At 35.5% G+C, this 144179-nt stretch overlaps 1 long non-coding RNA gene and 1 pseudogene across 1 annotated transcript; both read left to right on the top strand.

The window, feature by feature from the left end:
• Nucleotides 1-26872: 26872 nt before the first annotated feature.
• Nucleotides 26873-125975, top strand: LOC129059062 (uncharacterized). Its single transcript, XR_008524695.1, has 3 exons — nucleotides 26873-27181; nucleotides 41486-41657; nucleotides 124383-125975. It is a non-coding gene; the product is annotated as an uncharacterized LOC129059062 (long non-coding RNA).
• A 376-nt stretch (nucleotides 125976-126351) lies between these two features.
• LOC100440434 (tetratricopeptide repeat protein 39C-like) lies at nucleotides 126352-127021 on the top strand (annotated as a pseudogene).
• The last annotated feature ends 17158 nt before the right edge of the window (nucleotides 127022-144179 follow it).

Here is a 144179-nt window from a genome sequence, read left to right as displayed (position 1 = left end):
CAAACTTTGAACATATTTATGGAACTAAAAGTTGAGATTAATAATGTAATCTGATAATTTGAAATAATAATGATAATAAAATTAAGTAAAAAGTTTATAACTGTAAAGCATCAACATTAGTGAGGTAGAAATGCAGAAATTCAGGTCAAAGAAATCAAGTTGATAAAAAAGCTGGAAATATACATGTAGGTATGTATCAATCAAATGTGATCAGATCAAAGAAAACTATTCTAAAATCATTTTTGAACCAGCAGTTAAAAAGGAACAAGAGTCAAAATAACAGCAAACTTTTCAATAGCAACATTGTAAATAAAATAATAATAGCACAAATACTTCAAAGAGTTGAAAGAAATTGACACTGCCTTTCAGTGATTTAAAGAATTATAACTTTATGGGGTTTTAATTGAAATACAATAAACTGTATGTACTTAAAGTGTATAATTGGATAAATTTTAACAAATTAATACATCCTGAAATCATAACCTTGATCAATACAGCAGACATTTCCATCACCCCAAAAGTTTTCTTTTGGCTCATATTGTAAACATCTGTCCTACAGGTACAATTCTCACGGAGCTGCTGATGTGATTTCTGCCATATTTATTTATTTCTATTTTCTTGAGTTTATATACATTTCTCTAATTCTATATACTTTTTTCTTTTGCCTAGTTTTTCATATTTACATAATTTTCTTAAAATTTATTTGTGTTTTTGCACATATCAATATTCCAGATCATTGTATTGTTTAATAGTATTCTATTAAATGCGTATAGTCTAATTTGTTTAACCATTCATTTACTGATGAATATTTAAATTATTTTTAGCTCAGTGCTATTACAATAAAGCTTCTATATACATTTTTAAATGTATAAATCTTTGGGTATATTTTTATTTTACTTCGGTAAGTAGGAATGGGATGTCTGAGTAATATGGCATGGGGATATTGAATTTTTTTTGAACTTTTCTTTTCTTTTTTTCTTTTTTAATTAATTAATTTATTTATTATTATTATACTTTAGGTTTTATGGCGCATGTGCACAATGTGCAGGTTAGTTACGTATGTATACATGTGCCATGCTGGTGCGCTGCACCCACCAACTCGTCATCTAGCATTAGGTATATCTCCCAATGCTATCCCTCTCCCCTCCCCCCACCCCACAACAGTCCCCAAAGTGTGATGTTCCCCTTCCTGTGTCCATGTGTTCTCATTGTTCACTTCCCACCTATGAGTGAGAATATGCGGTGTTTGTTTTTTTGTTCTTGAGATAGTTTACTGAGAATGATGATTTCCAATTTCATCCATGTCCCTACAAAGGACATGAACTCATCATTTTTTATGGCTGCATAGTATTCCATGGTGTATATGTGCCACATTTTCTTAATCCAGTCTATCATTGTTGGACATTTGGGTTGGTACCAAGTCTTTGCTATTGTGAATAATGCTGCAATAAACATACATGTGCATGTGTCTTTATAGCTGCATGATTTATAGTCCTTTGGGTATATACCCAGTAATGGGATGGCTGGGTCAAATGGAATTTCTAGTTCTAGATCCCTGAGGAATCGCCACACTGACTTCCACAAGGGTTGAACTAGTTTACAGTCCCAACAACAGTGTAAAAGTGTTCCTATTTCTCCACATCTTCTCCAGCACCTGTTGTTTCCTGACTTTTTAATGATTGCCATTCTAAATGGTGTGAGATGGTATCTCATTGTGGTTTTGATTTGCATTTCTCTGACGGCCAGTGATGGTGAGCATTTTTTCATGTGTTTTTTGGCTGCATAAATGTCTTCTTTTGAGAAGTGTCTGTTCATGTCCTTTGCCCACTTTTTGATGGGTTTTTTTTTTTTTCTTGTAAATTTGTTTGAGTTCATTGTAGCTTCTGGATATTAGCCCTTTGTCAGATGAGTAGGTTGCAAATATTTTCTCCCATTTTGTAGGTTGCCTGTTGACTCTGATGGTAGTTTTTTTGCTGTGCAGAAGCTCTTGAGTTTAATGAGATCCCATTTGTCAATTTTGGCTTTTGTTGCCATTGCTTTTGGTGTTTTAGACATGAAGTCCTTGCCCATGCCTATGTCCTGAATGGTAATGCCTAGGTTTTCTTCTAAGGTTTTTACGGTTTTAGGTCTAACATTTAAGTCTTTAATCCATCTTGAATTGATTTTTGTATAAGGTGTAAGGAAGGGATCCAGTTTCCGCTTTCTACATATGGCTAGCCAGTTTTCCCAGCACCATTTATTAAATAGGGAATCCTTTCCCCATTGCTTGTTTTTCTCAGGTTTGTCAAAGATCAGATAGTTGTAGATATGTGGCGTTATTTCTGACGGCTCTGTTCTGTTCCATTGATCTATATCTCTGTTTTGGTACCAGTACCATGCTGTTTTGGTTACTGTAGCCTTCTAGTATAGTTTGAAGTCAGGTAGTGTGATGCCTCCAGCTTTGCTCTTTTGGCTTAGGATTGACTTGGTGATGCGGGCCCTTTTTTGGTTCCATATGAACTTTAAAGTAGTTTTTTTCCAATTCTGTGAAGAAAGTCATTGTTAGCTTGATGGGGATGGCATTGAATCTGTAAATTACCTTGGGCAGTATGGCCCTTTTCACAATATTGATTCTTCCTACCCATGAGCATGGAATGTTCTTCCATTTGTTTGTATCCTCTTTTATTTCCTTGAACAGTGGTTTGTAGTTCTCCTTGAAGAGGTCCTTCACATCCCTTGTAAGTTGGATTCCTAGGTATTTGATTCTCTTTGAAGCAATTGTGAATGGGAGTTCACTCATGATTTGGCTCTCTGTTTGTCTGTTGTTGGTGTATAAGAATGCTTGTGATTTTTGTACATTGATTTTGTATCCTGAGACTTTGCTGAAGTTGCTTATCAGCTTAAGGAGATTTTGGGCTGAGACAATGGGGTTTTCTAGATATACAATCATGTCGTTTGCAAACAGGGACAATTTGACGTCCTCTTTTCCTAATTGAATACCCTTTATTTCCTTCTCCTGCCTCATTGCCCTGGCCAGAACTTCCAACACTATCTTGAATAGAAGTGGCGAGAGAGGGCATCCATGTCTTGTGCCAGTTTTCAAAGGGAATGCTTCCGGTTTTTGCCCATTCAGTATGATATTGGCTGTGGGTTTGTCATAGATAGCTCTTATTATTTTGAGATACGTCCCATCAATTCCTAATTTATTGAGAGTTTTTAGCATGATGGGTTGTTGAATTTTGTCAAAGGCCTTTTCTGCATCTATTGAGATAATCATGTGGTTTTTGTCTTTGGTTCTGTTTATATGCTGGATTACATTTATTGATTTGTGTATATTGAACTAGCCTTGCATCCCAGGGATGAAGCCCACTTGATCATGGTGGATAAGCTTTTTGATGTGCTGCTGGATTCGGTTTGCCAGTATTTTATTGAGGATTTTTGCATCAATGTTCATCAAGGATATTGGTCTAAAATTCTCTTTTTTGGTTGTGTCTCTGCCCGGCTTTGGTATCAGGATGATGCTGGCCTCATAAAATGAGTTAGGGAGGATTCCCTCTTTTTCTATTGATTGGAATAGTTTCAGAAGGAATGGTACCAGTTCCTCCTTGTACCTCTGGTAGAATTCGGCTGTGAATCCATCTGGTCCTGGACTTTTTTTGGTTGGTAAGCTATTGATTATTGCCACAATTTCAGCTCCTGTTATTGGTCTATTCAGAGATTCAACTTCTTCCTGGTTTAGTCTTGGGAGGGTGTATGTGTTGAGGAAATTATCCATTTCTTCTGGATTTTCTAGTTTATTTGTGTAGAGGTGTTTGTAGTATTCTCTGATGGTAGTTGGTATTTCTGTGGGATCGGTAGTGATATCCCCTTTATCATTTTTTATTGCATCTATTTGATTCTTCTCTCTTTTTTTCTTTATTAATCTTGCTAGTGGTCTATCAATTTTGTTGATCCTTTCAAAAAACCAGCTCCTGGATTCATTAATTTTTTGAAGGGTTTTTTGTGTCTCTATTTCCTTCAGTTCTGCTCTGATTTTAATTATTTCTTGCCTTCTGCTAGCTTTTGAATGTGTTTGCTCTTGCTTTTCTAGTTCTTTTAATTGTGATGTTAGGGTGTCAATTTTGGATCTTTCCTGCTTTCTCTTGTGGGCATTTAGTGCTATAAATTTCCCTCTACACACTGCTTTGAATGCATCCCAGAGATTCTGGTATGTAGTGTCTTGGTTCTTTGGTTTCAAAGAACATCTTTATTTCTGCCTTCATTTCGTTATGTACCCAGTAGTCATTCAGGAGCAGGTTGTTCAGTTTCCATGTAGTTGAGTGGTTTTGAGTGAGATTCTTAATCCTGAGTTCTAGCCTGATAGCACTGTGATCTGAGAGATAGTTTGTTATAATTTCTGTTCTTTTACATTTACTGAGGAGAGCTTTACTTCCAAGTATGTGGTCAATTTTGGAATAGGTGTGGTGTGGTGCTGAAAAAAATGTATATTCTGTTGATTTGGGGTGGAGAGTTCTGTAGATGTCTATTAGGTCCGCTTGGTGCAGAGCTGAGTTCAATTCCTGGGTATCCTTGTTGACTTTCTGTCTCATTAATCTGTCTAATGTTGACAGTGGGGTGTTAAAGTCTCCCATTATTAATGTGTGGGAGTCTAAGTCTCTTTGTAGGTCACTCAGGACTTGCTTTATGAATCTGGGTGCTCCTGTATTGGGTGCATATATATTTAGGATAGTTAGCTCTTATTGTTGAATTGATCCCTTTACCATTATGTAATGGCCTTCTTTGTCTCTTTTGATCTTTGTTGGTTTAAAGTCCGTTTTATCAGAGAGTAGGATTGCAACCCCTGCCTTTTTTTGTTTTCCATTTGCTTGGTAGATCTTCCTCCATCCCTTTATTTTGAGCCAATGTGTGTCTCTGCATGTGAGATGGGTTTCCTGAATACAGCACACTGATGGGTCTTGAGTCTTTATCCAGTTTGCCAGTCTGTGTCTTTTAATTGGAGCATTTAGTCCATTTACATTTAAAGTTAATATTGTTATGTGTGAATTTGAGCCTGTCATTACGATGTTAGCTGGTTATTTTGCTCGTTAGTTGATGCAGTCTCTTCCTAGTCTCGATGGTCTTTACATTTTGGCATGATTTTGCAGCGGCTGGTACCAGTTGTGCCTTTCCATGTTTAGCGCTTCCTTCAGGAGCTCTTTTAGGGCAGGCCTGGTGGTGACAAAATCTCTCAGCATTTGCTTGTCTGTAAAGTATTTTATTTCTCCTTCACTTATGAAGCTTAGTTTGGCTGGATATGAAATTCTGGGTTGAAAATTCTTTTCTTTAAGAATGTTGAATATTGACCCCCACTCTCTTCTGGCTTGTAGAGTTTCTGCCGAGAGATCCGCTGTTAGTCTGATGGGCTTCCCTTTGAGGGTAACCTGACCTTTCTCTCTGGCTGCCCTTAACATTTTTTCCTTCATTTCAACTTTGGTGAATCTGACAATTATGTGTCTTGGAGTTGCTCTTCTCGAGGAGTATCTTTGTGGCGTTCTCTGTATTTCCTGAATCTGAATGTTGGCCTGCCTTGCTAGATTGGCGAAGTTCTCCTGGATAATATCCTGCAGAGTGTTTTCCAACTTGGTTCCATTCTCCCCAACACTTTCAGGTACACCAATCAGACGTAAATTTGGTCTTTTCACATAGTCCCACATTTCTTGGAGGCTTTGCTCGTTTCTTTTTATTCTTTTTTCTCTAAACTTTCCTTCTCGCTTCATTTCATTCATTTCATCTTCCATTGCTGATACCCTTTCTTCCATTTGATCTCATCGGCTCCTGAGGCTTCTGCATTCTTCACGTAGTTCTCGAGCCTTGGTTTTCAGCTCCATCAGCTCCTTTAAGCACTTCTCTGTATTGGTTATTCTAGTTATACATTCTTCTAAATTTTTTTCAAAGTTTTCAACTTCTTTGCCTTTGGTTTGAATATCCTCCCGTAGCTCGGAGTAATTTGATCATCTGAAGCCTTCTTCTCTCAGCTCGTCAAAGTCATTCTCCATCCAGCTTTGTTCCATTGCTGGTGAGGAACTGCGTTCCTTTGGAGGAGGAGAGGTGCTCTGCTTTTTAGAGTTTCCAGTTTTTCTGCTCTGTTTTTTCCCCATCTTTGTGGTTTTATCTACTTTTGGTCTTTGATGATGGTGATGTACAGATGGGTTTTTGGTGTGGATGTCCTTTCTGTTTGTTAGTTTTCCTTCTAACAGACAGGACCCTCAGCTGCAGGTCTGTTGGAGTACCCGGCCGGCCGGCCGTGTGAGGTGTCAGTCTGCCCCTGCTGGGGGGTGCCTCCCAGTTAGGCTGCTCGGGGGTCAGGGGTCAGAGACCCACTTGAGGAGGCAGTCTGCCCGTTCACAGATGTCCAGCTGCGTGCTGGGAGAACCACTGCTCTCCTCAAAGCTGTCAGACAGGGACATTTAAGTCTGCAGAGGTTACTGCTGTCTTTTTGTTTGTCTGTGCCCTGCCCCCAGAGGTGGAGCCTACAGAGGCAGGCAGGCCTCCTTCAGCTGTGGTGGGCTCCACCCAGTTCAAGCTTCCAGGCTGCTTTGTTTACCTAAGCGAGCCTGGGCAATGGCGGGAGCCCCTCCCCCAGCCTCGCTGCAGGCTTGCAGTTTGATCTCAGACTGCTGTGCTAGCAATCAGCGAGACTCCGTGGGCGTAGGACCCTCTGAGCCAGGTGTGGGCTATAATCTCCTGGTGCACCATTTCCTAAGCCCGTAGGAAAAGCACAGTATTTGAGTGGGAGTGGCCCGATTTTCCAGGTGCCGTCTGTCACCCCTGGAAAGGGAACTCCCTGACCCCTTGCACTTCCCGAGTGAGGCAATGCCTCACCCCTGCTTCGGCTGGGGCACGGTGCGCTCACCCACTGACCTGCGCCCACTGTCTGGCACTCCCTAGTGAGATGAACACGGTACCTCAGATGGAAATGCAGAAATCACCCATCTTCTGCTTCGCTCACACTGGGAGCTGTAGACCGGAGCTGTTCCTATTCGGCCATCTTGGCTCCTCCCCCCTGGGGATATTTAATTTTTTAAGAGCTTCCAAATTTTTTTCTGAAGTGTTTTTACCATTTTGCATTTCCACTAGCAATGCAGTAGATTTCCAGTTGCCCCATGGCCTCACCATCAATTTAGGAAATAGCTAAAATCATGTGGTCAGCTATATTTTAATTTTAACCAATCTAATACATGTATTAAGCATCAAAAATGTACATATTGTTCAAAATATAGTGTAAATATCATGGCCTATCCAAGATATTCATGCACACAAGACCTAAAAGAAACCTTCTGTGAAAATATTCTTGAAGGAAATACTTTGGAAAGAACAGCAACAAACCCAGAAGATCCCTGTGAAATATATAGGTAGGAAGGTTACATTAATTAGAAAAATATATTGTCTAAAGAAGCAATTTTAAAAAGCCCAACATAGTGAATGTATGCATACTAGATGTATGTCAGTGTTGACGGTGACTATGCAGATATGAAGAAACATCAATCATATCCTCTTTCTTTATGGTGAGACCAAAATATAGCCATTTTTGTGAATCCCATTCTTGTTCAAATGTATGTAATTTCTAACTCTTTCTACTTCAGAGTGCTCTCATTTCTAACAAACCCTTGCAATGCACTGCCTTTCATGTAGCATATTTGACTTTTCATGGATAAAACTAGTGATAACCTTGATTTTACACTTATTTAGGTGTCCAGAAAATTACTAAACTCATTTCTATCCCTTAAAATAGAGATTAAAAAACCATTTCAAGTATTGTTATCAGGGTTACTTGCTGAAGCACTATAGATTTTTCAACCACAATAACTTAATTTTTTATCATATGATTACAATCTCCTTGAGACAAATATACATTTGTTAAATAAATAAAATATAGAATATTTGAATTATAAACAGACACACATAGCTTCAGTGTATATTCTTGTGAGTGAAAGTGAGACTATTCAGCAACTAGACCAACATAATATTTAAATAATATTGTAAATAAAACTAGTTTTGTGATTCTCTGGGTTATATTCTCTCCAGTATAGATAGATTACAATAGCAAAATCAAGCTATAACCGTATCCTGCAGTGGGTGACAAATAACACCTGCCAAACTTTCATGCCAATGTCTCCCTTCAGTGAACAAGTTTCATTAATTTGCTTTAAATTTGGCAGAAGCCTTACTGTTGGAAACTCAATGACAGACTCTTCATTATAAGTCCAGCTGGTAATCATAAGTAGTGTTGAATCTAACCCAGCCATTTGCCAGTATAAACCCAGCCATTTGCCCTTACAAGATTGTGTGTCAGGTAAAATCCACAGCTCTTACAGATACACGCAAGGCCCAAAGTAGAAGTTAATTACATCCATCCTACGCTACTAACACAGGAACTGACTTAAAGATGCTTACCAAAGCACCAACATCTTTCTGTTCTTCTCACAAAAAAGAGAGTTAAATCCAGTTTTAATTAATAAATGTATAATGAGAATAGATGTTCATGCAGTATGATTCTAAACTCTGCATGGCTGCTTCCAAAATTTAAATCACATAGCTGAACACATTAGAATAGCATGGTCTCCCCATAATGACATATGCCAGATTTGTGTGTGTCTCTTTTAGTGGCAAATAATTTGTGTAATTTCTTTCACAGAAATGAAAGTGATTGTTTAAAAGAAAAAAAAAAACATGTTTTCTATTTAGAATAACCTGCAGTCTTATTCTTTAAAGTTAATGCATTTTGGCATTGTGAGGTATGGAAATAGCTAAAGCTATGTGCAATATGTCAAAAAATATTTTCTGAAATCTTATAATAAGAGTAATTTATGGACTAGCCAAAAATCAAATATATGACCAAAGATGACTATTGTGAAATATGACAATATAAAATATCCTTTATCAATTAATAGATTTATCTAATATTTGTGAGCATTTTACTTTGTATCCTAATGACTCATTATCTCTGATGCACTTCTCCAGCTTTTTCATGTTTTAGCCTTGTTTACTCATTGTTTTAACAGTGGTTGAAGAATAACACTTGTTATTACAGGAACTGGGGTGTTTAGTTCTGCTGCAAACCTGTTGCTGTGCTTGTTGCTGCTGAGGAAATAATTGATACTTTGCATATTCTCCTGTCCTCTTTTTCCTACTGTGCCCCTTTGCATGGCTAAAATGGGAGCCAACAACTCAATTCTGTATTGGAGAAAGTGAAAACAATTTCTAGACCCATTGTATATGTTTCCTATTTCTGCTGTAACAAATTGCCAAAAACATAGTGATCTTAAGCAATATAAATATGTTACTTCATGGTTTTAGTTGTCAGAAGTCTAAAATGTGTTCTTAGGGCTGCTTTTCTTCTGGAGGCTCTAGGGAAGAAATAGTATTTTCCAGCTTCTAATGTCTGCCTTTCTCTAACTTTCAAGGCTGTTTTGCAGTGTAACATCTTCCCACCCTCTCCACTATCACCAATTGACTTCTTGCCTGTCTTTTTGAATGACCATGTGATTACATAAGAGCCAGTGGGATAATGCAGGATGATCTCCCCATCTCAAGATCCTTAACTTAATAAAATACGCAAAGTCCTTTTTGCCATCTAAGATAATATATTCACAGTTTTCAGGAGTTAGGACATGGACATCTTTGGGGATTATTAATGAGCCTGCCATAGTCGTGAAGTACTAACTGCTCGGTTCAGAAAGTTGGGTGAGTGATATGGTTTGGCCGTATCCCCACCCACATCTCATCTTGAATTCCCATGTGTTGTGGAAGGGACCTGGTGGGAATTGACTCGTGAATTGAATCATGGAGGCAGGTCTTTGCTGTGCTTGTCTTCTGACAATGAATAAGTCTCACGAGACCTGATAGTTTTAAAAAGGGCAATTTCCCTGCACAAGCTCTCTTCTCTTGTCTGCCACCTTGTGAGACATGCCTTTCACCTTCTACCATGATTGTGAGGCATCTCCAGCCATGTGGAACTGTAAGTCCAATAAACCTCTTTCTTTTGTAAATTACCCAGTCTCAGGCAGGCGTTTATCAGCAAAATGAAAACAGACTAACATAAGAAATTGGTACCAGTAGAGTGGGGCATTGCTGAAAAAATACCAGAAAAATATGGAAGCGACTTTGGAACTGGGTAACAGGCAGAGGTTGGAACAGTTTGGAGGGCTTAGATGAAGATAAGAAAATGTGGGAAAGTTTGGAACTTTCTAGAGACTAGTTGAATAGCTTTGACAAAAGTGCTGATAGTGATATGAACAATAAGGTCCAGGCTTGAGGTGGTCTCAGACGAAGATGAGGAATTTTTGGGAACTGGAGCAAAGGTGACACTTGCAATGTTTTAGCAAAAAGACTGGTGGCATTATGCCCCGACCTAGAGATTTGTGGAATTTAACTTGACAGAGATGATTTAGGGTATCTAGTGGAAAACATTTCTAAGCAGCAAAGCATTCAAGAGGTGACTTGGGTGCTGTTAAAGGCATTCAGTTTTATAAGGGAAGCAGAGTATAAAAGCTTGGAAAATTTGCAGTCTGACAATGCAATAGAAAAGAAAATCCCATTTTCTGAGGAAACATTAAAGCTGGCCACAGAAATGTGCATAAGTAATGAGGAGCCAAATGTTAATCCCCAAGACAACGGGGAAAATGTCTCCAGGAAATGTCAGAGGTCTTCACAGAAGTCCCTCCCATCACAGGCCCAGAGACTTAGAAGGAAAAAGTGGTTTCTGGACCAGGCCCAGGGTCCCTCTGTTGTTTGCAGTCTGGGGACTTGGTGTCCTGCATCCCAGCTGCTCTAGCTGTGACTAAAAGGGGCCAAGACACAGCTTGGGCTGTTGTTTCAGAGGTTGGAAGCCCCAAGCCTTGACAGTTTCCTTGTGGTGTTGGGAGTGTGGGTGCACAGAAGTCAAGAATAGAGGCTTGGGAACATCCTCCTGGATTTCAGAGGATGTATGGGGATGACTGGATGCCCAGGCAGAAGTCTGCTGCAGTGGGGGGCCCTCATGGAGAACCTCTGCTACAGTGATACAGAAGGGAAATGTGGGGTTGGAACCTCCACACAGAGTCCCTGCTGGGGCACTGCCTAGTGGAACTGTGAGAAGATTGCCATTGTTCTCCAGACCCCAGAAGAATATAACTGCTGACAGCTTGGATCATGCACCCGGAAAAGCTTCAGACACTCAATTTCATGTGAGCCTGTGAAAGCAGCTGGGAGGGAAGATGTACCCTGCAAAGCCATGTGGGCAGAGTTGCCCAAGACCATAGGAACCCACCTCTTGCATCAGTGTGAGATGGATGTGAGACATGGAGTCAAAGGAAAGCTTTTTGGAGCTTTAAGATTTGACTGCCCCACTGGGTTTCAGACTTGCATGGGGCCTTTAGCCCCTTTGTTTTGGCCAATTTCTCCCATTTGGAATGGTTGTATTAACCCAATACCTGTATCCCCATTGTATCTAGGAAGTAACTAACTTGCTTTTGAACTGCATAACAGGAAGAGACTGGAACAGTTTGGAGGGCTCAGAGGAAGATAAGAAAATGTATAAAGGCTCATAGGCATAAAGGACTTGCCTTGTCTCAGATGAAACTTTGGACTGTGGACTTCTGAGTTAATGCTGAAATGAGTTAAGACTTTGGGGGCTGTTGGGAAGGCATGATTGGTTTTGAAATGTGAGGACATGAGATTTGGGAAGGGCCAAGTGTGGAATTATATGGTTTGGCTGTGTGCTCATCCAAATATATTGAATGCCTGCATGTTGTGGGATGGATGCAGTTGGAGGTAATTGAATCAGGGTGGCAGGTCTTTCTGGTGTTGTTCTCATCATAGTGAATGAGTCTCACAAGATCTGATGGTTTTAAAAATGGGAGTTTCGCTGCACACTCTCTCTTCTCTTGTCTACTGCCTCGTGAGATGTGTCTTTCACCTTCTGCCATGATTGTGAGGCCTCCCCAACAATGTGGAACTGTAAGCCCATTAAATCTCTTTCTTTTATAAATTGCCCGGTCTCAGGTATGTCTCTGTTGGCAGTGTGAAAACGAGCTAATACAGATGGTGAAACATGTCTTAGTCTTATACTAATACAGCTGGTGAAACAGGTTTCTTAGCTTTATCTTTAGGAAAAGAACTACTATAGTTATGTTAGTAGTTGGTGGAGATATACTTGTACTTTTTTTTCGTCTAACTGATATCTGCTTTTTAATGAAGTAGGTACAAGTGCAAAGTTAATGAAATAAATTCTAGTTATGTTAGAATAACTTAATTTGAGTAGTTTATTTGTGTATTTCAAGCTTTTGCAGACAAACACGATAGAGATATATACTATAGGTCTGAGAATTTATCTCTATAGAGATAAATACTCAGTCTTTCAGATATCTACTACCACTTCCTTCCCTTTCTAGTTTACAAACTAGCTTACAAACTTACAGTGCAGAGGGAAAATTGATTCTGCAGATCCAACAAGACCTCTAGACTTTCAAATTTCTGGGTTGTTAGCAAACTAGTTTGTTACATGAACTGAAGACTGTTGAGGTGTGTCTGAGGTTCTTGGGCTCTTTGAGTGGCTGATTCCCAACAGTGGAGTTTTGGCCATGGGCTTCCAGGCTCAATATTTCCAACCACAGAGGTGTTATTTTTCCAACCTAACTTTCTACAAACCACATGCAATCTAAGTAGCTTTGAAACCAACCCAGTTGCCCCACAGAACTGAACTGATGTTTATGTGGTTTTTTTTTTTAATAAACACAAAAATCAACATTCCCAGTCTTTTTTTTTTTTTTTTTGAGATGGAGTCTTGCTCTGTCACCCAGGCTGGAGTGCAGTGGCGTGATCTCTGCTCACTGCAAGCTCTGCCTCCCAGGTTTATGTCATTCTCCTGCCTCAGCCTCCCAAGTAGCTGGGACTACAGGCACCCGCCACCATGTCCAGCTAATTTTTCATATTTTTAGTGGGGACAGGGTTTCACTGTGTTAGCCAGGATGATCTCCATCTCCTGACCTCGTTATCCACCTGCCTCGGCCTCCCAAAGTGCTGGAATTACAGGCGTGAGCCACCGCATCCGGCCACTCTCAGTCTTAAAACTTAAGAAAGTTACAGTTTTCTTATCTGAGTTTCTTTCTCAGGAAACCAACCATCAGCCTTCTCAGATAGTATCAATGAACTGAAACTTACCAGATCATTGCATCTGTGCAATGAGACACTAGACCCCTCATCCATCATAATTGCCTAACTGATCACCTGCTTCCTGTTAACCAGCTCCTCTTCTTTACCTCTTGCTAATTCCTGTTTTTCTGCATGCAGCTACATTTCTTCTCTGCTACATAAACCTCTCATTTCAGTTGATCAGAGAGAAGAATTTAAGACTGATACCCCATGTCCTCAAATGCAGCACCCAATTAAAGCTTTTTTTCCTGGCAACATTTGTTGTCTCAGTGATTGACTTTCTATGCAGTGAACAGCAGGATGTAGACCAAACCCCTGGTGTTTTGATAACAATTTCATGTATTTTATTGGGAAGACTGGGACCCAGGGAGCCTCTACATAGAATTATAAGACGATGGTGTGTCAAAAAATTATTTAATTCACCTATTTAGGTACTATCTAATAATGATTCATTGTCTCTGCCTTGCACTATGTTTGAAGTGCTTCCTACAGACTTATATAGGCTCACAATTTTCCTTACATAAGCCTGAAAAATAGAGTTCCCCTCCTGATTTTCCACTACTATGCCAAAGCTATGTGGAAGTTTCTAATTTCACTCTGGCCAATAAGTGTGGGCCAAAGATGTTGGTAAATTCAGAAACAAAATTCCAATACATAATATTCTTTTAGCCTAGTTACGATGTATTTTTTCTCCTCACAAAACATCAGTGTTTGAAAGTGAAAATGTGGTATCTTCTAAAATTATTTTTACATCTTGTCTCTGTTATTCGTAGCTGAGAAAGCCTCATTGTTTAATTATCAATGGCACAACTAATGCTTAGCTGCATTTTCCAAGTGTTTGTAATTACTCATTTGAATTTTTACAACATATATTATAGTGAAAAGAAGTTGGATATAGTTTGCATTTTGCATTTGGTTCTATTTTTTCCAGTATAAATGTTTATTTTGAATTTGAATTTTGGTATTAATTTGTTGTATTATTTTTCTTTTGCTAATAATCTAGATTATAACATCTAATGAGACAAAATTTTACTGATAAAATCACTTAAAACATTTGAGTCATTAAAACTATTATCTTTTCTAAAATGATGTAATACATTACTTCGGTAAAATAACTTACTCACGAGATCAGAAAATATTGAGTGAAAGACATTTTTCTAGGCATCCCAAAGGAGACTATTTACAGTAATTTAGTATAAATATTTAAACTAGTAAATTTAAATCATAAGGAAGTTATTCATGCCCAAGATAACAAAATAAGAAAGTTGTTAAGGCAAAAACTCATCTTTTACATATTATAAATAGTGAGAATTTGTGCTGGATTGAAGCATTGTTTAGATAAAGAGCAAATAGTAGATATTAGAGCCAAGCACTTCAACAGCACGTGAAAAACTTTAATTTCAACTGCATAAGGAGCCAATGAAGATTTTTGAATAGGTAAATTATATAAAACTTTATAATGATTGTTCTAGGTTAAGTATTTAAGATGTGCTGTAGGTAGAATATATCTGTAACAACAATTAAAAATATAAAGATAAATTTACGGATTTCCAATATGTACAATCATTTTCAAGAGACATTCCTGAGGTAGAATTAGTGGAATATATTCATTCATAGCAAATGACAGAAAACAATTAAAATGATTTTAGGTTTTCATGACTTTGTGGCTGGCAGAACTGTGTTATTTAGTTAAAAAAAAGAAAGTCATAGGGAAAAAGTTCACATGGGGAAAGAAGTGAAAACCTAGTGAATGGTTTAATAGACACAGCATTTAATAGACACAGCATGGTATCTACACTGGTACTATATTCGTTAGATCCATTATTGTCTTTCCTTTCATTATTAAAACAGCTTCCTAACAAATTTTTCTGCTACTACACATAAGCTAACCCCTCACAATATCCTACAAGGTTATACATGATTTGACTACATGTTACCATTTTGACTTCCTCTTCTCTTTTTCTTCCTGCTTATTTAATCTATAGTAGTCTCCTTGATGTTTCTTGGTTCAGTCGGTGGTATTCTTGCCTCAGTGATGACCCCTGTCCCTGGAAATCTTATACTCAAGATACCTGCCTTGCCAAATTCCTCATGGTGTTTTAGCCTTTCCTTAAATATCTCATCAATGAGTCTATCCTAATCAGCCACCTCCACTATTATTTTACTGGAATCCTATTGGGGTGGTGGTAAATTGTGGAAAACAGGAATATTTCATGTGTTTTTTATTAAATCTTAATATTTTAATAAGGTCTGGGTCTTGTCCTTGAGGCTTTAAAAAGTGTTTCTTCAGTAATATAGCTCTGCTTGCAAGCCCAGGCTCTGCCTCCTTTTCCTGGCTGAAAAGTTCTCAATGTACATGCTTGGAATCTTGGCACTACAATGAGGTTTTGTGTTTGTTTATTTCACTTTTGATGTGACAGGAAGTCTAGAAGGGACTAGAGTCCTTTTCCTTGCAAAAGACTGTGTATGTCATATATTATACTTCATTGATTTCATTATGATTACACTTGTATTTTCTATCCTGCTAGAGCCAACAGAGGGTATTTCTCAGATCTCCACAGCGAGAACCTGGTGACATTTCCAAAGATAAAGTCCAGAAATGTGTGTATCCTGCAAAAAAATATGATTTTCTTATTCTCACTCTAGTTTTTACTCTACACTTCTACACTCAGCTTCCAGCAGTGTAGAGACCCTACCAGTTATTGTCTTTAGTGCTGTCTTTTCCAGGTAAGAAGATTTTTATTGTGTCTCTCTGGACTTGCCTGTCTCTCCAGATTTCATCATGACAATTTACTCTGACCTTAGTTCTCTGGTGGACACATGAAAATGCCTTGATTTTCTGTATGTTCAGCTTTTTCTTGTTGTAAAGACAGGTATGATGACTTCTAAGCTCTTCACATGTTGGAGTTGAAACACAAGTCTGATGGATACATTTTTAAATTAAAGCCATCATAATTTCCTAAACAAGTAAAAGGGGGATATAAGAATTAAAATGTGGTATGTATAGCCAAAAGCAAGAAGGGACTCATTTTCTGGACTATTTGTCTTCAGATCTCTTACCTATAAGGTGAATAAGCTCATCTGTGTAAGCTCTATTTATTTGGCATTTCACTTACAATCATCTATAATAAATCCTGCTAGATATATATTTTTAAAATTCTTGATATGTCATTGTGTCTAAATGCATGTATATATGTTTGTAAATCAAATTAAAAAGTATACTAGATAAGAAATTGATAATAATAGAAGAGAAGAAAAATAAGAATAAAAGAAGGACAATGTGGGATACATCACATTTGAAATGGCTAATTTTTAGTCACACTGACTGTTTTACTGCTTTTCATCTGCACTGAGACTGTTGACACATCTATGCCATTTATTACAGGCTTGTTTTGCTAGGAATGGCCCAAAGCTTCTTCACTTACAGTATTCTCTTCATCTCCCCAACTCAGGTGCAAAGGACACTTTTAGAAAACATAAGAAAATAATCAGAAAGCCACTTCTAGAAGTAGTTCTTTGTAAATTTTTTAAATTATTATGGATACATAATAGATGCACATATTTATGGGGTACACGTAATATTTTGATATAAGTATACAATGTGTGATGATCAATCATGGTAAGTGGAGTATCCCTCATCTCAAGAATTTATTATTACTTTGTGTTATGAGCATTCTAATTCCACTCTTTCCGTTATTTTGAAATGTACAATAAATTAGCCTCAATATCTGGGTCTGCCCTTTGCAGCTCTGACAGCACACATCCTTCCTGGCTGTCACTCTGTGGCAAAGGCAATTTCAATCCTCACTGCTCAGCCTGAACTGGAGATCTCCATCCTAGAAAAATGAAACTCTATATGCCTTTTGCCTCAGAAGATAGAATTTCCTTCTCAACCCAAATCCTGTTAACACTAACAAATTCCACCTGTTTGAATTTTTTTTGTAGAATAACTTCAAATGGGATTAATCTCGTCTTCAGGAAGATCCCACATTATTATGTCCTTGCAGAATTTCCTGGACTGGAGGAAGTTAAATGGTATCAGAATACAATATAATACTTTGTTGTTAGTATGTCCTGAGATAGTCATTCTAAAATAGCCCTATGTGTAGGTCAGTATTCAAAATAATATACTTTAAAAAAATCTTTAGCATGAAGTAATGTTTTTTTTTTCTTGCTTTCTTTACTTGCTTTTAGTACTGAATCTCAAACTTGTGATTCATATAAACAGTTTCATCAGTACAATCAGGTGCTCAAGAACAAGCACTAATTTAATTATGCATGCTTCAAATTGCTGAAAGTTTTATGCCAGACTTGCATAGGTCAGGAGAAATATAGTTCCATTATTTGCTGATGCAGGAACATGTGTTTCTGTGGGATTTTAAGTCAGGTAACTTTAGGAATAATTTTCTACCAGAAGCTAGATAAATTTTTTATTAGATATTATTCCAAGGGCCTGAGGAACGGACTGATACTGGTCAGAACATAAAATGCATACACTACAAGCAGAAATTTTCATATCTGAATGAGATTTTACAAGGATTAACATTCTATAGGGATTATGCTTGGGATTGGAATTTACACATCCCATGAAAGATTCAGAGTCCAAATCACTGAATGTCAAGGTAAGCAGTAACTTGTATTGACATGTATTGATGTCATCATATCTAAGCAATACTTGTATTATATTGACATGTATTGATATCATCATATCTAAGCAAGAGAAACGGGGAAAATATGCTACTATTTGCACAACAGATAAACTACTCTTCTCCTGGGAGTGGTAGAACACGGCCTAGAAAATCAGAAATAACTAATTGTATACAGTAGTGACACAACGTCAATGCTGATTTATAATCGGTATTGTTTGTTAAGAAGTGGTTGACTCGGCCGGGCACAGTGGCTCTCGCCTGTATTCCCAGCACTTTTGGAGGCTGAGGCAGGTGGACCATGAGGTCAGGAGATTGAGGCCATCTTGGCCAATATGGTGAAACCCCATCTCTGCTAAAATACAAAAAATTATACACGTGTTTTGGCATGTGCCTGTAATCTCAGCTACGTGGGAGGCTGAGTCAGGGGAATTGCTTGAACCCGGGAGGCAGAAGTTGCAGTGAGCTGAGATTGCACCACTGCACTCCAGCCTGGTGACAGAGCAAGACTCCACCTCAAAAAAAAAATAAAATAAAATAAAATTAGAAGTAGTTGACTTAACTACAACCCAAAAAAAGGCTTGTGGATGTTGTAATGTTGATCAAGCAGACTATATATTAGTCTGTTTTTCACGCTGCTGATAAAAGACATACGTGAGACTGGGAAATTTATAAAATTTATTTATTAGACTTACAGTTCCATGTGGTTGAGAAGGCCTCACCATCATGGCGGAAGGTGAAAGGCATGTCTCACATGGTGGCAGACAAGAGAAGAGAGTTGTGCAGAGAAACTCCCCTTTTTAAAACCGTCAGACCTCATGAAACTTATTCGCGACCATGAGAACAGCATGGGAAAAACCTGCCCCTATGATTCAATTACCTCCCACTGGATCACTCTCAGCACACATAGGAATTCAAGATGAGATTTGGATGGGGATGCAGCCAAACAATATTATTCTGCCCCAGCCCCTCCAAAATCTCCTGTCCTCACATTTCAAAAACAATCATGCCTTCCCAACAGTCCCCTAAAGTCTTAACTAACTTCAGCATTGACTCAAACGTCCACAGTCCAAAGTCTCATCTGAGACAAGGCAAGTCCCTTCTGCCTATGAGCCAGTAAAATCAAAAGCAAGTTAGTTTCTTCCTAGATACAATGGGGTTACAGGAATCAGGTAAATATAGCCACTCCAAATGGAAGACATGGGCCAAAATGAAGGGACTACAGGCCCAATGCAAGTCCAAAATCCAGCAGGGCAGTCAAATCTTAAAGCTCCAAAATGCTCTCCTGGGACTTAATGTCTCACATCCAGGTCACACTGATGCAAGAGGTGCCTTCCTGTGGCCTTGGACAGCTCTTTCCCTGTGGCTTTGCCGGGTAAAGCTGCCCTCCTGGCAGCTTTCATGGGGTGGCATTGAGTAACTGTGGTTTTTCCAGGCACACAGTGCAAGCTGTTGGTGGATCTACCATTCTTGGGTGTGGAGGATAGTGGCCCTCTTCTTACAGCTCCACTAGGCAGTGCCCCAGTAGGGACTCTGTGTAGGGGCTCCAACCCTACATTTCCCTTTTGTACTGCCCTAGCAGAGGCTCTCGCTGAAGGCCCACCCCTGCAGCAAACTTCTGCCCGGCCATTCAGGCATTTCCATACATCCTCTGAAATCTAGGTGGAGGTTCCAAATCTCAATATTTGACTTCTGTGCACCTGCAGGCTAAACACCATGTGAAAGCTGCCAAGGCTTGGGACTTACACCCTCTGAAGCAACAGCCTGAACTGTACTTTGGCCCCTTTTAGCCATGACTGGAGTGGCTGGCACATAGGATAACCAGTCCCTAGGCAGCACAGAGCAGGCGGGCCCTGTGCCCAGCTCATGAAACCATCTTTTCCTACTAAGCTTCTGGGCGTGTGATGGGCAGGGTTACCATGAAGACCTCTGACATGCCCTGGAGACATTTTCCCCAATGTCTTGGGGATTAACATTTGGCTCCTCATTATTCATGCAAATTTCTGCAGCTGACTTGAGTTTCTTATCAGAAAATGGAATTTTCTTTTCTATTGCATTGTCAGGCTGCAAATTTTCCAAACTTTTATGCTCTGTTTCCCTTTTATAACCGAATACCTTTTTTTTTTTTTTTTTTTTTTTTGTTTTTTTTTTTTTTTTAAATCAAAAGACTCTTCTTTATTATCTCTGTCTTCTCTGGCACAAATCCAATGTATTTCTTTTTTTTTTTTTCTTTTTTTTTATTATTATTATTATTATTATTATACTTTAGGCTCTATGGTACATGTGCGCAACGTGCAGGTAAGTTACATATGTATACATGTGCCATGCTGGTGCGCTGCACCCATCAACTCGTCATCTAGCATTAGGTATATCTCCCAATGCTATCCCTCCCCCCTCCCCCCACCCCACAACAGTCCCCGAAGTGTGATGTTCCCCTTCCTGTGTCCATGTGTTCTCATTGTTCAATTCTCACCTATGAGTGAGAATATGCGGTGTTTGGTTTTTTGTTCTTGCGATAGTTTACTGAGAATGATGATTTCCAATTTCATCCATGTCCCTACAAAGGACGTGAACTCATCATTTTTTATGGCTGCATAGTATTCCATGGTGTATATGTGCCACATTTTCTTAATCCAGTCTATCATTGTTGGACATTTGGGTTGGTTCCAAGTCTTTGCTATTGTGAATAATGCCGCAATAAACATACGTGTGCATGTGTCTTTATAGCAGCATGATTTATAGTAACAACCCCATCAAAAAGTGGGCAAAGGACATGAACAGACACTTCTCAAAAGAAGACATTTATGCAGCCAAAAAACATATGAAAAAATGCTCACCATCACTGGCCATCAGAGAAATGCAAATCAAAACCACAATGAGATACCATCTCACACCAGTTAGAATGGCAATCATTAAAAAGTCAGGAAACAACAGGTGCTGGAGAGGATGTGGAGAAATAGGAACACTTTTACACTGTTGGTGGGACTGTAAACTAGTTCAACCCTTGTGGAAGTCAGTGTGGCGATTCCTCAGGGATCTAGAACTAGAAATTCCATTTGACCCAGCCATCCCATTACTGGGTATATAACCGAATACCTTTATGGCACCCAAATCACCTCTTGAATGCTTTGCTGTTTTAGAAATGTTTTCTGTCAGATACCCTAAATCAACTCTGTCAAGTTCAAAGTTTGCAAATTTCTATGGCAGGGGCAAAATGCCACCAGTCTCTTTGCTAAAACATAACAAATGTCACCTTTGCCCCAGTTCCCAAGAAGTTCTTCATCTCCATCTGAGACCACCTCAGCCCGGACCCTATTGTTCATATCACTGTCAGCATTTTTGTCAAAGCCATTCCACAAGTCTCTAGGAAGTTCCAAACTTTCCCACATTTTCCTGTTGTCTTCTGAGCCCTCCAAAACCTCTTCCTGTTACCCAGTTCCAAAGTCACTTCCAATTTTTCACATATCTTTTCAGCAAAGCACTACTTCTGGTGCCAGTTTACTGTATTAATATGTTTGCATACTGCTGAAAAAGACATACCTGAGACTGGGCAATTTACAAAAGAAGAGGTTTATTATACTTATGGTTCCATATGGCTGGGAAGGCCTCACAATCATGGCAGAAGGTAAAAGGCACATTTTACATTGAGGCAGACAACAGAAGAGAGCTTGTGCAGGGAAATTCCCCTTTTAAAAACCATCAGATCTTATGAGACTTATTTGCTATTATGAGAACAGCATGGGAAAGACCTGTCCCCATGATTCAATTACCTCCCACCGGGTCCCTCCCACAACACATGGGAATTCAATATGAGATTTAGGTGGGGAAACAACCAAACCATATTAGACTACTATGGCAGTTCAGTAAAAATCAGATCAATTAATGAAATGCCAGATCTGAAAGACTAATCATGTTCGTATGCTAAAAATAAGAAATTCAGTTGTTGCATAGTAATAACCAGGTTCTTCATTTCTTGACAAATATTTCTAAAACAAATGCTCTTTTTCAGTTTGGTAGTTGTAATTATTCCTTAATTTCAAGTGTGTTAAAATTGATTACCAATATTATCCAAATATTATCTGCAATATTTTGGCTACATATCCCAAAGTATTATTTTAAACCTAGGAAATTAAAAAGAATCTCACACTTTTTAAAGTTAAGATAGTGAGGAATATCTTGTAGCTAATTATCATAGCACCAAAAATAAAGCAAAAACTAAAATATTGAGAAGGAAGGACTTGTCATAGTTCTTACATTACCAAAGAAACTTAGTCTAATGTTGGATACCAACTTTTACCTGTCCTCAATGGCTCAAGATGGGATGAAATGCCTTTTTCAGACTGTAAGTATCCTATAAGGGAATGAGGCTGGAAAATTCTCCATCATCTTCTGAGGAAATATTGCATTTTCTCTACTATACTTATAAGCAGTGTGTGGGGGTGGGAGAGGTGCTATGTACATTTTTAACAGAACTAAAATATATCAAAAGTATGTGTTCATGTGTAAGAGCTCCAAGCCTTCTTCACTAGGTTTGTTGTTAATACGCATTTATGCTTCAAAACCAGATAAATGGGTGTAATAAAATAAAAAAAATATTTTTCAGGATCTTCTCTGTTGGAATCCAGATAATAGAATAAGAGTAGAAAAAAAATGAAAAGAAAATCAACGAGTATACTAAATTGACTTGAATGATGAGTGTAAAGGTAAAGAGACTAGGAAGAGTGAAGAAAATGCCTGTTCTTTCATAAGCAAAGACTTGAATGGGCAGGTGTTATCAACTGGACTCCCTATAACATTCATTGTTCCACAAGCAAACACACTTGATGATGAGATTATTGGCCAAGTTTAAGGATAAAGGCAAGTTCTGTATGTAAGCATTTTTAGTGAATCATGTGAATGTTCTGAACTGGGAAACTTCAAAAGCAATTTGCCTTAAAAATATTAGGTAATAAATTATAGTCTATATTTTAATAAAGGTCCATTTTTGTCAGGTCTATACTAGAATTCTCTAGTGTCTATATGGTAATTTGTCCAATATAGTCCTTTTTAACAAAATTTGAGCTTAAAAAGCTTACCATTGTCTTCATTGGAATATAATTATTAATTTTATGACTATGTTGTAAGTTAAATGCTTAGCATGGGAAATTTCCCATGTTTCAGACTCATTTCTTTATGAGAACTATGAATTTTTATGTTGTCAGAAAGCAGTAACTTTCTTGCAGTATGCCATATTAAATTGCTGACAATAACATTCATTTCTCAAAATAAATGCAAGTGTGAATTTTTTTTGTCATAATTAGACATTAAAATGTATTTTCAATGACTTTTGAACGATGGACTTACTTTCAAAATGTCTTTTTGCGAAAATTGGTACACACGATACCATGAATTTTATTAGTTATGTAACAATTGAGCATATATTTAAAATCTGCATCTCCAGAGTGGGGAAGGACTAAATGGTGCTGATACAATTGATTGAATATGAGAGTCTCAATAGCAAGGGTAATGTGGGAGAAAAAAATCATGTATAACTACAAGTCATAGATAACAGAAAACTATTCAAATCTAAATTAAAATTGATTTCATATAAATGTTTTGATTTAAAATACATCATACCCTAGGAGCACATTTACCATTCTAGACATGTCCTACAGAAACATAGAGATACAACAATAGTTGAAATAACATAAAGTCATGAAAAGTATACTACTTCCATGATGACCAGTAAGCTTCTGGTCATTGAAATGATACAGCTGTGGCATGACCAGCATTAATGACAGTCTCTTTCAGGGTATTGTACATGTACATGGTACATGTGAATTTGAAATGAGGGTAATTTACATGATGTAAACTACCTTACATGTATATATAGAAGTATATATATGATAAATAGGATTAGTTTTCTAGATTTTTTTTTGCTTATATAAGTTATCTGTAAACATTTTTCTATTTTTCTGATACATATGTCTACATTGAGAAAAATACTTTTTAGTAATCTTAGTGGTTTTGACAATATATGAATTTTTCTTTGCATGGAAGACTATATGGAGCCAGGGCACTTTACGAAGTGGGCCCTATTTCTCTTGTCCTTTCATACTAAGATAAATGTTATATAGATGGAAACTGACCTGGATTACTCAGGTCTGAACTCAGATCACATAGAACTTTAACCGTTAAACAAACGAACCCTTAATAGCGGCTACACCATTAGGATGTCCTCATCCAACATCGAGGTCATAAACCCTGTTGTCAATACTGTTATCTGTAGGGTAATTTATTCCGTTGATCGAATTATTTGGTCAATGTGTACTAACTCGCTTAGACTAGTGCAGTCTTAGTTTAGGTTGTTTGGAGGTTGAACTATGCTCCGAGGTCACCCCAACCAAAATTTTTAATGCAAGGATAGTAGGCTAGGGCCTGTAGGCTTGTTTGGGTTTTTATTTGCATAATGAATTAAAGCTCCATGGGGTCTTCTAGTCTTATTTGTTTATATCCTCCTCTTCACAGATAGGTCAATTTCACTGATTAAAAGTAAGAGACAGCTGAACCCTTGTGTGTCCATTCATACAAGTCCCTATTTAGGGAACAAGCGATTATGCTACCTTTGCACGGTCAGGATACCATGGCCGTTGAACATATGTCACTGGGCAGGCAGTGACTCTAACACTGGTAATGCTAGAGGTGATGTTCTTGGTAAACAGGTGGGGTAAGATTTGTCGTGTTCCTCTTACTTTTTGCAATCTTTCCTTAGAGCATGCCTTAGTTGGGTTAACAGTGTAAATAATAGGGTGCTCATTATATCATTTATTAATATTAGGTTGTTAACTGTCAGTGGGTTATTCCAGTCTGATGTAAACTTATGCAATGGAGAATGTTTATATTAACATTATTGGTTCTATTAAGTAATAGATTAGTCCAATATGATGTTAGGAGTTCAGTAGAGTGATTAGAATTGAAGATAGATGTTGAGCTTTAAATTATTTCTTAATTGGTGGCTGCTTTTGGGCCAACTATGGTGGTAATATTTTTTACTCTCTGTAGGAATGTCGTTTCCTAGGGTCTAAAGAGCTGTCCCTCTTAGACTAACAGCTAAATTTACAGGGAGAGTAAATAATTTTGTGGGTAAATTTAAAGTTTAACTAAGATTCCACGTTGGACAACCAACTATCACCAGGCTTGGTAGGCTTGTCACCGCTAGTCATGAATCTCCCAACTATTTTGCCACATAGATGGGTGTGCTCTTCAGTTGTTCTTGGGTAGCTCATCTGGTTTTGGGGGACTTGGCTATAAATCTCCGTGTAAAGGTACTTCTAGTTAATACATTATGCAGAAGGTATAAGAGCTTGTCTTTGCTTTTTAGTGCTTATATAGTTCTTTCACCTTTCTTTTATGGTACTATGTCTGTTATGCCAGGGTAAAAATTTCTATCACCTATACTTTTGTTTAAGGTAAATGGTTTGATTACGATAGTTTGATAATAGTTTTAGCGAGGTTTGGGGCTAGCGTTGGCTCAAAGTGAACAGATCATGATGAAATCTTCCAGGTGTAAGCGGATGCTTTGGGTTAAGCTACACTTTGGTTTGTCCAAGTGCACTTTCCAGTACGCTTACCATGTTACAGCTTATCTCCTCTATATGTGCATAGAAAGTTTTTAGTAACAGTGATTTCTAGAGTAATATTTGAGGAGGGTGATGAGCGGTGTGTGAATGCTTCACGGCCTTATTCAACCAAGCACTCTGCTCTTGGTTTACTACTAAATCCTCCTTGAGCCCTTAGATTTCATAAAGGTTGTTGTGAGATTTTCTGGATATAGAAAATGCAGCCCATTTCTTGCCACCTCATAGGCTACACCTTGACCTAATGTTTTTATGTGTGTACTTGTGCTTACTCTGTAACTTTTTTAGGGTTTGCTGAAGACGGCAGTATATAGGCTGCGGGCAAGAGGTGGTGAGGTGGTTGTATCGGGGTTTATCGATTATAGAACAGGCTCCTCTAGAGGGATATAAAGCACCGCCAAGTCCTTTGAGTTTTAAGCTGTTGCTTGTACTCTGGAGAATGGTTTTCTCAGTGTAACTATTAGAGTTTAGGGCTAAGCATAGTGGGGTATTTAATCCCAGTTTGGGTTTTAGCTATTGTGTCTTCAGGGTATTAAAGCCACTTTCGTAGTATATTTTATTTCAGCTGCAGTTTTTTACAACTCAATTGGAGTTTAGCTTTATTGAGGGTAGACCTTAAACACTCTTTACGCTGAGTTCTGTCAGCTCAGGTTAATCATATGGTCGCGGTGGCTGGCACGAAATTGACTTACCCTAAATATTAGTATAGCTTAGTTAAACTTTCGTTTATTACTAAAGACTTATCACTGCCGTTTCCCGTGGAGGTGTGGTTGAGCAAAGTTGTTTTGAGCTGTATTCATGCTTGCTTGATACCTGCTCCTTCTGATCCGGGTGACCTAGAGGGCATTTTCACTGGGGCAGGGATGCTTACATGTGTAATCTTACTAAGAGCTAGTAAAAAGGCCAGGACCAAACCTATCTGTTTATAGGGTTGTGCGGATCCATCTAGACATTTTCAGCGTCTTGCTTTGAATAATTAAGCTACATTAACTGCATAAATTTTTAAGTGTAAATATTAAAACATGATAAATAAATAAATAAATAAATAAATAAAAATAGTCGTTTACAGTTCCAGAAATTCAGGGTCTTTAAAGTTGAATTGGCAGAGGTTTGGCTGAGAAGATCACTCATAATTAGAGTATGATCGATTTAGGAGATGATATACGGGGCAATGCTTTCAGGGGATATGCTCAAGGTATTATATTAGTATTAGGGCAGAAATTTAGTTACTATATTTATTATACAAAGTGGAGAATTAATTTAGTAGGAGGATGTTAAGATTTTTTAGAAAAATTATATCAATCGAGGGGTAGCTGTTGAGGCGTTCATGGTTAAAATATGATTTCTGGGCTCTGACTGGGCTTCATTTTAGTCTCTTGTTTTTGGGGTTTGGCAAGGATACATTCACCTAGGTTGATAGTAAAGTCAGAGATGCGGGGAGCGGGTATTGCAGATTTAATCAGAAATAGTTCTTGAAATTCAGAGCGCATGCGTGAGCGTCTGTAGGGGCGTGAGCGTCTGTAGGGGCGTGAGCGTCTGTAGGGGCGTGAGCGTCGGTTGCGGCGTGAGCGTCGGTAGGGGCGTGAGCGTCGGTACGGGCTTGCGTGTCTATTAATTGTTATGTCCTTCAAGCATGAATTAAGTAACACCTTATGGTTATAATGCCAGCCCGGAATATGAATATAAGGTTAGCTTCTACAATTGATTTGACAGGAATCAAATCCAAGTTCCTCTACTGCAGATTCGGCAGGGACCAGGCCTTCCGCGATGGTGAGTGATAGCATCCCCCAAAATTAAAAGTACCAAATGCATGACATAATAGTGCTCCTCTGACTGGTTGTCACAGGGTGGTAGTCATTGGTCCATGGAAATGTCTTCTTTAAGGGGAACGTGTGAGCGATCTTAATTCTATTGCCCTGAAGTAAGAACCAGATGCCAGGTACAGTTTGAGTATAGTCACCCGCAAGTGTCATGGGCCTGGAACCAGAAGGGTACCACTCCCGAGAGGGATGATGATTTCTCAGAGGTTGGTAGATTAAGAGAGCAAAATTTGGTGGGGGATATACATGTTGACGAGGGATTTCTTGACTGAAATTTGCTATGTCCGATGAACGAATGTGTGCACTATGATTTACAGTATGGGTCAATATCCGTGTGGGTTAGATTTTATTGTACAGTCAATAGTAGATGTGTGATAGTTGATTAAGAAGTTATTAATATGTGCTTATATGCATGTGGACTATGCGTGTGGAAGATCATAATTTAGGAGGTGTTAATATTAAAAAAAATTAAGAATTCTATACATATCAGTAGATAGAGGAAACAACATACACAGGAATAAACGTAACATGATGTGCAATGAAATTGTCTTCTCACTGTAGAAGAATACTAATTAGCATTTTAAACATCAGTATACATAATAGGAAAAGATAGGTTTATATATTTTATGATTTTACTTAGTTTAGTTCGCATAGTAAAATACAGTATATCTGAATTCTCATTAAACTTTTCCAGTTAACTATTAAAAATAGACACTAGTACATTACCAAGTGTGTGTTTTTTCAAGTTGTCCAAATTCATTAAAAAGAAACCTCCAAGACTGGACTGTGTTTATACTCTGATGACTATTTCCCAAAATTCTTTCCTGATTTTGTTTCATATAAGTGTTCATATTCCTAAACCTTTATTTTTCATCTCCCTGTGCCTTTGACACTCTGAGAGTGAAATAATCCATTAATTACAGCATCACCTAAAAGCTGTATTAGGTCCAATCATTTCTAGAGCTTCATTTCCATTTTATATATACTTATAAAATATTAGACTGCTTAATATGTACTTTCTCAAATCTGAAGATATCATTCTCTCTTTCAAAATTGCCAAGGAATATGAATTTCCTGTTATTATGACTAGCATGATAGTTTATAAATGGTTTCATACAAGACAAGTAATATAAGGCCTTCTGCTCTAGTAGAAAGCACAATAAACTTGCAGCAAAACATTTCATGTTTCATTTGTGGATCTTCTGCTAATAGGATATGTGCTGTTCAATTATGTGCTTAAACAGTATAAACTTGAGTCTCCATATCTCTATAATATTAATGATAGCACCTATAGATTATGTTATGTGATAATAAAACAATATGTATTACAGTAAACTCCTCCAAAAAATGTTAAGAGCTATAAAGATGCTTATTATTAGTAGTAAAGTTTCTATAATACAAATATAATCAATGTAAGTTGCCAGAAACTACTGTACTAATGCATGCTATTATCATTTGGGATAATATAGCACACTTAAAGGAAAGAAAAGTATGATTTGTATTGACCAGACTCAATCAAAACTTTTAAAAGTCATCTATACCAATTCTGTGGACTTCCTCCACTTCTCCCCAAGCATAAATGAAGTATTTGATTTTATAAAGTGCTAATATGTAAAGAAGTTATTTGGTGATTTTGCAAGTTATGTTATAATCAGATCAGATCAATTTTCATCTTTCTCCTGGAAAGTCATGAATCAATAATAAGCTCACTTCTATGGAAAACAACAAATCATCATTTAAAGGCTACTTATTCACACAGCCCATGAATTATAAAGCATCATAATAAAAGCAGTAAAAATGATAGCGTTAAACCATTTTTTATAAAATTATTACACAATGTAGTTAAACAGGTATGGGCTTTGTGAGGTATACTCTAGAAACTTAACTCAGGGAATGTAAAACTAGTCATTTCAAGCTTAAGAAACATTACATGCTGCCCATCACGTCCCTCTAAGCTCCTACTGAATAGAATTTGAAAGCTGCACAACCAAGCTAGAGGCAGCAGGACTGCCTCAGAATTGATGATAGCAAGTTGGAAAAGTAATCAGTGGACTTCATTACATAATACTTGACATGTATGTGTTTGAAAACCAAAAAAAAAAAAAAAATTGAAAGTAGAAGATATACTAAAATTGATAACAGATAGGATAAGGGAAGAAAAATACAGTAAGAGACAAGAAAATGAAAATAGACAAGAGAAATATTGAATGAGAAGTTATATGTGATGATCATCAAACTATCAGAAATTTCCAAGGAAGGGAGACAATCTGTGTAATAAAATGATAGCGCAGGAAATTGGAGAGGTAGTTATTACAATGTTCTTAACAAAAGAACTAAACTTCAGGAATGTTAGTGGAGATAGAAAGGGGCCATGTTAACTAGTGCAACTGTGTGTAGTTAAGTGGGCTGTAGGCTGTAGTCTTCACAGGGTCACCTTGTTGGTGTGTCATGTCAAGCAATGAGCCCTGGCATGAGGCTACATCAGTCCTGAGGAAGGGGCTTCATTTTCTAATTAGTCCTCCCCAAAGAGGAGCTTTTTTTTTATTATTATTTTTTCATCGTCAATCCACCTAAAAAATAATGTTTTCTCCTGCTCTTGTTCCTCCTCCTGCTCTTCCTCATCCTCTTCCTCCTCCTCTTCCTCTTTCTTCACACAAGGTTATAGTATAAACTTGGTGCAGTCTTTCCCCCCACAAAATGGAACAAGGTTACAGAGGAGAGTGAAAAAATGTTTAAAGCCGGAAAGTGATCAGAACTTTGAGAAAATGTGCATTTTGTGGTATGGGTGACAGGTGGGTAGATGATTTAAATTTTCCTGTGGATAATAATGAAGCCAGGATAGAAATTGATAGAAAATACAAGGAACATGTTGCAGATATCATTCAAGCTGGATTTGGTAATTACTTTTATGTGGAGATTATAGAAAAGAGGAGTCATTTAAAAATAAGGCTCCTAGCCAGGAAGATATAGTACCTAATCAAACAATGGTATAGTATAAAAATAAGTATAAATATTAAATATAAGTATAAAAGTATAAAATATCATTTTAGTATAAAAATAAGAGAGACAATAATTTTGTAGGTAACGTCATGTAAATTAAGTCTCTTATTAGACTTAATAAGGACACATGAAAACACTACATAAAAATTAAAGGATGTATTTTGAAGCCAACTGTATAAATTTGGGGGTAAACCACCTAACATAAATCTGATAAAAAATTTGTTAAATACTAAATCATTTTATTTAATTATTTTAACTCTTCAAACAATTTTGAGGTCTTTTATATGCGGATCATTGAACAATGCTCTAGATATTTACAAATAAGCACCTAACAGTGCCATTGGATAGATATAGATCCATCCTGTCACTCACATAATAAGCTTATGAAGTCCCTAGTCGAGAATCTACCAAGGTTATACAATGTACTGTGCCATTCTAAAATTTCACTCAAAGTGTATTTGACTTTCATCTGCATTCATTAAAAATTGATATGATAAATAATAAGCTTTATTGTTAAATTATGAAAATTTGTAGCTAAATGATCTTAAGAGTATAATGTGTCACGTTCATTAAAAGCTCAAAAAATAATGTGTTTTGAAATGTCAATGTCCTAGCATCTTCTCAAAATTTTCAACCTAGTTTCTGTGGGTAAATGCAATTTTAAGTTTAAAATCATTACTATGAATTACTGTTGAATTTCAACTGACATGTCATAAGTGAGAGACTCTCTACAATGACTTTAGGACATCCAGGAGTATGAAATTTTATTTAAAATAATGTAATAATTACTGTCTACATGAAACCTCCCATATTTCTTCTAATGATAATTTATATTTTGTCTGTTATATTTACACATTGATTTAAAACAAGTATCTTGTAAGATATAATTTCATTCAGTTATGGTGAGTACAGAGTGATGGTTTTCCATCATGCTAATAGAATAGAAACAGGAAAAAAAGAAGACTCATTCAATTGTGCAGAAGTACCTCAATGGTACCACCACCTTTATAGTCGATGACAACATTTTTGCTTTTCTACATGACCATTGTACTGTGCCTTAAAATTACAGATATGAATGAGTGGATAGAGATACTGTCTGGAAATGATTTGATGACCTAGTATCATCTTTTTAATAGCAACTGGGCTCTGGAAATGGCACTGGTGAGACTTCGCTGAGTCAGTGGATGATAAACAGTGTTTACTCAGCTTGTAAATGTATTCTAAATCATACACCCCAGGAATGTCTAGAAATTCTTATTAAATATTAGTACTATATTTTTCCATGTGTTTAAAGTGGAACATGTGCATGAGCAGTAAATCTGAACTTAAGTTTTTTAATGATTAAGGTAAAATAGTCCATCCTTGGGAAAAAATGAATTTATTATTTGGAGTTCCTTCTGCATTTTATGTCTTTGATAATAATAATGACACTCTTAAGTGATTATTATACTGCGTCTTCAAAATCAAACTATATTAAAGAGAAAAGAAAGTAAATGGTCCAAGTCTATTCTTTGAGTATTGTACCAGAATGACATAAAAGTCTATTGCATTTTATTTGCTCTGTGATTACTTTTTGTTTTAACAAGTTACTTATTATACTGATTCAAAATTCGGGTCTATTTCAATTGAGATATTGTAATTTTGGTTTACAAATCGGTTGACTTATCTAAATTTTACGTCAGTCTCACTGGTACTTTACTTACCTCCTGTAGATTTTAACAACAAAAAATAATAAATTTGAAGTAAGAAAATTATACTTCTTCAAATCATTTGTAAGCACTGACATTTACAAATTTTCTTTTCACAAAATGTTAACTGAATCTCATTTTATAACATAAATTCTCTGAACACAATAGGTTTTCTTGGAAATTATTGCACATTGATTTTAAATTTCTGACAATATGGTTTCATATTAAGAATGCTTGATGGAATTACAAGTAAGATTCAAAATCCAAGGTGTTTTATTTTGCCTATTTAATGGCAGTCAACTAGAAAATTTTACTGTAATGATGATGAATAGACAAGGACTCAACTATAAATTATAAATAAATATCTTGTATTCTACCCAAAATACAATCCAGTGTTTAGATTAAAGTTGAGAGTGCACACTGATGGATAAGATAATGAAATTCTTTTATATAATATAAAACTAATCTGTCAAAATTTAAATAAACTATGTTAAGCCTTTGAGGAGTAAAAATATTGATCAATGTGTTGTAAAACTGAGTAATAGATATATATCTATTTTAGAAGGAATTTTGTTTTTTTCTGATATTTCATTAATATTTGATTTCTCACCTATACTACTGCTTAAGACAAAACCTCTAGATAATAAGCAATTCTATTCAAAATATATAAGCATAAAGTATTCTATATTGTGTTCACTTTTAAAATTTACCCATTACTATTATTTTCAAAACTATATGTTAAATGTATTTCTGAATAAGGTGATAAAATCATGGTATTTCTACAATAAATTCATTTTTTCCCAAGGATGGACTATTTTACCTTAATCATTAAAAAACCTAAGTTCAGATTTATTGCTCATGCGCATGTTCCACTTTAAACACATGGAAAAAATCAACTGAAAATAAAAATATATATATAATTAAGCCCTATGGCATACATTTCTTTTGAGCCAAATAAGGTAGGATCCTGATGGGGTACATATTTATACATAATTCTAATCTCCTAGGCAAAATTCTGTACACATGATTTTACAACCACTGGTTTCTTACTTGGAATAGCATGTCAGATTGTTGTTTTTTAAGGCGTCTCAGAAGTAAATTATACACTGATGTTTAGGAAGAAAGTCTCATCAAAATGAGAAACCAGGCAAATCCTCCATGTTTACAGGGGTAGACTGGATCAATAGTGTATGATTAGGAAAGCAGAAACCACTCAAGATATCTCTCAAAACTATTGGAAGGGCTGAGGAAATAAGGTGATGAGGAGAAGCAAATAAATAAATGAATACATAAATAAATAAAAGCAAAGAAAATCTTCAGTTAACCTTTAGTTGACTAGAATGGAGAATTATTTAAAATAAATATTTTACTGAATTGAGTGGTTATTGCTTTAGAACAATATAAATACCATGATGAGTTCAATAACTAAGGTTAGCATAATTTCCTCTAATAACACTAATGGTTCAATCACAAGCACAGATCATTAAATTATTAGTTCAATTTACAAAGTAGAGAATACAGAATTTTATGAGCACCAGAGATCTTTTCTAGCTGAGTAAAAATATTCATTCTCATGATCCTTCTGGTATCTGATTTGAAATAGTGGGTGAGATGATGGTCCCACCAGATTGCATAAGTGAAATTGGTTCAATGATTGGAAGAGTGTGGCTCCAAGAATATATTATGTGGGAGGATCTGGGTAACTAAGTGCTCCCTGAACCTCCATGCCACCAAGCTCACTTTGCCAGAAGAAGCAGTAGTGCTTCCCTTGAATGATGAAACTCATATCTTGCTTTAATAACAATTATCTTGCCTAAGGTAACTTCCCTACAGTGGGGAGCTGATGCTCCCCATGCCCCAAACCCCATTTCCCCTAATACTATCAGTAGAATTAAATATTAGCCTGTCTCTGTGAGAGGCATAAACACAGGATTAAAAACACAAACCTCAGGAAATTGCTAAATGTATAAATAAACTCTGAGGATAATGAAAACAAAAAAGAGAGAATATTACAATTTTACGCTAGAGTCAGTTTTAAAAAAATGAGTACTTTCCTCCACAATCTGGATTCAGTGGACCAACTGGGACATCAGTATGTGGTTCCAATTATGCCAATCTTTACTTGCTTCGTTAACAGGAACATGGCCTCAAAGAAGATTGAGGTGAATAGGGTGGCTGAATATACATATTTAATAATCTATAAGTGGAGTCATAATTATAAAAGGAGAAATGTGCACATGTGCAGTTGAGCTTTGTGCCCCTTCATGAGTCGAATGATTTAAAAATGGCAGCGTGAGCATGATCTAAGAGTGGAGTTTTCAACACACTGACATCAAAAGGTGAAGCCAAGGATGCAAAAACCCTCTCTGTGCATCCTCTCCAAACTAGTCTGGTGATCATGGTCAGTTTTTAGGAAGAGATGCACTGTAAATCTGGTGAGCTGTCACATCTGCTGTTGGCTTCAGATGATTGGCCTAAGGAGACAAAGGAATGTGCTTTATAGTTTTTGTTTTTCAGAGCTGGTTTCTGTTTACTCCTTAGGGAAGCACTCTGGTTAAAGATTAATAAAGAGGAGTCATACTGAGATGTATCCAACCTCCCATTCTGTCATGGCCAGGAACTCAGTTTTTAAAGTTTCTCTGGGTTCCCCTTGGCCAAGATGGAGATTCGGATTCGTTCAGTTGATTGAGAGGTTTAAGATTTTATTTTTATGTCTCAAGTGAAAAAAGCCACACCAAAAGAGTGGATATTTTGGGATTTTGTTTATGTAAAATTCCATAAAATACAAACTAATCTAAACTGACAGAAGCAGGTTATTCATTGCCTGGGGAAGAGGATTAGCAGCGGGGAAGGGGATGTGCACAGATCTGACAATATGCAGAAGAAAACTTTTGGCTGTGATGGATTTGTCCATTATCTACATGTAATAGTGGTTTTATAGGTGTATACATGTACCAAAACTTATCAAATTGTTTACATATTTTACTTTATCGTATGACAATTTATTTCAATAAAGACATTATAAATGTAAAAACAACATCAAAAATATATAGTCTTCAGCAAAATTTAAAACTTCCTTTACAAATCCCAATTTTAAAAATGAGAAGTCACCCTATTCACAATAAATTCCGGTCTTATTCTTCCCTCACTCGAAGTGCTTGTTTCCAAATTCTGTCAGAGACTGTGCTTCCTAGCCTGTACGAATGGCCACTTTGCAGGATACAACCCTTTAGAAGAAACAAAGTTCTCCTTTGCAAATTTTTTAACCTTGTGATTCTTTTGTCGACATACTTAATATAATTATTTTGAGAGATCCAAACTATAATTATATATATCAATAATTTATTCTTTTTATTGAAGAATAGTATTCCATTATATGGAAATGCAATTTGTTTACTCACTTACATGTTGATAGACTGCATTGCTTCCAGTTTTTGACTATCAAAAATAAAAATAAAGCCACCACAAGTATTTATGCAGAAAGCTTTGTCTGAAAAAAACATTCAGTTTTGAAATACCTAGGAATGCAATATCTGTGTCCTATGGCAGGTGTATTTTTAGCTTTTAGTTAAATGGCGACTGTTTCCAAAGGTAGTTGTGCCACTTTATATTCCTACCAGCAATTTCATGACCATTTCATTTGAATCACATGTTCACCAAAATTTGGTATGGTTGGATTTTTTTTTAATTTTAGGCATATATATATATATATATATATATATATATATAAACAATTATATTATTGTGGTTTTAATTTGGGTTTCCTTAATAACTAATTATATTAGGTATCTGTTTATGTGCCTATTTTCTGTATGTATATATTAATTAGAAAAATGTCTATTTAGACATTTGTCCATTTGTTTTTTAGTTTCTTTGATTTCTTATTGACCTTTCAGATTTATTTGTATATCCTGAACTCAAATTATTTTACAAATATGTGATTTGCTAGCCATTTATATTAGCCTGTGACTTGTCTTTTTATTCTTTTAAATCATTTATATTAGTCAAAAAAAAGATTAAGGTGACAAATTAGAGAAAAATTATTAGAGAAAGCAACAAGAGATTTTGGATATATCCACTCTTGCCCAAACTATATCTGAGGAGAGAGCCCAGAGATAATCATCTTGAGAAACATTTAACCAAGGAGGACACCAGTTTCCGTATATATCACTGTATTGATTATTTTCAGTGGGTTGTGATCCTGTTGGGAGATGGTGTTATTAAAATTTGCTCCTAGGTTTTTAGTAGAAAGAGATCATCTGGGGCACCAGAGACTGCATATTTGTATTACGGTGCCGAAGTAGTGGATCCCAAAAGAGGTAAAGCCAGTCAATAACAAGAATTTACATCAGAAGGAATCTTTAATTTTACTCAAATGTGCACAGCATTCCTGGACCAAAATAAATGGATACTAATTTGGCATTCTACTAATGGGTATGACTATAACTATTTCGGTCATGTTAACAGAAGCCTGACCTGGAATTAGATATTGAAGTCATGGTTTCTTACACAGTTTTCAGAATTAAGTCAGTTCACATACTCAGGATCCATCGAAAGAAGTAAATGTTCAATATACTTGAAATTGTATCTTACAATAACATCACCAGTATATTTTTAAAAGTTTTTTCCTACATCCCAGATTTATATGATTAAAGAGTTCACAGTTTGGACACCCATCTAGGAGAAATTATTCCCCCAAACACAGACTACTATGATAAAGTTAGTTTCAGAGTTCCTCCCTCATTCTCTTGGACTATCTAATCCAAGTTTAACCTAGGATAGGGAAAGCACCACCTATAAACTTTATAGGAGTGTCAGAATGCTGTCAAGATTGAAGTGACTAAAATGTGTTTCTGCCTTATTTTGTGGTCTAGTGATAGAATAACAGAGGAGATTTAAAACATTGTGGATTTTTTGCAAAGCAAAATGAGAGTCAAGTACAAGTTTTAAGTAGCCTTATTGGAAAAGAAAAATAGCATTAGCAAAAGAAGCTCTTTAATCACATGGTGAACAATTGTCCTTCTTACTGTCAGAGCAAGAGAGGAGTAGAGAAAACCATTTTTGAGAGGCAGGTTCTGAATCTACATAGTATACATAAAGAAAATTATCTTGCCAATAGAGAGCAACACAGCCAATAGTGATCGTAAACTGTGTTGTTTAGATGATGTTTTTCATACTGAGGGTGGTGAATTATTAGTGTGTTATAAAAACAGATTATGTGAGCCATCAAATATTTTTGCATGCAATAACTAGAGTGGATTAAAATTGAATAGAATAAATTGAAATAGAATCACTCTAGTACATATAATATTTTAAATCTTCATTGGGATATTAGAAATATACTATATTAATAATTGTGATTACAAAAGAAAACACAAGAACTCATTCCCCTAGGCAATTAAAACAATTCATATGTTACAAAAGAGTTTTAAATTTTTGAATTTAATATATTGTCTCAAACATGCTAATTTGGTTACAGAATTAAGTAGTGATAACTAGCCAATAAAAAATGGATGTTGATATTGTAAGACTTTTTCAATACTTTACTTGTAGTACCCTTAAAGCGAGCTAGACATTGCATTTAAGGAATCAATATGTTGATTTGGAAATTGTAAGGCTAATACTTTGAACTTTAAATTTGTAGTTTGATGAATAGTTGTTAAATATTTATTCTTTGATGATTTACTCCCTTGATTAGTTTGTAAAGCTTATTCTACTTAAAAAAAGAGCGATCTGGAAGTATTGATTTCCTTTACATTGGATTATACAAACATTCTTTAATGCTGGGCAAGCAAAAAAAAAGAAAGAAAAAAGAATCATTTAGAAAAAATATATAAGGGAGCTTAATGTTTATTTTATTCTGTCGTAAATTTTGAGGTGGTAAAAGATAAAAGGGCAAAAATGAGAAATGCTTGTAGCCTGTGTTTTAGACATTTTTTGTGTGACATTTAACGTGTACCATGCTCTTTGGAATAATGATGCATTTGTAAATATATAACTGTCTCATTCTTTCTTCACTTGGTCAACTTTATCTTTTTTTACATTGTGTTCTATTAAATATGCAATGATTGCTTTCTTTAAAATACTTGCAATTATAGAAAAAGATTAAAATGAGATATTTTGTGAACTAATATATATTACACAAGGAAATAATTAGTAAAACATCCCTGAGTCATTCTATTTTAAAATAGCAAAAGCATCATTTCCTGAATTATATAAAACAAAAAGGATAACAAAGAACAAGTAAAATTTTGTTAGGGAGTAACTGGGAATCTATACACAATCCCCGAGAAGAGAACAGGGGTATGGCCTAGGTAAATTTTAGTCTTCACTGAATGCTCCTTTGCCTTTTGTCCTTGAGGCAATATGGAAACAGTCTGAAATTTTTAACAGGTAAGTTAAATTCTCAGTTTGAGAAAGGAAACTGATTTGAAAAGGGAGAAAAACTGTCTGGCATTTCCTACCCGAGTTAACCTGTTAACTGAAGCTTCAGATGGCTCACATTTTTTTTTTTCATAGTGGTATGAAGACTTGATGCACCTAAATTCTTCGAAAAAATAGTCTCAGGATATTGAGAAAGAAGGAAAAATGTTTTCATTTTTTTTTAACACAAGATTTCCCAAATGAATCTTAAAATGAATCTTTTTTTTTGCCTTCTTATTTTGTAAGAAACTCATTTTTTCCTGAAAATTTATCTACATAGAACTTATTTTATATTTCCAATTTTTATTTTTACATTTCAATATTCTAGGCTTAGGCTTTCTAATATAGCTGCAATACTGAAAATAATTCTTACACCAGCCACCTGGAGTTAGTTGCAAATCCATAAGTTAAAGACTGCCCATACTTCAGATGACAGCTACAAATTTGGGGTCCCCAGGCCACCTGAACTTCTAATCAACTGGTCACGCATCCAAGGAGTTCTCATGACCCCCTGAAGCTTGATAGTTTCTAGAAAGACACACAAATCAGGAATCTGCTATACTTATGAATACAGTTTTATTATAAAGAATACAAATTAGGAGACATATGAAATGAAGAGACACATGAGGCATGGTCTGGGAGAATTCCCAATGAAGAGCTTCTGTGACCTCTTCTCATGGAATTACAATGTATTCTGAATTTAAGATATTAAATATGAGCCGAGATTGAGTATACCTTACCTTTGAGATAAAGTTAAACTACTGGTTCTATGGGAAATTGATTTTAAGGTGGCTGTTTTTGATGAGAAAGGGACTTCATTCTTCAGCATGAAAATTTCCAAATAAAACAAAGAAGTCCTCTGTGAAATTTACTCTATAATCTTTTTTTTGCATCTACACTTAATATAGTAAACATTTATTTTTCAAATAAATCGAACCAGCACCACAGAGGTATGTTGTTTTGTAAAGCCATTCAGCAACTGAGGTTGGTGGAAGATTTGACCTCTTCAGTATGTGGCTTCCAAAGTAACTCAGAGTATTGAAACCAAGCTGGCAAATGGGATTTATGAGATAGAATGAATGATTAAGAGCCTAGAAGTTGTATACATTTTATAACATATTATACGCCAACTTTTCATTGGATAGAACCAAATAAATTGGCTAAAACAGACATTCCTAATTCCCTTTCCATAAATGCATTTTAGCTTTTAATTATGAAATACTACAGAGGGTTTTTAAAAATAAGAAGCTACACAGAGATATTTTTATTAATATTGTCAAACATTTGGCTTCAAATAAAAAAGCGTAACACTAATAAATCAAGCAATATGTTTATCTTAAATCCTTTCTTTTTATAGTGACTAACAAAAATAAGTATAATTTGAATTCCATACCCTACATATATTTGTTTTTAGTGTTTCTTGATTATCAATAAATTGTTCCTAAAATTATAGCCCTGAGAAACATACTTTTGATAATGTTAGGAAGATTTAAAGATGACAAGAAGAGACTATATCTATATTTAATATAAAAGACATAACCACGATGTGCTGCTATTAACACAGTACAGAATAAAATCACACTAAATATTAAATGATACGTATGATTCAAAATTAATTGGTAAGCTGACCAGATCTCAGTTAACCAGGTTGTCAATCCCTCTTACTGTTAATAAAGACCAACGTATTTCACCTGAGATCCAAATAAATGAAATACTTTTAAATTCAAGTGATTTGCTTTACTTATTTTTTACATAAAGATGAGTATGTATCTAAAAGGAGACATGTTTGTAATTCTGTTTTTGCATTTTCTGAGAGAGATATCAAATATATTTGTTGCCACAACTCAAAAAAGTGAACATATTTTAATGAATGCTATAGGCATTCATTAATGTACTTTTCCTGTGACTTCAGCACAACATTGCGAGAAGAAAAGATAAGAAGATCTAGGAGACATGAGGCAACAATCTGATTAGACAATAAGTTTGGCTGAAAAGAAAGTGTGGGAAAATCTTCTCTTCTGAAAGAACAACTTTGCCTGTAATCCCAGCCAGCACTTTAGGAGGCTGAGGCAGGTGGATCACAAGGTCAGGAGTTCAAGACCAGCCTGACCAACATGGTGAAACCCCGTCTCTACTAAAAATACAAAAATTAGTCCGGCATGGTGGCATCTGCCTGTAATCCCAGCTACTCGGGAGGCTGGGGCAGGAAAATCCCTTGAACTCGGGAGGCGGAGGTTGCAGTGAGCTGAGGTCATGCCACTGTACTCCAGCCTGGGCAACAGAGCGAGACTTTGTCAAAAAAAAAAAAAAGAAAGAAAAACTTCATCAAAAAGTACAATGCAGACAATTCTACTTCCAATTATGTATGTGTTTATAAATTTGATTTTAAAATGCAAAGATGCTGTGTAAGCATAATCTCACAACTCTTAAATTTACTCTACCTGTAATTAGGGACAGGCTGGTAAATGCATACCAATTGTTTTTTAACAACAACAACAAAAATAGCTCCGATTCTCAGTTGTAACATTTGCTCATTTCTGTAGTGCAAACATTTTTACTATGGTTGATTTCAACATAATAACATAAAGTCATTGAATGCAGAATTAGGAGGAAAGGTGAAGTAGCACACCATTATAGAGTAGTTCCACAAAAAAAAAAATGTAAATATCCTCAAGAACATAGAAAATAGTACAATATAGTAGAGTAATCGTAAGGTAATTCTTTTTAAGTATTTATTAATTTTGTTTTAATGTAAATTACTTAATTGTAATTTTTATAACTTAATTTTCAATAATGGCCATCTTCAACAATCGATCAGCTTGTAAAGTTTTGCAAAGATTTTCTCCTTTTCTTTACTTTCTAGCAGTTTGTCTATGGAGTGTGTGGCAGACGGATACTAAGGTTACTCCTCAATAATTTCTGGCCTCCTGATGTTCACACTGCTGAGTATTACTATCTCCTTATGTCTGGACAGGATCTGTGGTTTGCTCTCACCAGTAGAATATGGAAAAAGTGATAAAACGATACTCTCCTCATGAGTTTTTATTAGATCACGCTATATAGCAAAGGTAATGAGATGTTATGCCTGTAGTGTGTTAAGTTAAAAAAGACTCCAGCAGATTAGAGCTAGAGTTTTCTTGCAGGTTCAGTGCATTAAGGAACCACATTGAAGAAGTTCACAGAAGGATCTGGAGGCCAATTGCCTCTAGGAGTTGAAGGCAGCTTCCAGCTTACAGTCAGCAAAGAACTGGGGACCTTGTTCTTACAACCACAGGAAATGAATTATATCCACAACCTGAATGAGCTTGGAAGCAGGTAATTCCATAGGTAACTCTTTGGAAGAGGAGGTAGTATGGCTGACACTTTAACTGTAGCCTTGTGAGATCCGTAACAGAAGCTCAGTAGCTATGCTTGGATTCTTGATCTGCAGGCACTCTGGATATATGTGTGAACATCTTTATCCAGAACTGAATTAGTGCTTTATTTTTATTATGATCTACTTTGCTGATACTTGAAGAAGAAACAGGACCCAAAGCTAACCACACAATCCCTAAATACACTTAGAACTCACATAGTTAATATATTATGTTTTATTTCTCCTATTCCCATTTTGTTCATTATATACCCTCCTGAAGCCACATGGCAGAGAATACACTTTAATTGAAATACACATTTATATATGCTTGTGTCCATCCTTTTACTATGATAAGTAGAATTAATTATGTTGTGAACATTGCTAAAGTCATAAAAAAGCCATATGTTTGGTTTTTCCTAGATCACATACAGAAGCAGATGAAGAACATACATATATGATAATACACATATATTGGGCTTCTGGTATTCTGAACTTTCTTGAATTTGCACAAAAGCTCCATTTCATTATTTAAAAAAATTCAAAAGTAAAATAATTTTGCAATTGTATGAAGAGCTGATGAGTTGTTTTAAGTAATTTGAATTCCTAAGCCTCATTTTCTAAATGTTCAAGAGTAATACATACATGCAGAAAAATGAAATTATACTTTGTGCTATGTCAAAAGTTTCCTATTTCATCTATATCTATCCACACATTATGTTTTGTTAGTTGCTTCTCAAATTTCTCACCTTTCAGAAAATGACTGGACATTCATGCCTTTGCTGAAAAAAATAGCTATGTTGAAATAGAGAATCATCCAATTTCAAGAAAGACAGCATCATTATTGCAGTTCTTATAAATATGTAGTTCAGGCCGGGCACAGTGGCTCACGCTTGTAATCCCAGCATTTTGGGAGGCCGAGGCGGGCAGATCACGAGGTCAGGGGATTGAGACCATCCTGGCTAACACGGTGAAACCCCGTCTCTACTAACAATACAAAAAAATTAGCTGGGCATGGTGGCGGGAGCCTGTAGTCCCAGCAGCTCGGGAGGCTGAGACAGGAATGGTGTGAACCCACGAGGCAGAGCTTGCAGTGAGCTAGTAATCTTCTATAATAAACTTCAGTGAGTGATGCCAAGTATACTATTTCTCAGTACCACATATGGTGTAATAAAGGATTAAATATTAGAGACTCCATTTTTTTTGTTTTGTTTTCTGACTCCAAGGTACAAGGGGACACTAAAAGGAGCTAAACATCCTACTGCAATTACATTTTTGCTTAAATGAATCTTTAAAAAATGTAGCTTCAATGTCACATAAGATAAATATCAATATGAGCAAAATTCTGCCACTTTACTACATTCCCACACTAAAAATTATTACAAAGAGACTAAGACTTATCTTTCATAAGTTATCATTTTATGGACACTTGACATTAAAGGCAGTTAATATAATAAGCTATTTCACAGTTACAGTATTCATAGCAGAAATTTTGAGTAAGCACTAAGCCCTTTGTTTCGTTTGTTGTTTTAGATTCAGAGGTACATGTGTCTTTGTTTACATAGGTAAATTTGTGTCACAGGAGTTTGATGTACAGATTATTTTGTCACCCAGGTACTAAGCTTAGTATCCAATAGTAATTTTTTCTGAGCCTCTCCCTCATTTCACCCTCTGATAGGCCCCATTGTTTGTCGTTCCCCTCTCTGTGTCCATACATCCTTTATCTCCCACTTACATGTGAGAATATTTGGTATTTGGTTTTCTTTTCCTGCATTAGTTTGCTAAGGATAATGGCCTCCAGCTGCACTCATGTTCCTACAAAGGACATGATCTCGTTCTTTTTTATGGCTGCATTGTATTCCATGATGTATATGTACCATATTTTCTTTATCCAGTCTATCATTGATGGGCATTTAGGTTGATTCCATAACTTTTCTGTTGTGAATAATGCTACAATGAACATGCACATGCATGTGTCTTTCTGATACAATGGTTTATAATCCTTTGGTCATATGCCCAACAAGGGATTGTTGTGTTGAATGGTAGTTATGTTTCACACTATTTGAGGAATTGTCAAACTGCTTTCCACAATCATTGAATTAATTTACACTCCCACCAACAGTGTGTAAGTGTCCTTTTTATCTGCCACCTTGACAGCATCTATTATTTTTCTGACTTTTTAATAGTAACCATTCTGACTGGTGTGAAGTGATATTTCATTGTGGTTTTGATTTGCATTTCTCTAATGATCAGTGATATTGAGCTTTTTTCATTTGCTTTTTGGCCATATGTTTGTCTTCTGAAAGTGTCTGTTCATATCTTTTGCCCACTTTTTAATGAAGTTCTTTGGTATTTCTTGTACATTTGCTTAAGTTCCTCGTAGTTGCTGGATATTAGACCTTTGTCAGATGTAAAATTTGCAAAACTTTTCTCCCATTAGGTAGGTTGTCTGCTTACTTTGTTGATAGTTTCCTTTTCTTTGCAGAAGTTCTTTAGGTTAAGTAGATCCCATTTGTCTACTTTTACTTTTGTTGCAGTTGATTTTGGTGTATTCATCATGACATCTTTGCCCATGTGTATGTCAAGAATGCTATTACCTAGGTTGTCTTCCAGGGTTTTTATAGTTGTGGGTTTTACATTTCAGTCTCCATCTTGAGTTGATTTTAGCATATAGTATAAGGAAGGGGTCCAGTTTCAATCTTCTGCATAGGGCTAGCCAGTCATCCCAGCATCATTTATTGAATAGAGAGTATTTCCCAATTGCTTGTTTTTGTCAACTTTATTAAAAATAAGATGGTTGCAGGCATGCACCTTTATTTCTGGACTCTCTATTCTGTTCTATTGGTCTATGTGTCTGTTTTTGTACCAGTAGCATGCTATTTTGCTTACTGTAGCCCTGTAATACAGTTTGAAGTTGGGAAGCATGATGCCTCCAGCTTTGTTATTTTTGCTTAGAATTGCTTTGGCTATTTGGGCTGCTTTTTGGTTCCATATAAATTTCAAAATAGTTTTTTCTAGTTCTGTGAAGAATGTTGTTGGTAGTTCGGTAGGGATAGCATTGAATCTGTAAATTGCTGTGTGCAGTATGGCTATTTTAATGATATTGATTCCTCTGATCAATAAGCATGGAATTTTTTTTCCAATTGTTTGTGTCATCTCTGATTTCTCTTAGTAGTGTTACATAATTATCTTTGTAGAGATCTTTCACCTCCATTGTTAGCTATATTCCTAGGTATTTTATTCTTTTTGTGGCAATTGTGAATAAGATTGCATTGCTAATTTGGCTCTTGGCTTGATTGTTGTTGATGTATAAGAATGCTGGTGATTTCTGTACGTTGATTTTGTATCCTAAATTTGCTGAGTTGTCTATCAGCTTAAGGCGCTTTAAGGCCAAGACTCTGGGGCTTTCTAGATAGGAATTATGCTATCTGGAAACAGGGATAGTTTGACTTCCTCTCTTCTTATTTGGATGCCCTTCACTTTTTCCTTTTGCCTGATTGCCCTGGCCGGGACTTCCAATACTATGTTGAATAAAAGTGATGATAAAAGGCATCCTTGTCTTGTACAAATTTTCAAGGGGAATGCATTGATCCATTCCATATGATGTTGGCAGGGAGTTTCTCATAGATGGCTCTTATTACTTTGAGGTGTATTTCTTCACTACCTAGTTTGTTAAGAGTTTTCAACATGAAGGGATGTTGAATTTTATCAAAGGCCTTTTCTCTGTCTATTGCAATGATCATGTGGTTTTTGTCTTTTCTTCTGTTTATGTGATGAGTCACATTTATTGATTTGCCTATGTTAAACTAACCTTGCATCCCAGAAATAAAGCCTACCTGATTGTGGGGATTAGCTTTTTGATGTGCTGCTGGATTTCATTTGCTACTATTTTGTTGAGGATTTTTGTATCAATTTTCATCAAGGATATTGGCCTAAAGTTTTTGCTGCTGTTGTTGTGTCTCTACCAGGTTTTGGTATCAGGATGATGCTGGGCTCATAGAATGTGATGGCAAGGATTCCCTCCTCCTCAATTTTTTTGGAGTAGTTTCAGTAGGAATGTTACCAGCTTATCTTTGTATAATGGTAGAATTTGGCTGTGATTCCATCTGCTCCAGGGCTTTTTTGGTTGGTAGGCTGTTTATTACTGATTCAGTTTTGGAGTTCATTATTGGTCTGTTTGGGGATTCACATTTCTTCCTGGTTCCATCTTGGGAAGGTGTATGTATCCAGGAATTTATTCATCTTTTCTGGATTTTCTAGTTTGTGTGCATAGAGGTGTTCATAAGTGTCTATGATCATTATTGGTATTTCTGTGGGGTCAGTGGTAGTGTCTTCTTTGTTGTTTCTGATTGTGTTTATTTGGATCTTTTTTTTCTTCTGTATTAGTCTAGCTAGCAGTCTATCTATCCTATGATTTTTTTTTTTCAAAAAACCCAGCTCCTGGATTTGTTGATCTTTTGAATGGATTTTTGTGTATCTCCTTCAGTTCAGTTCTGATTTTGGTTATTTCTTACCTTCTGCTAGCTCTGGGATTGGTTTGATCTTGCTTCCTTGGTTCTTTTAGTTGTGATGTTAGGTTGTTAAACAGATCTTTTTAACTTTTTGATGTGGGTGTGTAGTGCTAAAAATTTCCCTCTTAATACTGCCTTAGCTATGACTCAAAGATTCTGGCAGGTTTTATCTTTGTTTTCAGTAGTTTCAGTCCTCTTGATTTATGCCTTAATTTCATTATTTATCCAAAAGTCATTCAGAAGCAGGTTGTTTAATTTCTATGTAATTGCATGGTTTTGAGTAATATTCTTAGTTTTGAATTCTATTTTTATCATGCTGTGGTCCGAGAGAGTGGTTGGTATGATTTTGGTTCTTTTGCATTTGCTGAGGATTGTCTCGTGTCCCACTGTGTGGTCAATTTTAGAATGTGTGCTATATGCAGATGAGAAGGATGTATATGCTGCTGTTTTGGGTGAACAGTTCTGTAGATGTCTGTCAGATCCATTTGGTCCAGTGTTGAATTCAGGTCCTGAATATCTTTGTTAATTTTCTTCCTTGATGATCTGGCTAGTAATGTTAATGGGGTATTAAAGTTTCCCACTATTATTGTGTGGGAGTCTAAGTCTCTTTCAGGTCTCTAGGAACCTGCTTCATAAATCTGAGTGCTCCTGTGTTGGGTGCATATATATTTAGAATATTTAGGTTTTCTTGCTGAATTGAACCTTTTACCAGTATGCAATGCCCTTCTTTGTCTTTTTTGATCTTTTTTAGTTTAATGTCTCTTTTGTATGAAATTAGGATTGCAACCTGTGCTTTTTTTCAGTTTTCCATTTGCTTAGTAGTGTTTTCTTCATCTCTTTGTTTTGAGCCTATGGGTTACATTGCATGGGAGATGGGGCTCTTGAAGACAGCATACCATTGGGCCTTGCTTCTTTATCCAGCTTCTCACTCTGTGCCTTTTAATTGGGAGCATTTAGCCTATTTACATTCAAGTTTAGTGTTGATATGTGTGAATTTTATCCTGTCATTATGTTGTTAGCTGTTTATTATAGTGACTTATTTATGTGGTTGTTTTATAGTCTCACTGGTCTGAGTATTTAATTGTGTTTTTGTAGTGGCTGGTAATGGTCTTTCTTTACATTTTTAGTGCTTCTTTCAGGAGCTCTTGTTAGGTAGGTCTGGTGGTAACAGACTCCATCAGCATTTGCTTGACTGAAAATAATTTTATTTCTCCTTTGCTTATGAAGCTTACTTTGGCCAGATAGAGAATTTTTAGGTGGAATTGCTTTTTTTAAGAATGTTGAATGTTTATTTCTTCTGGTTTGTATGGTTTCTGCTGAGAAGTCCACTGTTAGTCTAATGGACTTCCCTTTGTAGATGACCAGTCCTTTCTCTAGTTGTTTTAACATTTTTCTTTCATTTTGCCCTTGGAGAATCTGATGATTTTGTGTCTTGGGTATTATCTTGTGGAGTATTTTGTGGCGGTTCTCAACATTTCCTGAATTTGAATGTTGGCCTCTCTAGCTAGGTTGGGAAATTTCTCATGGATGATATCTTGAAATACGTTTTGCAACTTGCTTTCATTTTCTCCATCTCTTTCAGGGACACCAATGAGTCATAGATTTGGTATTTTTATATAATCCTGTATTTCTTGGAGGCTTCATTTGTCCTTTTTATTTTTTTTATTTGACTGTCTTATTTCAGAAAGCCAGTCTTCAGGCTCTGAGATTATTTCCTCAACTTGTTCTATTCTGCTGTTAATACTTGTGATTGCATTATGAAATTCTTGTAGAGTGTTTTTCAGTTCTATCAGGTCAGTCACATTCTTTTCTATATTGCCTATATTGTCTGCCAGCTTCTGTGTCATTTTATTGTAATTCTTAGTTTTCTTTGGATTAGGTTTCAACATTCTCTTGAATCATGATGATGTTTCCTATCCATATTCTGAATTATATTTCTGTCATTACAGCCATCTCAGTCCAGTTCATCTCATCTCTCCTTGCTGGATAACTAGCACAGTAATTTGGAGGAAAGAAGACACTTTGGCTTTTTGAGTTGTCGTAGTTCTTGTGCTTGTCCTTTTTTGTCTTTGTGAGCTGTTGTTCCTTCAATCTTTGAACTTGCTGTCCTTTGGATTTTTTTTATCCTATTTGATTATCTTGGGGGTTTGATTGAGGTATAAGGTGGGTTCATGCAACTGACTTCATTACTGGATGATTTTAGGAGGGCAGTGTTCAGCTTAGGACTCCTGGACTGTGTGGTCTAATTCTGGAGGAGTGGTATCAGGCCTTGGCTTTGATCTCTGACTCCTACAGATTAGGAACCTGCTATACTGGAGAGGTCAAGTTTCTCCTGGGCTGCTGATCACAACATTCCAATGAGTGTTGCCAGCCAAAGCACTTCCTAGGGCAGTGGCAAAGGGATCCATCTTGGTTTGCATGTGCCAGTAGCAGCAGTGTGGCCGGCTTCACATGTGTTAGCTGTGGTGGGGTACTAGCCTGTAGGCATGCATTCAGAGCAGTGGTGGTGGCAGTATGGCTCGTGGGAGGGGGCCCATGCCGACAACTGTGCATGGGTTCACACCCAAGGTGGTGTTAGCTTGGGGGTGGGGCACTGGTGGGAATGGGGCACTGTGGCCAGTGGGGCTGGTGTACTTTGTGCCTGCTAATATTCAGAGGGAAACAGTGGTGTGGTGCTGGGGGTAGAGTGCACTCCTGCTGGCAGCAGTGGCTGGGAAGGGAAGGTTATATCTGCCCGTGCAAATGCACTGGCAAAGCAGTATGGGGGGTGGCTGTGGGTGAATGCCTGCAGACAAAGTGGCATGGGGGAGACTCTGGATAGGGGGAGGGCATGAAGAAGCTGGTGCATGTCTGTGTGGTGCTCTGTTGGAGCACTCTGCTGGTCAGACATGGTCCAGCAGTGCAGGAGCTATGGTGCAGACTCCCAGGAGGTACCTGGGAGCTGCACTGCTGACAGGCACAACCAGGCTGGGGCTCAGAGGGGCCCTCAGACCAAGAAGTGCTCAGGTTGGACTGGCCCCATGTCATGGGCAAGACTGCCGTGCAAAGTTCAGGTCCAGCAGTTCCCTAGGACTAAAGTCTTTTCTGGAAGCAAGTTGAGCCTAGGGGATGGACATCCCTGGCTATGCCCCACTACGGACACTCCTGTACCAAACCTTCTGGGTTCTGCCCAGGCTGGAATTCTGCCTCTACTTCTTCTCTAAGCAGCTTTCCTTACCAACTCAAGTATCTGTGGTAGTCGAGGGGTCTCTTCCTGCCAGGAATCCAAAGGCCTGTGATGACAGCAGGTTGCTCCTTGCCTGTTCAATTCACCACCTCCGCAGTAGTAGTTGGGTGCTAGGAACAAATCCCGGTGTATGGTAGCCCCATGTCGGGTTCCCAACTTTCTCCCTCTTCAGCCCAGCCTCTGTGTCTTTCCTCTGTGTGCTCTCAGTGCCTTGCCTCTGAAGATCTGCTAGAATTGCACCAGTCTGCACAATGTCTCTGTCCCTCAGTGTGAGATGTGCCACTTGGCTGTGGCTAGTCAGCAATCTTAGAGAAAAAGGAGTTTTGTTTTTTAAATTTACTTTTGCTGTTAGAAAGATGTATAGAAAATAAAATATTTAGTCATAAACGTTGGCATTTATTTATATTTTCAAGACTGTCATTTCACATGTAAAATTTAAGACTAATACAAAGTATTTTTACATCAATTACTTGAGTTAAGAATGAATAACTTCAGCAAACTGAAAAAGTTTAAAGTAACAATAAATTTTTTGTTATGTTTGTCTCTGGATCCAATTGTATTACTCCTAAAATCTCAGTGCTATTTTAACAGTCTGCAAATACAATAACTAGGAATAAAAACTAGAATTAGTAAAGCTTTTACATAAATAATTCATGGATAATACGGAGAGTTGCAAACCAGTGGATTTTTCACAGTCTACTATTTTGAAAGTAAGTTATAAATGAATATGAGCAGACTGGGGTGAGGTATGATACCAAATATTTGATTCTTGAATATCATGATGCGATATACAATTTTCTATAAAACTGTAAGACATAAAATTGCAAGTGAGAGTTAAAACAAAAATTTATATACTCTACTCGTGTACATTTTTCACAATGTAAAAGAAGAGAGATATGCAAATTTATACTTAAATTACATATAATAAGAACCAATTTTATTGAAGTCTATAAAACACTACAAAAGTGTTACCTGAGAACAGGGCTTTTTTTTTTTTTTTTTTGTGCTAGACCAGTGAAGTTACTCAGGGCTCTTGCTTAGAAGGTCCCATTAATATCCATTATACACAGTCACGTACACAACTGCTGCTTCTGTTTAACATTTTTTTGTTTCTTAGAGGTAATCTTTCTATCATACTTTAAATATCCAACTTTTATACATTTTAAAAACTGAAAAGAATAATTCATATCAATAAAACAATGTTATTCTCAATTTCAAACAATGGGACTAGTTGGCATATTACCCTTGCTATAATAAAACATAGTTTTAAACTGTAAACACTAAACAAAATATTAATAGCAATAAATATAGCCAGAGGCCGCAAATTTAGTTGCTATTAAAGTTTTCAGGTAGTGACATACATAATGTTTAACTAGAGTTAACTCTACATACAAATCTCTTGATTGCATTCCTAAGACCTTACCTCCCAAACCTAGCTACAAAATGCTATAAAATAGCAAATAAGAAGATTAAATGAATTATTAAAAGGAATATTAAACTGTTTTATGAGACAAGGTCTTCCTCTATCACCCAGGCTGAAGTTCAGTGGTGCAATCTCAGCTCACTGCAACCTTGACCTCCCAGTAGCTCGGACCTCAGTCTCCCAAGGAGTTTAAACTACAGGTACACACTATCACACCTGGCTAATTTTTTAAATATTTTTACAGAGATGGGGTTTTGTCATGTTGCCCAGGTTGGTCTCAAACTCCTGGGCTCAAGTGATCCACTTCAGTTTCCCAAAGAGCTAGGATTACAGGCATGAGCCACAATGCCTGGGCTAAACATGTTTTATAGCATGTTTGTTAGTATAACAGTTAACACATTTATATTTTTCAAAAGATACAAATTCCAAGTGTCTAAACACTTTTTCATAGCTCTTTCTTCTGAAAAATTTATTCTTATATTAGTCATCTTTATGTTAAAAATAAAATTCCAGTTTGAAACATTACTCATGTATACAGAGTAGCACAGTTCTATGAAGTATGAATCAAAGAGCCAATAGTGAAAGACTAATCAAAATCAGTACAAATTCCTAGACACATACAATCTACCAGAATTGAATCAAGAAAAAAAAAAAAAAGGAAAATCTGGACTGACCAATAATGAGTAACCAAATTGAAGAAATAATAGAAAGTCTTCCGTAAAAAAGTCCAGGACTGTTAGTTTAACTGCTGAATTCTACAGAACATTTAAGAAAAAATGAATATCAATTCTTCAAAAAATATTCCCATAAATTGAAAACAGGAGAATCCTTCAAAACTCATTGTGTAAGGCCAGTATTACCCTCATGCCAAAGCCAGACAAGGGCACAACAACAACAACAACAAATTATAGGTCAAAAAAAAAAGAAAATTATAGGCCAAAAAAGAAAATTATAGGCCAATATTCCCAATGAACATAGATGCAATGCATCTATAATACCCAAAACAATCTACAGATTCAATGCAATCTCTATCAACTTTCCAATGTCATTCTTCACAGAAATAGAAAAAAGCAATTGTAAAATTTTTGTGGAACCACAAAAGACTGTGAATAGCCAAAGCAATCTTAAGCGAAAAGAACAAAGTTGAAGTCATTACACTATCTAATTTTAATCTAAACTATAAGCCTGTAGTAACCAAAACAGTATAGTATTGACATACAGACAGATAGACGAATGGAAAAAAACAGAGAGCCCAGAAATGAATTTGCATATATAAAGGCAATATTTTTTAAGCTAACAGCCAACTCTATTTGACAAACATGCCAAGAATACAAAATGAATAAAGAACTGTCTCTTGAGTAAAGAGTTACGGAAAAACTTGATATCTACATGCAAAAAAACAAAACAAAACTGGACCCTTATCACCCACTACATAAAAAGTCAACTCAAATTGTATTATAGGCTTAAATGTAAGACCTGAAATTGTGAAACTATTAGAAGAAAACATAGGGGACATGCTAAATGATATAAATCGGAGCAAGGATTTTTTAGACAAGACTTCAAAAGCATGAGCAACAAAAGCAAAAAATAAACAAATGGAAATACAGTAAACCAAAAAGCTTCTGTATAGCAAAAGAAACAGTCAATGAAGTGAAAAGACAGAATGGGAAAAAGTATTTGCAAGCTATATATCTGACAAGGGTTTAATATCCAGAATTTAAAATAAACAACTCAATAGCAAAAATATAAATAACCTAATTAAAAAATGAGCAAGTAACCTAAATAGACATTTCTTCTAAGAAGACATACAAATATCCAGTAGATATAGGAAAAAAATGCTCAACATCATTTATCATCAGGGAACTGCAAATTGAAACCATAATGAGTTATCACCTCACCCTTGTTAGGATGGCTTTTATCAAAAAGACACAACATAACACATGCTGCTGAGAATGTGGAGGAGGGTGAACTCTTATATACTGTTGGTGGGAATGTAAGTTAGTATATTCATTATGAACACAGAATGGAGGTTCCCAGAAAAACTAAAAATAAATACCTGTACACATTATGAAATAATCAAATCATGATAGAAAAAAAAAAAAGACTACATGATCCGGCAATTTCTCACCACTGGATATATAGCCAAAGGAAATGACTATGTTAAAAAGACATCTGCAATAGCCAAGATTTGGAATCAACCTAAGTGCCCATCAAGGGATGAATGGATAAAGAAAATGCTATATACGTGGGGAAGACAATGGAATACTATTCAGCCATACAAAGGATGAAATCTTACCACTTGTGACAAAATGGGTAAGTCTGGAGGATATTATGTTAAGTGAAATAAGCCAGCCACATAACGACAAATACTGCATAATCTCACTTATATATGGAATCTGAGATCTCATACAAGTGGAGAATAAAATACTGAAGTGATTACCAGAGAAGAATAGTGGCGAGAGGAACATGAGAGATGTTAGTCAGTAGGTACAATGTTATATTACATAGGAAGAATAAGTTTTGATACTCTATTTCACAATAGCATGACTATTGCTAACAATAATGCATTTTACATTTCAAATAGCCAGCTGAGAGGATTTGACATGTTCTCACTGTGAAGAAACGATAAATGTTTAAAGTGATGGATGTGCTGATTACCATGATTTGATCATTACCTAATGTGTACAGATATGAAAACATCATATTGTACCTCTTAAATATGTACAATTATTATGCATCAATTTAAAAAGTGAGTGTTATCTGAAAAAATATTGGATTTATTTTATGTTGGAATGAAGTATAGTGCATTTTATTATGTAATCTAGCATTTTTTACATATTTATACTGCCCAAGGAACTGAAGTCTGCAACTGAAATACATCATATGATCTCTTCCAATAATCCTATAAGTTTAGTACTATTCACTCAACATTCTGCATTTCAAAGAGCTTAAGTAACTTGAGCAAGGTAACTTTCACACATTGTTATAGCTCACAAGTGACAAAGCCAGGCTACAAATTCAAGTATATTGGCAATTGTACTTTAAAATATTATTGTTTAAAATATATAATGAGTGGCCTCATAGACATGTCTTATAAATAAATACTTTATATTTGGCCTATAATCTGATGGAACAGAAGAGGTTTATTAAAGAACTTGACAGAGGTGGGGCAGGGATTATGGGACTTATTCACACAAACACACACCAAAAAAGCCAAGAGGAAACAAAATAAGCATCATACCAGGGAAGAGTGAAAGGTCATGGTTTGTTCAGTGTATCTCTTGTGTGAATAGAATGAAGTCTTCCGTAAGGGTTAGAATGAAGCTCAAGAAGTAGACAGGGAAATAACTGTGAAAGGGTTTGAACTTCCTAATGCAACTGGCAAATATTAAACCTTCGGAAGCAGAGAGATGATGTGTTGAAATTACACTGCATAGAAATAGCTAAAAAGAATGGTGAAGAAGAGAGGGAATAGACGTTTCAGAAATCTCTTGAGAGAACATGACAATAATTAAGCAATATTTTGCTGACTCACATTTTGAGCAGTAGTCTATTATTGAATATATCTTTTCCTTTGGTAAATAGATATCCTGAATTTTCTTAGTATCTTCATGTTATATGATATTTGTTCAATATTATTGGTAAAATAATTTGATTAATATTAATTTTTTCACAGATGAATACAATTATTTTTGTTATTTCATGATTAATTATTAGTGGTATCTTCATAAATACACACTATGGTAATTAGATATTCAAATAATGTAAATACACCAAATACATGTGTTATATGTGATCTTAAAATTGTTTCTAATGAACATTATATAGACTGTATTTGATAGGGATGATAATATTTATCAATTTTTTGTATTTTTGTAGATTGGAATATTTTTGTAATATTTTAATATTTATGTGATTGCTTGCCAAAAAGAGTTCTCTAATAACTCAGAAAAAAATGATACTCGGGGTTTTATTCAAGGTACACTAACATTTGTTTTGCCACTTGTATTTTTTTAATTTACTTTTTAAATATTTTATACATGTGCAAAACTTATGACAGTTAAACCAATTTATAGCAGTTATTTATTATGTCTTTGCAGAGTTATTTTAACAATAAATCTATTAAGCAAATGAAACATTATTTGGGCAAAATAAATTTTGTTTTATACCTCAAAATACTAAAAGCCATCTGTGACAAACCCACAGCCACCATCATACTGAATGGGGAAAAGCTGGAACAATTCCCCTTAAAACCAGAAGAAGACAAGGATGCCCACTCTCACCACTCCTATTTAACATAGTACTGGAAGTCCTAGCCAGAGCAGTCAGGCAAAAGAAAGAAAGAAAAGTCATCCCTGGGAAAAGAAGAAGAAGAAGAAGCCAAACTATCTCTCTTCACTGAAGATATGATTCTATACCTCAGAAAACCCTAAAGTCTCTGCCATAAGGTTCCTGGAATTGATAAACAACTTCCGTAAAGTTTCAGGGTACAAAATCAATATACAATAATCAGTAGCATTTCTATACACCAAGAACTTTCAAGTTGACAGCCAAATCAAGAATGCAATCTAATTTACAATAGCTACACAAAAAAATAAAATACCTAAGAATACATGTAACAAAGGAGGTGAAATATCTTTACAAAGTTAACTACAAAAGACTGTTGAAAGAAGTAATACATGGGACAAACATGGAAAGACATTCTATGCTCATGGATTAAAATAATTAATATCATTAAAATGGCCATACTGCCCAAAGCAGTCTACAGATTTAATGCTATTTCTATCAAACTACCAGTGTCATTCTTCAAAGAATTAGTAAAAACAGTTCTATAATTCACGTGGAGCCAAAAAATGTTCCAGATAGCCAAAGCAATCCTAAGAATAAAGAACAAAGCTGGAGGCATCTTGTTCCTCAACTTCAAACTATGCTATAAGGATATAATAAACAAAACAGCATGGCACTGGTGCAAAAACATACACATAGACCAATGGAATAGATTACAGAACATAGAAATAGTCACACACCTATAGCATCTGATTTCTGATGAAGTCAACAAAAATAAGCAATAGGGAAAGGACTCCCAGTTCAATAAATGATGCTGGGATAACTGACTAGCCATGTGCAGGAAATTGAAACTGGACCCCTATCTTTCACCATGTACAAAATTAACTCAAGATAGATTAAAGATTTAAATTTAAGACTTCAAATTATAAGAATCCTAGAAGAAATCCTAGGAAACACCATTCTGGATATTGGCCTTGGGAAAGAATTTGTGACTAAATCTTCAAAAGTAATTGCAACAAAAACAAAAATTGATGTGGGACCTAATTAAACTAAATAGCTTCTGCACAGCAAAAGAAACTGTAAGCACAGTAAACAGAAAAACTACAGAATGAGAAAATATATTCACAAACTAGGCATCTGACAAAGGTCTAATATTTAGAATCCATAAGAAACAATTCAACAGGCACAAAACAAATCACCCCATTACAAAGTAGGCAAAGACATGAACAACCGCTTCTCAAAGAAAACATGTAAGTGGCCAATGAACATATGAAAAATTTCTCAGCATCACTAATTATCAGAGAAATACTAATCAAAACTACAATAATAGACAATCTGACAACAGAATGACCATATTTTCAGATAAATATCTATTATTTAATATAACTTTGCATGTTTTTCAACACTGTATTTATGTGGGATATATAGTTTTTATCAGCTTTCCTCTAATTTGTTTCAACTTTCATTTTAGAAACAGGGAAAATGTACAGATTTATTACATGAGAATACTGCATGATACTGAAGTTTGGGACACAAATCCTATCACCCAGGAAGTGAGCGTAGTACCTATAGGTAGTTTTTAAACCCATCTCTCACCACTCTATACCCTAGTAGCCCACATTATCTATTTTTTTCATGTTTATGCCCATGTGTGCTCAATGTTTAGCTCCGGCTTATAAATGAGAACATGTGGTATTTACTTTTATGTTCCTGAGTTAATTTGTTTAGGGTTATGGCCTCCAGCTCCATCCATGTTGCCACAAAGGACATGATTTCATTCTTTTTTATATTTGCATAGTATTCTAGAACCTATATATACCACATTTTCTTTATTTAATATACCATTGATGGGCACTTGGGTTGATTCTGTATCTTTGCTATTGTGAACTAATGCAATAGTAAACATAAGGGTCCATGTGTCTTTTTGGTAGAATGATCTATTTTCTTTTAGGTATGTATTAGTCAGGGTTCTCTAATGGAGCAGAAATAATATGATATATGTATACACACACACATACATAAAGAGGAGTTTATTACATAGTATTGACTCACACGATCACAAAGTCTAACAATAGGCCATCTGCAAGCTGAGAACAAGTAAGCCAGTTTGAGTCCAAAACTGAAGAATGTAGAGTCTGATGTTTGAAAGCAGAAGCATCTGGTATGGGAGAAAGATGTAGGCTGTGAGGCTAAGCCAGTCTAGCCTTTTCACGGTTTTCTGCCTGCTTTATAAACTGGCTGTGCTGGCAGCTGATTAGATGGTGCCCACTCAGTCTAAGAATGATTCTGCCTTTCCCATACTGATTCGAATGCCAGTCTCCTCTGGAAACACCCTCACAGACACACCCAGAATCAATACTTTGCATCCTTCAATCCAATCAAGTTGACAATCAGTATTAACTCTCACGAGTCCACCGCTTGTCAGCTTGAACTCATATACATCTCCTGAGATCATACGTAATCTTCAAATAAAGACAATAATAAGGTCATAATTGTGCCTAACATAATACAACTATCCTTTGTACAACTGGAAACACACCAATATCCAACCCAAATGCTATTATATAAAGATAACAAAATTTAAATTCTGATATTAAGTCAATAAATTTTATGTCACATGATAAAGGAAAAAGAAAAAAATGAGGATATTTTCTTAATACAAGTGTATACATGCACAAACATGTTTTTAACAAAAGAAAGAGGAAATACTCCTGACAATTGCAGTCCTAGTTCTTGCAACTGGTCACATGGTCATAGTTGGTATTGATGATTGCCTTCTTCTATTACCCATTCTGTATTATTCCCTTTGCCTTAGCAAGCACCTAAGCAGGTCGTGGTTTTTTTCTGGTGGAGTAACCCAAACCTTCATTCCTGAAGGATCTGGATCATTTGTAGTCCTGCCGGGATTGGGCTGTTGTATTTTCCCATTGACCTTAATAACAGGGCATGGTAATACTAAGAGAGACTCCAATGGATTCTATGCATATTCTTCCTTACCTCCATTGTGGAGTAGTAGATTGATTTCATCTTGACAGTCCAGGTCAATTACCCTAGCCAACACTGTAACTCCCTCCTTAGCCTGTTGACATAAAGGTAGGAGAAGCCCAAAGGGTCCAGACGGCAATCTTAACTTCCAGTTTAATAGAATTGTTGTTGTGTCTCCTGGTGACAGCATTCCTCCCTCTGGAACTAAGATCTGTAGGCCAGCAGAACATGTTGGAAAACAGGAAGCAAAAATTTTGCTAGTGGATCACTAGGGGTGATGGTGAGTGGTGTCACTTCTACTTCCACACCTTGACTCCTGGACCTGGGAATTCTGGCTATGGGAGAAAGAGTACCATATATTGGACACTGATTCAGAGCATACATGGCCTTCTGGAGAACTTTGCCCCAGCTCTCCAAAGTATTGTAACTTAATTGGCATTGTAATTGTGACTTCAAAAGGCCATTCCACTGTTCTGTCAATCAAGCTGCTTTGGAATGATGGTGAACATGGCAAGACCAGTAAATTCCATGAGCATGAGCCCACTGCTGCACTACTTTAGCCATAAACTGAGTGCCTTGGTCAGAGGCAATGCTTTGTGGGATACCATGACAGTGGATAAAGAATTCTGTGAGCCCACAGGTTGGTAGTCTTGAGAGAAGCATTGCGTGCAAGATAGGCAAACCCATATCCGGAGTAAGTATCTATTCCAGATCAGAGTCAGTGCCCACTAGTCCTCGAAATGTCTGATCATTTCCCTTTCCCCAGTGCACAGTTACCCTGGTACAAGGCTGGAGTTCTCCAAGGGGAAGGATGGGAGAATGATTAACAGCATAAAGTGTTGGCAGTGTAGTGGGGTCTTTTCTCAAGGGTACCCGGCCTCCTCTTCTTTCTGGGTCTGTAAACTGGCTCAAGTCAAGAAATTGATTGAGGGGCCATGATTCTCTGTTTTTATATTCAAATTAATCTTTGACCATTCAATCTGGAAATTTTCTGCTTATATAAATTTAGTAGGAATGCAGTAGGCTTCCTATCAGTTTTACTTTTAGGAACACTGTGATTAATCAGCCAATGGCCAGAGTTCTACACGAGTCAGACTATTCTGATTGCTGCTTTGCCTCTGCTGTCCATTGTGGTAGCTACATCCACCTTGCCTTTGACGTTTGAGTGCTGCCACTTGGCCCCTGCCATCTTGGGATCCAATTATTCCCATTGTATTTAAATTTTGTAATTGAGTGACCATGGTTCCCATTGTTAGATCTGACATACAGAGAAGAGCAATTTCAGGGCTGTTCATAGATGCAGGTGCTGCCCTCACAAATCTATTTTGCGAAGCATTGGTCAAGGGTATATCTTCTGGACCCTCCCAGCTGAGATGAGTAGGTCTAAAGTGACTAATCCACTCCACTATCCCAATCCCTCTAAGCCTTTGGATCCCTTATTCTACATTAAATCCAGGGAGATTAGGCATTTCTAGCTCACACACAGTGGGTCATCTTTTAATCCATATTTCAGCTAACTAAGCAAATAAACTACTAGAACCTTTTTTAACTCCCTGAGCTGCAACATTAAATGCAGAATCCCTACTTAGTGGGCCAAAGTCAATAAATTCTGCCTGATGCAACTCTCTGTTCATTCCATAATTACCCTACACCTTAATATCCATTCCACATCTGTTCTCCAGATTTCTCCTTATATAAATTAGAAAACTCAAGCAGTTCTTTTCAAGTGTAGTGCACCTCCTTATGGGTCACACTCTGAACTTCACCTTTAGGGGCCTTCCAGGACTTCAGTCTAGTTATAGATCTAGAAGCAAACAAGGGTGTTGGGGTGGCTCCTGAGAAAAATCAACAATATCTTGCCTGGCAACTGCCTCAGGGGAGGCCATCACTCTTGCTTCAGGCAGTGCAGAGTTTATCTCCTCAGACAAAGGTGGAAAGGCTGATAGCAGCATGGGTCTGGGAGGTGATGTTGCCAGTACTGGGGATGGGAAAGGTGTTTCTTCTTAAAAAGTGGTTCATCAGAGTTTACAAGCTCAATGTCCCCAGCATCATCAGAGTCCTCCAACACATCCCCATTCTAAGTTGCAGGACCCCATTCTTTTCCAATCAATGCCCTCATTTTAACAGTAGGCACCTGGTGAGGCTATGCATGCACCTTTCATTGCAGGCCAGCCACTAGCATGATAAGAGCTTATGTCTGTTTTTCCACAATCTCAGCTTTCTCTACAGGAGATAAGTCTCGCACTCAGGGCAATCTTAGCAGATTTGAGGCTCAGTGTCTGCTAGTGAAGCCGAGAGCTAGAGCTAGAATCCCTGAATTCATTATTTTCTTTCATCACTTTGTCCAGCGAACTTAGGAGCAACTGACCACTTCATGATGTTCCTTGGCTTTCCATGTATCATCAAAGGTAGTATGTATAAAGTCACTAAACTCCTTGCCTCTCACAAGCGGTGAGTCAGGAGTGTCAAATGCATTTATTTTGCATAACTCTCTAAACAGTTCATGTCAAGGATTATCAGTATTCTCCCTAGTATGAGAAGTAGAGTCCTTAACATGTTTGGGTCCATTCATATTCAGCAGTCAACTCCAGAAACCCCCAAACCAATGAAAGAATTCCGTCCTTAATATTCTGTTCCTCTAGAACCACTCCTGGTACCAAAATCTGTATTAGTCAGAGTTCCCTACGGGGAAAGAATGAATAAAATTAAGATATATAACACATACATACAACACACACACACACACACACATATATATATATGTACACACATATATGTATGGGGGAGTTTATTAAGTAGTATTAACACACATTATCACAAGGTCTAACAATAGGCCATCTGCAAGCTGAGGAGCAAAGAAGCCAGTCCAAGTCCCAAAGCTTAAGAATCTGTAGTCCAATGTTCAAGGGCAGAAAGCATCCAGCACATGAGAAGGATACAGGCTGGGAGGCTAAGCCAGTCTAGCTTTTCCATGTTTTTCTGTCTGCTTTATATCTGGCTGTGCTAGCAGCTGATTGGATGGTGCCCATCCAGACTAAGAATGGGTCTGCCTTTCCCAGCCCACTGATTCAAACGTTAATTTCATTTGGCAACACCCTAACAGACACACCCAGGATCAACATTTTGCATACTTCAATCCAATCAAGTTGATACTCAGTGTTAACCATCACAGGGTATATACTGAGCTACACCCATTTATGGGATTACTGGGTCAAATGGTAGCTCTGTTTTAAGTTCTTTGAAAAATCTCCAAAATATTTTCCACAGTGGCTGAACTAATTTACATTCCCACCAGTAGTGGATAAGCTATATAAGCTTTTGTTTGTATGTTCCTCTATCCCTTGATCTTTTTACAAGTTACTCCAAACAAGAGGCTTGATCTGTTAACAATGTCTCAGTGTCTTCTCCGGAAAAAAATAAATAACTAACATATTGTTCTTTTGCTAAATCAAAATATTTGGATCAGGTAGCATTGCCTTTTAATATGATAGCATGTGGTGAATAGTGTCATAATGAGATAAGGTATTTAAAGTAGTTACTATTTTTTTTGCAGGAAATGGGAATGTAATATTGGCTGTGATGCTTAATTTTAGGTGTCAGCTTTATTGGATTAAGGGATGCCTAGATGTCTAGCAAAGCATTGTTCCTGGGTGTTCCTGTGAGGGTGTTTCCTGAGGAGATTGACATGCGAGTCAATGGACGTTGAGAGAAACCCTACCCACAATGTGCATGGCCACTATCCAATGGGCTGGGGGCTCAGCTGAGACAAAACAGATAGAAGAATGAGGATTTACTCTCTTTCTCTCTGCTCATCAGACTCTAGGCTATTTGGTTTTTGGACACTGGAAATTGCACAGTTACAATTGGAGTCATTATTTGGTTAAGTTTATGATAATCCACTGTCATTCTCCAATATCCATCTGCCTTCTGCACAGGTTAAATAAGAGAGTTAAAGGGTATGTGGGGAATTATCAGTCCTGCATCTTTCATGTCATTGGTGGTGGTACTAATCTCTGAAATCTCTCCCTAGATGCAATATTGTTTGTGATTTACCATTTTCCTGTGTAGAGGAAGCTCTAATAGCTTCCATTCAGCCTTTCCCACCACAATAGTGTCCACTCCACAGGTTAGGGGGGATCTGTGATGGAATTCTGCTAGCTGCAAAGTATGTCTATTCCCATTATGCATCTGGAACTGAGGAAATGATCACAGGATACATTCAGGACACCATTGGACCTACTGTAAGTCGAATCTGAGCTAAACTCCATGAATCACCTGACCTCTGTGAGCTTCTATTCAAACTGTGTTGGGGGAACATCCCCCCAGTATTTCAACATAGGTTCTTTCTATTTTCCATAAGTGTTGGCCAGCTGAGAAATAAAGAGAGACAGTATAAAGAGAGACATTTTACAACTGGGCCGCCAGGGGTGACATCTCATATTGGTAAGACTGTGATGCCTGCCTGAGTCTCAGACCAGCAAGTTTTTATTAAGGATTTCAAAAGGGGAGGGGGTGTAAGAACAGGGAGTAGGTACAAAGATCACATGCTTCAAAGTGCAAAAAGCAGAACTACTAATAACGGTCTAACAAAGATCACATGCTTCTGAGGGAACAGGACAAAGGACAAAAGCAGAACTACTGATAAGGGTCTAACAAAGATCACAAGGCAAAGGGCAAAAGCAGAACTACCGATAAGGGTCTTTGTTCAGCAGTGCACTTATTGTCTTGATAAACATCTGAAACAACAGAAAACAGAGTTCGAGAGCAGAGAACTGGTCTGACCACAAATTTACCAGGGTGGAGTTTTTCCCCACCCTAGTAAGCCTGAGGGTACTGCAGGAGACCAGGGCGTATCTTAGTCCTTATCTCAACCTCATAGGACAGACACTCCCAGAGTGGCCGTTTATAGACCTCCCCCCAGAAATACATTCCTTTCCAAGGGTATTAATATTGATATTCCTTGCTAGGAAAAGAATTTAGTGATATCTCTCCTACTTGCATGTCAGTTTATAGGATCTCTGCAAGAAGAAAAATATGGCTCTTTTTGCCTGACCCTGCAGGCAGCCAGACCTTATGGTTGTCTTCCCTTTTTCCTTAAAAATTTCTGTTATTCTGTTCTTTTTCAAGGTGCACTGATTTCATATTGTTCAAACACACATGTTTTACAATCAATTTGTACAGTTAACACAATTATCACACTGGTCCTGAGATGATGTACATCCTCAGCTTACGAAGATAACAGGATTAAGAGATTAAAGTAAGTCAGGCATAAGAAATTATAAAATTATTATTTGGGAACTGATAAATGTCCATGAAATCTTCACAATTTATGTTCCTCTGCCACGGCTTCAGCTGGTCCCTCCATTTGGGGTCCCTGACTTCCTGCAACAAAACTGGACAGCCACAGTGACAGTTTAGGTCTCCTTGAATCAATGGCAGTACACAGTCAATGTCCACTAGTCTCTGAAAAGTCTGATTATTTCCCCTTCTCCAATACACAATTACCTTTGGGGAAGGATGGGAGAAAGATTAACTGTATAAATTATCTGTAGTGTATCAGGGTCTTTCCTCAAGGAGCCCTGACTTACATTTCATTCAAGGGGTTCTGGGTCTGTAAATTGACTTAAGTCTGGACATTGATTGGGGTGGCCATGATTCTGTTTTTATGGATCAAGTTAGACTTTTGTTAACAGAACATGGAAGTTTTTTGCTTATATGGATCAAGAAAGAATGTAGTAGGCTTCCCCGCTATTTCACTTCTAGGAACATGGTGATTAGCCAGCACCATATGTCAAAACCAATTAGACTATTGTGACTCTCACTTTACCTCTGGTGTCCATTATAGTAGCTACTCTCAACTTGCTTTAGTGGTTGAATGCCACTACTTGGCCTCTGTCACTCCAGGATTCAATTATTCCCCTTGCAAGTCTTCCAATTGAGAGTCTGTGTTATATAAGGTCTGGCATATGGAGAAGAGCAATCACAGAGCTCTTCCAGGATGCTGATGCTCCTCTCATAAATCTGTTTCACAAAGTATTGTTGAAAGGTACAACTTCTGTACTCTCCCAGTTTGGGTGAGCAGGTTTCATGTGACAAATTCATTCTAGCATTCCAATCTCTATAAACTTTTGAATTATTTCTTCTACATTAAACCAAGGAAGATCAGGAATCTCTAGCTAACTCACAGTGGGCTGTGTCAGCCAACCAAACAAAGAAACTATTAGTGCCTTTTTTAACTCCTCAAGCTGTAACATTAAATTCAGGATCTCTTCTTAGTGGGCTCATATCAATAAATTTGGCATGATCCAACTTTATGTTGGTAGTTACCACCATTATCTCACAGTCTGTTGTTGTTGTTTTGAGATGGAGTCTCTCTCTGTCACCTAGGCTGGAATGCAGTGGCACGATCTCAGCTCACTGCAACCTCCACCTCCCCAGTTCAAGCAATTCTCCTGCCTCAGCCTCTGGAGTAGCTAAGATTACAGGCACCCACCACCACACCTGGATAATTTTTGCATTTTTAGTAGAGTTTGGATTTCACCATGTTGGCCAGGCTGGACTCGAACTCCTGTCCTCGAGTGATCCACCTGCCTCAGCCTCCCAAAGTGTTGAGATTACAGGCATGAGCCACTGTGTCTGGCCTATCTCATATTCTTAATATCCATTCCCACATATGTCACCCCAGATTTCTGCTCATATTAATTAGAAAACTCAAGTAGTTGTTTTGGAGTGCAATGTACCTCCTCATGGGTCACACTTTTTACTTCACCTTTAGGAGACTTGCAATAAATAACTTATTAAAATAAAGTTTTTATTATTTACTTGTTTTGTTTACACTGTAGTATTCCAAGACATTAACTTGTAATAATTTGGGGAAACTTTATTAGAACTTATTACATAGGTTTCAAGCAGTGCTTCTCAAACAGAGACCACTATTTTGCTCCTCAGAGGACATCTGGCAATATATGGAAACATTTTTGGTGGTCACAGCTTCAGAAATGGGGAGACAAAAGGGGCACTACTGACATCAAGTGAGTGGAGGGCACAGGTCCTGCTAAGTGTCTTGCAATGCACAGGGCAGCCCTCCTCAGTAAGAATTATCCAGACCAAACACCAATAATACTGTTTAAGGAATCTCAATTTAAAGAAATATATAATTTTCCATCTATCTTCCATTAATAATTTAAATGTATTTTAGGAAAAATATTTAATGTGATATACTAATTATAGTTACTCAATTTAATAAAATAAATAATCTATTTAAAACACAGACATAAAAATATATCGTTATTCAAAAAGTGAAGAGTGAGAAAAGTGGCAAAATAGAAAAAATTGTGATAGATATAAAAATTAAAACCAAGAAATGACATGACTTCTGGAATTGTCCAGATTTTGTGTTTAGACTGTGATATTAATAAGGCTTACATTTCCAAGATATTAAAGATATTAGTTTTATTTAAAACACCTAGGCAATACTGCTTTTGTCACTGACCTCACTATACTATTGCCCAATTAATCATAAAAAGATTTCTGCTTATACTTTGTAAGAAACTAAAATTTAAGAATTTTATTCTATTGTACATTTTCTGATGATTGTAATTACTGACGATTGGGATGAGTAGGAGAGTAAGGAATAACAAATTTAGTTCTACTTAATACAAGATGCCATATCATGATAAAATCTCAAAAAATTTTAAAAAGTCAATGAAAGTAAACAATTTTTTAGATTCTTATTGAGTATTCATCATCAATACGATTAAAATGATATGTCAGAATAGACACAGCTCAAGTCTACAGCTCCCAGCATGAGTGACATAGAAGACGGGTGATTTCTGCATTTCCAACTGAGGTACCAGGTTCATCTCACTGGGGAGTGTTGGAAAGTGGGTGTAGGACAGTGGATGCAGTGCACTGAGCCTGAGCCAAAGCAGGACGAGGCATCACCTCACCCGGGAAGTGCAAGGGGTCAGGGAATTCCCTTTCCTAGTCAAAGAAAGGGGTGACAGACAGCACCTGGAAAATCAGGTCACTCCCACTTTAATACTGCACTTTTCCAATGGTCTTAGCAAATGGCACACCAGGAGATTATATCCTGTGCCTGGCTCAGAGGGTCCTACGCCCACGGAGCCTCGCTCATTGCTAGCACAGCAGTCTGAGATCAAACTACAAGGAGTCAGTGAGGCTGGGGGAGGGGCGCCCGCCATTGCCGAGGCTTGAGTAGGTAAACAAAGTGGCTGGGAAGCTTGAACTGGGTGGAGCCCACAGCAGCTCAAGGAGGCCTGCCTGCCTCTGTAGACTCCGCCTCTAGGGGCAGGGCATAGCCAAACAAAAGGCAGCAGAATCCTCTGCAGACTTAAATGTCCCTGTCTGACGGCTTTGAAGAGATTAGTGGTTCTCCCAGCACGCAGCTGGAGATCTGAGAATGGACAGACTGCCTCCTCAAATTGGTCCCCAACCCCCAAGTAGCCTAACTGGGAGGGACCCCCAAGTAGGGGCAGACTGACACCTCACATGGCCGGGTAGTCCTCCGAGACAGAACTTCCAGAGGAACGATCAGGCAGCAACATTTGCTGTTCACCAATATCTGCTGTTCTACAGCCTCCGCTGCTGATACCCAGGCAAACAGGATCTGGAGTGGACCTCCAGCAAAGTCCAACAGACCTGCAGCTGAGGGTCCTGACTGTGAGAAGGAAAACTAACAAACAGAAAGGACATCCACACCAAAACCCCATCTGTACGTCACCATTATCAAAGACCAAAAGTAGATGAAACCACAAAGATGGGGAAAAAACAGAGCAGAAAAACTGGAAACTCTAAAAATCCGAGCGCCTCTCCTCCTCCAAAGGAACGCAGCTCCTCACCAGCAATGGAACAAAGCTGGATGGAGAATGATTCTGACAAGTTGAGAGAAGGCTTCAGATGATCAAACTTCTCTGAGCTAAAGAAGGAAGTCCGAACCCATGGCAAAGAAGTTAAAAACCTTGAAAAAAATTAGACGAATGGCTAACTAGAATAACCAATGCAGAGAAGTCCTTAAAGGACCTGATGGAGCTGAAAACCAAGGCACAAGAACTACGTGACGAATGCACAAGCTTCAGTAGCCGATTCAATCAACTGGAAGAAAGAGTATCAGTGATGGAAGATCAAATGAATGAAATAAAGTGAGAAGAGAAGATTGGATAAAAAAGAATCAAAAGAAACAAACAAAGCCTCCAAGAAATATGGAACTATGTGAAAAGACCAAATCTACATCAGATTGGTGTACCTGAAATTGATGGGGAGAATGGAACCAAGTTGGAAAACACTCTGCAGGATATTATGCAGGAGAATTTCCCCAATCTAGCAAGGCAGGCCAACATTCAGATTCAGGAAATACAGAGAACGCCATAAAGATACTCCTCGAGAAGAGCACCTCCAAGACACTAATTGTCAGATTCACCAAAGTTGAAATGAAGGAAAAAATGTTAAGGGCAGCCAGAGAGAAAGGTCGGGTTACCCACAAAGGGAAGCCCATCAGACTAACAGCGGATCTCTCGGCAGAAACCCTACAAGCCAGAAGAGAGTGGGGGCCAATATTCAGCATTCTTAAAGAAAAGAATTTTCAACCCAGAATTTCATATCCAGCCAAACTAAGCTTCATAAGTGAAGGAGAAATAAAATACTTTACAGACAAGCAAATGCTGAGAGATTTTGTCACCACCAGGCCTGCCCTAAAAGAGCTCCCGAAGGAAGCACTAAACATGGAAAGGAACAACCGGTACCAGCCACTACAAAAACATGCCAAATTGTAAAGACCATCGAGGCTAGGAAGAGACTGCATCAACTAACGAGCAAAATAACCAGCTAACATCATAATGACAGGATCAAATTCACACATAACAATATTAACTTTAAATGTAAATGGGCTAAATGCTCCAAATAAAAGACGTAGACTGGAAAAATGGATAAAGAGTCAAAACCCATCAGTGTGCTGTATTCAGGAAACCCATCTCACGTGCAGAGACACACATAGTTTCAAAATAAAGGGATGGAGGAAGATCTACCAAGCAAATGGAAAACAAAAAAAGGCAGGGGTTGCAATCCTAGTCTCTGATAAAACCGACTTTAAACCAGCAAAGATCAAAAGAGACAAAGAAGGCCATTACATAATGGTAAAGGGATCAATTCAACAAGAAGAGCTAACTATCCTAAATATATGTGCACCCAATACAGGAGCACCCAGATTCATAAAGCAAGTCCTTAGAGACCTACAAAGAGCTTAGACTCCCACACAATAATAATGGGAGACTTTAACACCCCACTGTCAACATTAGACAGATCAACGAGACAGAAAGTTAACAAAGATATCCAGGAATTGAACTGAGCTCTGCACCAAGGGGACCTAATAGACATCTACAGAACTCTCCACCCCAAATCGACAGAATATAAATTCTTTTCAGCACCACACCGCACCTATTCCAAAATTGACCACATAGTTGGAAGTAAATCACTCTTCAGCAAATGTAAAAGAACAGAAATGATAACAAACTGTCTCTCAGACCACAGTGCAATCAAACTAGAACTCAGGATTAAGAAACTCACTCAAAACCGCTCAACTACATGGAAACTGAACAACCTGCTCCTGAATGACTACTGGGTACATAACGAAATGAAGGCAGAAATAAAGATGTTCTTTGAAACCAATGAGAACAAAGACACAACATACCAGAATCTCTGGGACACATTCAAAGCAGTGTGTAGAGGGAAATTTATAGCACTGAATGCCCACAAGAGAAAGCAGGAAAGATCTAAAATTGACACCCTAACATCACAATTAAAAGAACTAGAGAAGCAAGAGCAAACACATTCAAAAGCTAGCAGAAAGCAAGAAATAACTAAGAAGATCAGAGCAGAACTGAAGGAAATAGAGACAAAAAAAACCCTTCAAAAAATCAATGAGTCCAGGAGCTGGTTTTTTGAAACGATCAACAAAATTGATAGAGCACTAGCAAGACTAATAAAGAAGAAAAGCGAGAAGAATCAAATAGATGCAATAAAAAATGATAAAGGAGATATCACCACCGATGCCACAGAAATGCAAACTCCCATCAGAGAATTCTATAAACACCTTTTGCAAATAAACTAGAAAATCTAGAAGAAATGGATAAATTCCTGGACACATACACCCTCCCAAGGCTAAACCAAGTAGAAGTCGAATCTCTGAATAGACCAATAACAGGCTCTGAAACTGAGGCAATAATTAACAGCTTACCAACCAAAAAGAGTCCAGGACCAGATGGATTCACAGCCGAATTCTACCAGAGGTATAAGGAGGAGCTGGTACCATTACTTCTGAAACTATTCCAATCAATAGAAAAAGAGGGGATCCTCCCTAACTCATTTTGTGAGGCCAGCATCATCCTGATACCAAAGCCAGACAGAGACAAAACAAAAAAATAGAATTTTAGACCAATATCCCTGATGAACATCGATGCAAAAATCCTCAATAAAACCGAATCCAGCAAACCGAATCCAGCAGCAAACCAAATGCAGCAGCACATCCAAAAGCTTATCCACCATGATCAAGTGGGCTTCATCCCTGGGATGCGAGGCTAGTTCAACATACACAAATCAATAAACGTAATCCAGCGTATAAACAGAACCAACAACAAAAACCATATGATTATCTCAATAGATGCAGAAAAGGCCTTTGACAAAATTCAGCAACCCTTCATCCCAAAAACTCCCAATAAATTAGGTATTGATGAGACGTATCTCAAAATAATAAGAGCTATCTATGACAAACCCACAGCCAATAGCATGCTAAATGGGCAAAAACTGGAAGCATTCCCTTTGAAAACTGGCACAAGACATGGATGTCCTCTCTCACCACTCCTATTCAACATAGTGTTGGAAGTTCTGGCCAGGGCAATGAGGCAGGAGAAGGAAATAAAGGGTATTCAATTAGGAAAAGAGGAAGTCAGATTGTCCCTGTTTGCAGATGGCATGATTGTATATCTAGAAAACCCCATCATCTCAGCCCCAAATCTCCTTAAGCTGATAGGCAACCTCAGCAAAGTCTCAGGATACAAAATCAATGTGCAAAAATCACAAGCATTCTTATACACCAATCACAGACAAACAGAGAGACAAATCATGAGTGAACTCCCATTCAGAATCGCTTCGAAGAGAATAAAATACCTAGGAATCCAACTTACAAGGGATGTGAAGGACCTCTTCAAGGAGAACTACAAACCATTGCTCAGTGAAATAAAAGAGGATACAAACAAATGGAAGAACATTCCATGCTCATGGGTAGGAAGAATCAATATCATGAAAATGGCCATACTTCCCAAGGTAATTTATAGATTCAATGCCATCCCCATCAAGCTACCAATGACTTTCTTCACAGAATTGGAAACAACTACTTTAAAGTTCATATGGAACCAAAAAAGAGCCCGCATCACCAAGTCAATCCTAAGCCAAAAGAACAAAGCTGGAGGCATCACGCTACCTGACTTCAAACTCTACTACAAGGCTACAGTAACCAAAACAGCATGGTCCTGGTACCAAAACAGAGATATAGACCAATGGAACAGAAGAGAGCCCTCAGAAATAATGCCGCATATCTACAACCATCTGATCTTTGACAAATCTGACAAAAACAAGCAATGGGGAAAGGATTCCCTATTTAATAAATGGTGCTGGGAAAACTGGCTAGCCATATGTAGAAAGCTGAAACTGGATCCCTTCCTTACACCTTACACAAAAATTAATTCAAGATGGATTAAAGACTTAAATGTTAGACCTAAAACCATAAAAACCCTAGAAGAAAACCTAGGCAATACCATTCAGGATATAGGTATGGGCAAGGACTTCATTTCTAAAGCACCAAAAGCAATGGCAACAAAAGCGAAAATTGACAAATGGGATCCAATTAAACTAAAGAGCTTCTGCACAGCAAAAGAAACTACCATCAGAATGAACAGGCAACCTACAGAATGGGAGAAGGTTTTTGCAATCTACTCATCTGACAAAGGGCTAATATCCAGAATCAACAATGAACTCAAACAAATTTACGAGAAAAAACAACCCCATCAAAAAGTGGGCAAAGGATATGAACAGACACTTCTCAAAAGAAGACATTTATGCAGCCAACAGACACATGAAAAAATGCTCATCATCACTGGCCATCAGAGAAATGCAAATCAAAACCACAATGAGATACCATCTCACACCAGTTAGAATGGCAATCATTAAAAAGTCAGGAAACAACACGTGCTGGAGAGGGTGTGGAGAAATAGGAACACTTTGACACTGTTGGTGGGACTGTAAACTAGTTCAACCATTGTGGAAGTCAGTGTGGCGATTCCTTAGGGATCTAGAACTAGAAATACCATTTGACCCAGCAATCCCGTTACTGGGTATATACCCAAAGGATTATGAATCATGCTGCTATAAAGACACATGCACACGTATGTTTATTGCTGCACTATTCACAATAGCAAAGACTTGGAACCAACCCAAATGTCCAACAATAATAGACTGGATTAAGAAAATGTGGCACATATACACCATGGAATACTATGCAGCCATAAAAAATGATGAGTTCATGTCCTTTGTAGGGACATGGATGAAGCTGGAAATCTTCATTCTCAGCAAGCTATCGCAAGGACAAAAAACGAAACACTGCATGTTCTCACTCATAGGTGGGAATTGAACAATGAGAACACATGGACACAGGAAGGGGAACATCACACACTGGGGCCTGTTGTGGGGTGGGGGGAGGGGGGAGGAGTAGCATTAGGAGATATACCTAATGTTAAATGACGAGTTAATGGGTGCAGCACACCAACATGGCACATGTATACATATGTAACTAACCTGCACGTTGTGCACATGTACCCTAAAAGTTAAAGTATAATAAAAAAAAGATATGTCAAATTTTAAGTATATTAAATCCTAATATGTTTTAGTAATAATACTTGGATGAATTAAGAATCTTACTTCCTAAAATACAATTTATAACAGATTATATTGAGGATAATTTAACATGGTGAAATATTTTGGAGACAGAAAACACCAGAAACATTAAAATGAGCTAAATACATTTAAGAATTATATCTGTATTAAATGATTTATTCTGATTTAAAATTTTTACTTGCTTTACATGCTTGTTTTTTCATTTTAATTGTTTATGTGTATCATATACCTAAAATCAACATTAAGAAAATAATGCTATAAATCAATTGATTTTATCATCAGTATAAGTTCTTTAGAAATAACTTTCTAATTTTTTCATGTGCAGTTGTTCTCCTGGGAAGCAAAAGGTGAAAATTAATATTCTCACATTGTCAGAGAATTGTATAATGTTTAAGCTGCAATGATTTCTAGAAATAATTTGGCCCTATCCCTAACTCTTGTGATTAAAAATAGTCAGACACAAAAATCCCTTCAATTGTTTATCAATATCATTAACATTATTCGCTAAATCCTCAGATAAATTTAATAATTAAATTCCAAGGTCAAATGAAGAACAGTAAAAATGAGAGTTTGTGAATTCCTTGATTATCCTAATATCTTAACTTTAAAGATTAGAACCAAACCTTCACCAAGCAGTTAATTAAAATGATTTCTAATTTCATCAGAGTTCTGCCTAACTGTATTTTTACCTAACAATCATGAGCTGGAAGTTGATGGAAGTTGAGTAATTTTATTATGTCAGGTTTACTTTCCAGGCAATCTTCTTGAAAGGTTTTCTCTGGTCATTGCTAATCAGATAATCCATTATTGAAATGAGAATCTGAATAGTTTGTACGTACTACATTTCAAGTTTTTTCCCATGCTGAAATCCATTAACTCATTTCATCAGAAGTAAGAGGCATTGATTCTGTAACAACAATTTACATTAAAAGCAGTGTAGCTTGGAATCAAGGATTTTTTACTAATCAAGGATACTAAGTTACTGTGATGGCTGGCTAATTATTCAAATACTGTAAAGGAGCAGAAAATGGGATAATTAATAATTATGACTTTAAATAACATTTTTTCTAGATTCACACTGAATATAAAAGATTACATTTTAATAAAACAGTGACAACTCTATTTTGAAATATTTAATGTGCAATAGTATAATTTTAAATAATTTACAAAATTCATTTATAAGTACATATAATTGTACCTCTTACTATAGATTATTATTATTATTTTTCAAAAGAAAATCTAATGTTACAAGCCTAAATTTTTGTATATGCTTTCTGTATTTTCCCAGAAATATGTTAAACTGAACACCCTTCTTATCTAACTAGGCTTCAGAGTTAGATTATATATCATAGTATTCAAGAGTAGTCATAAAACAAATATGTCTAGTTAATGATGACAACTTTACAGAGTTAGGCATAATACTTCTCAGAACTTGATTGGAAAATTTTACTAGCTTGATTTTTTACACCTTGGTTTTTACAGCACATTCTTGAAGTATTTGTAGATACAGCTTCTGGCAGTGCTACTCTTGAGTCCAATAGTATTTATTTAATAACTTGAAAATGCATGTCTTCTTCCTTAAATAAAAAAAAAAATTCTTACTAAAAAACTATGTAAAGTATATATATATACCATGGAATACTATGTAGCCACGAAAATACTGACATCAAGTCCTTTTGAGCAATGCAGAGGAAGCTGGAGGCTTTTATCCTAAGTGAACTAACTCAGAAGCAGGAAATCAAATATTGCATGTTTTCATTTATCAGTGGGATCTGAACAAATGAACACAAAGATGGAAATAATAGTAGACCCTAGGGATTTCAAAACAGGGGAGGGAGAGAGGAAAAGAGGGGAGTAAGGTTTGAAAGATTAGCTATTGTACACAGTGTTCAATATTTGGGTGGCAGGTATACCAGAAACCCAATCCTTATCATTTTGCAATATACCCATGCAACAAACACACGTGTACTCTCTGAATCTTAATTTTAATTTAAAAAAAACATAAGAAAAATCGTGATGAAAATATCTTTGATTTCTGTATCCCCCTTTTGAAAATATCTGGCTGGTTTTTGTTACGCACTATGTACACTGTTCCACCAGGACAATGTTATGCTACCATCCAAGCATGGAGCTTCTTTGTCACTGCAAGGTGGGATGGCACAGTCGACACACAAGCAACTTGATAGTTGCTCAATAGCCACTGGTAAGTGTCCACTTCCTTGCCTACCATTTTCCAAAAATTTAAATATTTAGTTTATTCAAAAACAACAACTATATTCTTTGTTTTATAAAAAGCAAATCAGAAATATTCCATTTTTAACAGTCTCTCTCAATGGCTATTTGGTTGATATATTGTATTATCAAATGGTTCTTCTTATGAAGAATAGTTTGTCTACTAAAAAAATCTTTCAAGAATATTGACCGATACTGCTTGTCTTTTATTTATTAGTTATTTAATACTTAAAAGATTAAGTGTAACTTTAGGTCAAATAAATATTCAATATTGGATAATAACAGATAATGTTCTATGCCATTCAAATCAGTGTAAAACGTTTTATATTCTTATGCAATATGTTTTCCTTCTTCAACAATCATAATTTTGTATTTGTTTGCATGAATATTTGTCAGTAATCTCTGCTCCTAAGTACTGTAAGTTTATAGCTGTGGAAACTTCATTTACTATTTGATCATTTATCACTTCTCGGTCACCTAACATAGTGACTGGCACATGGTAAGGCCATATCAAAAAATATATGAGTTGTAGATACCTGAATGGCTCAAATCTCTCAATTCTAATAGAAATTTCAAGAGGGCAAATTTGTTGGTGTTTCTATAAGAACTTGCAGGGGTATATAAGTCATTTATTGGTTAAAAATGACTTTTTATTTTGTTTAGGATACCAAAGCTACATTTAGTTAAGTGAACAGGGTCATCTTTTCATCATGTGACCTTTACTGTAAATAGACTAGAGCAAGGTTGTGCATTGTACTGCCATGTTTACACTTAAATTTGTTAAGAAGGTAGATCAAACCTCTCATGGTAAGAACATGAGAGAAAAAAAAAGAAAAGAAAAGAAAAAAAATGACTGGCTTTAAGAGTCATTCACTTATCTAATTTCGTTGGTTCTGCTACAAAGGAAAAATAAAGGTGAATGAAAAGATTCAGTATAAAGAGATGAAACAGTGCTGAAATTAAGAATCAAATCAGCTGAAACTAAATGATAAGCTATCAAAACTACTAAGATTTAATAAATGTAGCTATACTGAAAACATATGGAAAAAGACTAAAATGCCTTTGCAACAATAAGGAAATATAAAAAATTAATATACTGTTAATGATAGCAATAAAAATTTTAATCTAAAAATCAGTTATTTCTAACAAATATATCCATTGCATCTTAAACGAAAAAAGTTAATAAATAACAAAATGCTTACCTAAATAAACATTCTAAGGTAGGATGACAAAATTCTATTAAGGCACTTCCCCACAAATTAATTTATAAGTAATTTCAATCCATAAATATTTGACTTCAACTTTTTAAAAAATTTCATTTATTTCTTTTAAATTGACAGCTAAAATTGTATGTAGTTATTGTGTACAGCATATTTTGAAGTATAAATACATTTTGCAAATGAGCTAATTTGCACATATATTACCTCACATAGTTATCATTTTCCTGGCAAGAACACTTAACATCAATTCTCTTAGCATTTTTCAAGAAAACAATATTATCACTAAGTATAATCACCATATACTGTACAAGATATTTGCTGAACTTTTGAGGAACTTGGATAGGTTATGATAAAATTTATATGGAGAAGAGATGTCATCTCTTCTTGAGCCAAGTAAACTTTAAGAAAAGCTACAGAGGGTCTTCCCTACCATGTATTAAGATATACAACAAAGCCACATTCATAAACAATGTGGTATTGGATTAAAAACGAAGAGACCATTGACAGAGGGTAGTGAGGGTAGGACCAGATTGCATATACTATGCTAATTAGAAGTGGCAGGGTTTTTATTACACTTCAAAGCTGAATTTGATCAAAGGCTGTTACTGCACCTGTTATGACCATATTTTTATTTCATTCACTTAAATGAAAAATGATATTCATAGATTTTTTCTAATGTTGCAATATGATTGTAATTTTGAGACATAGTCATGCTGATTATGGTATATTTTTATATTTTGTGAATATTTTGTTGAGAAATTTACATTTCTGTTTGCAAGTGGGATTCATCTTTTCTTGTTCTATCTTTGTCTGAATGTATTTTCTAGATTATACTAGCTTCGCGGATTCAATTGGCTAAATTTTTCCCTAATTCTTTCTCTGGAAGAGTTTCTATAAGATTTGAATCATCGATTACTATTTGAAAGAATTCCAGTTTCAATATCAGTTAAGTGAGAAGATTGTTGCTAGTAAATAAATATTGTTACAATTTATCAGGATTTTGTTATGTTATATTCAGTAGTGGTAAATTTGATATTTTGTTTTAAGTATTTTTATATCTCTATTTTATGTCACAAACATTGATTTTCACTCTGCTAAGTGTATTTCTTTTTTGTCTAAAGCTATCCATTAATTTGCAGGGATTATTGTTTTCAAATGCATTATTTAGATTTACCAGATAAATTTTAAGATGATTGCATTGTCTTCTTGCTTTATTTCGATATATTTTACATAACAATTTATTTACATTATCCCCAAATGTACGGAGTATATGGAATATCTTTCTTACATATAATTGTTTTTCCTCATTTGCACTCCTCCCTGTAGCATAGAGAAAAGAATAAAACATACAACAAATACATTTGAACAATCAGATTAGACAAACATACTATTTTTCTGAAGTGTGAATATAAGCAACGTCTCTTATCCTCTGCAATCTTATCTTTCTTACTAAAAAATAAATAAATCTGTTTTCAGGCTTCTATCTCTAGAGAGATGATCAGAACATACAAGTTTTACTCTTGGTTTCTTATTTTTCTGCCTTGTTTCTCAATAATATACAGAAACTAGCTGTAGATTCTCATTATTTCTACATAATTTTCCTGTATGAAATACCCTAAAACTAAAATGACAAATGGCATCAAAAAGGTGGCATAAATCAATGGACATTGAAAATGTATTAGCCTTTTAACACCTTGTGAGCAGAGTCATATTCTTTAATTTCTTTGACATAGTAAAGCATTTGCAGTCTAAGTACTTTCTCTTAAGGGAGATAAAAATAAGTTTTCTTTTTAACTTGCTCGTTTTCTTTTTTATTGTCTAATTTTTTATTTCAGCCTATTTTTATTTCATGGAAACCCATTTAGGATATCTGTTTTACTCCAAAATATTGGCATCATTTTTATTTTATTATTTTCCATGTTTACAAAACTATTTTTATCCTTTTTTCAAATCATTTCAATGAGCACTGGTCTTGCTATTTTCCCATTTTTAAAAAATACTTTCTACTCTCATCCTAGTGAGAAGGACTGGTGGGCAGAAGCAGTTAGTACATCTGTGTTTCTGTTCATTCTTTGTACGCCCCGTAATACCTCTGCATTATTTTCCTTTTCATCCAGGGCATGGCTAAAGTCATAGAATGCTCCTTTAGATTTTGGATTATTCTCCATGAGAGAGTAAATTGACAGAAAATCCTCCGTTGTGTAACCTAGAATTTGTATTATTTTCTTCCCTGTTTCCTTATATGTAAGCTTTTATTCCATTTATTCTACTACAACAATCTTTACTCCCTTTTTTTCTTCTTTTTGGGAAGAAAAAGTCCTAATTCTAAAAATTTACCTGAGGATTAAATTATATTCATCTGCCCAAAAGCTGTACTCTACTAGGGTACCTAGTTTATATCCTAAAACCCTGACCCCTTAACTTTGTTACTAAAATGGGTTGGTGATAGAGAATTATGTATGAATTCCAGAGTTTAATTTGATTTGATATAAACAATTTGGATTTTACATAATACTTCTCATTTTTTAATTTGAAGTTATCTTTCATTAATTTCAGAAATGCCACCATACCTTTTGCTTTATCAAATGATTATTTTTAGTAAAGGTTGGGAAAAGTAAGTTGTACAAGATTGTGTGTTTAGTGAAATGTGAGACTGGACATTCCCAGTTGTTTGGCAGAAGTCTTAATCCAGAATAGTCCAACTCCAGCTACAAACATAATAAATGATGGAAGTAATTAAACCCCAATTACTTTCAAGTGTATGTGCTATCAAAAGAAAGAAAAATAATAAAATATGCATATACAAAAAAGCACCTAAAGGTATTACTAAAATCTTGTGTGAGAAGCAATAGTCTGAATGTAGTGACTTACAAGGTGTTGGATTAGGTAATGGTTGACATTTTTGTATCCATAAGGTTAAGTTAGCCTAAGGCAAGAAGCAGAAACTGAGTTCACAGGAGAAGGTCAGGAATTCCAAAGGAATCTTATCCATTATTTTTTAAAATGAACTAGAAAAACCTGAACCCACCCAAGAAAGGGTAATGAGATATGACATTTATCTGGAGTCTAGAGTGGAGTGAGAAAGTTATGCAGAGCATCTCATTCATACCCTGATATGCATGGGAAGGGAAACTCAAACCTCATTTATGTGGTGAATTGAGGAAATCTGAGACAAGAAGTGAGTTCCAGTGAAATAAAATCCCAAGGACCCCAGAAGAAGCAAATGGAAAAATCTCACAACCCACAGGACAAGGGATTCCAAAAGGGAAAAACTCATTGTGGAGAAAACACAATGGAATAAAATCTAATGTAGAAGAATCAGCCTATTCAATAAAAAACAGAGACAGTAACCAAAGAAAACAACATAACAGAGCCATGTAAAGGAGACCAGAAAAAATGTATTTAAAATCATTAAAGAGAACAAAGAAAGAATAGAGACCAACATGGTCATAATGAAAAATGATTGCATTCGTCCATTCTCACACTGCTAATAAAGACATACCTGAGACTGTGTAATTTATCAAAGAAAGAAGTTTAATTGACTCACAGTTCAGCATGGCTAGGGAGGCCTCAAGAAACTTACAATCATGATGGAAGGGGAAGCAACATGTCTTTCAACACATGGTGGCAGCCAAGAGAAGTACCCAGCAAAGGAGGAAAAGCCCCTTATAAAACCATCAGATCTTGTGAGAACTCACTCACTATCATGAGAACAGCAGCATGGGGGTAATTACCCCCATGTGTGTGGGAGCACAGCCCAAACCATATCAATCAAAATAGTACAAAATTAAATATTAAAAACAGAGACAAAATTGAAAGACGAATAGACAGGTTAAAATACAAATTATTTTGATCAAAGTTAAAATAAACAGTAAATGGTTAGTTTTATATTTCTATTTTATCCCCTCATTCTCACTTGTTCACCTAGTTTTTTTTCTTTTTATCCCACCTAAAAGCAGAAATAAAAATCCAAAGAATTTCTTCACCTATATGTCAGAAAAAAGTTTAATTGCATTTGTTCTCAGGATAAGGCTTCTCTTCTCTTTGGTACTAGATAACCCTGAATCTGGGAAATAGGATCGTAATTGTTCATGATATTAAATATCACATAAGTCATTCTCACTTCACAGTTTCATGGAAAATGAAACAAAAGTTTCAATTCAACACTTAAACATTCATTAATCATTTGCCACATTCCTAATTAAGTGATAACACCGGATTACAGAATGAGAAAGTACAATATTTAGGATGGTGTTCTGGCATCACTCTCCTTATGCCTCCATGATGAATGACCTCTCTGTGTTGAAATATTCCTCAAACTCTAAAATATAGAGGCTGGCCAAATTTTAAGTACGATCACTTCATTCTAGTCAGCCTTTCATGAAATGTCTAATGTGACCCATCTTTGCCAACCTGCAGATCTCAGTAGATATAATTCACATTTGTTCTTTTTTCAGAAGCAAGCATATTAGACATGAATAATATTCTCATGACATTTCACATTAGAAACGAGATTATTGCATCTTGCACAACTACTGATTAGCCTTGCTGTCTTTGGCTGTAGGCTTTATATCATGCCTGGATAGAATTTTTGAGTGAGAATATAATGCTTCTAAGGGATCATTCATAACAAAATCAACACTTTAAAAAAAGATAAAAATACTGAAACATGATGTTCTAAAGAAAAATTCAAAGTCAAACATACTGAATGGTAGTACTAGGGCTTCCATGTGAGTTATCTAAAAACATACTTTAGTCTTCTAATCTTTAAGCCTGACCAGACACAAATATCTGTTGGTGTCCAAGGTTCTGAGACAAGGGAGGCATCTTGGAATATCTAATTCCTCTGACTTATTTTCTTTTATTTTGCTTTCTTCTCCCTTCTTATCATTTTTTAAGGTTAAACAAGGGAAATTTATAAAGTATCCTTAATTATGATAAAATAGTAACATATAATATATAACAGGAAACTGTATATGTTACCCTAGGGATGAGGACAGTATCCAAGGAAGAACAAACTTGGAAGGAGTTCAGAAGTCATGGGAGATGTGTTTGGTTTTGGTTGCCAAATAGCATAAGGTCACTGGTTTAGCCAGGCCAGAGCTGTTTTAAGAACTATGAACACAAGTTTTCGTGGCCAATTAGAATGAGTGCAGATGTCCACAGTAAGAGCCAGTTCTCAATAAGTTGTGCTGAAATTACTCTAATAAAGTTGTTGTTCAAACCTGAACTGACCAGATCAGTACCCTTAAAACCTGGATCCATAATTGCATCAGATATGCAATGCATTTGTCATCATAGACTGGGCACAAAATAAGTAACTATATGTTTCTGATGCAGAAGACACCAATGCATTGCACACTTGTGATTCCTGCCAAAATGTGACCTTCTTGGACACATGGTAGAAAAATTCACATTTTATGGGGCTTTTATCCTGCCTGTTCTTTGAAGATAGATTGCACTCTTGACATCTGAAACGCTCCCAGAACTTTCAATCCTAATTTCTGTTGGCATTCTTTTACTTTAAGGTGTTTGTATACCAAAATAATCAGCCAACTTACACTGCACAATTGTGACCATTGAACTTAATGTGTGGTATGTTTCTGGCTTTCCAGACCATCCACAGTCTCATAAGTCTGTGCCTTTTGTTGCAAATGCTGTGCAACAATGGGCCAGTAATCAAGAAATTTTACTGGTAATTTCAAGCCCTCTACCATCTGCAGGTGTATGATATTATTGAGCTTTGTTATGAATTCCTAAAAAATCAACTTAAAACATTGCCTGACTCTACCTCCCATACTTTACTTGTTCATACAACTTAGTTAAACAATTTAATTACTAAATGTTGGTATACCCAGAACAGGTCAGCTTGTTTTGGCTAGGTATTGGCTAATGATTAGAATGCAAAAGTGTTACAGTGGTAAAATTTGAGATTTTGCCATTACCATTGTTGGGCATGATGGTTTTCCATATATATATCTATATCTATCTATCTATATATATATACTCTAATGTCATTTGTATATTGGAATCTAATACTGTGCTTTGCATGTAATGGATGTTTATTAATAATTTATTGAATTACACGTGACCAGATATAATTGAAATTAAATTCAAATAGCAACTTATCAAATGCGTACCATAATAGAGTAAAAAGCAAAGTTTTTAGGAAAATATATGTAGTACACAGATAATTAATTCATATATGTTTAATAATTTTATTATTTTAATGTCTTATGGTACAATGTAAAATATGAAATATTTTAAAATAAATAAGTTAGTTTATTCAAATGGAGTATATAGACTAATTGAAAAGCAGATAATTAAAGAGTTTATTGCAATATAATATAAAAACTATTTTGTGGAGGCACAAAATAGCAAATAACATTGCATCATTGAAGAAAAAGCTTGACAACTGTCTGACAAGTTTATTTAAATTAGTTCTATGCAATAATTCATGTATGGTATCCCTGAAAAACTCAACAAATTAGAGGAAGAATAGAGAAAAAGGTCAGAAAATCAATTGGAAAGAAGATGATTTCATGAAAACTGAGCAATAATACACAGACAGGAGGGGCAGAGCAAGATGGCCAAATACAAAGCCCCAACAACAGTCCTTCCTGCAGGGACACCAGTTTAACAACTATCTACTCAAAAAAAGCACAGTCATCAGAACCAAAAATCAGGTGAGTACTCACAGTACCTGGTTTTAACTTCATTCTGCAGAAACAGGCACTGAAGAGGGTAGGAGACAGTTTTGAATTCCCAGGGCCACTCTTGCCCCATTCCCTAGCAGTGTCCACATGGTACAGAGATCCGTGCCCTTGGCCAAGAAAGAGTACACCAATTGCAAGACATTGCATTGAACTCAGGAGTTGCCCTGTCACAATAGAAAGCAAAACCAGTCTGAACTTGGCTAGTGCCTGCCCATGGAGGGAGAATTTAAACAAGCCCTAGCCACAAGAAAACTGCCCATCCCAGTGGTCGAAACTTGAGTTCTGGCAAGCCTTGCCACCATTGGCTAAAGTGCTGTGGGTCCCTCAATAAATTGGACGTACATGTGGTAGGCCTTGGGACAACTAGTCTGCAATTCCTAGGTGAATCCTAGGCAAGTCCTAGTGCTGAACTGGGCTCAGAGCTAGTGAACTGAGGTGACACAGAACCTACTGAGACTCCAATTGTGGAGGCTGAGGGAGTACTTGTGCCACACTTATCCCAGCTCTAGGCTATACAGCTTGTAGTTCCAAAAGAGATTCCTTCCTTGTGCTTGAGGAGAGAAAAAAGGAGACTAAAGAAGACTTTGTTTTGCATCTTGGATTCCAGAGCACACACAGTAGGATAGGGCACTAGTCAGAGTTGTGAGGCCCCATATCCAGGTCCTATCTCCCGGATGAAACTTTTAGACACACGCTGGGCCAGAAGGGAACTCACTGGCTTGAAGGGAAGGACCCAGTCCTGGCAGGGCACATCACCTGCTGACTAAAAAGCCCTTGGGACATGAATAACAAGCAGTGATACCCAGGAAATATACCATGGGCCTCGGGTGAGACTCTGAGACTTGCTGACTTCAGGTGAGACTCACCATACGTATTCCATGCTCTGGTGGCTATGGGGAGAGACTCCTTCTACTTGAGAAAAGCAGTGGGGAAAAAAAAGAGAACTTTGTTTTGCACTTTTAGTACCAGCTCAACCACAGGGAGCAGAGCACCAAATGGATTCTTAGGATCCCCAATTCCAGGCCTAGGATCTTGGACAGCATTTTGGGACCTACCCTGAGCCAGAGGCGGAGCCCAGTGCCCTAAAGGGTATGTCCCAGGCCAAGCAATATTCACCACAGCTGACTGAGAAGCCCTTGAACCTTAAAGAAACATCAATGGGCCTGTGATGGTGGCCACAATGGGAGGCTCCTTTGTCTGGAAAGGGGAGGAAAGAGTGGGAAAAACTACTTCTCAAAGTTTGAGTGCCAGCTCAGCCTCAATACAATAGAACACCAGATAGACTTCCAAGGTTTTGGACTCTAGTCCCTTGTTCCAAGAGGACATCTCTGGACCCTCCCAGGGCCTAGGGGAACTCACCTCCCTGAAGGGAAGGACACAAGACTGGCTGGCTTCACCATGCTGCTGGAGAGCTCCAGGGGCTTGAGTAGATACAGGCCATACCCAGGTAGTGGTTACAGCAGGCATTGGGTGAGACACAGTCCTTTGCTGGCTTTAGGTCTGACCTAGCACAGCTCCAGTGGTCGTGGCCACAGGGGTGCTTGTGCCACCCCAGCCTAACCCCAGCTTCAGGCAGCTCAGACCAGAGAGCGAGAGAGATACTCTGTTTTGGAGAAAGAAAGGGAAAAGAGCAAGAATCTCTGCCTAGTAATCCAGGAAATTCTTATGGATCTTATTCAAGACCATCAAGGCAGTATCTCCATGATGCTGCAAAACCCACAGCATTACTGGGCTTGGAGTGCCCCTAATGCAGATACAGCTTAGATCACAAAACCCAAGTCCTATTGAATACTTAGAAAACCCTCTCAAGAAAGACAATTACAGACAAGCTCAGACTGCAAAGACTACAATAAATACCTACCTCTTCAATGCCTAGACACTGAAGAACATCCAGAAGCATCAAGACCATTGAGGAAAACATGACCTTACCAAATGAATGGAATAAGGCACAAGGGACCAATCCCAGAGATATAGAGATATGTGACTTTTCAGACACAGTATTAAAAATAGCTGTGTTGAAGAAACTCAAAGAAATTCAAAATAACACAGAGAAGGAACTCAGAATTCTATTGGTAAAATTTAACAGAGACTAAAATAATTTAAAAGAATTGAGCAGAAGTTCTGGAGCTGAAAAATGCATCAGAGTCTTACAATAGCTAAATAGATCAAGCAGAAGAAAGACTTGGTGAGCTTGAAGACAGATTAGCTCACGCCTGTAATCCTAGCACTTTGGGAGGCCGAGGTGGGTGGATCATGAGGTCAGGAGTTTGAGACCAGCCTGACCAACATGGTGAAACCCCATCTCTACTAAAAATACAAATATTAGCCGGGCGTGGTGGTGCATGCCTGTAATCCCAGCTACTCAGGGGGCTGAGGCAGGAGAATCGCTTAAACCCAGGAGACAGAGGTTGCAGTGAGCCAAAATCCTGCCACTGCACTCCAGCCTGGGCGACAGAGTGAGACTCAATCTCAAAAAAAAAAAAAAAAAAGAAAAAAAAATAGAAAATAGACAGTAGGAGGAGAAAAAAAGAAAAAAAAATGAATGAAAAACAATGAAGCACACCTACAGGATCTAGAAAATAGCCTCAAAAGAGCAAATCTAAGTAACTGGCCTTAAAGAGGAGGTAGAGAAAGAGACAGACAGAAAGTTTATTCAAAGGAATAATAAAAGAGAACTTCCCAAACTTACAGAAAGATATCAATATCCAAATACAAGAAGGTTATAGAACACCCAGCAGATTTAACCCAAAGAAGACTACCTCAAGGCATTTAATAATCAGAGTCCCTAAGGTCAAAGTAACAGTCCTAAAAGCAGCAAGATAAACAAAACAAGTAACACAAAGGAGCTCTAATATGTCTGACAACAGACCTTATAGGCCAGGAAAGAGTAGCATGATATATTTAAATTGTTGTAGAAAAAAAAAAAAACAACTTTTACCTTAAAATAGTGTATCCAGCAATAGTATCCTTCAAACATGAGAGAGAAATAAAGACTTTCCCAGACAAACAAAAGCTGAGGGATTTCATCACCTGGTCAGTCCTACAAGAAATGCTGAAGGCAGTACTTCAGTAAGAAAGCAAAGGATGATAATGATCAATAAGAAATAATTTGAAGGTACAAAATTCACTGGTAGTAGTAAGTACACAGAAAAACAGAACATTTTAACACAGTAACTGGTGTGTAAACTATTCATCTTTTTACAAATCTTTTAATTTTAAAAAAGAATGAGATTCTGTCATTTATAACAACATGGATGAAACTGGAAGTCATTATGTTAAATAAAATAAGCCAGGCACAGAAAGACAAACTTCACATGTTCTTACTTATTTTTGGGAACTAAAAATTAAAATAATTGAGCCCATGGAGAAACAGAGAAGAAGGATGGTTGCTAGAGGCTATGAATGATGCAGGAGAGTGGGAGAAAGTGGAAGTGGTAAATGGGTACAAAAATATTTAGATAGAATAAATAAGACCTAGTATTTGCTAGCACAACAGGTGACTATAGTTAAAAATAATTTAATTATATATTTTAAAATAACTAATAGAGTATAATTGGATTATATGTAACACAAAGAATAAATGCTTGAGATGATAGATACCCTATTTTACACATGATTGTTAAACATATATACCTGCACTAAAATATCTCATGTAACCCATATATATGTATAATATGCTCCCATAAAAATTAAAAACTAAAATTAAAAATAAAAAAGTGTACACTTAGAAAGCAGCATAAAGTCTCTTTGTATGTAAGCATCTCAAATATTTTCCTATTATTTTTAATGTATAAAATGGGAGCTTTATAGGAGGAATTTCAGGTTCTTCATTAATATGAGTAAAAATATGCATAATCTATGTGGCTGCCTAGAATCCCGGTATGAAAAGTCATGCCCAAGTAAACTTAATGTCAGTAATTAGGATTTGGTGAGTTATATTTTTCTATAACTTTTAATTTTGTATTTACAAGTTATGTAGTTTGTATAATTTCAAAAATCTGTCTCAATTTACTTTATTGTATTTTAGATAGAAATAAATAGAAATGTTATTCATATGTGGTTCTGGAAAATGGAGCAATGAACTAAAGTAGGGTTTTCACAGCTTTATTGATTTAATATTCGTTACCAGCAGTGATGAAAGATCTGCTAGATAGATAAGTTAACTCTTATTGCCAGACACTTAGAACAAACTTCTTAGCTCTGTTTGGGTGTACCAGATTGCTCTGATAATTCTACAGCAGAAGAATTTTAGCTTTTATTTCCTTTTTAAATTTGTTCTGCTTTACACTTTATAGTTCATTATTGTTCTTTATGCATACTTGTTTCTTTATCTCCACTTTATGTCCCTAAGCTGATCTCTGGGTGTTTTATTTATTTGTTTGTTTTTAGTATTTTGTATAGATGCATTGTCCTTTGACAATAGAAAATATGGAAGTTGGGATTGAGTAGAGAAATCATGCTGCTTTATGGTTTGCACCTGATGGTTTCTAGCCTTTCAACTAATTTTTCAGTTAATAAATAATATGTACTGTGCTATAGAAATAGAGAAGTTAAGACCTTTAGAAATTTGTAATCCGTTTTTTAAAAAAACAGACTTAACAATAAAAATAATGCACAACTATACGAAATACATATGCACGTAAGAAGTAACTGGATTGAGGCAGTCTTGGCATCAAGGAGGGACTTCAAATAAAATTTAGCAATGTTTATTCTTGAGGAATGTATTTTAGTTATTTCAGAAAAATTACATACCAGGTGAGGGGATGGAAAACATAGACGTAAATGCCAGCATTATATATATATGAGGAACTACAAATGGTTTAGTGAGGCATAAAGTAAAAATTGGTTAATGGATTACAAACATGAGATGAAGATTTAGCTGCAGCCAAAGGGGCATATATGCCCTCTAAATATATTTGTACTTTATTGTGCACAAAAAGAGAAATTCAAATAGAAGCAGTGTAGGTCTGTAAACATATTATAGAAAGATATCCTTGCAAATAATTTAGATGAAGAAATTGGAAAGATGACATTATGGAGGACTGAGGACAAATCTAGTAGTATTTTCCAAAATATACCTGAGAAATATGGAATTCCTGAATTAAGGTAAGAATCTGTATGAAGAGAAACAAATTATTTATTTCAATAGAAGATAATTGGGAAAGTGGTTTGATTGGGAAAAAAAAAAGTTTGGACTTTGAAATCAGGCCGCTTGATTTGAATTCAAATTCACTGTTTATACCAGTAAGATTCTGGGAAGCTGACTAAGCATTTAACTCTCATTTTCTCACTTGTATAATGTGTCTAACTATTGTAGAGACTTATGGTTGTTCCTTATAGTCATTCACATCCTTTCTATTTGTATGTCTTTCTATATTTCTCAATATGAAAAAAATAGTTATGAGAAGAGGTAGTCGAAGCATTGATACTAGGGAAATTTGTTTCTCTAATTTTTTAAAAAATTAAATCAAATTAATATATATATGCATATATATGCATATACACACACAATACATACACATACATACAGCCCCAAAGTGGTTAAACAGAATTGAGAGCATAGGGAAAAATATCTTGCCTGCTAAGGTAATACTACAGTGTTCTCATATGAAATGGATTTTTTTTTTTCTTTCATTTCTTTCTAGACACCACACTCTATAAATTTTCTGCCGACCTTTGTGGTATCTCAACTGATTTTTTCTTATTCTTCTTCTGGTTTTCCTGGTATAACAAATAATTGTTGAATTAATAAAAATGTGGGAGAGCTTTCAGTACTTGATCCTCTTCTCTTCTGTTTCTATACTCAATCCTTAATAATAGAATTTAGTCTCATGACTTTTATAAAATATCTTAATACCAACTCTGAATTATTATTTTTAAAATTTCAGTATTTATCTCTATCTAACAACTGAGTGAAATATTCTAATGTCTACTCAACATTTCCAACTTGGCTATCTAATCAAGTTTTCAAATGAAACTTCTGGACCTACAAAATGGATCTATTACGTCTATATGTCTATAATTTATTCCATTCCATTTATAATAATAGCAAATCTTCTCAGACCTAAAATTTGTATAAATCTTTATTCCGCTCTTCTGTTGTGTTTTATCCAGTAGAAACCGGAAATCCTTCAGAGTATTCTCTCAAAATATATCCAGAAATTGAGCATATTTCACTGCCTTTGCTGCTATAACCATTGTCTAAGCGACTCTTTCTTACTGGAATTATGTTGTATTCCTGGACTCCTAGCTGGTCTCCTGAATTCATAGTTTGTACACACCCTGCCTTGTTTATTATCAATAGGATTGTGAGAGCACTCTGACATTCGTTCAAGGAATATTCACAGAAAGTCTGTTTCTATTAATAGACATTTTAAAGGCTTGCATTAGACCATATAATCCATCTGCTCAAAACTCTGCAATTACTCTTCTTTCCTCAATGTAAATTGTAAAATTCTTATTATGGTATATAGGTGGGTGATTATACATTATAGTTTGCTTTGGGGAATCACTGTTTATACCTGATTCTCTGCATAGTTATTAGTAACTCAGTTTTTTAAACATGTACTATTTGACATTCTGTGTTCTACCTCCATAGCCCTGGCCCACTTTGCTCCAGATTTTGTTGTTATTGTAACACATCTGGTATTCTTCCACCTTAGATCTTTTGTTCTGGCTATTAACTTCTGCCTAGAAACTGTTCCTTCGGATCCACAACATCTTTATATCTATTAAGTTTTTGTTCAAATATTACCTTTACCTTATAGCCTATCCTGACCACTCTAGTTAAAATGGTAAACCTACACTCCTGAACTCTTTTAACCTGTTTGAACATTTTAACAAGAACACTCAAAATCTTCCACTATACTGCATACTTTCTGTGTTATATTTCTATTTATTTTTGTGTCATTCTTGCTGGAATATAATCTATTGGAGAGTCAATATCTTTAAAAATCTGTTGATGTTATTCTACTACCTAGGAAAGGGTTTAACAAGCAAATAATTATTTTACAAAATGAATACATAATGCCATAATATTACCTACTCAGATTTCAGGATGATGAAGTGTTCATTCATTGGGCATTGCCCTCATCAGTCTATAATAAGATAAAAATGAAAGATTCTTGTAGATTAATGTAGAAGTCATTAAAAGAAAAGATGAGGTAAAGGGAATGACTTGCCTGAATAGAGAAAAGCAAAATGAAAATGAAGGTAAGGTTAGAAAGCTGGAAAGACTTCCTGTTTATTTTCCCTAACATTCTGGAGAGTAATGGAAAGAATATAGATGCTTCATAGCATCATTGAGAAGCTAAACCCTTTAATGGAACTAAGGCTGATCTGCTATGTACAGATTCATCGCTGAACTTGTTACTGAAGAATAAGTAATAAAAATGTGTCCCTTACTCAATGGTGATTTGTCAAAGTTTAAATAAAACACATAAATTGCATGGGAAAATGTTTATCACAGAGTGTTAAATAATTGCTAGTTATTTTTATATGAATACAGTAAAAACATGGTTATTAATTTGTGGGATTAAGGGACTGAAGGGATTCTAAAATGACATGATGGTTTCTGGCTTTTCCACTGGAATTTTATAACTTTTATGTTGTCATGTGGCTATTTTGTTCCTTTATCATACATACATGTTTGAGGGTTTATATCTAAAAGTTAATAACTATTAAAATCACAAGTCACACATATATGCGCTGCTATATTACATCACTCAAAAAAGTAATTTTTTAATGGACAAGCCAAATGGTCTAGGCAAACATTGCCTCAGCACATTGGAAAGGACTATGGATAGCATGCTAAGAATGTGTTGAAGCTCTTATTGCTAGGGAGAAAAAACTCAAGTGAATGACTCAAGAATTTAGTGATCACTATTGAGTAATGGAATAGTTGTTGCAAATTAGTTGTTGCAAATAGTTGTAGTCAGGAACACCTAATCAAGGCATGCTTCAGCTTTCTTACCTTTTTAAGTCAATCAGCATTAGGTTGGGATATATTAACATGCAACTAAGGGAAATAAGGGAACCTGACCAGAGGAGCCTTTAGGCAAAGGAAATGAAGTAAGAGTAATTAGCACCACATACCACTAAAATGTCCTTAGCATTTATCTTTAGATTTGCTTGAATTCAGTGTCTTCACTCCTTTCAACATAAGCTGACAAATAATGCAATTTTCTTTACATTCCTACTGACAAAATTTGATAAATAGTCAGGGTACTCACTATTGTAAATGTCACACAGAATTACAAAAGTGTCTTCTAAAACATTTCATTAGCAAGATAAATTTAATCAGAAATTACACCTATTTACTTTGAGCCCCGGTTCCATGAGTCTGAGCGCCATAGAGTTTGGATGGATTGTCGCAAGTAATATCTAGTAAATTCCACGTCTAGATGGTATCATGATTAAATAAACTTAAAATTAAGGCACTAGCTTCAATCTGTTAACAAAAATCTAGGTTAACATGGGTCATAATAATAGTAAGTTTAACTGAGTTTAACACCAGAAGAATTGGTATTAAAGTACATGGATTCATCATAGAAAAAACCAGAACTTTAAGCTGAGTCACACAGCTCTAATTTAGCTCTCAGTATTAATAACTGGCTGGAAGATACTAGTGTTGATCCAAGTTGACAGCTTGAAGAATAGAATTGGCATCTAAAACTATCTAGATTAACTAGCACTTTACTGGTTCCAAAGAAATATAGGCAACATCATCCAAAAATAATTCTTGCGTAGTCACTCCTGTAGAAAGTCTTTGAAAACCAATTTAAAGCTTAACTACTACAGTTGAATAATTAATTTAAGACAAAATCCTCAGAAACTCTGCATTAATGACACATTAAAAATATATATTCTTAAGTTTAAATGGTCCATGAGTAGATCATCACAAGTAAGAAATCCATTAATATGAGTATCAGTAATAAGGCCACTAACAGAGGTGAAATAATTAAAATTGCACGATTAAAGTGCTCATTAATACACTAAATACTATAGTATTAAAGAGATTGGAAACATTTTTGAAAGATATACTTAATATAAAAAAATATTGTATGAAGAAAACTGGTAACTTCAGGCAATTCTCTAAAAATAGTTAAATAGCAACATTTTTAACCATGAAGTTTAAATAGCACATTTTTTTCCACACAAAGAATAATTTACACACAACTTCTCATTTGGAGTTAATCTGAGAGAAAATATGGTGATGTAGACAGAGCAGTGACCTTGAAGTCAGGGATTATAGAGTACAATTTTAAATATCAAAATCTAACTTTATGACCTTGGTCAAAGACTCCAAATTTTCATTGCCTCTTTATCTGCCCATATTGTAATATATTAGGAATAAATTGCAAATAGTACATTGAAGCTTTAAAAGTGATATAAAAATCCATCTTAAATAAAGGCTTGGAGTTTTTTAATAGCAGTAACAAGAATTGTGATTTTACTTTTTACTGAAATTACTAGATGCATCAATCAAAACAATTACTAATATTTATAAAAAACTGTGGTGTATAAATAATAGATGGCATTTAAATATAAATTGTATTAGGATCCACCAGAGAAGTAAAATTAATAGGATCTGGATATTAGTGTAAAGAAATTTATTTTAAGGCATTGGCTTACAGAATTTTGAAGTCTGACAAGTCCAAAATCTACAGTTCAAGTCCCAGAGCCTTCAGGCTGGAGACCAGGAAAGAGACAATGCAGTCTGAAGTCTGAGGTGTGATAATTTAGGGAAGAGACAAGGTTGCAGTTGACTCCGAAAGCCATCTGCTGGCAGAATTCTTATCCACAGGAGGTCAGTCCTTTGGTATATTCAACCCTTCAGCTGATTGGATAAAGCCGGCTCATATTAGGGAAAGTAATCCGCTTTTCTCAAAGTCGCTTGATTTAAGTGTTAATCTCGTAAAAAAAATACCCTCACAGAAACATCCAGAATAATGTTTGACCATATATCTAGGCACTGTGGACCCACAAAGTAGAGACATATAGTTAACCATTATAAAACTAAATATGATTATAAATTATGAATCCAATATATTATTCTTTGTTTAACTTTACAAAATGGTCTTGGAATTTATATAAGGCAAAGTAGTTACCAAATAAATGTCAGAAGAATCCCAAAGTTTACACAATCCTTTGTCCTTATCAGATGGATATTCTATGTACTTATTCTCTTGCCCTTTAAAGTTCATATAAAGACTTGTACATAGATAAAACATTGTAGCTTCCCCTGAGTTTTCATCTGAAATACTCCCTTGCTTCTCTCTTACATTTCCCCACATCTTTTGTTTTTCATGTATGAAGAACTTACATCCAGGTCTACTGCAGCCTTTATTATGTTGAGTTAAACTTCTTCTTTACCAAGTTTGTTGAATATTTTTATCATAAAAGAGTATTGAATTTTATCAAATGCTTTTTCTGAATCTATTAAGATGATTATGCTCATCCGATTAGTATACTTTGTTTTTGTTAATGTGGTGTATCATATTTGCATATATTGAAATATCCTTGCCTCTCGAGGATAAATCTCACTTGAACATACTGTATGATGTTTTCAATGTTCTGTTGAGTTCAACAGCTATTCAGTTAGCTATTATTCTGTTAATAATTTTGGAACTATGTTTTATCAAGTATATTTCTAACTTGAAGTTTATTCTTCTTGCAGTACTTTTGCCTAGCTTTGCTGGGCAATGTTGCCATCATAAAATAAGTTTGTAATGCTGACATCATAAAATAAGTTTGTAAATGTGTCCTTCTCTTCAATTCTTCAGAAGAGAAGGAATGGCATAATTCATTTCAAATGTTTGGTAGAATTCACCTGTGGAGCAAATTGTCCCTGGGCTTTTCTTAATTGAGACATGATTGTTTACTGATTCAATCTCCTTACATGTCTGCTCTGGTTTTCTGTTTCTTCATAATTCATTCATAGCAGGTGTATGTTTTTAGAAATTTATCTATTCCACCTAGATTATCCATTGTGTTGATGTACAGTTGCTCATATGTTCACAGTAGTTTTTATGTATGCAACATCAGCTATAATATCTCCTTTTAATTTCTGATTTTGTTTGTTGAGTTTTCTGTCTTCTTTCTTACTTTAAGAAAGTTTTGTCATCTTATAAAACCCCAATACCTAGTTTTGTTGGATTTTCTATTCTCCATTTTGTTTATTTCTGCTTTAATCCTTCTTCTTCTAATTTTCGGCTTAGTTTGTTCTTTTCCTGGTTTCTCTAGGTATATACCTAAGTAGTTTATTGATGCTCTTTCTTCCTTGTTAATGTAGGCCATTTATTGATATAAAATTCCCTCTTAGTACTGCTTTTGCTTCATTCTTTAAGTTTTGGTGTGTTTTGTTTTCATTATCATTTTTACGAAGTATTTTAGAATTTCTCTTTTCTTTTTTGACCCATTGGTTGTTCAGGTGTGCATTGTTTAATTTCTACATACACCCTGATGTTGAGTGCATATGTTTTGGATTGTTGTAATTCCCTGATGACTTGGATCTTTTATTATTATAGATTAACTTCTTTGTCTTTTGAGATAATTTTTGATTTAAGTCCATTTTGTTTGATATAATTGTAACCTTGACTCCTTTTTTTTTCTACTGTTTGCATGGAATACCTTTTTTCATCCTTTTATGTTCAACGTTTGTATGTTCTTAAATTTAAGTTGAGTCCTGATATGGTTTGGCTCTGTTTCCTCTCCCAAATCTCATCTCGAATTGTAATCCCCACACGTCAAGGAAGGGACCTGTAATCCCACATGTAGAGGGAGGGAGGTGATTGGATCATGATGTTCTCATGGTAGTGAGTGAGTTCTCATGAGATCTGAAGGTTTTATAAGTGTTTGTAAGTTCCTCTTTCACTTCTCTCTTTCCTACTGCCTTGTCAAAAAGGTACTTGCTGCTTCTTCGCCTTTCACCATAATTGTAAATTTTCTTAGGCCTTCCCAGCCATGCAGAACTGTGAATCAATTAAACCTCTGTCCTCTATAAATTATCCAGTCTTGGGCAGTATCTTTATAACAGTGTGAAAAGAGACTAATACAAGTCCCTTATGGATATTTTCTTTGTGGTTATCATGAAGATCTCATATAAGTTCTTATCTTATAATAGTCATTTTAAGTTGAAATAATTTATCATAAATTGCATATATGTAAAGCTACACTTTTACTTCTCCTGCAAACACACTTTATGCCACTGATGTCACAGTTTACATCTTGTATATTGTGTATCCATTAAAATTTTATGTAATTGTAGTTATTCTTAATATTTTTGTGTTTTAACTTATGTACTAAAAATTATAATCTATTTATATGCCCCCATTACTGTATTCTGTATTTGCCTATATATTTGCTTTGACAGTGAGTTATACTTTCATATACCTTCATGTTTCTATTTAATGTCCTTTTGTCTCAAACTGGACGACTTCCTTTAGCATTTATCATAAGAAAGGTTTAGTGGTGATAAACTGACTCAGCTTTTGTTTATATGGGAAAGTTTTTATTTCTTCGTGTTTGAATGGCACTTTTACCAAATACATATTCTTAGTTGGTGGATTTTTTTCTTTCAGTGCTTTGAATCTATCATCCCACTTCTTTCTGCCCTGAAATGTTTCTGTTTAGCAAAGTGCTGATATGGAAGCTCTCTTGCATATGATGAGTCTCGTTTCTCTTGCTGCTTTCAAATTCTCTGTTTGTCTTGATCTTTTGATGATGTGATTGTGATGTGTCTCAGAATAGATTTCTTTGAGTTCCTCTACTTAGAGATCTTTTGGTCTTCATGATCTGAATATACATTTTTCTCCTTAGGTTTGGGGAGTTTTCTTTAAATAATATATCTGACCCTCTCTCTATCTCTTCTCCCTCTGTGACTTCCATAAGGCATTCATTGGTCACTTAATGATGTTTTGTATGTTTCTAATTTTTTTGCCTGATTTTTCTTTCTTTTTTTGTTCCTCTGAGTTTACTGATTCTTTTCTCTGCTTGATCAAGTCTGCTTTTGGTACTCTGTATTGATTTCTTTTTGTTTCAGTTATTGTATCTGTAGCTCTATAATTTCTGTTTGGTTGTTTTTATGGCTTCTATATTTTTATTGATATTCTCATTTGTTCATGCATTATTTTCCTGATTCCATTTAGTTGTGTAATGTGTTCTCTTACAATTTACCAAGCTTCTTTAAGACCTTCATTTTCAATTCCCTGTCAGACAATTCACAGATCTTCATTTCTTGAAGGTCAGTTAGTGGAGATTTATTTTGTTCATTTGTCATGTTTCCATGATTATTCATGTTTCTTGTTGCTTTATGTTATTATCTATGCATTGAAAGGAACAGCCAATTTTTCCAGTTTTTACAAATTAATTTCAATAAAAAAGACCTATGGCAATAAACCTACTTAGATATTCTGGAAGCCTCTAAAATCTTTTCAGTGACATGTATGCTCTACTACTCTTCCTTCCTCCTTTTGGTGATGTCTCTCAGTGTTCTGTGCCTTCTCTGGATCTCACATAGCCATACTAGCTAAAATAAGCCAGGTTCTCTCTTTCCCTATAGAAGCTCTCTAAAAGCCTGGGGTGTTGGATACAAGCTTCTCTCTTCTCCTTTTCTCCTGGACCAGAAGTCTCAGGGTTGTCCACCTTGTCCCAATCTCACATAGCTGATCTGACAACAGTAAGCTATCTGCCACTTGTCTTTATTCTTAGATCCCCCAAAGGCAACCAAACTACACTTGTTCCATCCATTATGTTCAAAGGAGAATATGTAGTACTTATAAACTTGAAGTTGCAACTGATTTGGCAATATTAGTACTTACCATTCATCACTGAAGTACATGTTCTATGTAAGTAACCCTGCTTTCTTTTTCTCAATATGAATAAAATTTACATATTTGATATGATCCAATAATATAGTTCACAAATGTCTTTTAAAAAATTAACTATCTGGAAACATAAGCTGAAAAATATGTATTTGGAACATATAGGTGCAGAACAATGAATTCCTTAGATATGCAGTCTATTTATACAATTCAAAGAAAAAAAATTACAAACCCTATAATGCAGAGTCGGAATAGCTATACTTTTAGTCATAATGTGGAAATTAAAATACATTAACATCTTTTATTTTGCCTAATTATTTGATGTTAAATGTGTGTGTGTGTGTGTGTGTGTGCATGTGTGTGCATACATGCATGTTTGTAAAAATAGCTAATAACATAACCTTAGTCAGACTCTTTCTACTGGTCTTCTTTGATTAACCTGCCATGTTATTTCTTTTTATTCAAACATTAGGAGTAAACCATAAAATGTGAGTGAAATAAACAGATTTTTCAAAAATGACAACAGTTTTACCAAAAGATCCAATCCAATCAGAGTAGACTCTTCCTTAACACACATTCTTATGTATATTTTTAATTATTTAAAAATATTTCTACAATTTTTTCTTATTATAACTTTATACTCATAAATATTTTGTACTTTAATGCCAATTTGGCCTTTGGCTATTTGAATATTCAGATGCAGTGACCTATATGCTATTTGTAGTCTTGGCTCTACTCACTAGCTGGAGCTAACTTTCGTGGTGGAAGAATAGTGGTATCCTTTGAGATTATAAATAATTGCATCTAGCATATTTTCCAATAAACATGTCTATTGATAGAATAAATTTTAGAGCAGAAGTTTATAGATTTTGTTTAATGTAATTCTCTATGTAAATAACTAAATAGAAGCACAGAATCAAGTGTCTTTTCCATGATAACAAAAGTTTATTTTGAAAAATCTAGATAACTTCAAGCTTTCTGACTTTTAATTCAATATTTGTTTTTTAAATGTATCATACTACATAAGACTAAATTTTTTCTCACTTAATTTTTTTCTCCATCATTTTAACTAGCTTATAGAAATAAAGAAGCAAAAGTAGTAATTCAACACTTTATTATAAAACAGGCTAATGTAAATATTCTGTGCACATTTAAGATAGGCTAGGGTAAAGGTATGGTGCTCAGTAGGTTAGGTATAGTATTAAATGCATTATCTTTTGCTTTTTTTTTTTGGCCAAAGAAAGCTTTTTTTTCTGTTTTTATTTCTTTTTGGCCCCCAAAAGCTTTTTATTGGCCTCTCTTATGTTTCTTTCTTTCTTTTTTTTCCAACTTTTATTTCACTGTCATGTGGTACATGTGCAGGTTTGTTACATGGGTAAATTGCATGTCACTTGTTTGGTGTACAAGTGATTTCATCACCCAGGTAGTAAGCATACTACTCAATAGATGGTTTTTCAATCCTCATCCTCCTTTCACCCTCCACCCTCAGGTAAGTTGCAGTGCCTATTGTTCCCCTCTTTGTGTCTATGTGTACTCAGAATTTAGACCCACGTATAAAGGAGAACATGTGGTATTTGTTTTTCTGTTCCTGCATTACTTCACTTAGGATGACAACCTCCAGTTGCATCCATTTTACTGCAAAAGAAAGGGTTTCATTCTTTTTATGGCTGTGCAGTATTCCACTGTGTATATGTACTATATTTTCTTTATCCAGTCAAATATTGATGAGCATCTAGATTGATTTTATGTCCTTGCTATTGTGAAAAGTGGTACAATGCACATTTGCATTCATGTGTCTTTATGATAGAAATATATATGTACTCATTTGGATATATACTCAGTAATGGAATTACTGGGTCAAAAGGTACTTCTGTTTTAAATTTTTTTGATAAATCTTCAAACTGCTATTCACAGTGACTGAACTAATTTACATTCCCTTCTGCAGTGTATAAGGGCTCCCTTTTGTCCACAACCTAACCGACATTTGTTATTTTTTGACTTTTTAATAATAGACATTCTGATTGGTGTGAGATGGTAATTCATTGTAGTTTTTATTTGCATTAAATGTATTTTCAACTTGGCAGCATTTTCAATTTAAAGATGGGTTTATTGGGACATAACCCCATCGTAAGCTGAGGAACATTTTATGTTACAAAATGTAAACTTACTCTTTCAAATCAAAAGATTTTACAGTTTTCCTTCTTTTTAAAAAAATATAAAACCTTGTTATAGCAATATCTTTTTTCACATCACACTTAGATTTTGAAAAAATATTATGAGTAGCTCTTTGTCTAACAAATCAAGTTAAAGGAATTATTTGGACCTCAGTATATTCAGTCATTGAATATCAAATTATTTTATATTTCTCGGTCATGTGAACTTCTCAAAGATTATAGAGACCTGTAATAAACTTTCTTTTTTGCATCTTATCTCTCTCATAAATATTCATGTTTTAGAACCAAACTTTGTGAAAGAGAAATTAAAGCAAAAATACCACTTGATTATTAACATTCTATAATATTGCATATTTGTAAAGAAATGCCAGATAAAATAATTATACTTGATTTTATAGTAATAAGTAAAAAGAAAATTTCTCTACTGTCACTGCATATTTTAACTATTTAAATTCCGTATATGACTTCAAAATATTTAAACTTCTCACACCTGCTTGCATATTCACATGCATATGTTCATTTGGTTTAGAAAACATTTGGCACAAATGGTAAGACTTTAATTTAATCATAGAGAAGCATATCATCTAAGCACTTAGAGCCATGGCTTTAAGTCTAGGTTGATAAAACTCATCAGAAGTCCTAGCTTAGCATTTCTGTTACTATTTCCTAAGTTAAGTCTAATATAAGAATAGACACTTCAAAACATTTGTCAACTAAGAAATAACAATGACTGTAGAATTTGAAAAAGGCCTAAATTTGGCCAGGTGTGGTGGCTCATGCCTATAATCCCAGCACTTTGGAAGGCCGAGGCAGGTGGATCATGTGAGGTCAGGAGTTTGAGACCAGCCTGAACAACATGGTGAAACTCTCTCTCTGCCAAAAAATACAAAAATTAGCCAGGCATGGTGGTGTGTACCTGTAGTTCCAGGTACTGGGGAGCCTGAAGTGGGAGGATTGCTTGAACCAGGGATGGGGAGGTTTCAGTGAGCCTAGATCACGCCACTGCACTCCAGTCTGGGTGACAGTGTGAGAACCTGTCTCAAAAACAAAAGGCCTAAATGTTTATAAACTTATCAAAAAACCTTCAATAAATATTAATAAATGAATACATGGTCTTATGGTATGTTAAAAAGATAACTCAGAAAAATGTAAAAGCATTTTTTCCTATGTGTAAGTATTTTCATGTTCATAGGAGACTCATTTGGCATAAATTATTGAGTTCGATCCTTCTACTGAACTTAATTCTTTCCTTTTACCTGTTTATTCTAATTTTCAAATAAATAGTGATGTTAACAGAATTTAACACCGAACGAGTATATAGTACCTACATAGATTCAACCATTACAGTTGTTTTATCACACATTATTCCTCATTTATTCCTCTATTTATCTTGGATTTTAAAATTTTTTAAGCAAACTTTTTATTTTAGAATTGTTTTAAATTTGCAGATAAATTAAAAATATAGTACCATGCTCCAGTTACCCCACAGCCAGTTTTGTTTTGTGTAATTAACATCTTATTACATTATTATGGTATATTTGTCACTATTGATGAATGTAATGATACATTACTATTTACTGAATTTCATACTTTATTCATATTTTCCTTGTTTTTACACAGTGTTCATTGTTCTGTTCCAGAAATCCATCCATGATACCACATTGTACTTACTTGTTATGTCTTTTAAGGTTCCTAATAGACAGTGGATTTTTTCAATACTTTGTTTTGGATGATGCTAACAGTATTTTTAGAATATCTGTAATATGAATTTGTTTAACATTTTCCCCATGATTATAAGACTGAGGATTTAGGGTTTGGGGAGGAAGACCACAAGGATTAAGTGTCATTCTTTTCATAGCATATCAATATCAATACTAACATGACTTACCCTTGTTGTGAACCTCTAGTGCCTGGCTGAGGAAGTCTGTGACAGGTTTTGTCACTGTCAGTTTACTAAAGGCGTCATTCTAGGCAGCTCACACTTAAGAGATAGGGAATTATGCTCCATTTCCCTGGGGACAGAGTATCTACATAAATGACTTAAAATTATTTTGCATAAGATATTAATTTTTCTCATTTATTTAGTAATATACTATTTGTGGGGGCTTAATATATATTTTATACTCTGAGCTATAATACTAATTTATTTATGTTGTTGCTGAAATTGTTCCAGCTTTAGCTGTAGATGTTACAGTAGGTAGCTCGTCAGGCATGAACGAGGCAGGAGAGGGCTTTCCAACACAAACACACCAGGAATTGTCAGGTGTCCATAAGGTGATGGGCAGGCAGTCGTTAACTGTGTCACTAAAATAATAATTGGTCACAGCTGGTGCCAGGGAAAGGCTGTCTCTTAATAGATAGAAACACCTGATACTGGTGATCGGCAGCTTCAGGATAAGATCTCAGGAGTGGGTGAGTGGGCTCAGGCATGCGCACTAAGAGGAAAAAAATGGAGGCGTTTAACTGGCATATGACCTTCCTCCAGGAATGCTAGACTAGTAAGGGAAGAACACTTCAAATGAGCAGACATACAACTCCAGTAAACACATGCACATACTCACTTCCCAAGTGCTATCATGCCACTGCACATGCAGACAGCCTACCCCACGGGAAGAATCAGAGGAGAAGAATGGCAAGACCACAGAAGTACGCCAACATATAAAGCCCAAAGTCAAAAGGTCAAACAACTCACTTGATCTTTCAAGTAGCTGCTTGGCCCTCTTCCATGCATACTCTACTTCCTTTCATTCCTGTCTTAAAGGTTTTTAATAAACTTTCACTTCTGCCTTGGTCTGTCCTTCTGTCTTATGCCCCTCAGTCCAATTCTTTCTTATGAGGAGGCAAGAATTGAGGTTGCTGCAGACCATATGGATTTGCCGCTGGTAACATAGGCAGATCTTTCAGTTGGCTTTTATTTCCTTTTGAGATACCCCTATCAATGTGTGTGTGTGTGTGTGTGTGTGTGTGTTTATGTACCTCCTTACTTTCTGCTACTAAAAGATTCTCCATGTTCTTCCTATGTATTTATCGTCCCAGTGTAAAACAGCCACAGTATTAGAAACCATAGCTATGTGCTAGATATGCTCATTGTTACTGAGTCCATAGCTTAACTTTTAAAAACAGTGATTCTAAAGGAAAAGCATGGTAAGTGATTTTGCATTATGGACAGTTAAATCGACTTCAGTTTTTAAAACATATAAATGGTTTGTCATGAAACTTGCAAAGAAATCCCGCTGGAAAAACATGTAAAGAGCCTTAAACAGCCAGGCGCGGTGGCTCTCGCCTGTACTCATCTCTTTGGGAGGCCGAGGTGGGTGGATGACCTGAGGTTGGAAGTTGGAGACCAGCCTGACCAACATGGAGAAACCCCGTCTCTACTAAAAATACAAAATTAGCCAGGCATGGTAGCACGTGCCTGTAATCTCAGCTACTTGGGAGGCTGAAGCAGGAGAATCGCTTGAACCGATGAGGTGGAGGTTGCGGTGAGCTGAGATCATGCCATTGCACTCCAGCCTGGGCAACAAGAGCAAAACTCCATCTCAAAAAAAAAAAAAAAAAGCGTTAAACAACAGCACAATAGTTACTTTAAAACAATAGCTTGATTTAAATGCCTAAAAAATTGTTTCTTTTAAATATTTTTCTTATATTTATACCGAGCAGTTCACAAACCTTAAGCATACAACTTGATGTACTGTCACAAGCTGAACCCATCTACACAACTACCAAACAAGTGACTGCCCAGAATCATGGACACCTTTCTTGCTCCCCCAGGCATGATTACACATTTGTCCTAAATCTTGTTTCCTCAGCTACTCTTGTGCCTAGCACTGTATTCCCATTTCCAGCAAAAGCAAGCTGTGGCACTGGTCAAGTACACAACTGCAGGTTGCTCTGTATGTCAACATATAAAGCCCCAAGTCAAAAGGTCAAACCATGCACTTGATCTCTCAAGTCACCCACAAGATTAATTCACTTTCTGAGCAACTGACCACACAAAATTTTATTGTTTTTATTGACTGAAATTCGTATACCCAATAGCAAGTTCCCCTTTCCTGACACCATTTAAGTGGTATAGTGGGTGGAATAGCGCCCCCCCCTCCCGACACCAAAATAAAGACAACCTATGAATATGACCTCATCTGGAAAAAAGATCATTGTAGCTATAATTAAAAATATTGAGATCATCCTGGATTACTCTGGTGGACCCTAACTCCAATGACAATTATGCTTCTAAAAAAAAACAGAAAAGGAGAAGACACAAGAAGAGGACAAGGCCATGCAATGAGAGAATCAGAGACTGGAATTACTCAGCCACAAGTCAATGAGTGTCTGAAGCCACTAGAAGCTAGACAGGCAAGGAAGAAATATTCCTGACAGAGTAACCCTGTTAACACACTGATTTCAGACTTCTGGTCTCCAGAGCTGTGAGAGAATGAATTGCTGCTATTATATGCCATCAGGTTTATGGTAAATTACTATGGCAGGCCTACGACACTAATACATGAGAAAAGAACTAAGGATTTGCACAGATGTTACAATCAGGGCAATAAAGAAAAATGGCTAAAGTAATGGGCAAAAAAAAAAAAGGAGAAAATTAATTTTATAATTCTTTCTAGGAAAATAAAGGAAATATGGGAAAACAGAAAAGTAAAGAGGAAGAAGAAGAAGTATAAGTGTACATAAATGAAGGGCCAATGATGTTTGCCCTGTGGTGAAACAAAAGGTCTTTATCAGGCACATATTTAAAAAGAAGTCAGGTGTCTTCCTTAATCTTTATATCTCTTCTGAATTTTAACGAATGTTGGTACATTCAATATAAAGTATGTAAGGTCTTATCCGTGTGTGGATTTAGGGTGGATTGTCTCAAAAGAGTTTAAAATGTGGATCAACAAGATGTGGGGCAGTGATAGACTAATGAAAACAGGCTTCCAGAGTTTTAGAGAAATTTATCGATACGAAATAATAATTCACAGAAATATTAGGGCATTTTTTGGAATTTTCTATGGTTTGTAATTACTTCAACTTAACAATCACAATATTACATTCTGCTCCTAGTGGTTTTTATATTACAGCTTTACGATGGGCTAACCACTCTCCCCAAATTAGATCTGTGGTTATCTGTTTCAGCACTTGTTTACCAACTTATTCTGCTAGAATGATGAAATTTAACAAGGAGAAGACATGGCAAATGGTTTATATCTGTCACCTGCAATAATATTCTACTCAATAGAAGGTAACCAAGAACAGGAAAAAAAATTCTAGTAATCTTTACACCTGTTTAAATCCTTAACTACCCTTGTGGCACTTCTTTTTCTAAGTGAGTAAAACATTTATCTGTTATAGTAAGACTTCAGTAACTAGGTATCACAAGGAACCACTTAATATCATTCAAACTGATTACTACTGACAGCAACTCTTTTAATATTACCACACAAAACAAGTTTCGCACTAATGAAAAAAATTAGATAAAGGCACTTTCTGGAATGTTAAATGTATATTTAGATTTAACAACTAAGTGGAAGAGTAACCACACTTTGAAAAATTGTTTTGGCTAATGTATTTTGAAATGATATTTGGAAAATGTTTGTATGGAGGCTGCTATAACAAGATACCATAAACTGGATGAATTAAACAACAGAAATGTATTTCTCATAAATCTGAAGGTTGAGATGTCCAAGATCAAGGTGCCAGCAGGTTCTGAAGTTGGTGAGGGCCTGTTTTCTGGTTATGTTCTCCTCTGATGGTGAGAGACAGAGGGAGAGAAAGCAAGGTCTATGGCATGTCTCTTAGAAGGGTACTAATCTAATTATGAGTTACACCCTCATGACCTAACTACCTCCCAAACCCCCATGTTACTATCCCACTGGGGGTTAGTGTTTTAACATATGAATTGTGGTACATTCAAGCAATTCATTATGGTCCTACTCAGTTTGGGATGCTATAACAAGGTACCATAACTGGGTTGCTTATACATAACAGCAATTTATTTCTCAGAGTTCTGGTGGCTGGAAATCTAAGATCAGGGTGCTAGCCTGCTTGATATTTGGTGACAACCCCCTTCCAGGTTGCAGACTGCCTCCTTCTTGTTGTAGCTTCACATACCAGAAAACGGGCGAGAGAGCTCTGTAGGGTTTCTTTTAAAAGGACCCTAATCCTATGCATGAGGGCTCCACTCTCATGACCTAATTTTTTCCCAAAAGCTCCACCTTCTAATACTATCATATTAAGAGTTGGGATTTCAACATATGAATTTGGGGAAGGGGGAGACAAAAATATTCACTCCATTACAAGGACAAAGGTATAATGTAAAATATTTGAAATGTGAAAAGTTTGTGATATACTTTACTCAAATTCAACAAAGGTAACAAATCAGTGTCAGTGTTATATACTAGATATAAAACATGACCAAAATTCTACAGTAAACATAGTACAACTTAATTTATATCTGAAAGTGCACTTTAAATTTGGAGATAAATGGGGAAAGTTTTAATTGTTAAATAATGATGTAAATTTTTCATTACTCAATGCAAAACCAGGTGTGATGATGAATAATTTATCTACTCAGCTGTTGTATTAAGTACTCTAAGTTTTGACAGGAAAATAAAATATAAAATGTAACAATGTAAGCTTAACTTAGACTATTATTTAATAAAATTATCCCAAAATATGTTGTAAATTGAGATAACCTTTTCCAATTATTTATATTAGAGTTTTTTCTTTTTACATTCTTTTAAGTATTAAATATCTCCTTTATTACTTTTAAAGTGGGTCCTGCCACACTGGCCAAGAATTAAGAGCTGAATAGTGTTAACGTATTAAATACAGAACTGCATTTGCACATATTAAGAATTAAATGTAAATATTCTGGAGACTTAAGAATAAGTTTTATTGATATAGTTCAGATAATCACTTTATGTGATCATTAAACTAAAATTACAAATTAAGATGCTCAGTATGGTTGCTTTTGAATGGTTGGAAACAATTTTTATAACTACAAGAGTATGCTTTGTGTTTTTCATTTTTGAAAACAGGATGATAATTATTTTATTCATAGAGAAGTTTTATACACTTCAGTATATAATTTATAAATATATTTATTTGCTTATTCTTCACAATTTAAATCAATTTTAATTTATTCTAATTTATTTTGGTTTCCTACTTAATCTTTTGATCCCTTCTCCATATCTCTCCTTCAACTTCTCTGGAGAAAACCAACACTCTGAACACCTTTGGATTTTTTATTGTCCAAATTTTAATGTGCAAAATATTTAAATTGCAGCTTCTCGTCTGAAATCACAGACATTTTTCTTTCTATCTCAGCTACTCAAATCCATTAACCACCATTTTTTGTCTTTTTTAACTCTTCCAGTCCTTTGAATTCTCAAGTTTCTATTTGTATCTTCTAGTATTTATTTTCCAATTAGAGTCATTGACCATAAGGGAAATCAGTCCTTTGGAAATACTTTAAACTTTGCTCATTTCCTCCATTTCTTTACCTGGCAACATCTGATGTTGAAACTGGGGTATAATAATTTCTGCTCCTTGAGCTAACTCTGAGTCATGTCCTGTACTACCTGCCAGAGATCCCTAACAAAACAGATAGCCCGTTTCTCCTAGTGCTAACATGCTCATTAAAATACACTGAATTTCTCTTAATTTCCCTTTTTCATTTCTCCATCCCCTCTCTGGTGATTCTTGTAATTAACTCTCAAATAGATTACTTGCATTTGAATCTTTTGCCTTAGAGTATGTGTTTGGGGAAACCAAGACGAATGCACTTGGTACTTAAAATGCTCCTAAGAAGAGACCCTTAGAATGGGAACAGGCAATGGGTCACTTGCAGGCCAGATGTCAGCAACTTTATTGAGACTATGTGGAGAATATTACTGCCTAGCCTGGCATATTGTAGCACCAAGATTATTAAATGATGGATTGGTATTGGCTAGAGATGGAAGGGGTTATACTTGCCTAAGTAGTAGCTCATGTGCTTGAAAAATATGAAGGCAATGATGATTTTCATGTTTGTGGATTTAGTTGACTTATTAATTGCCAGAGAAGTGCCAAAGTATGAAAATATCAGACTCAATTCAGTTGGCTAAGAATTTAGTATACAAAGTGAATGCTACAAATGTTTTAAAGCAGTATTTAAAATAACTTATCTCATGCAGTGAGAGAGCTGACTCTATTGTAAATTAAATGGACCAAGAAATGATTATGAGTATGACAAAGTTATAATTGAAACCAAGTCCGCAGTCCCTGTAAGTTTCCTACACTGAAGTAAAGGAAATAGAAGTAGGTCCTGAAGCAATGCATTGAGACATTTTTCTGTATGTGTTTGAGAACTTTCATTCCCCGGATGCCCTTGAACCTTTGGGTTGAAAGGAGCTGACCCCTGATAACCTCCAGAAGAGAACATCCTCCCAATATCTAGAGAACATTCAATATTTTACTTGAGAAAGTTACTTGGCAGGATAATAACTTTCTACTGGTTCCCTTCCATTTCCCCACTTATTGCCTCTAGAACAATAACTAGTTCAAGTTTCAGAATGATTTCAGTGACCATAATCCAGAAGAAAAAACATGACATTATCAAAAAATGTATAAGATCTAGCTAACATTCCAGGAAGAACCATGTGGACATGCTTGTGAATAAACCTTGAAAATACTACATTACAGAATGTGGACAATAAGGCTGGGTAAGTGAAATTTTGTTGATACCAGGACATTTTTGATTCAGGGAATATGATTTTATATAATTTTTATTTGCCATTATCATGACTGTTTAAAACTTGGATATAATAATGGCCTTTATTAAAAGAAACGAAGAGAGAACTGTTAGCAGAATGTAACCATCAGAAACAAGGCAAGCAGAATTACTGCGAGGATCAGTAAACTGACATTGTAGTTAGAAATCCTTGACTCACAAGGATTTATAGTGATGGCTGATAGACTATGGTGTTCCTAGGGATGAGAGAGATGCACAACCAACTGTGTTTTGTTTTTGTGTGTGTGTGTGTGTGTGTGTGTTTCACTTATATAGCCATAAAATACCAAGAGTGGGTAAGTCAATGTCTAATATTTATTGCTACAATGGAAAAATCACAATATCTAACTCAGTCTCCTCACCTGAGCCAAATCTCAGATCCAGAGTCAGTTGATTGAATAAAAGACTTATGCACATATCTTTTTGAACAAAGACCCTGAAATTCTGCAGAGTGTATTTGGTGGCTATTCCCCCAAAAGAGTAATGTATATTGGGGACAGCAGATGAAACAGAAACGTTTATGAGTAGCCAAGCTGAATGTAATACCAGGTGAACCAAAATGAAATCAATGTCTCCCATTAGAATAGGAGTATATGGATACAAGGTGGTAAATGCACACCAGGCCCAGGTCTATCTCAAATGTCCAAAGATTCTGGAAACCCATCTTGCGGTTATTTCTCCAGTTTCTATGTGAATAATTGGCATAGATTTACTTAACAGATGGTCGATTATTGCATTGGTTCTCTTTCATGTGCAGCAATGAAAGATTATGTTAGGAGAAGTCAAGTGGAAGCCTTTGAAACTTATTTTACAGCCAACATTGTAAATCAGAAACAGTGCCGCATCCCAAGTAGAATGGCATAGATTAATGCCACACCTAAAGGCTTAAGGAATGCAGAGAACCACACTTAATTCAATGGCTTTCATCATGTAAATGAGGAGATCATGAGAGATGATTGTATAGTCCCTACTGCAGCTGCTTCTCATTTTTCTACTTATCTCCACTACAGGATCTTGCAAGTTGGGGATTTCTATTTGCTTTTTCAGCTTTGCCGATAATCCCAGAATTCTGCCTGCCTTATTTCTGGTGGATAGGTGTTGCCAACAGTTCTTTCTTCTTTTATTGCAGGCCATCATTGTTTTACAGTTTCAAGCATATAATTTAGAATCTTTTATACATATTCTGACACTGTATTTTTTGATCTAGTCAATATGTTTCTTTTGATTTTCATCAAAATTGAAGATAAAGTAGTTTGCAGTCACCCAAGGCCTTTCCCCAGGACAAAGTAAACCCTTTCGTTCTCTATCAACATATAGAAGAAAGGGGATTTAACTATCTTGACATAATAGTGAAAAATGCACTGGTCTATTATAATGATGGAATTAGGTTAATGGGGCTTGAGAGTAAGAAGTAAATACTTTGGATGTCCTCTCCTGATAAGATGCATGTAAACAAGACAGTGAGAGATCATCTGTACAAATTTTCATAGATCTGCCACATCAAAAGTTTTAAGGGATCAATTTTTCTTGCATATGCTTGGGCATGTCTGTCCTCCAATTTGAATTAAAAGTTAATACACACTGTATTTCTTATCAAAACAAAGGAGCATAGAACTTGATAGGCTGCTTTAGAATGTGGAAACAGCAAATGTCACATTTAAAGTACTGCCTGGATTTTGGAAGGCTGGCACTTTCAAGTGGAACCTGTAGAAAGAGAGGGTAATGCTCTAGGTTTAGCCTGAAGTTGTTAGCTCTAACTTCTGGGTCATGTGACCTGGTCGAAGCCATATAGTGTTATCTGTGTCATAAGGATGATGCATGGAGTCTCTGACAATCCTCAATAAAGAAATCATAGCATAAAACCCTAGGTTATGCTATCTTCAAGAGAAAACTTTTTATAATTTAAAAAGCAGCTTCCACAATGCTGCTGATACCTCATGGAGATTGAATGCCTGACTGTAGGATGTCAGGTGACTTTGATTCTGTTGAAGCTGCTTGACATGAGTTGAGTGTTGTCAGATCCACCAAACCCAAATGTTGGATGAGGATAGTTCAAATACTTTATGTGATGGAGATGGCATATTCAGGGTTGGTTCTGAGCAGGCCCAGAAAGAGCAAGTAAAAGAAGTAGCGGGAGATGGTGGTGTGGAATTGGCACCCCTAGTGTCAATAGGAACAGTCAGTATTGTTGAGTTAATTGTCATTTACCTTCCTTGCTTCAGTTCCTCTCTTCCTGTTTGTATCAGTAGAATTTGAGTGATTTTCTATGAAGAACTGATAGTGAAGGATGTGCTAGGTATATTGGTGCCTGTGATGATTAATATATTGTCAACTTGACAATACAGTAGTGCCCAGATATCTCGTCACACATTATTCTGATGCTTCTATGAAGGTGTTTTCTGAATGAGATTAACACTTAAATTGGTGGACTTTGAGTAAAGTTGATTACCGTCTATAATGAGGGTGAGCCCCATCTGATCAGTTGAAAGTCTTAATAGAACAGACTGACCTCCCCTGAGAAAGAGGAAATTCTGCCAGCAGATTATTTTCAGACTTGAACTGCAACTCTTCCCAGGATCTCCAGTCTGCCAGCCTACCTTGAACATTTTGGATTTACCAAGCCTCCACAATCATGTTACTAGTTTCTGAAATAATAATCTCTCTCTCTCTCTCTGTCTCTCTGTCTCTCTTTCTCCTTTCTCCCTCTTTCTCTGTTCTGTTGCTCTGGAGAACTCTGATCAATATAGTACCTTGCTACAGCTCCTCTTAGGGTAGTCCTAAAAGGCATTGATGAAGAGATATATTGCCATGAACTGAACTCCATAAATTTAGATATAGGAAGAGTTTTTTCTCATAATAGCACATAATTTGGACTGATGATAAGGGGTCTGGAAAATGTGAGACTGGAAAACTGGAAACAAAAAAAATCTGGAGGAAAGGCAGGTAGATGGACTCTGGGGAACACCATTCATTCCCAGCTCATGCTCTCTCTCTCTCTCTTTTTTTTTTTTTTTGTTAAGACAGAGTCTTGCTCTGTCACCCCAGCTGGAGTGCAGTGGCGTGATCTCAGCTCACTGCAACCTCTGCCTCCCAGGCACAAGCGATTCTCTTGCTTCAGCCACCTAGTAGCTGGGATTACAGGTGCCTGTCACCACGTGTGGCTAATTGTATTTTTAGTAGAGATGGGGTTTCACCATTTTGGCCAGGCAACCTCTGCCTCCTTGAGTCAAGCAATTCTACTGACTCAGCCTCCCAAGTAGCTGGGATTACAGGTGTGCACCACAATGCCCAGCACAATTTTGTATTTTTAGTAGAGACGGGGTTTCACCATGTCTGCCAGGCTGGTCTTGAACTCCTGACCTCAAGTGATCCGCCTCAGCCTCCCAACGTGGTGAGAATACAGGCATGAGCCACCAGGCCCACAGCTTTTTTTCTTACATCACTGCCCACCAAGCAGCATCTGTTGCAGAGGAAGCACTGAACCAATAATCACGGACAGAGCCCGACCGAGTAATCAGTTGTTTAAACATCTTAATTGTATACATGTAGCTTGAGACACCAGACAAGCAAACTAGATGATCAGAAATCCTGGCCAAATGTAAAGCAAATCTAGAATGAGTGTTGAGGAGGGTGATGATAAATACCAATTTTGGTTTGGAGGTGAGCTATGGCAGTGAGAACTGTAGCTTATCTAACTACTCTTCATTTTTTTTTTCCTTTTACAAAGTTATTTTAGAAATTATAACCAGCCGTCACCTGGAAGAATCAGTGTCCTTAAAGTCAACATGAAGTATCACCAATAGATCTTAGTGGTTCAAGGGGTAGATTGCAGCAGACACTATCAGTGCCTTATCTACACTACTTTGTACCTAATTTTTTCAACCATATTATGGACTTCTTATTGTAAACACTAGTGACTATTAGCCGGTGGGCTTTGCTCAGCCCATGCATGAGATAGGTCTGGAGTATCAGAGTATTAATATTCTCAGAAGAAGCCCTCAATGATGAACCCCAGCCTCTTCATGCTTAAGGTGGGGAAAGTCACAGGGTTTGTCTAATCAGTCCCAGATGTCCTTGGCATGAGTAAGCCTTACTTGACATAATGATAACTTGCTCTTCCATGCAACCTGTCTTAGCGTTCTTCCCTGCCCTGTCTCACTTGTAGACTCTACTTTTAGATCTTTCAAATATCACTTTCAAAGTAAACTACGTTTATTTAAATCTTATTTTAGGGCATGTTTCTGGGAGATCTCCTCTCATAATGGAAATTTTTTGGTCATATCTATCTGAGAGAATGGGGTAAATTTTGAAAGACAGCTTATACTTTCAGTACTCCATATGTTAATACAAAATTTAAATTTTAAAATTTATCTGTATTTAAATAACAAAATTTCCATGGATTACATTGTAATCAGTACAGATTCTTTATACAATTAATTATATTCAATGTAAGAAAATGCACTTTGAAAAATATAACCAGTAGATTCATGTCATTTTCTGTCTAAAGATTATAATTTTTTTTTCCAATTTAGTTGAAATCCCACTACCTGGGATTTTCTTATAAATCTACAACATTTTCTGTGTATTCTATAGAGTATGCATCACCATCTCAATTGTAGCTATGAATAGCATAAAAAATCATAAGTAAAACATAATACTAAAAGTATAACTATTGATCAATGAAATTGATAAGCCTCGAGCCCTGCTAATGAAGAAAAAGAGTAAAGACACAAATTATTAATATCAGAATTGAAGAAAGGGCTAACGAAACTGACCCTCATTGACATTAAAAGGATAATAAAGAAATATTATGAGCAGCTCTCTGCCTTACAATTTGATAGCTTAGATGAAATAAATTTTTGAAAGACAAAATCTACCAAAACTCACACAATGACATAGAGATCCTCTGAATAAACGAACCTATATATATTTTAAAGAAACTGAATCATTAATTAATAACCTTTTAAAACAGAAAGTACAAGTGCCAGAATTGTTCACTTGGGAATTCTATCAATCATTAATGAAATAAATTATAATAATTTTCTACAATCTTCTCCATAGAATAGAAGCAGAGACAACACTTCGTAATTATTTCTGTAAGGCCAGTATTACTATAATTCCAAACCCAGACAAAGACATTACAAGAATAGAAAACTACAGACCATATTTCTCATGAACATAAGTGCAAAAATCTTCAAAAATTTATTAGCAAATCAAAGTTATCAGTGCATTAAAGATTATACACTAAGACCAAATGAGATTTATTCCAGAGATGCAAAACTTGTTCAATATTTGAAAATCAATTAATGTAATCCATCATATCAACAGGCCAAGAGGAAAAATCATATGATTGTACCAATAGATGCAGAAAAATTATTTCACTCATCCATGATAAATGCTGTCAGTAAATTAGGACTAGAGGAAGTATTCCTCAAATCGATGAATAATATCATCTACCAAAAAAGTAGAGCTAACAGCATACATCTATTCAACATTGTACTGAAGTTCTGCCTAATGCAATAAGAAAAGAGTAAATAAAAGTTAAGTATTGTATACAGTTTAGGAAAGAAAAATAAAGCTGGCTTTGCTTGCAGATGACATGACAGTCTATATAAAAAATCCTGACGAATGCACAACAATAAAACTGCTTGAACTAAGAAATTATAGCAAGGTTATAGGATGCAAGGTTAATACACAAAGTCAATTGCTTTCTTACATTTTAGTAATGAGCAATTAAAATTTTCTTAAGACATTTTTTTCCAAGTGGTGTTAGACTCGCAGAAAAAATCAGAAGGAAATACAGAGATTTCCCATATAGCCCTGTCCCCACACATGCATAGCTTACTCTATTGTCATTATCCCCACTAGGATGGTACATCTTCTACAACTGATGTGTCTGCATTAACACATCATAATCACCCCATGTCCATAGTTGAATTTAGAGTTTACTCTTGATTTTATACATTCTATGGGTGTGGATACCAGCATTTGGTGGTGTTAGTGTTCTAGGTTTTGGTACCTACCATTCTAATGGATGTGTAGTGTTATCTCAAAGTTGTTTAAATTTTCATTTTCTGATGACATAGGGTATAAAGCATGTTTTTATAAGCTTACTAATCATCTGTATGTCTTTTTGGGTGAGGTGTCTCTTAAGATCTTTGGCCCAGTTTTAATCAGGTAGCTTGTTTTCTTATTTTGAGTTAAGAGTTCATTGTATATGAATATCTTATCAGATGTGTGTTTTGCAAATACTTTCTTCCAGTCTGTGGCTTGTCTTCTTATTCTCATGACATGGTCATGCACAGAGCATAAATTTCAGATGTTTATAATAAAGTGCAGTTTATCATTTTTTTTTCATAGATTGTGCTTCTGGTGTTGTAGCTAGAAATTTATCACCATACTAAGGGTCATCTATGTTTTCTCTTATGTTAGCTTCTAGAAGTTTTATAGTTTTGCATTTTACATTTAGTTTGTAATCCATTTTGGGTTAATTTTATAATGAGTGTAATGTCTATGTCTAGATTAATTTTGTTTAGCATATGGATATCCAGTTGCTCCAGCATTATTTGTTGAAAATATTATATTTGTTTTACTGTACTTCCTTTGCTCTTTTGTTAAAGATCAGTTGGTCTATTTCTGTGCTTTCTATCTGTTTTGAGAATCTATTTATCTATTAATTTGTCAATATCACACTATCTTCATGACTGCAGATTTATAATAAGTTTAACGTTGAGTAATGTCAATCCTCCAACTTTGTTCTTGTCCTTCAATGTTGTGTTGGCTATTCTGGGTATTTTGCCCTTCAGTAAACTTTAGAATTAATTTATTGACATCCACAAAATAACTGTTTGGGGTTTTGATTGAGATTACATTGAATCTGTAGATCAAGATGGGAAGAACTGATGTCTTGACAATTTGAGTCTTTTTATCCAAGAACATATAATGTATTTTTAAATATTTAGTTTGCCTTTGATTACACTCATCAGAGTTAGTGGTTATCTTCATATATGTGTTATACATATTTTGTCAGATTTATACCTAAGTATTTTATTTTGGGGGCTGCTAATTTTAAATAGTGTTGTGTGTGTAATTCAAATTCCACTTACATATTGCCAGTATATATAAAAGTGGTTGACTTTTTAATTTTAACCTTTTATCCTGAAATCTTATTATAATTATTATTATTTCTAGGATAATTTTTTGTTGATTCTTTAGGATTTTCTACGTAGACAACTATGTTATCTGTGGACAAAGATGTTTTATTTCATCCTTTTTACTCTGTATACCTTATATTTTTCTTTTCCTGTCTTATTGTATTAGTAAGAAATTTCAATGATCTTTTAAAAAAGTGGCCGGGGGGATGTTTTTTTTTGTACCTGATCTTAGTGAGAAAACATTAATTTCTTACTATCTTGGTCCATTCAGGCTTCTAGAACAAAATGCCATAAAATTCTATAGCAAAATGCCATAACAGGTAGCTAATGAACAACAGAAATTTATTTCCCATGCTTCTGGAAGTGGTAAGCCTAAGATGAAAACATCAGCAGATTTTGTGTTTGGTGATGGACCACTTTCTAATTCATAGATGGTACCTTCTCACTGTGTCCTCACATGGTAGAAGGGGCGAGAGGACTCCCTTGGGCTTCTTTTATAAGGGAACTAATCCTATTTATGAAGACTCAGCCCTCATGACCTGATCACTTTCCAAAGGCCCTACCTCCCAATATCGTTACCTCAGGAATTAGGATTTCAACATACAAATTTTTGGAGGTCATGAGTATTTGGTCCATTGTACTCAGCTTTAAGTATGATGTTAGCTGTAGAATTATTTTTGGAGATACTCTTTGTCAAGTTTTCAAACTTCCCCTCCATTTCTAGTTTCCTGAGTGTTTTCACCATAAATGATTGTCAGATTTTGTGAAATACTTTTTCTGCATCTATTGACATGATCAGAATAATGAAAATTTAAAATTTAAACATAACACCATTTACATTAGGACCAACACATAATATAATAGGTATAAGTCTAACAAAATGTGTACCAGTTTTCAATGAGGAAAACTACAAAACTCTCATGAAAGAATCAAAGAATACCTAAATTAATAAAAAGATATTGCATACACATAGATAGTAAGATTCAATATAGTTAATAAGTTAGTTATTTCCATCCTGACCCATGAATTCCAGGAATCCCTACTCATAATTCCAGCACATTAGTTTGCAGACATTGATAAACTGATCCTACAATTTATATGGAAGCAAAAGTCTAAAAATAGCGAAGATGATAGTGAAGAAGAGCAAAGTTTGAGGACTAAAGCTACTGTACTTCAGTTTTGTTATAAAACTATTGTAATTAAGACTGTGTTGTATTGGCAAAAAAAAAAATAAGTAAACAAATAGACCAATGGAATAGAATAGATAGCCACAAAATAAACTCAAATAAATATAGTCAACCAATCTTTGACAAAGAAGCAAAAGCGATCAATAATGAAAAACTAATCTTTTTATCAAATGATGCTGAAACAACTGGACATCCACATGCAAAAAAAAAAAATGAATCTAAACATTGACCTTACAACTTTCATTACAATTACCTCAAAGTAGCCTGGGCACGGTGGCTCACGCCTATAATCCCAGCACTTTGGGAGGCCGAGACAGGAGGATCGCCTGAGGTCAGGAGTTGGAGACCAGCCTGGCCAACACGGTGAAACCCTGTCTCTACTAAAAATACAAAAATTTGCTGGGCATTGTGGTGCACACCTGTGATCCCAGCTACTCGGGAGGCTGAGGCAGTAGAATTGCTTGAATCCGAGAGGCAGAGGTTGCAGTGAACGGAGATTGTGACATTGCACTCCAGCCTGAGCGACAAGAGCAAAACTCCATCTCACATAATAATAATAATAAAAATAATGTATCTAATTTGGCTCAATAATTGTAACAAATACACAACACTAAAATTTCTCAAAAATAGTATATTAATTTTAAAATGTGACAAAAAAACTTTTGGGACTGATGACTATGCCAATTTTCATGATTGTGTTAATGGCTTCGCAGGTGTATACCTCTATCAAAATTTAGTGACAAAAAGAAATGAGCCTTCAAGCTACAAAAATACACAAAGTAACCTTAAATTCATATTAATAAGTGAAAGAAGCCAATCTGAGAAGGTACTTAGCGTACCATTCCAAGGCTACATAATGTATGACATTCTGGGAAAGGTGAAGTTATAGACAATAAAAATATCCATAGTTGCCAGCGGTTGAGAGGGTGAGAGAGGGGGATGAATAGGTTAAGTCAGGGAGTTTTAAGAGCAATAACACACTATGTACTGTGTATAACACGGCAATAAAAATTTGAATTTTTGATGATACTGTTATGGTGGCTATGTGATATTATGCATTTGGCAAAAACCCATAGATGTGTTACAACACAAAGAGTGAACCGTAATGGAAACTATAGATATTAGTTATAACATCTGTAGTGTCAGTATTGTTTTTTTGGTTTTTTTTTTGTTTTTTTTTTCTGCCGGAGTCTGGCTCTGTCACCCAGGCTGGAGTGCAGTGACATGATTTTGGCTCACTGCAACTTCCGCCTCCCAGTTCAAGCAATTCTCCTGCCTCAGCCTCCCAAGTAGTTGGGACTATAGGTATGCACCACCACACCTGGCTAATTTTTGTAGTTTTAGTAGAGACAGGGTTTCACCATGTTGGTCAGGCTGGTCTCGAACTCCAGACCTCAGGTGATCTGCCCATCTCAGCTTCCCAAAGTGCTGGGATTACAGGTGTGAGCTACTGCGCCCACCCGTCCACTATTGTTTCAATTGTAACAAATGTGTCACACCAATGCAAGATATCAATGATAGGGAAAACTAAGGGCAGTAGGACAGAAAGTATACGGAACTCTTTCTACTTTCTGCTCAATTTTTCTTTAACCCCGAAACTGATATGAAAAGAAAAAAGTTTATTGATTTTTTTAAAGAAAAGTAGATATGAAAGAGTAATCAAAACTAACCTTAGTTTTGTTTATTTTTCTTGTTGCTCTTTTTTGAAGGAGTCAAAAACAGGCATTTTGTTTTTTCATTATAAATCACAAAATTTATTATTTCCATAACTTATTTTGTCAACTTAGTTATAGAACACTTAATTTCAAACATTGCAGAAAATAATAAACTTTGTTCATAAATACTGTTTATTATTTCATTTTTAAGTTAGTAAAATGAAATAATATGTTAGGCTGTGCTCTTGGCAAATTACTGCAATGGGCAGTTGGTTTTTTATTATCTATTACACAGAACTACAAGGACGGTGACAGTGTGTTTGGTAGGGATGCTTATTCATCTGTGATAGAGTAATTTTTGAGCTGCTTGGCCAGAGCACATCCTAAATCTTCCTCTCTTCCCCTGCCTCTGCAAAAACATCTGCCTAAAACAATGTGTGCGTGTGTGTGTGTGTGTGTGTGTGTAGTTAGGAAGATACTTTCCATCTTGTGTCTTCCCAAAGGCAAAATCATATGAGTGTAAAGTGGGCTATTTAAAATAACTTTGAGGGTTATTTTTAAAGTGTATTCCTCTTTTTGCTTAAAATGTAAAATCTTATTTGGCACTTATTTTGCTTTGCTAGCATATGTTTCTAATGATTAACTTAGAAAAAGTAATTTCTCTTTGAAACAGCTTGTAATGGTAACAATTGGTATACTAGCATGGTTATTCATCTAAATAGTGTATTTTATAGACAGAAGAAACCTTCAGTAAATAATACAATTTCGTACTACATACTTTAAAAAGATAAACTTATCTTGTGCTTATTCTAAAGTAAAACATAATTTTTTATGTTTAATAAATGCTGTTTTTGAGAAATACTAATTTGCACAAATTTAACAACTTAGTAAATTAATTTCATTTAAAAATATACTGAGAATCTTATTTTGTTATGCAAAAGTGTGCTCCTGTAAGTTGAATATTATTTGTACCTTCAATTTGTTCTGTTTGACTTTTCTTTCTGCATTAATCTTTCTTAAGTAGTAATTACTGAAGCAGTAGACATATACATATAATCTAGTATTTGGAATACATGTAGTAGCTTGATAAGTGATAACTACAAGAGTTATTTACAGTGTTTTTTCTCTTTTCCCCATGAATCTAAGTTTATTTTTCTTTTATCTGGTGCTTTCCCTGACAGATTTTCAAGGTTACAAAATTGGCTGCTTGAAGTCAGATGTATAGCAAAGGCCATTTGTCATGTTCACTTTCACATTAATAGGCCTTATCAAAGAAGAAAATCTGCTCAAACCTCTTAGAAAATTTCAAATGAATTAATTATGTAAGAATTGCTGGAAATCAGATTAAGCATGGGAAATTTCCCTATAAAAAGTTCTGACTCAAGTTGTTTAAATTGTTTTTCTAATCTTCTAACTTGCCTACCTCTGTTTTTTGCATATAATCTGATCATATCCAGATAATATAATTACATGAACATCAAAGAGAGCCAAACATGCTAGCAGAATGATGTTTTAATTAACTTTTTATCAGAGAAGAGTCAACTGCTTTCCAACAGTGGCATCCTTAGGTTTTCAGATAATTTCCCAAATTCATTTCCATGAAATTAATGACAATAGATAAGTTTAATGCTCTCCAAATTTTGTAATTTTAAAAATATTGGAAGTTAATTTCACCAAAATATTTTATTTTTGAGTCATCAAAAAGAGTAACCTATAGCACCTAGGCATGTTTGTCTTGGATCAAGGAAAATCAGGGGAAATCAGGAGTTGATTCAAACAGCTATCAGATGTAGGAAACCTCTCCTGGTAATGAATATCAAGGCAAATTTTAATTCATATTTAAAGTTAGTACTTAAGATAGTTTGTATCTTGAGCCATAATGAAATTAATTTAATTTTCTACAACTTATCATAAGAATGATGGAGAGTGACAGAAAATAAAAATCCAAAGAGTGAGAGAAAATATTCTCTGTTAATCACATATAATCAGATTATATGTGTTATATGTGTATGAAGTTTCTTTTACTTCTCTCTATTAAAATGCAAATCTGGATTAATAGGGAAATGACTTCTTACAAATTTTAGTGTCCTTATTAAATCTGATAGACATTGATAACAAGTCGAATCCCAAGATTTTTGTTTCACTTTTACATCAGTGGTATCAATTTTTGTATTAATGCAAGAATATGTATCCTTAAAAGGCAGATACTTGTGTCTTAATAGGATTGCACTGAGCATGAGTTTCTGTAGTTAATGCACATTTACTTAAAACTTTAAAAATTAGGTTTTTGTCATCATTTTGAACTAGTAAAATTCAAATCTTGAATTTTCCACTAAATCTTTTCTTCTACTTTATTTCTTATTTCTGTTGCACCGTTATCCTCCATTCTGTGTACAGCCATAACATTTCGAGTTATCATTGACTTTCTTTGCTATACAGTCAATTATAAAGTCCCATACATTTAAGTTTTTCTTGCAAGATTATTTTTTATTTCCAAACCAACATTTATCTTCCTTCAACTGTCCAAAATCCCTTGTCAAATGTTGTGAAAACTTAGAGAAACTTTTGATATTGAACTGTGTGTGCTTAAAATGTTAATATTCAAGATAAATATCTTTGATAATACTAAGTAAATACTATGTAATAAAGCAAATTTGGTATTTTCCTTAAGTTTTGGTGTATTACATGTGGATAAAATAAAAAAGCACACATTGATGCTAAATATGTATTATTTTCATACAATGATCCAAATGCTTTCTACAAATTAGCTTAACTTACATGAAATCCTATAAAATTTAAATGATTATTATCACAATTTTATAGATAAAGAACCTGAAATATAAACATAATATTACATTTCTAGATCCTATATAAAATATTCTGTATTTTCATAAACAAATATATTGCTGTAGTTAACGTTGTTTCTGTTACTCATAGCCACACATCATCAAGTAAAGTTTTCAATCTGTAGCAGCATTTAATAGCTTTCATATTTTGCTGTGATGAACAACATATTTTCTCATAGATACAATCATAGCATATAGCCACCAATGTGGCTGAATAATTTTATGATCAGTATATATGTATGTGTGTGTAAAAAAATAGTGAAATGAACAGAATATATGTAACTTTAGTAAAGCCTATAAATATATTTGAGATTATACTAAAATCTCTAAAGTCTAAGTGCATATTCTTTTGTGATATAAATTGCTGAATATTACATTGATACATTAAAAATTTCAGGCACAACTAAATTAGCTGAATCTCATTATTAAATATTTCAGGAAGAATTTATATTGAACTTTGCTTTTCTTTGAAATAAGGTAAATAATTCCTCATAACATATATAAAGCATTTGGACCATCATGTGGAAACAGTAAATATTAAAGGTATAACAGTTCCCATTTATTCACTCATTCTTTTCTCAGAAAGATTGACCTTCCTTTCTTTCATCGTGTGATACAGCCTTCTCCAGTGGGAAGAGTATGCCTCCTTCCAGAATTAGTGCTGGGCTTCACCAGGTAACTTGATTTAGCCAATGGCATGTGAGCAGAAGTGATAAATACAACAGCTTTTAGAGCCATAGCTGGTTTTTGCCTGCTCTCTGGTTTTTCATCTTGTTACCTTTGTAACCACTGATCCTTCAGTTAGGGCCTAAGAGAGAAGAAGACACATAGATAAGCTAAATAAACGTAGAAGCAAAGAACTGCAGCTTACTCTTAGCTGCCAAAAGGTGACATAAGTGAAAAATATCATTATTATTGTAAAGCCACTGAGAAATTTTGGAAGTTTTGTTTTTCACCCTTGCCTGGGGAAGATTACAAATGCTCTTCGCTATTTTATGTGTTGTCTCAAAATTGTTGGGACATTTCTCATGTGGCAGCCCTTAAGAGTGAAATAATCCTGTAAATTTGATTACTTAAATAATTAAACTAAAATCATAGCAGTATGCAATCTGGAAAAGAGGCCATGCTGTAAGGAAACTTTGGCCAAGGGCCAAAGATATGGCTGCTTAGAAAGGGGTAACATAGAAAGCCTGAGGTTGCTGTCCTTATAAAGACCTGCTGGCGAAGTTGCTTTTTGTCTGGCATCTGGGAACCTGGATTTTGGGATAGTTCCTACTATTCTCAGAACTATAAAGAGTGGCTCACCCTGCCTAAAATACTTGTAAAAACAATATGGCTTATGCTGAACATCTAATTTCCTTCTGCAAGTCTGATATTTCATATGTGCTAGGAATAGGGTTTTACGTGACTAGACCCTAATAAAACTGTGGACATTGAGTCTCTACAACACATGGTGTCACAACATTTGTTGGAGGAATTAAGTATGCATTGTGTAACTCCAATAGGCAAATACTCTTTGCAAGCTGCACCTGTTTTCTTCCAGACTGTATCCTGTATCTATTCATGTTGCTGATTTTGCTTTGTATCTTTTCACCGTAATTAGTAATAGCCATGAGTATGACTATATTGTAAGTCCTATGAATCCTCTTTGTGAATTATCAAACCTGGGTGTGGTCTTAACAGTCCCCACCACAACAATCATATTAATTATATTGAAATACATTAATTAAATATAACAAAGAGCTGAAAGACTGGATAAATTTTTAAAAAACAAAATACATGCTTCCTACATAAGATATACTTAACATTTAACAACAAATTAAGAGCTAATTAATTTTATTAAGATGGAGTGATACACCATCTTAATAAAAATGTATTTTAAAAATTGTTTAAGAAAATAATTAAAAACCAAGTAAATAAAATAAACATGTAACTCAGAAAATGGGAGAGTTTTCAAAAATAAAGAGGTTTTTATTTATGTAAAAGAGGCATAACTTACCTAAAAGAAAGGTATTACTTACACTAAAGATACTAATAAATTAAGACAGATAAAAATGAATGCTTTGAGAAATAAATGGTACAGTATGTTCTTTGGAAATAAAAGAAAGTCTAAATTTTTCATCTATTATTGAACAAGAAAACAATACATAATTCATCAAATACAAATTGAAAGTATAAAGCACACAATTAAACATGTCATATACACTTTACAAAATGCAACATATTTCACATTTTATGTGTGTTTCTTAAGAGAGCTATTTTATTTTTCCATATATATCATTTATGCAATTATTACATGATTAATAGATAGGAAGGTTATAATAGCAAAATAAACTATTATATACACTTTATATATAAACTTATATATTATATATATATAGTTTATTTTGCTATTATTTTTAAAATTATGTGCAAATATATCTACCAAATCTGTTCCTGGAAGTGAGATTTCTGAGTCATAGGCTGTGAACATTTAAAGAACTGGTTTCTGGTGACTAGCTAATCCATTTATCATCAATGGGTATATGGGTATATCCCCAAGTAAAATGTATGGAGTACCTACTTATCTCATCTTTCTTTTCATCACATTCTATGTCTTTGCCTATCTCACTAGGAAAATGTGTTACTTTATTAAATATTTACTTTGCAATAATTCAAATATCCTTTTTTACTTGTTCTTTCTTAATTGGTGAGGTAATCTTCCATTCTACATTGTAATAATTCACTAAGCTGCATACTTATGACTTGTGTACATTTCCGTATGAACATTTGTGAAATTTATCCATGTTGTGAAAATAGCTATAGTTTATTTATTCCATTGCCCCCTGGCATTACACAATCTATTTCTCCATTCTGCTATTTAATAACAGTTTTAATCTTCACTAAAATGCCTTACTATGGATGTATTCTTTCTTCTCATATTTCTTCTTAAATATTTCAAAGAGTGCAATTAAATTTCTAAATAAAAAACTTATGTTAACTGCAATGGCCTGAATAATTGTGTCACCTTGGAATTTATATATTGAAATCCAAATCCCCAATGTGATCGTTTTAGAAGATGAAGTCTTTTGAAAGAAATTACTTGGTATGGTGGTGCCCTCATGAATGGCACTAGTGTCTCTATTAAAAAAAAATCCAGAGAATCCTTGAGCCCTCTTTCTGCCACAAGAGGATACAATAAATATACAATGAGAAGTCTGCAATCTATAGTCCAGAAGAGGACCCTCAGCAGAACCTGACCATGCTGGTGCCCTGATCTCAGACTTCTAGCCTCTAGAACTCAGAAATAAATTCCTATTGTTTATAAGCCATGTTGTCTATGGTGCTTTGTTATGGCAGCCAAAATTAAATGAGACAAAAACCGTTATTAAAAATAACACACTTTTATTTATTACATGTTTATTCTCTCAATTATTGACACAATTGAGTATCTCTTTTTTATATTGGGGGTTTGCCATAATCACTATGCTAATATTTTATGGGTGTGGGATAGGAGAAACAGTAGCGGCCAGTGGATAAATAGTCTTCTCCTAGTTTTTACAAAGGTGACTAACTTCAGGCTACACAGTAATGACAACAGAAGAACTTTTCCCAACTCCAAATGGAAGATTTCAACAAACATTCTGTAGACATGGAATAATAATTATGATAAATAAGAATAATAGCACAATTTTGGTTATAGCTTCAGGATAATGCTTCCCTGAGTACTATTAGATGATGGATATATATTCTGTCACTCAGTCAACTACAAAACAGGCAGGTGAGTTGGTGAGACAGATTTCCTCCCTATTTCGAAGAGATTGACGGGATATATATTACTTCTCATCCAAGAAAAATAAAAATGTCATCAGATCATCCACATCCTGTCTTATTAATTTGCACTATTCCACAGTGCACCCTGGTACACTAGTATGTGCACATGTGTGCACTCATGTGTGTGTGTGTATACACACACACATGTATATAGTTATCAATAAATGTTTCACTTCCAAAATTATTTAAAACATTTAGCTACTGACTGCATTCATCTGTTTTTCAAGATTACTTACTCCAATATTCTCACCACAGATACTATTCCAACACTTTGCATCATCTAATTTACTGACACCACCAGTTTTTAAACTTCACCACACCTATCATTTTCTTCCTTTCTTCTTTACCCAACATAAAGACAGAGCTTCATCATTTTCTTTCCCTGCCCTACATTTCTTATACTTGCTGGGAAAATCTCTCATCTCTAATTTTAATGATTAAAACCAATTAATTTCCTCTTCAGCAACTGTATGCAAGAAGAATTATACAATTGGAAAAAATTGAAACAGCTATGCTCACTCTTTTCATTTTATGTGAATGGAGATACTTATATATCTCATGCAATTTATAATTTCTACTAAGCAGTCCTCCTATTTTTCCCCTAGGTTATGAACTCTCAAATACTTCCAATATGAACGTTTTCTCTCATCAAACCTCTAACATCTCCTTGCCTCTTGCATCAAGCTGATACTCTGCCATCTATTTTACAGAAAAGGGAGTAACAGAAGAAAAAACTCACCTTTCTTCAAGAAATATTCCAACTGCTTTGCATCTGTGAACTTGCTCTGCCTTCACTCCTGTCACTGAAGATCCTTCACTGCACAGCTCTTTACCTCTACTCAACGTGAGTCTTAATGTCTCTTTAGTTAATTGTATAATGGCCATAATCCTCCCAGAAATTTATGTTGATACTTCGTCACAATGTTAAAAATAAATCATGGGTCTTGGTTATAACTTCAAGATAGTACTTGCCCAAGTTACTTATTAATTAGAAATGGAAAGATAGTAATATCAAAGAGCAGAAGTCACACACTACCTGAACTCAGCAAAACAAGTTAACCTCATCAGTAATGGGACAAATAGAAATCATGTGCTTCCTATCATTATGCTCAGAGAAGGATGAAATATTTCATCTGGTAACCCTGCCAAAAATGTTTAACTTGAATTTAATCATAAAGAAACATCATACAAATATGTAAATAGAGGAACATCCCACAAATATGAAGGACATCAAAGACAACAAAAATCCAAGGAATTGTCCCAGATTATGGGAGATTAAAGAAATTTAACAACTCAATGCAAGTTAAAATCCTGCCTTGGATCCAGGACCAGATTTTTGTCACTTATAGCAATGGAACAATAGGAAAAATTTAAGTAAGGTCATTAAATAAGATACTAGTACTGTATCAATGCTGATACTACAGTTTTTATACTTGGACTATAGTTAAATATAATCTTCATCTTTTTTTAAGAAAAAATATTGAACATAACAGGGTAGATTTAAAACACTGTAAGATGGTAACAGAAAATTCAACAGGTTTTTGACTTGTTTGCTACAGTATGTGGAGGTACTGACCTGAAAAATACAGAAATTCACCATTCTGAATTATCTTGTATTTTATTTCAAATCCATTTAATCAACCTTTCAAACATATGGTTTTAAATATCCATGTCTTATATAGAAAACTGCTTGAAACATTTCTGTGTTACTTGAATAACCATTATGTGTATATGCATAAACCAGGAAAGGTCTAATTGCTATTTGCATGGATTATTTATAGCTAAGTGGCCCATGAAAAAAATGAGAGTCCATAAAAATGCTATTGTGTGCTAAAACCAATCTGTCTTGCTCATTTTAATTGTGAATGAGAATATCAGTTTATAGATTTTAGAAGCATAGGCTTATAAATGTTTCTAACAAACAAGAACAAAGGTTATAGAAGCAATCTGTCAACTAAATGCTTTATAAACTTTCACACAGAATGCTTTATTTCCCCCAGAAAACTGGGTTTTCTGTTTCCAAAAGGCAGATCACTAAGATGCCTCTTTTATTCTGTGTAACTAACTTATTATCATTTTAACCAATATAGTTGTAGTATGTATCTATGTATTTATGTATGTATGTATGTATGCATGTATTGAGACAGAGTCTTGCTCTGTCACCCAGGCTGGAGTTCAGTGGCGTGATTTCAGCTGACTGCAATTTCCGCCACCTGGGTTTAAATGATTCTCCTGCCTCAGCCTCATGAGTAGCTGGGACTACAGGAGCATGCCACCATGCCTGGCTAATTTTTATATTTTTAGTGGAGATGGGGATTCCCGATGTTTGACAGACTGATCTGGAACACCTGACGTCAGGTGATCCGCACCCACCTCGGCCTCCCAAAGTGCTGGGATTACAGGCCTGAGCCACCATGCCTGGCCTGTTGTAGCATTTCAACAGATCTAACATGGTGACCGCCATGGAGTTGATTTGTTGTTGTTGTTTTCAATCATTTGTATGGCATATATATTCAGGGCATTTAAAAATAGAAGTTTCTAGGTTGGTGAGCACATGAAGGTTCTGGAAGGGTGGCATGCCCTGAGAGGGCATGAAAGCTCTGTGCCCCTTCCTGCATACCTTGCCCTGTGCATCTCTCCCATTTGACTGTTCCTGAGTTGTGTCCTTTATAATAAGTCATGACAAATCCAAGTGTCTTAACTCGTTTTCATAATGCTTTGGAACTTGCAATACATCTGAGAGAAATTCAACATGTCTGTCTGTATGAAATTGGTTGGTGCCAAATGATAAAGCTGAATTGCAAGGATAAATTTGATTCCTTAGAGAGGCTGAAAAAAATAAAGGGTTCAGACAGTCCCAGTGCTATCTGCCTGTTTAACTGCAGTTTGTCAGGAATCCACTGGTGATGTGGGAGGCACAGTTTGTCTTTAAAGAAGTTCACAAACTCTTCAAAAGGAAAAACAACCAAATTGAACAGTTCTCTGTGAAAAAGTCAGAGGGAGTTTGGAAACAAACCTTAACCAAACTGCCCTGTGTGCTGGCATCTACCGAAGTGTTATACTTATAGAAAGCCCTTCCAAACTGTTCTGTTCCCAACCTATAGAGGAATTAGTTAAATTTCACCAGTGGGTGGATAATTCATCTGTTGGATTAAAGTATTTGCTTCTTGGTGCCATACATAAATCTCTAGGAAACTCAGAAGATGTTGTTCAGTTATTTCAGTAAGCAATTAAAGATGAGTTGTGTCATCAGTATAACTTGTATGTTCAACTGTATGCTTGCTGTGAACTTGGCTATTTTCTATTGGTGAAAGCAGAGACCAGAGAGAAGCAGTACTCTACTTCTTAAGAAAAGTAGGATTGCTCTGGCTCCAACTTTGAAAACGGATTGCATTTTTACATCGATTCCAGTCTTTCTCAGAAAATTGGTTTCTCGGTGACAGATCTGATATTTCTGCTCTGTCACTCTCCACCCAGGTTCTGTTTTTTAAGACCAAAGCAGAGGACAAAGCTCTTGTAAAGATGAGCTTTTGTTCTGAAAATCACCTATGCTAAAGACACATTTTTCCAGTTAGGCTGACATATTAAATATCTCCTCTTTTAAACATATAACTAAAATGTAATAATAATAATAATAACTACCTGGGAAGACAGTTAAATGAACTTGTTCATTTTAATTTTGTGATTTATTAATTTTAAAACAAAATTAAACTAAGTATTCAAAAATAAAATACAGAAGCGACTAATCTCAGTCATTATTGATCTCAGCATATTCACACTTAAGGAGAACGGGAGGCAAGATAGCTATACATTCTTCGTTTTTATTTTTGTGTTTGTTTGTTTCAATGATAAAAACAGATGAGTCTATTCTTCTAGATACCAGAAATTGTCATAGCACCATAAACTGTAAGTTATTAAAGTTCTTAATTAATTGAACAGCTTTTACCTGTAACACACTCTAGTTGAGTCTCATTTTAATTTTCTTTATACTACCTTTCCTTTCAAATAGAAAGTAAATAATGTTCTCTTGGCAGCTGTTTTCCCTTGTTAACTAATTATGATTATATTTATCCAATATTTATTGGACTTTTACCACATATAAAGTACTGTGGTAGGCTCTGACGATACAATAGTAAATGAGATATGTCCCCATCTCCATAAATGAATATATGGATTTCTAGAAATGGTAACTAAGTAAGCAGGCTATCAGAATAAGAGACAAACAGAGGATAAAGTGAAAATATAATTCTGAGGATACTTTTGAACTCTGCATTGTAGTTATGTCCTTGTTTCATACAATATCCAGATATCCATGTTTATTTACTATTAAATGATGAAAAGAATAAAAAATATGTAACTCATGTGAAGACAGATGCCAAGGGCAAAAAACCAACCAAACCAAACAAACCTGGACTTTTAATTTTATTATTATTTTTTTGAATTGCTGCTTTCACTGATTTTTTAAATATAATTACAACAAAGGTAATCTTTGCTTATACAGAGGAGAATATTTAAGAGAAAAAAGATGATAAATTTGAAATCAAGAGCCAACTTATTAGAAAGTTCAGTGCATCTGTCTTGACATTTAATTAAATGTCTAATTTGAATATTAGATTTTTTAAAAAAGCATGCCCATTATTGAAAGCTCAATCGAAATTAGCTAAATTCTTTAGAATCTTTAGAGATGCTTAACATAATATAGTATTCCTATACTCAATGAGAATATTTCATAATTTTTGGCTTAAAAATTGAGCATAATCTATAGCCTAAAAATATAATGAAATGAAAGTAGGTAGAAGCTACCCACATTTGCAGTCTTGGCTGTGTCCTAGGCTCCTCTTGATGGGCATTGCTCATATCTGTAGCGTACAAATACTTTTACAATAGGTAGATCTGCTTCAGTAAGAATGTTATAATTTACATAGTTTTTTTCTTCTCTGAGAAGATTAATTTAAGGTTTTTTTTTATTTGCAGAGGTCCAACCTCATGTAGTAAATGTTTCTTTTCACAATATTTCTCCAGCTATCCTCTTTTTTTTCATTATCGTCAGATACATAGCTTTTCACCTAATCTAATTCAGAAATTGCAGTGTGTGGTTATTTCATATTTTCTGTCTTTCTTCTCTAATTCATGAAAACCAGTATCCAATTTAAATTCTTAAAACTTAAACCCGACATAAACACTTTCCTTATTTGAAATTATATAAAAGCAAACAAAAATCTCAAATTACCCCATTCCTTCCATAATTAAATGCATTTTTCTCACATTGACAGTTCGTGCTTCACCCACCAATTCTTATTCTGCATTCACTATCTGCTCCCAATACCTTTTCTGATAACCAAATGTTTCACTGAACACCCATAATATTATTTAGCTTCAATATGGTATCAATAAAGGCTAACATTGTCTCTTGGAGCTTTATATGTACCAGGCATCTTCCAGAGTATAAAGTAAAATAAGGGTAACTTTCATAATATTAAAGTTCTGCAAATAATAAGAGACAGTGCCTGGCTTTGGACCATTCTTCTCCATTACTATATCTTACCTTATTTTATAATTATTTATTCAGGTGAATTAATTTTCCTGTTCCTACTCCCCCATCTGATTGTTAGTTGTAGCAAGTAGAGACTGGCTAACCATCTTCAAATCCCATGTCATCAATATTTGAATATTTATTGACTCAATAAGACTAACACAGCTGTATAAATATATAGAACACAGGTGAATTAAAACCACATGTGTAAATGTTTACACCAATACTAATAATTAGAATTAATTATGTTAATTAAATACTTCTTTGTGAGGCAAAAGAGTAATTCTACCAGTGTCACTTATCTTGATATTATTCTTTACAGTAAATTATCAAAATCTGAATTTCCTAAATGTGTTTATTTATAATACAACAGATATGAATTAGTCTAATCAACCAAAATTATAGAGAAAATTGGAGCATGCCAAATAATATATGCAATAGTGTATTGAATGATTATTACAATAATGAGCAAACTAATTAAACTCTATTCAATGAATTTTAAAAGTCACATTAGAACCTGGGGCTAATACCAAAGAGTATTCCAGACAATTTTTTAAGAATTATTATTATTATTATTTTAAGTTCTGGGGTACATGTGCAGGATGTGCAGATTTGTTACATAGGTAAACCTGTGCCATGGTGGTTTGCTGCACCTGTCAACCCATCACCTAGGTATTAACCCCAGCATGCATAAGCTATTTTCCCTAATGCTCCCCCCACCATCACCCGCCGTCCCTTGACAGGCCCCAGTGTGTTGTGACCCTCCCTGTGTCCATGCGTTCTCATTGTTCAGCTCCCACTTATAAGTGAGAACATGCAGTGTTTGGTTTTCTGTTCCTGCTTTAGTTTGCTGAGGATAATGGCTTCCAGCTTCACCCATGTCCTTGCAACATTCTAAGAAAAAACTTGAGGTAATCTTTTACATTTTCTTTTCAAATGCTCTAAGAATTCCAGTACAAAGGATCCAAACCTGAAGATACCTCAAGAAGTCTTACAAAACCCGAATTTCTACGATTTTTTTTCAAATTTATCTTGACAAAAACACCATCCCTGGCATTCAGCAAGGATGGTAGATGGTTAAATATACTTTCAGTATTTTATCAGAACAACATAAATACCTAATTGCCTGTAGTTCTTTACTATTGTTCATTTTGATCTCTTACACTACCGGAGCTCTACCCTGCTCATTTTATCACTCTTTTTTATGCATTTAAAATGAGATTTCTCCAATTTACTAGGGATTTCTAATATTTTTACATTATAAAATAATACTTATCTATTGACTTCAATAGGAAATACCAAGTTTGTCAATCTTAAGTGACTCTACCTCACCAATAAAACAGTTTTAGGGGAATCGTTATATATATCAATTTCCTTTTGGAAAATTAAGTTAGCATATTACACATGATGGTAACTTATACAGTAAGCAAAGTATTTACTTTTGAATAAACCAATATTTAAGGCATTTGACTATGCAACAACTTTTTTCTTGCAGTATATATAATAACATCTTATAAACCACTGCTTTATTAAATAAAATATGGGAGAGGCAGAGACAGAAGGTTATTCCCAAGGAACTATTCTCTACTTGTTTTAAAAATCTGGCATTTTCTTTTTGTCCATACTTCTCAGCATGAAATACATCTTTTAAAAAAGAGTATAATTCCAAGCTGCAATTACGTGTGAGTGTGGCTATGATCTAATATCTCTCTGCTGCTGGTAAAAAAGAAGTGGCTAAAATTGATTTGTATATTTGTGTGATTAGCTTATAATAAGACAAATTTGCTTAATTATTACAAATATTAACAAAATCTGAAAAGACATACTGGTATGTATAATTTTTTGTTCTTTACAAAATATTTTTGGAAATTTGATTCTACTCATATCTAATATTTATCATTATAAAGTTTTCAATTCATAGGGAATGTTTGCATCATTTATAGAAGTAAGTTTTGTGTTTTTCTGCATTTTAACCATTAAGTATCATAGGGAAATTTTTATTTTTTGATATGAAAATTTTTTTCCAGTGATATCTTTTATTAAACTTCAAACATTTTTCCTCAAATTTTAATTTTGAAATGCCTACTGGCCTTATTTCCCAGAGTGCTAATAATCTGAATAGTGAGCTCTTATTATTTGAAAAAATTGTGGCCTTTCAACCTCTAACTTTATCTTTATTTTATTTATTTTTAAACTTTTATTTTAGGTTCAAGGGTACATATGCTGGATTTTATATAGGTAAAATTGTGTCATGGGAGTTTGTTGTACAGATCATTTAATTACCCAGATACCAAGCCTAGTACTCAATAGCTATTCTTTCTGCTTCTCTCCCACTCCCACCCTCCAACCTGGTAGGCCCCAGTGTTTGTCGTTGCCTTCTATGTGTCGATGTGTTTCATCATTGAGCTCCCACTTACAAATGAGAATATGCAGTATTTGGTTTCCTGTTCCTGTGTTACTTTGCTAAGGATAATGTCCCCTAGCTCCATGCATGTTCTTGCAAAAGACATGATCTTGTTTGTTATTATGGCTTCATAGTATTCAATGGTGTATATGTACCACATTTTCTTTGATCAGTCTGCCATTTATGGGCATTTATGTTGATTCCACGTCTTTGCTATTGTGAACAGTGATGCAGTGAACACACACATGCATGTTTCTCTATGATAGAATAATTGATATTCTATGAAAGAATAATTGATATTCCTTACTGGGTATTACCCAGTAATTGGATAGCTGGCTTGAATGGTAGTTCTGTTTTTAGCTCTTTGAGGAATCAACACATTGCCTTCCACAATGGTTGAGTTAATTTATACTCCCACCAACACTGTTTAAATGTTACCTTTCTCTGCAATCTCACTAACATCTGTTTGTTTGTTTGTTTTGACTTTTCAGTAATAACCATTCTAAATGGTGTGAGATGGCATCTTACTGTGGTTTAGATTTGCATTCCTCTAACAATTAGTAATATTGAGCTTTTTTTCATATGCCTGTTGGCCACATGTAGGTCGTCTTTTGAAAAGTGTCTGTTGTTTTCATTTGCCCACTTTTTAATGTTTTTTTTCTTGTAAATTGGTTTAAATTCCTTACGGATGCTGGATATTGAACCTTTGTAAAATCTATAGTTTGAAAATATATTCTCCCATCCTGTATGTTGTCTGTTTACTTCATTGATAGTTTCTTTTGCTGTGCAGAAAGGCTTTAGTGTAATCAGATACCATCTGTCAATTTTTGTTTTGTTCAGTCTTCTTCTAGTCTTTTCCCTCTATTATTTTCTTGAAATAAAATCATACTAATTATATTTCATGTTGTTTATTATGTTTATTTTGCATTTTATTTTATTATACAGGCAATATCAGAACTGTAAAAAGAGTGTGTAGTCTTTTTTTCCTTACAAACCAAATACTCACAAAGCCAATACTCAGATCAAGAAAAAGAATATTCACAGAATTCCAGATATCCCTTTGTTTCCCTCCTTCTAGACACTAATCCCCTACAAAAGTAAACACTAGCCAAACTCACTGTGCTGTAAATTAGATTTTCCTCTTTCTGACATTTATATAAACTGAATCACAAATTTTAATTTTGTTTAGTGGTTTCATCCATTCAGCATTATGTTTGTGCAGTTTAACCTGGTGGTTGAAAGTAACCATGATGCATTTTTCACTGCAATTTATCCATTCTGTTTTTCACAGACCTTCAGGTTCTTTCCCCTTCTGGGTTATTATGACTAATACTGCTATTGATGGCTTATGTAGGGATTGTCATTTTATAGATACATAGAAATAGAAGAGCAGAGTCTGCAGGTTGTAGTGAAATGTATCCAGTATACATTTAATAGTATTCAGTTCTATCATTAAAAATAACTAGAACATATATATGAAACAAAAAAGAAACAAAACATAAGACAGTTGGATGAATCTAACTATACAGACAAGTAGCTTGTGAGATAAGTTACACATAAATTATGAAATAAATTTTAGTTGTCAACATAAAAAAGAAGGATGGAAGGGCTAAGAAGGCATAGGGATATTCATTAAGTATATGAGGAACTTTGATACCCCAGATTATGCACATAAAACATTAAATATTCATGATACAGTAAATACGCAAGCCACATGAGTCATTCAATATTCACGGAGTTTTTAACCAGCCATCCATTAGTGATGCCCATTGTCATTCATTTGTCCTCTGCCATATAGTATCCGTAACTGTTTATCTGGCCAATTCGTAAGGCTCAGCTACAGGCATGCACCTTTCTGAGTGTCTTCAAAAGAACAAGAGTGCTATGGTTACAGGCCCCTCTATCTGCTGACTTCCTTTTTTTATACCTTAACTCTGGTTCTTGTATCTCTGCCATCAGTAGGAAAACCTGATGAAGCAGAAAGAGATAGGATATATGTACATTGCATAAAACAAGACTCAAGTAGCTTGGTCATTCTACTCTGCTTGCATGCTATCCTAAGTGTATAACCCCACCTTCTTCTCTTTCCCCTTGATTCTTACGGTGTGTTTGAAATAAATTCAATAAACCATGAGATTCATTTATTTCAATTTTCTCAGTGAGTCTGTTCTGTGACTTTAGCAATACACTTGTATCAATTTTTCACACTTCCACAAGGATAGAATGCAATTATATGGGCATTCCAATTAAATTAATAAGAGGATGAATTCGTGCTCTAAAAAATATTCTCTAAAATGAAAGCGATATCCAAGATGAAGAAATCTAATTTAGAAGGACTATCAAACAACACACCCACAGTTTATATTAAGAAGTTAAATATTCAGACCCAAACTCAATTTAAATTTAATAAGCCTCCCAAAAAAGGTCTTGAAATCTTAAAGAAAAAGCCCAAGTCTAAATAAGATAACTTTGATATTGTTGGAAACTTTAACAAATGACTAATGACAGAATATAACGGAAAAAAAGATAAAATATCAAATGCCCAAGTATGAGGAAATGACTCCAGAAATTATTTTCAATAGAAAGAAACTCAAAGCCAAGGCAGATAGCTTAGACATTATATAATGATGTCTCATCAAAGAATAGGGCAAAAAATTAAGATACAATAGCCCAGCTCTGGAAAACAGAATACATAAATTTGTATTTGCTTCTCCCTTCTCAGTCTCTACCCAGAGGATAACAAAGTGAACATTATGATCTGCTGATGTTTATTTACAAGTCCTAAGAAATTGCTGGTGACCATTGAACTTTAAATTCAGGAGCTAGGAACTACATCAGGTCAAAATTTCTATAAATGAATTAGAGTGTGTAACTAAAATGAGGAAAAAGTAATGAATGGATAGAGCTAATGAGAAAACACTCTATTCAGAGCCACTCTTCTACAGGCTGCAGGCAGTAAACGTTGGTGGCAACTGCACCATGCCATCTCCACTAGTGCACAGAGTGCAGAGCTGTGGGTGCATGGCCGCCTCCACTTAGATTTCAAAAAATGTCCCAGACAGCCTCAGGGCCCAGACAGCCTCAGGGCCCAGGCAGAGAGCTGCCACAGGGGCAGGGCCACTTTAGAGAACTCCCACTAGGGAAATGTCTAGTGGAGGTTTGGGAACAGGTCTACCCTCAAGACCCCCACCTGTGTTAAACTCCAGCCAAGGAGAGCCATAGACTTCGTGTCACCACTGTGCCTGGGACCACTGGAACCACACCTGGGACAGTTGAATATTGGTGTGCCAAAAAGCAGGGAGCAGAGATTTGTGGTGGTACAGGAAAGGGAGGAGAGTGTGGAGGCCAGTAGGGGCCTCAGGTCTCTCTTGATATTTTTCTGTCCCCCAGGCCTTGGAGTTCTAGACCTATGATAGAAGTGACAGATCTGATGATCTCCAAAATGAGTTTAAGGTCATTTCTCCATTGTCTTGATGAATAGCACCTAGCTGTCTTCATCCATAGGAAGGACTGCTTGTCCATGCCCTTGGTGTAATCTAGTAAACAGGCTTTCTCATTCTTTGCAACATAGGGAGATTGTAATTTTTCCAAATCTTTCAATTCTGCTTCCTTTTTATCAATTTCATGTTTACATTTTTTTTTCTCATCTGGTATTTTATTATAAGTAGTCCAGCGAAGCCAAGCTGCTTCTTCAACATTTTGCTTAGAAATTCTTTTGTCAGATATCCCATTTCATCTCTCACAAGTTTCACCTTCCACAAAACACTAGGACATGAACACAATTCAGCCCAGTTCTTTGCCACTTTATAACAAGGATTACCTTTCCTCCAGTTTTCAATAACTTGCTCCTTACTTTTTATCTGAGCTTCATCAGAATGGAAATACTGTCCATATTTCTATCAACATCCTCTTCACACTATCTTAGAAAACATCTAAGAAGACTGAGGCTTTCTCTCTAACTTTTCTCTTCTTCTGAGCCCTCACCAGAATTACTCCTAATGCTCCCCGATTTATGGCAATGTGGGCTTTTTCCTAGCATGTACTTCCAAAGTCTATCCATTACCCAGTTTCAAAGTCCCTTCCATATTTTTAGTTATTTGTTCCAGCACCAGCCTCACTTCTGGTAGCAATTTCTTTCTTAGATTATTCAGGCTGCTTTAACAAAATACCTTGGATTGGATAATTTATAAATTACAGAGATTAATTGTTCATAGTTCTGGAGGCTGGAAAGGCAAAGATCAAGGTGCCAGCAGATTCAATGTCTGGTGGAGGCTCACTCTCTTCCTCACAGATGGTACCTTCTTGCTGTATCTTCACATGGTAGAAAGGGCAAACAAGTTCTCTTGGATGGGCCTCTTTTATAAGGCACTTATCCCATCTACCTCATGACCTGATCACCTCCCAAAGGACTCATCTCTTAACACTATTCCACTGAGGATTAGATATCAAATATGAATTTTGGGAGAACCAAAACATTCAGAGCACAGCAAATAGTGTATCAAATTAGTGTTCCCAAAAACTGAATCAAATATTACATAAAAGAGGTAGCAGTGAAATAGGTACTTTAATAAAATATGGTTATACATTTAAAATATATAACCCTAATATCCTTTCCATAATATATAAATAATTTTAATCACTCTAATTTCTAATTTCACAATGCATGCAATTTCAAGAGCTAATTCCTTTAAAAATCAAGTGAATTATTTTAGATTAATGCATAAATAAAGCTTAGATCCACATATCTGTTGGCAAATAAATAAAACATCTTAAGACATTTTAATATGCCAATTACCAGGCTTTACAGTACTGCATATCTACTTTCAAGTAGCATTTAAGTTATATTTTTTTTTCTGGTTTCGGTTAACATTTTTCATCTACATTTCTCTTTTACAATACATGTTTTAAAAAGTTAAGCAGAGTGAAAAATAATGTCAATAATAATAATTATAGTGTCTAGTACTTTTCATAACTTGGCTATAAAAGCATTTTCATATGCATCATCTCATTGGATTATCACCAAAAATGAATATTATTATCATAGATATACAAAGAAGTGAGGCAAATATAATTTTATGATTACATGAAAGTAATAAAGCCATTAAATTGCAGAGCTAGAATTTTCTTCAAGATATTTTAACTTCAATTGAAAAGCTATTTTCCACAGTTCACCTACTTCATAGGGAAAAATGAGAACAATCCCACTCATAGTAATATTTGTCACTGTAATGATATAAAATTTGTTATAGAATTAAAAGTTGTTAGAACTTTTATATTATTTATTACTTTCTGAAATATTTTCATTCATATGCCCTGTGAACTTGTTCCTTGTAAGTTACAATAGTTTATAATCCTTTTCAAAATCACTTTTTATTTATAGAATTCCCTGTTTCTTCAAGTACATTATCTTTTCAGAACTAAATCATGTAACTAATATTATAATAACTAATCCATACAGTAAATTATTAATGTTATTATTTTTGTTAATTTATACTTATGCTTCATTCCTTGTAGGCTTTCTTCCTTCATTTTTTGATTATATGTAGTGAAAAATTTCTGCTTATTGGCCCAATAATTTAATTCTCCTTCCTTCCTTCCTTATTTCCTTCCTTCCTTATTTCCTTCCTTCCTTCCTTCCTTCCTGCCTTCCTTCTTTCCTTCCTTCCTTCCTTCCCTCCTTCTTTTATAACTTATTTCTCTAACAGATGCATACATGACTGGTATTTTTTTCATTCTCTTTTCCTTATAAATCATTCTCCAGTTTCTTACTTACTAAAATTCTAAAGCCCTCACTTCATCTTAGAACTTGGGTAACTACTTGTTAAAACTTTCCCTAGACTGACATTCAGAATCTGCAAAACTCTGAACGAGCCTTTACTATTTAATCTTATCTGCACACCATAATACTTCTGTCTTAAGGCACCGTATGTTCACTTAACCCTACATGTGTTATGCTTAAGCTCCACAGCAGGTGTTTATACATTACTGTCCTCTTAACTAAGCACATCACATCCGTATTTCGGATAAAGTTGGTAAAACTTTCAATAATGGTCCCAGCCATCTTTTATTTTGCCTACTCTCAACCCCTGAAATAATTATTTTGAAATGTAAATCACCTGATCCCTTCATGGTTACCTAGCTTCTGTGTGTGGATTTTATATAATTCAAAATTGCATTAGGACAACAGTAATATGTCTTATGAGTCTTGTTTACATGAGATGGGTCGTTTAATTTAAAAAGAGATCATCAACATCAGTCAACTGGGATTTGTTTTAAGAATAAGTATGCCTAGCTTTTCCTACTTTCAATCTACTCATTTAGAGTTTTTGGGTTATCTTGACTAGAAATCTACATTTTTAACATGTGTACTCAGGTGATTTTTACACACATTGAGTTGTGAGGACTACTGGTATTATGGAGAATGATGTTGGAATTAACAGCTGTGAAGACTTTACTTTTCTGTAAGCTTGAGTTTTTTCTGCTGTGTAAAACATATATAACAGCTATTGCACTGGTTGGGTGTGGTAAATGTGTGTAGGCTAACATAAAGCTCCTACACATATTAATCTCGGCTCACCGCAACCTCCACCTGCTGGGTTCAAGTGATTCTCATGCCTCAGCCTCCCGAGTAGCTGGGATTACAGGCACACACCACCACACCTAGTTAATTTTTGTATTTTTAGTATAGACGGGGTTTCACCATGTTGGGCAGGATGGTCTCGTTCTCCTGATCTCGTGATCTGCCCACCTCGGCCTCCCAAAGTGATGGGATTACAGGCTTGAGCCACTGCACCCAGTTGGCATTTGGTCGTTTGTATATTTAACTAGGAGAATACTGCCAAAATTCATCCGCTACTTATATAAACTTTTCATACAAAAAAGATCAACAATTTTATTTGAAAAGTCTTCATGGAAATACATATTTTTTATTACATTTATATCCAAGTGTTATAGATTGATCTATGCCCTGCAAAATGATACATTGAAGTCAGGACTCACAGTAACCCAGAACATGACCTTGATTAAAAATTGTGTCATTATAGGTATAGCTAGTTAAGATGAAGTCATATAGAGCTAGGTTAGACCTTTAAATTAGTATAACTGATGTCCTTATAAGAGAGGAGAAAGTCCAGTGAAAAGCCAGATACAAGAGAGATATGAGGGCACACAGGGAGAAAATAGTTATATAACAATTGTGGCAGAGGTTGGAGCATAGCTGCCATAGCCAAGGAATGCCTGGGGCTCGCAGAAGGTGGATAAGCTAAAAAAGAATCTTTACAGGTTTCTGAGGGAAAATGGCTCTGCCAAAAACTTGGTTCTTCTAGAATCAAAACTTTTAACCTCTAGAACTGTAGAGAACTAATCTCTGTAGTTTTAGTCCACCCAGTTTATAGTAGTTTCTTATGGAAGCCCAAGGAAAATAATATACTAGGAATAGGGAGACAGGTTTTATTCAAGTGATTTTTTCATTCTTTCTTATTTTTTGTATTTAATTTTTTAAAATTTGTGCCAATATATTAAATACTTAACATTTTAAATTTTAATTTTTATTACTGTACATTGTTTTCATAATAATCATTCTAATTTTATACTTCAAAATTTTATCAATGAGATGTATTTAGACCATATCTTAGAACATATCATCATTCATCTATGACACAACAGAATGTGAAGTCAAGAGAAAATTTGGTGTTACAATTGAAAAAAAAATCGTCATTTTCCACTTCGAAATTCAATAGAAAAATCATGTTTCTTTTATAAAAGATTCTCCAATTTACTCTCTTAAAAACTTTATTTTCCCCTTTTAAGCTATGTCCTGCAATTTTCCTTTGAATCATCATGAAGCACATAATGTGATATTCATTTGTTCTTTGTCACTCTAAAAAAATGTGTTTGTGTTAAATGAGTTTTATTGGCAGTGATAGGAGGATTTTGATCAGGAAAACATCATTGAGAAAGCAAAATTTTCTGAACCATTTTTTATTTTTTGTAGAAAACATTACTCTATAACACTGGCCTGATTCAATACATGTAGAATGAAAACATGTAACAATTAATTAATTAACAGATTAATTAATTGATTGGTTAACATGTGAAAGGGAATAGGAAGGGAAATGCATCAAGGACAAGGTTGGTTTAGGAGTTTAGAACGATAGGAAGGAGGATGCATATTGTGAAAGCCATGAGGAGACCATTTTAATTATAGAGACTATATTGAGGGTAAGAATGATTACACAAATTCAAGTATTAAGAGAAAGTTAGCATCTGGACATGAATAAAAAATGATTTAAAACTATAAGCAGCATGTTTAATTTATTAAGCCTTACTGGGTGCAAATGTTATATTGCATTTCTATTGGCCTTACAAAAACAATTGTAAGATAATGCCTCCAAATTAGTTACAATTTCAAGAATAACATAGCCAACTGAAAAAATAAGCAAATGAAGGAAGTAATATAACCCCTGCAATACTGCACAGTGAAATAGAAAAGGTGAACTGTCTGCCAGAGTCAAATGGGGAGCTAAAATAACAGAGGAATGTTCCACAGAAAAGGCACAGAATTTGGTAAAAGATTGCTTAGGGACTGTCTTAAGCCATGGGCTATCTGTCGCCAGAATCCTGGTAACAGAAAATACTTGACTATACAATGTAAACGGTTTACTGTTTGGAGCGTGAGAAGAGCAAATGACTGTAACTCTTTGGGAGGAGGGAGACAGGAAAAGCAAGCAATAATATCTATTCATATTCCTAGGCAGTCTTGCTGTTTCTGAAATACTGAGAAAAATGTAGAAGGGGTACAATATGTTCATAAAATATATCTTTATTAATTATACCACCACAAAAGAGAAAGTAGTGATGCATCTTTTACCCCAATCATTAAAAAACAAAACAAAAAACAAGAATATCTGTTGCAAGGGCACCATCTGCTGGAAGATCAGTAAACAAACATAAACCAGCTCAGAGGACAGTGATCTGTTCACAAAATTATAATGTCAATGTCCTCCATCTGATTGAAACTGCAGGCTATTAAAATATATATGTAAATGTTTAGTGATCTCTGAGGAAGAAATAATAACAAGACAGCTCATTGCATGATGAGAAAGTATAATAAAATCTATGAAGTAATTAGATTGAGTCTCTTGTTAGATACTTTAGTTGCAATTTGCTTTCCGAAGAATGATATTTTTACACAAAATAAACATACATACTAATACAACTGACTATAATATCGTATCTAATTGTATCTCAACAAATATGTTTGACAGTCTATACAAACTTTGATAATTAAATTTATATTTTGTGGTACAAAATAGGATGTATACTCTTTCATAACAGATTTTACATGTATTTTCTTTGATTATATACATACATATAGAGATAGAGAGAAGAGCAATTTTTTAAAAAAATGTAATCAGACACAGGATTATATTTCTAGATTTTCATAATTTTATCTCATAAGGTTTTGCAAGCTCTCATTTTTTATTCCTTTCACAGCCTTGCTGACACCCATACATCTAAATTTTGTTTCCTCCTTATATCCAGAATTGAACTATCCAAGGATAATTTTTCCCATAATATTGAATTTTTAGTGTTTAGATATGCTTCTCCCACCTGTAGTTAAAATAATTGTTCCACTTCCTGTTTTCAACCCTCTGAAATCTTCACTTTTTATTTCCAGATCTGGGTAGTCTTTCCTCCCGTGCAAGCCCCTATGTGTCCCTCCTGTCACACTCTCTTTCATCTACCACGCACTTTACATTCTGACCTACAAAAAGGGAAGGAAATCATTCATCAGCATTTCCCTTGAGTATAAGAAATATTGTATGTATTTATTTGTTTAATTTATTTGTTTTTGAGACAGGATTTTGCTCTGTTGCCCAGGCTGTGCAATCCAGGTTGTGCGGTGGCATGATCACAGCTCATTGCAGCCTCAGCACAGCTCATTGCAGCCTTGGCCTCATGGGATCAAACGATCCTCCACTACAGCCTCCCAAGTGGCTGGGACCAAATGCATGTGCCACATGCTTAGATATGTTTTTTTTTTTCTTTTTTTTTTTTTTAGAGACAAAGTCTCCCTATGTTGAACAGGCTACTTTTAACTGCTGAGTTCAAGGAATCCTCCTGCCTCAGCTTCCTAAATTGCTGGGATTACAGGTGTGAGCCACCACACCTAGCCATTTTGTGTTTAGAACAAATATTCAATAAGTTCAGTATTTTGGAGGTGAAGACAAAGAATACGCACCACTAAACATTATTAAAAATGTGCTTTCTAAAACATGTGGACACTGCTGTTTATATGATTATTTGTTTTTGCTGACCAACAATATGAGCCTTTGGATATGCATTATAAGAATCAAGAGCAGAGTTACTTATTTTTAAAAATTATTTCTTTTTAGAGATAGGATCTCACTCTGTTGCCCTGGCTGGAGTGCGGTGGCATAATCACAGCTCACTGCAGCTTCAAACGCCTGGGCTCAAGCAGTCCTCCCACCTCAGCCTCCCAAGTGGCTGTGACTACAGGCATGTGCCACAATGCCCAGTTGAGTTCAACTTATTTTTAAGGTACAGCAGAGCAAAGCCTGTCCTAGATGCCGTATGACCATGAAGGGATTTTGGAAAAGATAAATAACTACTACTAATTTTGGAATTTATCTGCTGTAGAGAGGGCTATATTAAAACAAACAAACAAACAAACAAAAAACACCTCGTTTGTCTTTGCTATGTAAGGTTTTTTTTGTTTTGTTTTTTTTTTTGAGACGGAGTCTGCTTTGTTGCCCAGGCTGGAGTGCAGTGGCGGGATCTCAGCTCACTGCAAGCTCCACCTCCCAGGTTACGCCATTCTCCTGCCTCAGCCTCTCGAGTAGCTGGGACTACAGGCGCCTGCCACCTCGCCAGGCTAATTTTTTTTTGTATTTTTAGTAGCGACGGGGTTTCACTGTATTAGCCAAGATGGTCTGGATCTCCTGACCTCGTGAACTGCCTACCTCGGCCTCCCAAAGTGCTGGGATTACAGTCGTTTGCTATGTAATCTTATGATGAAAAATCTAAATTGCTCAGTAAACATTTTATATGATGATATTATATGGAAGACTCAAAAAAGTGCTCTTTCTGCACCAAGGTTAGTATAGGTCATAAAGACAGAAAATAATATGCTCTGATAGGCCTTGTCCTGATTGCTAAAGAGCAAACACTTGGCGAGTTCACAATATAAAGTGAGAGTCTCAAAGACACATTCCCTAACCTACGTCAAATGGTTCAAATGGTTTAATTTTATTTAATCCTCTTTTCTGAATACAGCCTTTTCTGAAGTTAATGAATTGGTTTTACTTCATGAAAATAGAATTGTGTAACCAACACCATGTTGAAAATGTAAAAATCTACTTATCATCCACACACACATTCAAAAACACACATTTTATGCTTAATTATTAATTTTCATTACTTTAAAAAATGTTCAGTTTTTGTTCCACTAAAGACTGACATGCCTCACCCATTGGTAGAATTCAATCATTCATTCATTTAAAAAAATATTGAGCATTGCCAGCTCAGTAGACACTGAGTTGACTGATTATACTGGATGAGCATTAATACATACACAAGTTCTAAAATATTTGCTGATAAATATAATTATAATTAATGCCAGAAAGGAAAACAATAAAAGGTTCTCTGAGAGTAGAAAGTCACACAAAACTTATGGATGGGATGAGTAGGTTCTTCCTAAACTTCATCTTAAAGAAGAGAAACTTGAAGGGAGGCTGAAAGATTGATGTGGAAGATCATTTGCAAAAAAGGCTTCAATGACTCCTCTAATCCCTTTGTATACATCTTTTTGTGCTATGACTTTGCCACTACTTCCCCTATTGATGAGTGGGGTTGATTTCCATATCTTCCAAGTCTGGATTGGCATGTGACTTGCTTTTGCCAATGGGGCAATAACAAAAATGGCCACAAGCAGAGATTTGAAAAGTGCTTACAGGAGAAATGCCAGATGCTTATAAAACCATCTCATGAAAACTCACTCACTATCATGAGAACAGTATGTGGAAAACCGCTCCCAGGATCCAGTCACCTCCCTCCCTTGACATGTGGAGATTACAATTAGAAATGAGATTTGGATGGGGTCACAGAGCCAAACCATATCACCCAGATATGTAAGTTAGTGGGAGATCATTCAGGCCCAGCTAAGACAATGCAAAACAAAACAACCTCTTAGCCCTTCCACAGAATCACAGAAACATGAGAAACGATAATTTGTAGTTTTGTACTACCGTGTTTGGGGCCATTTATTTAATAGTAACAGCTAACTGAAAAAATTGTGCAGAAGCAAGAAAAATAGCACTAAATATTCTGAGCTGAAGGACTAGCATGCAGCAACTCTAAAGTCTAACTGGGGGTTTTCAATAATATAAAAAGTGCTGCATATAGCAATGGGGAAAGGATTCCCTATTTGATAAATAGTGCTTGGAGAATTGGCTAGTCATATGCAGAAAATTGAAATTGGATCTCTACCTTACACTTTATATAAAAATTAGCTCAAGATCAATTAAAGACTTAAATGTAAAGCCCAAA

This window comes from Pongo abelii, chromosome 3 (genome assembly GCF_028885655.2).
Source record: "Pongo abelii isolate AG06213 chromosome 3, NHGRI_mPonAbe1-v2.0_pri, whole genome shotgun sequence".
In the NCBI taxonomy this organism is placed as follows: Eukaryota; Metazoa; Chordata; class Mammalia; order Primates; family Hominidae; genus Pongo; species Pongo abelii.
This window is presented reverse-complemented; position numbering and strand designations above follow the sequence as displayed.